Here is a 144,179-nt window from a genome sequence, read left to right on the forward strand (position 1 = left end):
TGTTCAAGACTGCTGAAATATGGTTCCAATGAATGATCCTCTTTTGCCAGCTTGATTTTGCATACAAGTGTCCTTTGTCATTGTCTGCTGGACAGTATGGGAATCTAACTTTAGTTTTAGAGCTTGCTACATTGCAGAAATGTTATTTATATTATTCAGCAGAGAGAACGTTCATTTTATGATTACATGTMAACAAWAYTAATGAATTAATTGTGAATAAATGCACTTTCTGCATTACCTCAGTGTGCATTTTGTTTAAAGATGTCATTCTTTTACAGAATTATTTATAATTATTTTAATTTCTTCATCTTGTATGTTTCAAGGTATGGGACACTTTGGGGGTAATGCAAACTAAATTAAACCTTAACACATCATACTATTCAAAGCAGTGAAGCAAAGAGATGCAACAGATTGAGTGTCGGTCTTCATTTTAGGTAATGAGGGTGCTTTGATTCCCAGCAGTTAAGTAGATTTTTCTGCAAGAATCTGATCAATAGCACCCTCTTGTGCATTACTCTCTGAGCTGAACTTTTTTTGCGTACTCCATAATATTGCATTGCTGTTGACCAGCCGAAGCTAACTATAGTTTCCTATTGACCCTACTGGATTGGCTGTTGATACTTAGCGCAACCTAACCTGCCTGCTAGCACCAACATGACAGCATTTTGGTATTTGTTTCATTAGTCGATTGTTGATATAGTCCCAAAATGTCAGCAATCAAGTTTTCAAGATACTGTATACAGTGCAATCGAAAAGTTCAGACCCCTTCCCTTTTACACATTTTGTTACCTTACAGCCTTATTCTAAAATGGATTAAATACATTTTTTWAAATCACATTTACARAAGTATTCCAAATTTTTACTCAGTACTTTGTTGAAGCACCTTTGGCAGCGATTACAGCCTTGGGTAGTCTCCTTGGGTATGACGCTACAAGCTTGGTACACCTATATTTGCYGAGTTTCTACCATTCTTATCTGAAGATTCTCTCAAGCTCTTTCAGGTTGGATGGGGAAGGTTGCTGTATAGCTATCTTCAAGTCTCTCAAGAGATGTTCGATCTGGTTCAAGTCCTGTCTCTGGCTGGGCCACTCAAGGACATTCAGAGACTTGTCCTGGCTGTGTGAAATTTTTTGCAAATGTATTAAAAAAAAACAGAAATACCTTTATTTAAATAACTATTCAGACTCTTTGCTATGAGACTTGAAATTGAGCTCAGGTGCATCCTGTTTTTATTGATCCTTGAGATGTTTCTTCAACTTAATTGGAGTCCACCTGTGGTAAATTCAATTGATTGGACATGATTTGGAAAGGCACACACCTGTCTATATAAGATCCCACAGTTGACAGTGCATAATATCAGAGCAAAAACCAAGCCATGAGGTCAAAGGAATTGTCGTAGAGCTCCGAGACAGGATTGTGTCGAAGCAGAGATCTAAGGAAGGGTACCAAAACATTTATGCAGCATTGAAGGTCCCCAAGAACACAGTGGCCTCCATCATTCTTACATGGAAGAAGTTTGGAATCACCAAGACTCATCCTTGAGCTGGCTGCCCGGCCAAACTGAGCAATCGGGCGAGAGCGGCCTTAGTCAGGGAGGTGACCAAGAACCCGATGATCACTCTGACAGAGCTCCAAAGTTCCTCTGTGGAGATGGGAAAACCTTCCAGAAGGACAACCATCTCTCCAGCCCTCCACCAATCAGGCCTTTATGGTAGAGTGGCCAGACAGAAGCCACTCCTCAGTAAAAGGCAACAAGATTCTCTGGTCTGATGAAACCATGATTYAACTTTTGGCCTGAATTCCAAGCGTCATGTCTGGAGGAAACCTGGGACCATCCCTACGGTGAAGCATGATGGTGACAGCATCATGATGTGGGGATGTTTTTAAGTGGAAGGGACTGGGAGACTAATCCGGATCGAAGGAAAAATGAACGGTGCAAAGTACAGAGAGATCCTTGATGAAAACTTGCTCCAGAGTGCTCAGGACCTCAGACTGGGGTAAAGGTTCACCTTCCAACAGGACAACAACCCTAAGCACACAACCAAGACAATGCAGGGAATGTCCTTGAGTGGRCCAGCCAGAGCCTGGACTTGAACCGGATCAAACATCTCTGGTGAGACCTGAAAATAGATGTGGAGCGATGCTCCCCATCCAACCTYACAGAGCTTGAGAGGATCTGCAGAGAAGAATGGGATAAACTCCCCAAATACAGATGTGCCAAGCTTGCAGCGTCATACCCAATAGACTCAAGGCTGTAATTGCTTCCAAAGGTGCTTCAACAAAGTACTGAGTAAAGGGTCTGAATACTTATGTAAATGTCATTTCAGTTTTTTTCTTTTAATACATTTGCTAAAACTGTTTAAACAATTTTTATGGGGTATTGTGTGTAGATTGATGAGGCAAAAAATGATTTAATACAATTTAGAATAAGTCTAACATAACAAAATGTGGAAAAAGTCAAGGAGTCTGAATGCATTCCGAAGACACTGATAAGTTACGCCGATTTCAATGTTCAAAACTTGTTGCCCAATCTGCAGTATGTCTGCTGCATAGAGATGAGAGAGAGCCATGAGAAAATACGTTTTGATCAGTCATGGAAATAGAAGTGCTGAAAACATGTTGGCTCACTATTTAAAAGAAGAATGAGCACAAGCTAAGAAACACAGGAGTTTTGGCGCAGGTGCAGCCGTCTAGCGCTACAAAATATGTTTCCCCCCGATCACTAGCTGTAAACTGAGTAAATTTTTACTGAGGTTTTCAGAATCGTACTTAATAGGATACCTAATACCTCTACAGACCTAGTAAACCATGTGGAGCCTCCCACATTAGCTCTGACAAATTGAAAACCCTAGTCATTGGTGACTACATTACCCGCAATATTAGACTTAAAACGAATCATCCAGCGATCATACACTGTTTACCAGGGGGCAGGGCTACCGACTTTAAGGCTAATCTGAAGATGGTGCTGGCTAAAGCTAAAACTGGCAAGTGTAGAGAGTATAGGGATATTGTTATCCACATCGGCTCCAACGATGTTAGGATGAAACAGTCAGAGGTCACCAAACGCAACATAGCTTCAGCGTGTAAATCAGCTAGAAAGATGTGTCGGCATCGAGTAATTGTCTCTGGCCCCCTCCCAGTTAGGGGGAGTGATGAGCTCCACAGCAGTCGCACAACTCAATCGCTGGTTGAAAACTGTTTTCTGGCCCTCCCAAAAGATAGAATTTGTAGATACTTGGCCCTCTTTCTGGGACTCACCCACAAACAGGACCAAGCCTGGCCTGTTGAGGAGTGACGGACTCCATCCTAGCTGGAGGGATGCTCTCATCTTATCTGCGAACATAGACAGGGCTCTAACTCCCCTAGCTCCACAATGAGATAGGATGCAGGCCAGGCAGCCTGCCAGCTTAGTGYAGTCTGCCCCTAGCACAGTCAGTGTAGTTAGCTCAGCTATCCCCATTGAGACCGTGTCTGTGCCTCGACCTAGGTTGGGCAAAACTAAACATCGTGGTGTTCGCCTTAGCAATCTCACTAGAAGAAAGACCTCCTCCATTCCTGCCATTATTGAAAGAGATCGTGATACCTCACATCTCAAAATAGGGTTACTTAATGTTAGATCCCTCACTTCAAAGGCAGTTWTAGTCAATGAACTAATCACTGATCATAATCTTGATGTGATTGGCCTGACTGAAACATGGCTTAAGCCTGATGAATTTACTGTGTTAAATMAGGCCTCACCTCRTGGTTACACTAGTGACCATATCCCCCACGCATCCCGCAAAGCTGGAGGTGTTGCTAACATTTATGATAGCAAATTTCAATTTACAAAAAAATATATATATATGTTTTCGTCTTTTGAGCTTCTAGTCATAAAATCTATGCAGCCTACTCAATCACTTTTTATAGCTACTGTTTACTAGCCTCCTGGGCCATATACAGCGTTCCTCACTGTATTCCTGAATTCCTATTGGACCTTGTAGTCATGGRAGATAATGTTACCATTTTTGGTGACTTTAATATTCACATGGAAAAGTCCACAGACCCACTCCAAAAAGCTTTTGGAGCCATCATCGACTCAGTGGGTTTTGTCCAACATGCCTCCGGACCTACTCACTGCCACAGTCATACTCTGGACCTAGTATTGTCCCGTGGAATAAATGTTGTGGATCTTAATGTTTTTCCTCATAATCCTGGACTATCYGACCCCCATTTTATTGTGTTTGCAATCGCAACAAATAATCTGCTCAGACCCCAACCAAGGAGCATCAAAAGTCGGACAATTCTCGGACAACCCAAAGATTCCCAGATGCCCTTCCAGACTCCCTCCGACTACCCAAGGACGTCAGAGTACAAAGATCAGTTAACCACCGAACTGAGGAACTCAATTTAACCTTACGCAATACCCTAGATGCAGTCGCACCCCTAAAAACAAAAAACATTTGTCATAAGAAACTAGCTCCCTGGTATACAGAAAATACCCGAGCTCTGAAGCAAGCTTCCAGAATTTTTTTACGGAAATGGCGCTACACCAAACTGGAAGTCTTCCGACTAGCTTGGAAAGACAGGACCGTGCAGTATCGAAGAGCCCTCACTGCTGCTCAATCATCCTATTTTTCCAACTTAATTGAGGAAAATAAGAACAATCCAACATTTATTTTTGATACTGTCTCAAAGCTAACTAAAAAGCAGAATTCCCCAAGAGAGGATGGCTTTAACTTCAGCAGTGATACATTCATGAACTTCTTTGAGGAAAAGATCATGATCATTAGAAAGCAAATTACAGACTACTCTTTAAATCTGCGTATTCCTCCAAAGCTCAGTTGTCCTGAGTCTGCACAACTCTGCCAGGACCTAGGATCAAAGGAGACACAAGTTTTTTAGTACTAAATCTCTTGACACATTGATGAAAATAATCATGGCCTCTAAATCTTCAAGCTGCATACTGGACCCTATTCCAACTAAACTGCTGAAAGAGCTGCTTCCTGTGCTTGGTCCTCCTATGTTGAACATAATAAACGGATCTCTGTCCACCGGATGTGTACCACACTCACTAAAAGTGGCAGTAATAAAGCCTCTCTTGAAAAAGCCAAACCTTGACCCAGAAAATATAAAAACTATCAGCCTATATCGAATCTCCCATTCCTCTCCAAAAACTTTGAAAAAGTTGTTGTGCAGCCACTCACTGCCTTCCTGAAGACAAACAATGTATATGAAATGCTTCAGTCTGGTTTTAGACCCCATCATAGCACTGAGACTGCACTTGTGAAGGTGGTAAATTACCTTTTAATGGCGTCAGACCGAGGCTCTGCATCTGTCCTCGTGCTCCTAGACCTTAGTACTGCTTTTGATAKCATCGATCACCACATTCTTTTGGAGAGATTGGAAACCACACTTGGTCTACACGGACAAGTTCTAGCCTGGTTTAGATCTTATCTGTCGGAAAGATATCAGTTTGTCTCTGTGGATGGTTTGTCCTTTGACAAATCAACTGTACATTTCGGTGTTCCTCAAGGCTCCGTTTTAGGACCACTATTGTTTTCACAATATATTTTACCTCTTGGTGATGTCATTCGGAAACATAATATTAGCTTTCACTGCTATGCGGATGTGCGTACATTGCTATGCGTACATTTCGATGAAACATGGTGAAGCCCCAAAATTGCCCTCCCTGGAAGCCTTTGTTTAAGACATAAGGAAGTGGAAATGCTGCAAATGTTCTACTTTTAAACWCAAGACAAAACAGGGATGCTTGTTCTAGGTCCCAAGAAACAAAGAGATCTTCTGTTGAATCTGACAATTAATCTTCGCTGTACAGTCGTCTCAAATAAAACTGTGAAGGACCTTGACGTTACTCTGGACCCTGATCCCTCTTTTGAGGAACATATCAAGACTGTTTCAAGGACAGCTTTTTTCCATCTACGTAACATTGCAAAAATCAGAAACTTTCTGTCCAAAAATGATGCAAAAAAATGTATCCATGTTTTGTTACTTCTAGGTTAGACTACTGCAATGCTCTACTTTCCGGCTACCCGGYTAAAGCAGAAAATAAACTTCAGTTAGTGCTAAATACGGCTGCTAGAATCTTGACWAGAACCAAAAAATGTGATCATATTACTCCAGTGCTAGCCTCTCCAAAATGGCTTCCTTATGAGGCAAGGACTGATTTCAAGGTTTTACTGCTAACCTACAAAGCATTACATGGGCTTGCTCCCACCTATCTTTCCGAATTGGTCTTGCCGTATATACCTACATGTACGCTACGGTCACAAGACGCAGGCCTCCTTACTGTCCCTAGAATTTCTAAGCAAACAGCTGGAGGCAGGGCTTTCTCCTTTAGAGCTCCCTTTTTATGGAATGGTCTGCCTACCCATGTTAGAGACGCAGACTCGGWCTCAACATTTAAGTCTTTATTGAAGTCGCATCTCTTCAGTAGGTCCTATGATTGAGTGTAGTCTGGCCCAGGAGTGTGAAGGTGAATGGAAAGGCACTGGAGCAACAAACTGCCCTTGCTGTCTCTGCCTGGCCGGTTCCCCTCTCTCCACTGGGATTCTTTGCCTCTAACCCTATTACAGGGGCTGACTCACTGGCTTATTGGTGCACTTCCATGCCGTCTCTAGGAGGGGTGCGTCACTTGAGTGGGTTGAGTCACTGAGTGATCTTTCTGTCCAGGTTGGCGCCTCCCCTTGGGTTGTGCCGTGGCGGAGATCTTTGTGGGCTATACTCTGCCTTGTCTCAGGATGGTAAATTGGTGGTTGAAGATATCCCTGTAGTGGTGTGGGGGCTGCGCTTTGGAAAAATGGGTGGGGTTATATCCTGCCTGTTTGGCCCTGTCTGGGGGTATCGTCGGACAGGGCCACAGTGTCTCCCGARTTCTCTTGTCTCAGCCTCCAGTATTTATGCTGCATTATTTTTTGTCGGGGGGCTAGGGTCAGTCTGTTATATCTGGAGTATTTATCCTGTCTTATCCGGTGTCCTGTGTGAATTTAAGTATGCTCTCTCTAATTCTCTCTCTCTTTCTTTCTCTCTTTCTCTCGGAGGACCAGAGCCCTAGGACCATGCCTCAGGACTACCTGGCCTGATGACTCCTTGCTGTCCCCAGGCCACCTGGCCGTGCTGCTGCTCCAGTTTCAACTGTTCTGCCTGCGGCTATGGAACCCTGACCTGTTCACCGGACGTGCTACCTGTCCCAGACCTGCTGTTTTCAACTCTCTAGAGACAGCAAGAACGGTAGAGATACTCTGAATGATCGTCTATGAAAAGCCATCTGAGATTTAATCCTGAGCCACCCCTCATAGCCTGGTTCCTCTCTAGGTTTCTTCCTAGGTTCTGGCCTTTCTAGGGAGTTTTTCCTAGCCACTGTGCTTCTACACCTGCATTGCTTGCTGTTTGGGGTTTTAGGCTGGGTTTCTGTACAGCACTTTGTGACATCAGCTGATGTAAGAAGGGCTTCATAAATACATTTGATTGATTGTTACAATCCTATATCCTCAAGGGGGCAGCATAAGCACTCCAGAATAGCTCAGTCAAATGTAACTCAAGTCCTTGCTTCAACACTCTACCATTAGATTATGGCTTACTTGTTCGATACAGAATTTTGATATCAACATAATTATTTTAAGAGAGCTATGAACCTGGAATTGACAACAGCTTTACATACCGGACAAGGACGTGCTAATGAAATACACCTTTGGAGACTACCACTAGATTTTTGGAGCTCAAATGTCCAACAATTACACTGAATCAACAGCGCACAGCTTTGATAAGTGTTTGATAGTGAGACAATATCAATTCAGTTTACTTTCATTCACCAACAACCGCACCCAAAGGGTGGAAAGAATATTCTGAATATTACTCAAATGTCTGCCGCCAAAACCCTTAACTTACCGGCATGTTTGAATGAGGCCCAGGTTCACTCAGAGGTCTAAATGAAAAGTCCATATGTAGAAAAGAGAGATATACTGTGTCCATGTCAATTTTACACACGGTGGCTGTGTCTCCCCTCACTTTTGAGAAACTTGGGCCATGAAAAATGGTTGCCGCTGCTTGTTTCATGTCCAGCCATCACAGGCTCTATTTATGCATATTAGACTGCAGTATAAAACACTAGTGCAGCCAGCCTAGCTAAGGCATGGTAGTAAATAACAGATGATGTTCACTCTGGCCAGGTCTACATGCCTCCGCTCTAAACAGTCTCCGTGTGAGTTATGACTGTTTACTGTAGCCCTCTGCTTTGTTTATCACATGCACAGACTGAAGACCAGAATACTACTGTGCGGCATGATTGTGTATGGATGTTATTTATATCTTTGGAGCATTGCCCTAATGTTGCGGATCTATTTTAATGTTTAAAAGCAAGGAAGGTGTATATATTGATCACTATTAACAAAACTCTATATTGTAGAGTGCACTCAACACATTACATTAGAGATGTAACCAGCAGTTATGAAAACTCAGCTTTGGTACAATCATATGTAACTTGTCTACTAATGGACTAGAACATCTCAGCATCCCTGCAAGTGTAATAACCATGACAAGTAAGTTGACAAACTGACATTGCTAATATAGCTATAGCGGCTTATGATGCATATTATTTCATGCATACTGTATATGTAATGTGTAGGCAAATTAGAGTTTGCCTGGAACTACTTTAACTTAGTTTGAGGTGTTAAAGTCACGTCCATCTGACTCACACAGTGAACATAATGTTGCAAGTCAGAAAAGTATTTTATTATTCATTATTTTACACAGAGGGATGTTTTGACAAAATTATAACCAATCAAAAGTAGTAAGACCAATGACCCGATTTTTTGCTTCAAAAAGCAATACTTCTACCCTGTCTCATGTGTCTGTACCTTTAAATATTTGGTCCCATTTTATGATTATAGATATTGAATATAAAATACTGGGATGAAGCGATGTGCGTTATGTCCATGTTTCAGTAGAACAACACAATGTTGCAATATAAGATTGAACATTTCTAAAGTTGGAGAGGATGACATTTTTTTATTTAATAGTGTCTTTGGGTGAGACTTGGATAAAAAGTCACGTTTGGCTATGGAAAATCCTATTTCAACCCACACTAGTAGGTCAGTGGAAATTAAACAATAGAAAAAGACCTGTACACTTTGTATTGTGTTGTACAGGATGTCAAAAGAACAAACACAGTGATAATTCATGATACGATTGAAAAAAAATGATCATACAGTACAACACAAAATCATTATCATTATTATAATTGTCTCTGTTAAAATGTATCATGGTTGATCTCTGTATGTCCCAATTTGGTCAGAAAAACTGAACCAGTAGAAAAGTCAAGGTAAACCACTTCTCAAGCGCAAGATTAATCCAGTATTATACAATACAATGACAGAGGCTTGTGTTAAACAGTTTCTATTAATAGCGCTGAATAACTTCATACATACAGCACATATTACACACACTCAAATGTTTTTTTTTACATCAATAGATGGGATGTGTGATTGGACGCAAGTCTTCATTCCCATGTGAGAGTGAACTGGGATAAATATGCCCCTGAATATTCATTTGCCTGAACATTTCAGTGTTGTAACTGATCAAAGTTCTCTTCTCCAAAAGGCACACACGAATACTCTTCTATAATATTCAAACTAACATAGTTCCCTTGATCAGTTTCCGTAACAGATGGATGAGATGGCACATTGACAGCATGAAAAAACACTTAAGAAAATGTACATATYATTCAACCTTGTTTTATGAACCTGAAAAGTGGCTTGTACCTGACCATTATTGTCTTTGAAACATTATAGATTAAAAACACTGTATTAGTATGAAAACTCAATGATTAGATAAATAGTTTGTTTTAAATGACTGCAATGCAAGTCTAAAGCTCACATACTGTGCAACAATAACCAGCTACTGTAGATCCTTGACCTCCACACGTGTGAATATAGTTTCCTGTGTAAACAGTAAAAACACAGGATGAAGGCAAAATATCATACAGAGACTTTCGAACTAAAGAGACAAAATGCGACCAAGATATCATTTTTCCTTTACCATAATCTCCTTCAACAGCTGTCTCTCTAGCAATTATCCCGGGGACAAGGTTACCTTTAAGTGTTTAGAAACATTCTATTATTTTTTTACAATAAAAGTGACTCCAAAWTGACACAATACATTATTTACCATTCATTTATATTGGGCACACAATAATCTGAAACAACCTCAACAAACAGAAAATGCATCCAACAAATGTGTAGAGTCACAAGCTTGATGTAGTCATTGCTTGCTATGAATATGGGACCGAATAGTTAACTTTTTGCTACTTCAATACACATAAGTGAATTTGTCCCAATACTTATTTGTCCCCTGAAATGGGAGGACTATGTGCAAAAAGTGCTGTAATTTCTTAACAGTTCACCCGATATGGATGAAAATACCCTCAAATTAAAGCTGACAAGTCTACACCAGAAACCTCACAGTCACTGTATCATTTAAAATCCTGGAGTACAGAGCCAAAACAACAAAACATGCATCACTGTCCCAATACCTTTGGAGCTCACTGTATCTGTTGTTTTTGAGCTAAGGTTTCTGTGCACTAAATGTTGTGCAGACACACACACACACACACACACACACACACACACACACACACACACACACACACACACACACACACACACACACACACACACACACACACACACACACACACACACACACACACACACACACACACACACACGACCAAGGTGCCCCTACTACACTATGTCAAAGTCTAAGGTCACGTCTCCCTCACGATAGACTACAAAGAAAATCCTCTATCCACATCCACCTTCCATTACCTTTTATGGTGATTGGCTGACTGCATTCTCACATTTCTCCTGAATGTGATCTTCCTTACACTCTTAGAAAAAATGTGCTATCTAGTACCTGAAAGGGTTATTCGGTTGTTCCCATAGGATAACCCTTTCAATAACCCTTTTTGGTTCCACATAGGGTTCTACATGGAACCCAAAGTGGTTATGCCTGGAACCAAAAATTATTATCTTATGGGGACAGCCGAAGAACCCWTTTGGAGCGTAGTGTCTTTGAGACTGGGTAGAGAATGCATGTAAGGGGTTATTCGTGCAACATAGGCACACAGCTATTTACTATACCCCTTGCTATTCACAGGTAAAATACTTCCTCTGATTACAACATCCCTTTTTCATGGCAATACTCCTTTCTTCTCCAAACTATAAAAAGCTGTCCTCTTCATTCATTAGTCACTTGTCCAAAGGGTATCATTCAACCAGTCAGAACATTGAGGGCGTTACAGATGGAAATGTATTGTACAGACACAATTCTCCAGCTCTCATGATATTGTCTGTGCTGTACAATACATTTCTAACTGCAACATTCTGAATGATAGGTCTAGGGTGCTGATAAAAACATAGATAGTTCCCCCTGCTGCCTTCAAGGCTCGGGAGAGTGAAATGACCTAGCAGCAATGCTATCACCAGTGGGGTGGAAGATGATTGTTTTGCAGTGAGTGAGCCAGATCCCTCCTGGTTAAGTCCACCTTCATGGTGGCGGAGTCCAATCCAGTATCTGGGATATAGTGACACAGTGGAGGCCAGCATTGCCTTTTCCTGTGCATCGTTATAATATCTTTAATGGTCTATCATATACCTGGTACAGGAGAACAGGAGGTTGATGGCAACTTAATTGGGGAGGARAGGATGGTGGTAATGGCTGGAGCAGAATAGGTGGAATGGTATCAAATACATCAAACAAATGGTTTCCATAACATTACCACAAGCCCATGCTCCCCAATTGATGCCATTCCATTTACTCCATTCCAGCCATTAGTATAAACCGTCCGCCTCTCAGAAGCCTACCCTGTAGAGTAGACAGGTCATGGTGAAATGCCAACCCTTTATGCCCCAACATGATTTTCGGACATATTTGACGGTCCAACTGGATGATGCTGAATCTCAGTGTTGCTGAGCCATACTGAGACAGGCCAAACCTACATGCTCCAATAAGACTGAATTATGTCTCTGACGGTCTTTGATGAACAACCTCCTGTAGCTGAGCCATAGGTGACACAGACAGGTCAGCCCTACATGCACTGATAGGCCTCAATGTTTTCTTTGATGATCTCGGTGAATGAGCCACGGTGTTACACAGCCAGGCCGATCCTACGTGCTCCGGTAGGTCTTTATAATGTCTTTGATAGTCCTCCTGCAGATCGGGCAGCAGGCGTTGGCCATCTTCTTCAGTTTGAGGCCACAGGCGTAGCAGAGACACATGTGACCACAGGCGTACAGCACCGTGTCCACCACGTTCTCATAACAGATGGTGCACTCGTCACTCCAAGAGCCCGAGCACACTTGGAAAGTGGGGTATTCTGGGTGGCTGGAGAATGGCGAGCTGGGAGTCGTACCTGGGAGACAATGGAATAGGTTTTAGTGTTAGGCGGATAATTGTCATACCGTATAGCTTGGAAACGGTACTTCTTCTAGTAGGCGTTTTTCAATTTCGTACTAATTATACTGCATCTTCTCTGAAAAGATATCTTCTATGTTTACACTTTGCAGGATATTGAGTCAATATAACTCGTGTTCTTCCTTTTGAGAGGGACTTAACTATAKTAAAAGGTATCAGGTTGCTGTGTGACCTTTTGTGCAATATACATATCACATTTCCAGCCTATTGCGGTCAAAAGAAATTCTCAACAAATACGTTAAATGCAGCTAATGTTGCCCTTCTTGGTCACATTCCTGCCATAAACAAAGGTGGAAAACGATAGACAGCAAGAGATAGAGAGGAGGGAGAAGAGAAAAATAAAACACCAGGATAACATCTAACCTGGTGAGTGACAAGGTAGTAATGGAAAGAGGGTTCACCTGTGGAGCTGCTGAAGGCTGGTGGGAAGCTGGCATTGAGGCTGGTGTTGAGGTTGATGTTCAGGTTGGAGTTGGGGTTGGGCTCGGAGCTGTCGCTGCAGCGCAGTGTTGGGGTGTTAGGGGTGCAGGATGGGGAGCTGGGAATTGACTGCCCCTGAGGGTCTGCATTCAAAGACGAGCCTGAGGGCACAGAGAAGCACTGTGTCACATACAAACTGCTCTGAACTCATGTACAGTGCATTCAGAAACTATTCAGACCCCTTCCTTTTTCCACATTTTGTTATGTTAGACTTTTAAAATGTTTTACTCAATAAAGCCTCAATCTATACACAATACCCCATAATGACAAAGTAAATATAGGTTTAGACTTTTTTGCATATTTATAAAACATTAAAAAGATACGTTTTTTTTTTTTTTACATAAGTATTCAGACCCTTTCCTATGAGACTCAACATTTTGCTCAGGTATATCCTGTTTCCATTGATCAACCTTGAGATGTTTCTACAACTTGATTGGAGTCCATCGGTGGTAAATTCAATTGATTGGACATGATTTGGAAAGGCACACACCTGTCTAAATAAGGTCCCACAGTTGACAGTGCATGTCAGAGGATACATGGATAGCATACGATCTATGATTGTGTGCTATCCATTTATGTTTTTTATATGTTCTATTTACAGTTGAAGTCAGAAGTTTACATACACCTTAGCCAAATACATTTAAACTCAGTTTTTCACAATTCTTGACATTTGTGAAATGTCAAATTCCCTGTCTTAAGTTACTTAGGATCATCACTTTATTTTAAGAATGTGAAATGTCAGAATAATAGTAGAGAGAATGATTTATTTCAGCTTTTATTTCTTTCACATTCCCAGTGGGTCAGAAGTTTACATACACTCAATTATTATTTGGTAGCATTGCCTTTAAATTGATTAACTTGGGTCAAACGTTTCGGGTACCCTTCCACAAGCTTCCCACAATAAGTTGGGTGAATTTTGGGCCATTCCTCCTGACAGAGCTGGTGTAACTGAGTCAGGTTTGTAGGCCTCCTTGCTCGRACACYCTTTTTCAGTTCTGCCCACAKATTTTCTATAGGATTGAGGTCAGGGCTTTGTGATGGCCACTCCAATACCTTGACTTTGTTGTCCTTAAGCCATTTTGCCACAACTTTGGAAGTATGCTTGGGGTCATTGTCCATTTGGAAGACCCATTTGCGACCAAGCTTTAACTTCCTGACTGATGTCTTGAGATGTTGCTTCAATATATCCACGTAATTTTCCATCCTCKTGATGTCATCTATTTTGGGAAGTGCACCATCCCCTCCTGCCGCAAAGCACCCCCACAACATGATGCTGCCACCCCCGTGCTTCACGGTTGGGATGGTGTTCTTCAGCTTGCAAGCATCCCCCTTTTTCCTACAAAACATAAGGATGGTCATTATGGCCAAACAGTTCTATTTTTGTTTTATCAGAGCAGAGGACATTTCTCCAAAACGTACAAGCTTTGTCCCCATGTGCAGTTGCAAACTGTAGTCTGGCTTTATGGCGGTTTTGGAGCAGTGGCTTCTTTGTTTCCTTGCTGAGAGGCCTTTCAGGTTATGCCGATATAGGACTCGTTTTACTGTGGATATAGATATTTTTGTACCCGTTTCCTCCAGCATCTTCACAAGGTCCTTTGCTGTTGTTCTGATATTGATTTGCACTTTTCACACCAAAATACATTCATCTCCAGGAGACATAACTTCCTGCTTTCTGAGCGGTATGACGGCTGCGTGGTCCCATGGTGTTTATACTTGCGAACTATTGTTTGTACAGATGAACGTGATACCTTCAGGCATCCTGACTAGTCTCCCACTAGGGATCCTGACCAGGGATGGTGCCAGGTTTCCTCCAGACGTGACGCTTGGCATTCAGGAGTTTAATCTTGGTTTCATCAGACCAGAGAATCTTATTTCTCATGGTCTGAGAGTCCTAAAGGTGCCTTTTGACAAACTCCAAGCGGGCTGTCATGTGCCTTTTACTGAGGAGTGGTTTCCGTCTGGCCACTCTACCATAAAGGTCTGATTGGTGGAGTGCTGCAAAGACGGTTGTCCTTCTGGAAGGTTCTCCCGTCTCCATAGAGGAACTCTGGAGCTCTGTCAGAGCGACCATCTGGTTTTTAGTCACCTCCCTGACCAAGGCCCTTCTCCCCGATTGCTCAGTATGGCCGGGCAGCCAGCTCTAGGAAAGGTCTTGGTGGTTCCAACCTTCTTCCATTTAAGAATAATGGAGGCCACTGTGTTCTTGGGGACCTTCAAATCTGCAGACATTTTTTGGTACTCTTCCCCAGATCTGTGCCTCGACACAATCCTGTCTGAGCTCCACGGACAATCCCTTCGACCTCTTGGCTTGGTTTTTGCTCTGGAAGTGAAATAAACTCACTTCTGTTTTAGGCGAGGAGCTGGCTAGTGGAGTAGAACACTTGAAAAAGAAAAGGAGAGCTGCACACTCCAGGAGCTCATATGCAATAATTTAATAACCAACGTGTCGACAGACAAGCTGTCTTCATCAGGGTATAATGACAAACACTGCGGGTCACTAGTTTATATAGTGTCAAAGGAAACACATAGGTGTCTGTAATCATGGCTGGCTTTGGCTTGATATCATAGGTTAATTTACAGATATACAGTTGAAGTCGGAAGTTCACATACACTTAGGTTGGAGTCATTAAAACTTGTTTTTAACCACTCCACAAATTTCTTGTTTGGAGAAAAAAGGGGGATGCTTGCAAGCTGAAGAACACCATCCCAACTGTGAAGCACGGGGGTGGCAGCATCATGTTGTGGGGGTGCTTTGCTGCAGGAGGGACTTGTGCACTTCACAAAATATATGGCTCATGAAAATTCTGTGTATATATTGAAGCAACATCTCAAGACATCAGCCAGGAAGTTAAAGCTTGGTCGCAAATGAGTCTTCCAAATGAACAATGACCCCAAGCATACTTCCAAAGTTGACACAAAATGGRTTAAGGACAACAAAGTCAAGTTATCGGAGTGGCCATCACCTCAATCCTATAGAAGATGTGTGGGCAGAACTGAAAAAGCATGTGCGAGCAAGGATGCCTACAAACCTGACTCAGTTACACCAGCTCTGTCAGGAGGAATGGGCCAAAATGCACCCTACTTATTGTGGGAAGCTTGTGGAAGGCTACCCGAAATGTTTGACCCAAGATAAACAATTTAAAGGCAATGCTACCAAATACTAATTGAGTGTATGCAAACTTCTGACCCACTGGGAATGTGATGAAAGAAATAAAAGCTGAAATAAATCCTTCTCTCTACTATTATTCTGACATTTCACATTCTTAAAATAAAGTGGTGATCCTAACTGACCTAAAACAGGGAATGTTTACTAGGATTAAATTTCAGGAATTGTGAAAAACTGAGATTAAATGCATTTGGTTAAGGTGTATGGAAACTTCCGAGATCAACTGTATATCTCCATAAATCAGACTATGACCCCTGACTCTCATACCGAACTTTAACCCCTAACTTTAACCCCTAGCCTAGCTAACGTTAACCACCTAGCTAACGTTAGCCACTAGGAAATCGTGTACTGGACACAAATGTGTTATGAAGAAATCATGTGGTAGACACAAATTGGAATAAGTAATTTGTGTCTATTTCATGATAATCTCTGATAGTGTGTTGGCTATATTGTAGATGAATTATATCACATTGCATTGTATGGCCCCCTCTAAAGTTGTTTGTTTATATATACAGTACCTGTCAAAAATGTGGACACCTGCTCATTCCAGGGTTTTTTCTTTGTTTTCTATTTTCTACATTTTAGAATAACAGTGAAGACATCAAAACTATGAAATAACACATATGGAATCATGTAGTACCCAAAAAAGTGTTAAACAAATCAAAATATGTTTTATATTTGAGATTCTTCAAAGTAGCCACCCTTTGCCTTGATGACAGCTTGCACTCTTGGCATTCTCTCAACCAGCTTCCTGAGGTAGTCACCTGTAATGCATTTCAATTAACAGATGTGCCTTGTGAAAAGTTTCTTTAATTTATTTCCTTCTTTATGCGTTTGAGKCAATCAGTTGAGTTGTCAGTTTGAGACAATCAGTTGTGTCCCCGGATCCCAGTCTACAGTATGTATGGTTGCATTTGTGTGCGTCTCTAAGTGAATCAGGAGCCCTTGAGGTATTGTAGTCTCACCAAGAAGTGCCCCCCCCACCTCCATATTTACAATCCCACTGGCTATGGCAGTGTCTGTCCTGTGCCATATCCATCCATTCTGAACAGCAGCACCGGCAGCCCTATTTGGCATCAGCCCTCCTATTGGCATCAGAGGAGAATAGCTATGACATTTCCAAATCCACAGATCTAGTAGGCTATATCTGAAAGGCACAAAAAAATTTAGTTTACACACAGGGCTGTAAAGTGCAACCATTTTGGTTGCATATGCTCCTAAATACTATACTGTGCGACCCGACATTTTATTTTGGGAACACCGTGCATCTACAAAAATAATCAACCAGGTAATCATTTTTGTAATGATTCGGCTTCATTGTACCATTGTTTTTGAGTGACCTATAGAGATAAAAATAAAATAAAAGCGAGTACAGATTCATTACTGTCATGGTTGCACCATTAATACAGCGAAAACAGATGGTTTTTAGCACAAACTGTTGCAATGTTTTTTTCTTTCTTACATTCATAAACCATTTCACGGGCTGTTCCAAAACCACTCATAGGCATTTGTTTACACCTTGTTCAGTCATGTAACATTATTCGCTAACTAACAACCTGGTTACTCAAGTACCAGTATAACCAAATGTTTAGGGGAAAAGAAAGAAAGAAAAAGGGATAGCAAAGATAGTACAGTATGAACAGTGTGGGGATAGCTTCTTCAGGAAATCAATGATTATATCATAGCAATGAACTGAACTCTCTTAAGGAGAGAGTGTACAATTTTCTATGTAATGCATCTAAATAGGTAGTGCTTTTACACAATGTAGAAACTTAATATTCCACAAACGACTGTAATCTCAATGACAGGTTTTTGTATCAACATTTTAGCCTTTTATAATAAACAAAGGGCTTTACAGGGTGAAAATATGAGTTTATAGGGCACAAAATAAGCTAGAAATCCATATAGGCCCAATATAGACTATATCTCAATCAATTTTAAAAAATCTATAATTTTATGGTGGTTCTAACTTTTACGTTGAGAGCAACAGTACCACCAATAAGATGTTTTAATTTAGAAACCTGTTTAAACATAACAATGTCTGCCATAAAACTCCTCTGGTATCTCTTATGTGCCAAATGAAACAACACAATTTGCAAGCAGTAAGCATACACAACCCACACATTACCCCATTTGTTCCCTATTTTTATATCCCGTACCCTAAGTCTCCCTGAAATGGAAAAGATACCTGACCTCACTCCCTAAGGTGAAAAATAACTGCAACAGCTGTACTTCACTCAACGAGACCCGCCATTTCTTTTAAAGAAAGTTTGAAACACATTCTCGTAAACCCTATTGCTATGACAATAATGTACATAATCGAGTGCAAAACTGAGCGGCTCTGATACAATAGAGCCTTGACAATGGGGTGCCCCTATACGTTCCCATCTCTCTCTAGTTGGACCACCCTTACTGGCGGGGTCTCAGTTTCAATCTACATAGAATATTACATCAAAAGTATTGTGGAGCTCCTGCACCTAAATACAAACAGTACCGGCACCCAACATGAATACCGGCACCTATTTCAGTCCAAGTCAAGCACTTGTTTATTGTTATGTATCAACCAAGGTTACACTCAAAAATGTTTGGTTTCAAGTGGATCAATGTAAAGTTTGCAGATATACAGTATCTTCTTTAAAAAGTGTGAACCACATACATCACTAGCATTACTAGCAACAAGTACAGTGACATTGTGGTAGAGTACTATAATTACACAAGTTTGCTTGCAAGTGTCTTCATATGAGCATTATCTACTTAACGTGACCTGTGTGACAGACCGGCTGCACAGCTGTCTGGTAACATCCTGGTCACCTCTAATAGGAGATCATACAGACAGATACCCTTCATGTCTATTCATAAACCCTTTCATCCAGGACAGGGTTCAGATCCTGCCATCGTATGAATGAATTCCTGGCCCCTCTATCTGGAATGGACAACATCTGAGGGCCTAAGAGTATGCAATGCAGCTGGGGATGTCTGCATGTGGCCCCGGCTAAATCCACTGTGGTTCAGTGTTTCCCAACTCCAGTCCTTGAGTACCCCGGACAGTACAGTTTTGTTGTAGCCCTGGGAAAGCACACCTGATTTAACTTGTCAACTAATCATCAAGCCCTCAATGAGATGAGTCAAGTAAGTTTGTCTGGGGCAACAACAAAAATGTGCTGTTGGGGGTACGCYAAGACTGGAGTTGGGAAACACTGATGTAGTGTATGCACAGTGCCTTTCACCACAACCTTATCAGATCTCAGTTGGTAGAGCAAGGTTCTTACAACGCCAGGATAGTAGGTTCGATTCCCGGAACCACCCATATATATGTAAAACATTTATATGCACATGACTGAGTCAATTTGATAAGAGTGTGTGCTAAATGGAATTATATTATATATTATTTGAAGTTTGCTACTGTACAAACAAGAAGAAATTAAGATATTCACACCCCATGATCATGCAAATGTGATGGACTCCCAACTGCTTCATTTCACAGATCCAACAACACACGACCATGGACAAGAACCACTTTCAGAGTTGGCTGTACGTTTCCACGGCAACACGTAGCATGTGGAGGCAGTGTGTAGGTGGAGAGAAACGTCACATCTGCCCTCCCCACAGCTGGAGTGGGTAATGGGGAAGCGATGTCAGAGTCATAAGAGGGGAGAGAGAAAGAAAGAAGAGGTAGAGAAAGAGAGAGGAGGTAGAGAGTGGCGGCCAGCGTTAGGAGAGTAAGGCGTGGGTGAAAACCGTGACGTCTGAATGCGAGACGCAATTATATTTTCATTATGCATATGTAGGGAATCATAAGCAGCTAGCAGAGCCCCCCCTGATAGATGATGACACTGTCTGATGCWGCTGCTGGGCCCATGCAGGACAGAAATAACCCACTCAACCCAGGAGAGGAGAGTGGAAAAGATAGGAGACACAAATTACCTCGCAATATCAAAGCAGTTCCATCAGTTCCTTCACATTTTTTGTTTAATTTGTCTTTGAAGACCTTGCAATATTGTTGTCAAACACTATGCTAACATAGTTAAACAAATTGAAACACAATCATTCTCAACAACAAGTTGGTCAGAAAACAAAGCCTACCAGGGGAACAGGTTGTTCAGGACATTATGACAAATAACCTGGCCTCAACGGAGCTTGTTAACAAAACAATAGAGCACACACACACATATGTGCTTACAAGCTATTTTCTGCAATATAGAAATGTTCATATCAAAATAATAAATTGCCTAAAGATTAGAGGTCGACCGATTAATCGGAATTGCCGATTAATAAGGGCCGATTTCAAGAGTTCAAACAGGTGCAGTTAATACAGGTAATGAGTGGAGAACAGGAGGGCTTCTTAAAGAAAAACTAACAGGTCTGTGAGAGCCGGAATTCTTACTGGTTGGTAGGTGATCAAATACTTATGTCATGCAATAAAATGCAAATTAATTACTTAAAAATCATACAATGTGATTTTCTGGATTTTTGTTTTAGATTCCGTCTCTCATAGTTGAAGTGTACCCATGATAGAAATTACAGACCTCTACATGCTTTGTAAGTAGGAAAACCTGCAAAATCGGCAGTGTATCAAATACTTGTTCTCCCCACTGTATTTTTTAACCGGCATATTTAGTTAATATTGCCTGCTAACATGTTTTCTTATAACTAGGGAAATTGTCACTTCTCTTGCGTTCCGTGCAAGCAGTCAGGGTATATGCAGCAGTTTGGGCCGCCTGGCTCATTGCGAACTGTGTGAAGTCCATTTATTCCTAACAAAGGCCGTAATTCATTTGCCAGAATTGTGCATAATTATGACATAACATTGAAGGTTGTACAATGAAACAGCAATATTTAGACTTAGGGATGTCATCCGTTAGATAAAATACGGAACGGTTCCGTATTTCACTGAAAGAATAAACGTCTTATTTTCGAGATGGATTCGACCATATTAATGACCTAAGGCTCGTATTTCTGTGTGTTATTATGTTATAATTAAGTCTATGATTTGATAGAGCAGTCTGACTGAGCGATGGTAGGCACCAGCAGGCTCGTAAGCATTCATTCAAACAGCACTTTCGTGCGTTTTGCCAGCAGCTCTTCGCAATGCTTCAAGCATTGCGCTGTTTATGACTTCAAGCCTATCAACTCCCGAGATTAGGCTGGTGTAACCGATGAGAAATGGCTAGCTAGTTAGCGGGGTGCGCGCTAATAGCGTTTCAAACGTCACTCGCTCTGAGACTTGGAGTAGTTGTTCCCCTTGCTCTGCATGGGTAACGCCTGTCTCTTATACACATCTAGATGTGTATAAGAGACAGGTTTATGACTTCAAGCCTATCAGCCTAATGGCTGGTGTAACCGATGAGAAATGGCTAGCTAGTTAGCGGGGTGCGCGCTAATAGCYTTTCAAACGTCACTCGCTCTGAGACTTGGAGTAGTTGTTCCCCTTGCTCTGCATGGGTAACGCTGCTTCGAGGGTGGCTGTTGTCGATGTGTTCCTGGTTCGAGCCCAGGTAGGAGCGAGAAGAGGGACGGAAGCTATACTGTTACACTGGCTAAAAACTAAAGTGCCTATAAGAACATCCAATAGTCAAAGGTATATGAAATACAAGCTTTTTTACYTGGCACATATTGCACTTTTACTTTCTTCTCCAACACTTTGTTTTTGCATTATTTAAACCAAATTGAACATGTTTCATTATTTATTTGAGGCTAAATTGATTTGATTGATGTATTATATTAAGTTAAAATAAAAGTGTTCATTCAGTATTGTTGTAATTGTCATTAGTACAAATAAATAAATACATTAAAAAAAAGAAAAAACGGCCGATCGGTATCGGCTTTTTTTGGTCCTCCAATAATCGGTATCGGCGTTGAAAAATCATAAATCGGTCGACCTCTAGTAAAGATGCAAGGCTCTGTAAAAAATATATATCAAAAAATATATATAGTATCAAAGCCATGAACATCTAATACTAAACATGCTTGCAAACCAGAAAAATATGTAGGCCTACATCTTAGAGTTCTGATTTGTTTCAACTTGTAAAACACCTTCAAAGTAATTTCTCTGTGTAGAACATTGTAGTTTGCTTAAATTCCAGGCCCTAGAATCCACTTACAAACAGGAGAATCACTGCAAATATGATCCCAAATCTCCACATGCAGCTTGTCATTAATTCTCCATTTGCAACAGCACCCTTCCCTGTCAGCTATGATTTATAACATGTTATTCTAGTGTTTATTTATCATGGGTTGGTCCTATAATCACCCTGTTGCCTCTAATACATGGGACTGGCAACTCAATACCAAAAAGTGGGAGCTGTATTCAATCAAGACAGGTTTTTCCCCCCTAAGGCCTCCTCATCCAGCTAACGTTGTCATGGTGTGTAAAGACTGGGCATGATGTGTCTGCACCTGAGAGGACTTACAGCTAGGGAATGAGTGTGTACGGTCATTAGTGGTGTGTGTGTGTTTGTGTGTTCCTGCATGCACACAGACACATTCACAGTTCAAGCAGGCAGAAATACAGCCAGTATGAAGATTTCGCATCAGTCTGACGAGTTTTGCAAGGAAGGCATATATTAACCCCCGCTGTACCAAACCAAATGCTTGGCTAGAAGCAAGGGGAAATAATGTGCGAGTTGAGATAAGAGATTATTTGGTAGTGTACCTGTGACGGCCAATACAATAGGGCTTGGAACACTGCTTGTCCAATCAGCATCCATGATGGAAAATGATCACATATGCCTTTACAATCTTTTATGTCCAACAATGAAGATTCAAATACACATTTTTGTGCTCAGAAAACGGAATAAAACCACCCGTGGGTCAAATTCAACCCACAGGRCGCCAGTTGGGGAACCCTGATACACAGTTAAGTTAGTTCCTACAGCATGACCGGGAGAAGTACAGTAGGCGAGGGCAAATTTAAGATTAGAGACGTTATGATAAACATGTGGCAGAAGAGGTGGGACAGCAAGCCCAAGGGCCGGAATTTCAATGTCCTAGGCATTCAGTTGCGCCTAGGACATTGTACATTGAACTGGTCATCACATTTGGTAGGCAAGCATGTGAATGGTTTGTGTGCGGAGTATATGGTTGATGAAACAGTAAAGCATGTGTTGAAAGTACCAATATGTGGAAGAGAAGGAAATATTGTTGTGTAGGGTTATTGAGGTTGGACAGGAATGGGAGGGTGGAAGGGATTTGGGGGATGGGGGAGGATTTGTTAGACGTAAGTAGGGCTCTTTTATTTTCTTAGTAGAACAGGATTAGGTCGGAGGGTTTAGTTTTTCATAATGTTTGTTTCTTTATTGATTCATCTGTACGCTATGATTGACTACAGTAGGTGGCGGAAAGCACCTCTAACGTTTGTTTGAGGACCGCCATAATACCATAGAAGACAACGKCCGGGAAAACTTTTGCGTAGCGACATCATCGTAAGAGATTGGATTATTGTACCAGTGTTGAATGTCTAAACTGAAATAGCTAACAAGCTATTATGTTAATAAGGTATGAATTATTTAAAAGTTGTTGCTTTGTTTGTTGAAACTGTCACTGGGCAGTGACGCTGTTAGCTAGCTAACGTCAAACAGACCAAAGGGGACATTGTTTTTATTTTGCAGATCATTCTATGCAACGTTCTGTTTGAGTCTAACAACGTTAGACGTTGAACATACCTAAATAGCTAGTACCTAACATTTGAACATTGATAGCTAGCTAGCTCCCGGACCGAAGGGGATATCCTGTTAGCTGACATTACCAATAATAGTTTATCCTGTCAGCGAACACTTCTAGGCACTAAAAGTTATGACGCTAGATACCTACCCAGTTAATTAGCTAACGTAAACTCACCCCATTCCGTACAAATGTGCGTAACCGTGACATTCAAACGAGGCTACAAAGAAAACTAAATGGGACTGTAGCGACTGTGTTGACTTCAAAATCGGGGGTGTCAACTAGGTTTCTATTCAAGCGTTGATCGACATGGTAATGGCTCTATAGTATTGGAGAAAAGTTGAAAAAAACTGACCCTCCGTTACATCTTGACGTGTRATGTCGTAACGTACAGCACGCATAAAGCAACTATTTCTGTCTTACAATCTCTCTCCACCAGGTGTAGCACTTCTCTCATCGTTTAAAAACAAGAAATGGACAGTGACGGGGGTAAGGGGGGATACCTAGTCATTTTTTTCATCATCATTGCATGCGATCATCATTCTCAATGAAGAAGATCACTTTAGCACCGCCCTAAAAACCCGATTCTAATTCGACACAAACCTTCAAATAGGTATGTAATGACACATTATATAAACTCTTTATAGTGTTTTATATACATTTTAGAGGCGATAAGGTGATAAGTTGGACAGATCGAGACATCTGTCGACATCTGTCCTTCTCACTATCACGCATTAGTTTCGCTTCCCCACCCACCATTTTTAAAAAGACCCGACGGGGCTCATTGCCTGCTTGAATTATGCGGAAACGGGTAGTGTTAAGGTCATGTCATCGATTTTGTTGTAACGGGGAGAAATTGTGCTTTACAGTGGTATTGACATTACAGTTGATCTGGAAGTATTACGTTTTTGGGGCGCTAAAATAAGGGCAATTGTACGGACCAAGGCGATGTACGAGTTTACGTGAGTTTACATGAGCTATTTATGACTATGCCAGAAATAGTCATATCTGGCTATACATTGCTTTGACCTAGCTCGCCATATAATTTATCATCAAGAGACATTCAAGGTCTTACCCTAGATACGATTCCTAGCTAGTTATCTAACGCTAGCTGTATACAGCAGAGTTGCCAGGGCCTTGATGGGTAGAATAACTAACTAGCTAGCTAATAAACGTAGTATTTGAAACCATCCAGTCCTATGATTAATGTCTATAATTTACAAAGCATTATTTTGTTTCTGGCAGTCATACAATATGACATAAAAAAAATAAAATAATAATAATATATATATATATATATTATATAATATATATATATATATATATATATATACATATACACACACACACACACACACACACACACACACACACACACACACACACACACACACCAACACACCACACACACACACAACACACCACACACACCCATCATTTGAAAATAACAGAGTACGAACCTCCAATCAAAGTAAGTACAGAATAACCATCTTTTTTTGTACATTTACCATTTTCTCAATATTGTAATAACATGATGTTCTACTGGAAACTTGTATCTATGTACGTGGGTGTGTGTGTAATAATGTGTACATCTCCCACCAATGTGACACCCCCAGGTGTGATCCTCTCTTTGAGAAGGAGGTGACCCGCTACATCCCTTGCTACATGGAGGAGATTGGGTATTTGGCCAATCACAGGAGGAGAGGAAGAGGATAAGCATAGGCTACAACCTGCTGTCAGACTGTTACCAGGAGTGTGTGTGTGGATGTTTTTTTCTTCATCTCATCTCTCACTGATCATTTCTGTCATGCCCTGATCTCTCATTCCCCCACCCCTTTCTATCTCCCCCTTTTCRCCTCTCTCCCAGTGTGAAGGTTGTGTATAATGAGTTCCACAGCACTCATGGCCATCAATGAGCAGGACAAACTGCACTGGTGGAAGAACACCCACAGACCGGGCATATCCACTGACTGGCATCAGTTCCAGGTGCAACACAAAACACACACAGCGGGCTAATGGAAGTTAATGGGGCCTACTGGAGTGTACTGTAATATGGGATGATGTAAAATTGTGCCCCTTTGTTATAGTCTGAGTTTGTTCAATGTAGTGAACAGTGTTACAAGCTAATGTAGCTAATGTGACCATTATTCGAGACTGCTAGAGGGTAATATACTGGACCGGTTTGCCTTGTTGTGGGCACCAGAAAAMAAAATAAATAAAATTGAAAACTGTCAAGGCACAGAAAGGCCGTACAATAGAGGTGAGCATGTCTCCATCTGTCTTTGACATCATGCTACAGAACAACTCTATCTCAGTGATGCTAAAGGCCTTTGCCTGTACGTCAGATTCAGTGTTTTACCATTATCACGTCACACGTATCATCCTGGCCAAATCATGCAGTCTGCAAAGGCCTGAAGGACTTAAGTCTTTCAGTACTCACTATCTCAATATGATGAATCATCAATTCCTAATTACTGATTGGTTTGTAGATAGTGGTATGTCTCCTCTGTGTCTGTATGTGTGTGAATGAATGACACAGCGACAAGCTTGTTGGGGGTGACTGGGAGCACAGTGCTGTAGCGGTGGGACAGAGAAAACGGCAACAGAGAGCAGACCTGCCAACATGCACGCATTTTGCGWAACAACTACGCAATTCTCTGTCCATGTATGCAGGTACAAGATCTGAGTTAAAGTACYCAGAAATAAATAGGGTCTGATTTTTTAACATTTTTTAAATCAAAAATAAATCCACTGAGCAAATCTAACATCCCYATTCTCGAGCTGCAACACAGACATATACGGAGTTTGTGTCAACGTACATGGAGATTAATACATCATAATTCGACGTCGCTACCCCGTGTCTGCCCCTCCTGTTTGTTGAGATGCTGAGTTTGCCGACTGTCAGCTGTACGTAAAAACATGGACAAATCCCCTTTTCCACTTTGTGTTGTGGAAAGGTAAACACTAATTGTTTCAAGCTAACATAAATTGGACATTCGGTGGGCTCTATGGTACCTGCAGTTCACTCGCATTTGTTTGTGAAAGAAATTAAATGCAAATACGAAAAATAACTGGTCGCATTTGTGCGAGTATGATATACATTCATTTCTGCGTCCCATTAGTTGTATTTTCCAAGTAACATTACGAGAACCAAGCAACCTGATAGACTATTATGATCCACGTCACAAAAAMCATTACAAAAGTATAATACAAAATAAACATCTTGGCATTAAATGGAGTCGGGAGTTTAGAAGACTGCGCGATGAAGAATGAATGTATGTCCGGTATTAGGTATAGAGGCAATGCTTCTATAGACTCACAAACAGCGCGCGCATGAACGTGCGGGGGGAACCCCAATTTCGGAGCYAGTTGAATCTCCAATTTACCGCGCGCGTCTGGTACTCTAAAAAGTTGAACAAGTTTGGCAGGTCTGAGAGAGAGTTTCGTCCTGAGCCCGATAGTTTGATCAGCTCTGAGTTCAACTTGAGATAACCAGTACCATGAAAGTAGCTCACCTTTTAGCCAGGTAAAATCAAATCCTTCAGAACTAACCTGCTCTTGGACAGGCTAACTCAAGGCTAACTCCACTTACCCTGAATGAAATGACTGAGCCAAGAGTTGAAGACCAATTAAATCAGATACCCTTCCTCTCACAAAGATTGTGTCATCATCCCCTTTATTTGAGGAAGGCTGATTAAATATTTTAATCATCAAATGTTAATATTGCACATTTAGTAAGGACAGCATTTGCTTGCCAAACTGTACATTTTTCACGTGATTGTATTTTGAAATTTGCAAAAGCCAAACTTACAGCCGCAACCAACCATAGCAGTTCCCATTCAAGTGAAGACATTGCTAAAGTGTACCCCTTTGGGTCCCCAGGACTAGGATTAAGAAATGCCATTCTATCCAGACTAATTGGATTCCCCACCTCACCTCTCGCTGGCTACCGTATGTAGACATGATCCAACTCCGTGAACACATTGACTATAATTCAATATATGTGTGTTACGTGAACACGTTTGCTTTCTTTGCCATCCACAAGAATGTAGGTTAGATATGACAGCACTGCATAGCTAAGAAGTTTCAGTGTTGCTACAGTTTGCAAACAAAGTAATTGTGACACTATTTATGTTTTTCAGGTGATCATGGTGACAGTCTTATCATAGAGATGTGCAACTCTGGTCCTCAGAATGACATTTAATATTAGCTGGTGCTGGGGAAAAAGTGTAACACCAATCAGGCCCTTGAGGGCTGGAGTACCACGAAGAGGATGACCAGATCGAGATGTAATCAACAGACTTGACTTAAGATCCAGCATGATCTGATACAGGGCTCTTTTGGAGAGTTAGTCGTGTATGTTTTCTCCAACACTAATCTAGTGTATGCTGAGGGTCAATGTTGTCAAGGTAAAATGAGTAAGCGAGCAAGCTAGCCAACTTGTTCTATAGCTTTGAATATGGCTTAGAACAAATATATTGAGCGTTAATGTTGTTGGGATATAACGTTAGCTAGCAAAAAATGTGTAGCTAGSTATTGTTGCTAAGATACAAGAGTGTGGATATTTTGGAAGTTTTGCATCACAGCTCAGTACCTAGAACAGATAGATCCCCCAATGAGGACATGCTGCATTTCTCACTATGAATGAGACTAGGATCTGTAAATGAATTCTGTCTGTTTTAGTCCCCATGTAATTATTTAGCGTTCCTTCATTGTTTGCTGTAAATTATAGCGAAAATAGTTTTTTTTATTAAATCAACAACTTTCTCAAATATTCAAATAGAAGTGGTCATAATTAATCGTTCTCTGTGATTTGAGTGTCACTGTTGACAACTTTGTGGAATTTCTCAAAGGCCATTTCAAAAAGTGCCTATTGGTTAATGCAAATAAATGCAACCCCCCTTTTTTTGCAAGAAAACTAGCAGACCGATCTCGGTGCCATCTGGTGACAAAATGGGAAGGAAGTTCTCAGCGGCGGTCCAAAATGACGTTCCGGAAATATGGATATTGAACGGGAAAAACGGGGGAAAAATTCCCTTTTAAAATACATTGGCCAATCAAAACCTAAACTATCGTCTTTCCTATAATTGAATGACTTTGGTACATAGGAATCTATCTTCCACAGGTCATTCAAGGATCAGACACTGAAGTTGTTTCTTAAATGGGGAAAAAATACTTTATCTGAAAAGTCTCACCATTTTCAGTTAAACAACAAAGATTAATATGATGTATTTGCTAGAGTCGATTACATGAGATTGACTTTATGAAAACACATTAGCATTGTATTAACCCATAATGAAGCTTTAGTTTATACTGGAATTTCACTTGATGCACTTGTCATAATCCCTTAACTCTGACATGAGTTTAACAGAATTATCATAACAATTTTACAAAACCGTTCAGTGTCACAAACCCTCCAATAAACTCACCTAGGATCCTGAGTTGTGTAACGTCTCCATGCAGACCAAAGAACATCCATAAAGGTCTGGAGTTGTCCACACACACCTGCATCCCCGCGTTGATCCCATTGAGGCTAAGAAATACCTCCCCCTCCACGTTCACCCCGAAACCCAGGATATCACTGTTATGCAGGGGCGTCCCTACCCGACACACCGCCCAGAATTCCTTGCGGTCGACCAGAGACTCCGGGCTGTATGGCAGGTCATTGGGCCGAAGCCCGGCCGGGTCGCACGACGTCACGCCGTAGGAGAGTGACCCGAGACGAGTGCCACCCGCCTTGGTCACTTTCACAAACACACTCTCTCCACAACACAGTGGCCGGCTGGTGAACACCAAGGTCCTCTCGTCACCGCTGCGGTGCTCCACGCCCCGGGTCACCGTGTTCTCATCGAGGGCTTTGACGTTGGCACCTCGGAGTGGGTGGAAGTGGAGATCGCTGTCAAGAAGCGAGGGGAGCAGGGAGCACTGCTGGGAGTTGAGGGAGTTCTGGGGGATGGAACAGGAGGTGGAGCTAAAGGGGTGCAGGCGCTCCTCTTCCTCCTGGTGGCGAAGGTCACACAGTCTGATAGAAAGGCGAGGGTCGTCTGTGTCCCGCCATAAGGACGCCCGGTGGGCCGCGGTGAAGGAGTGAGGACGCAGGCAGTCGAGAGGCACCATCTCACTGTCTGTAGGGACAGAGAGACACAAAAGCAGAATGGTTAATCATCTGATTAACACTTTTCTTATAAAGTCCATGAATCAAATGGTCAAATGTGTGTAAAAAAACTTTCTATGTTAGTACAATGCACAAATTTGTACACTGAAGTGTCTTTTTTTTTTTTTTTTACATTGGAATATAAGTATTATGAGCTGTTTGCCTAAAGCTTTTCAGTTGTCTTTCTTATGCATTCAAGATCTACTTTACTCACTGTTATGAAACATAGTCACAAATGCACAAATAGCTAAATGTGCATGTTTATGTGTTTAGAAATAGAAGCTTTAAAGTGGGAAGGGACATTGCTGGGGGGTAATGTCCATATCAGAATTAAATAGACATAATAGCGTTACATAACATTGACTGAATGAGCAGTTCACTTGTCCCCACTACAAAGACCAAAAAGCTCAGCTGTGCCCTGGACGGGACAGTTCTACACAATATCAGAGTCCAAACATTCCAGCTGTTCCACACACTACACAGATACCATTAAATAGGCTTTCAGACTCCATATAGCTAACCATTCTCTTAAAAGCATTTATCAGCCTCAAACAGTTCTCATGGAATGTTAGTGCACCCAGAATTAAGTATGGGAACTAAAATGGTTTAATGTGCAAGTCTTTGGGTTAGTACAGTATCTTCTCATGCCACTACAAGTTAAGCAACATGCATAAACATGTTTCAAAAAGCTATACTCAGTGGCCAGTTTATTAGGTACACTCATCTTGTACAGAGTCAGACCCTCCTTTGACCCCAGAACAACCTGAATTATTTTTGGGCATGGACACATTGCTCAATTGGTATCAAGGGACCTATTGTATGCCAGGAAAACATTCCCCACACCATTAAACCATCAGCCTGTACCGTTGCCACCAGGCAGGATGTGTTTATGGCCTCATGCTGCTTACGCTAAATCCTGACTCTGCCATCAGCATGGCGCAACAGGAACCGGGATTCGACGGATTAGATCATGTTTTTCCACTCCTTAATTGTACAGTGTTGTTGATCATGTGCCCATTGGAGCCAATTCTTGTTTTTAGCTGATAGGAGTGGAACCCGGTGTGGTCGTCTGCTGCAATAGCTCATCCGTGAGAAGGACTAACGAGTTGTGCGTTCCAAAATATCATTCCGCACAGCACTGTTGTACTGCGCCGTTGTCCTTCGACCACATCAAAAAACTGTTTTCGCCTACTGGATGTTTTTTGTTTGTTGCACCATTCTCAGCAAACCCTAGACACTGTCGTGCATGAAAAGCCCAGGAGGCAGGGCGTTTCTGAGATACAGGAACCGGCACAACTGGCACTAACGATCATACCACGCTCAAAGTGGATTAGGTCATTCACTTTGCCCATTCTAACATTCAATTGAACAGTAACTGAATGCCTTGATGCCTGCTTTATATGGCAAGCCATGGTCACGTGACTCACTGTCTGTTGGAGCGAACGTGCTGGTGTACCTTATAAACTGGCCACTGAGTGGGTTTATGCACGTGCAGTGACGTGTATACACATGACCCGACTTTACATAAGTCACATTAACATTGACTTTCAGCACAGTATGTCCTCTGTAGCCATTTGAACTATCCCATATAAACATACTATATTATAGTGTGGTCTAAATACTATAGCATTCACTGTAGTGTTTTTGCAGACTTTACTGTAGTGCAGGGGGGCTGAAGTCCGCAAAAACAGTAGTGAATATTGTAGTATTTACTGTAGTGTTTTTGCAGACATGACAGTAGTATATTGTAGTAACACCTGCCGACTAGGGTTAGCCAAAATGGCACAACTACCAGACTACGCCTACTGTTTAATGAGGAGAACACCTCAATCACAACAGGTTCGTGACAGGCCACCGATTGAGTTGGGTCAACAGTTTGAGCAATGCAACAGACCAGACAACATATAAAGTCCCACAGTTGACAYTGCATGCCAGGGCAAAAACCAAGCCATTGAGGTCGAAGGAATCTTCCATAGAGCTCCGAGACAGGATTATGTCAAGTTACAGACCTGGGGAAGGGTACCAAAACATTTCTGCAGCATTGAAGGTCCAAGAACACAGTGGCCTCCATCTTTCTTAAAAATGGAAGAAGTTTGGAACCACCAAGCCTCTTTCTAGAGCTGGCCACACGGCCAAACTGGGCAATCGGGGGAGAAGGACCTTATTCAGGGAGTTGACCAAGAACCTGATGGTCACTCTGACAGAGCTCCAGAGTACCTCTGTGGAGATGGGAGAACCTTCCAGAAGGACAACCATCTATGCAGCACTCCATCAATCAGGCCTTTATGGTAAAGTGGACAGACGGAAGCCACTCCTCAGTAAAAGGTACATGACAGCCCACTTGGGGTTTGCCAAAAGGAACCTAAAGGACTCTCAGACCATTTTTGGCATGAATAACAAGTGTCATGTCTGGAGGAAACCTGGCACCATCCCTACGGTGAAGCATGGTGGTGGCAGCATCATGCTGTGGGAATGTTTTTCAGTGGCAGGGACTGGGAAACTAGTCGGGATCAAAGGAAAGATGAATGGAGCAAAGAGAAAAGAGATCCTTGATGAAAACCTACTCCAGAGCGCTCAGTACCTCAGACTGAGGCAAAGGTTCACCTTCCAACAGGACAACGACCCTAAGTACACAGCCAAAACAACGCAAGAGTGACTTCAGGACAAGTCTCTGAATGTCTGAGTGGCCCAGCCAGAGCCCAGACTTGAACCCGATCGAATATCTCTGGTGAGACCTGAAAATAGCTGTGCAGCAGCAACGCTCCCCATCCAACCTGACAGAGCTTGAGAGGATCTGCAGAGAAGAATGGGATAAACTCCCCAAATACAGGTGTGCCAAGCTTGTAGCGTAATACCTAAAAAGACTAAGCTTTATACAGAATTCCCTGCTACAGTAGGTGACGTGGATGTGGGGGAGGGTAATTATGGCAGGTGTACCCTCTATATAACTCTATGGCAAGGTATTTATACGGGCAGGTTCGAGGGTGCCTCCTTTCAATGCAAGTTCTTCACCCGGACAGAGTTGAATAGTTGAGCACGACAAACTACTCACAAACAATAACCAATATGAGTCATTGAAATGTGAGTACACGCCTTTTAGCTTATCAAAGAGGATAAGAAGAGCATTCTCTCGACATTGTTTTGTATATTGTTGATATCGAAATTCTAACGGCTTATTCAAACAGACATGGAGTCTCCTGAGCTGTTCTCTTTGGTACGTGTTGTGTTATTTGAACATGTTAATAAGTGTTGCACTTTTTGTGCTTTGCCTTTGTTACGCTAACTAGGCCTGCTTTATGACTATGTTTGTTACTTTTGTTAGCTTTATATTGTTTGTTTGCTTGCCATACTATGCTATGCTATGTAACGATTGATAAATTAGCCTGCTATAGCTTAGGCCTATCATGCCACATGATATTGCACCCCTTTCTGGCCATTCATTAACTGCTGCTATATTTATGCATAGCTTTGCCAAGTTATATGCTTATTACATATTGTCATTGATTTTCTTTTAACAGTCGATTAATTATATCTGTTCATTGCTGTTATTGCCTGTTATTCCCACCTTTCTTTCCTTTTAGATCAACCATACTCATTTCTGCCTCRGCCTGCTCTTTAACTGGAATTCCATAGTAGATGGGCATCACCATAACCCTCACCTCAATCAGTTACAATCTTGTAATTTAAGAATATTGTGACAAGCTAGGAACCAATGCTTTGGTCAGTYTTTCTCTGGACACGCTGATTTGGGGAGGGCATGTATGAAATGTATAAAAGCACCCCTCGGTCATGTTCAGGTGAGAGCTTTGTACCTGGAAGGTCCTTTGTGTGTGTATAGGCTGTACGGTGCCGCTGCTGTTGGCTAATTTCTGTAAGCAACCACTTCTGGTCACCGTGCTGTCTTGAAATAATGTTTGGGGCGTGGTCGATTGTTCTGAATGGGATGTGTTGTTCGACCATCAGTAGGCAGGTTTTCATTGATCCAGGGTGATTCCACAAAAGCAATGTCGTAACAACAACAACAAATTGCGAAATATGTAATGGAAACTCCAGATATAGGGGAAATTTTAAAAGCTCAAAAACATTTTTATCCATTCGACAGGGATGGATTTTGTCAAAATGTATTGCGACAAATGGCAGAATGATTTGTTTTTCAAATAAATGATTTCCGAATACTTCGGAAGTTTTGCGGGGCACGTGATGTAGGCTAATCACATAACTATAAGCGCTATTCTAAATGCCAACTGCCTGCAGTTGAACACTACATCTTGCAATTTCTTGTTGGTGTGACATTACATCCAGTTGTTTCCATCGACACAAGATGGTTCAATGGAAACTAACCCTAGCAGACAATTGTTGCATCTATATCAACTTTCTAAATGGCAACAAAAATCACTGGACAAGTTAATGGAAACATAGCTACTGAGTTTATTAAATGTGACAATATTCAAGATGTCATTATATAAAGCCACTGCAATAATGCCCTTTTGTTTTCAGTTGGTTTGTTTGGAGAGGTTTTGCTGGTATGACGTCCAGGTAATTTTTTGTGAAGTCATTTGTATTTCTAAAATATCTGTTCATGTATGTAAATACAGTGATTAACTTATTGTTTTTAACCATCAGTAGAACAGTATTGTTTATCACTGTTTTTGGTCATCTTGTGAACTTGGTCAGCTAAAGCTCTGTGAAAGAAAGCACTGTTGTATATCAGAAAGCCATCTATTGGAAGAAACAGATCTAAGTAATTTTGGTGTACTTTTGTTAATGTGTTATTTATGTGTGTTAAACAAGCCAATCTAATCCTCTAAGCTTAAATAAAATGTAGCGTGTTCTTTATATCTGACTCTGTACTGTTTCCCTTTAATGGACCTAGCTAGAATGTGTCTAATGTTAAGATATTACAACTCTAATACACGTTTTATATTTTTTCTAAGGTGTTGTCTGGTCGTTGCATTTCTCAGAACTGTTGACCCAACTCAATAGTTGGTCTGTCACAAACCTGTGAGGTGTTCCCCTCACTAAACAGTAACTGGGGTTGTCTGGTAGTTGAGACATTTTAGCTAACCCTAGTTGGCAGGTGTTACTACAATATACTAGTCATGTCCACAAAACACTACAGTGGATACTAAAGTAGACTACAGTAATATCTGCAATACACTAGTGAATACTATCGTATACTAGTAATTTCTGTAAAAACACTAAAGTAAACACTAGTATACTACAAAGTCTGCAAAAAACACTAGTGAATACTGTGGTATTTAGAACATAGTATATAATAGTATTGTTTCATGTGTGTTAGCTGTAAATGGGTAACATGTTTGAACTAAGACCACAAAGGAAATACTTAACTTTGTATTATTCTTGACACATATCTAAATGAATTGTATTCACGTGTGGTTGTATTCTTTTTAAACAGTCAATCAATTAAGGGATATTACAATGTGGAGTATAATATTCTACAGTATACTACAACATTCTATATTAAGGACTACACGATCGAGGGGGTAACTCAGAGTTAATCCCCAGCATGAGCTCCCCAAGGACAGCACTTTCAAATCAAATCAGCATAAATAAAGCTAGCAGTCAAATCGATCTTAAAATCCTAAAGTAAGCACTATGTGGTCGAGGGATAGTACAGTGTGTAGTATAATATTCTACACAGTATACTACAAAAGTGTATAGTTAGCACTACACGTTCGAGGGATACAATATACTGTATAGTATAGTATTCTCCAGTATACTACAACATTCTAAAGTAAGAATTACATGACTAGTGTGTAGTACAGTATTTTACTGTATTCCACAAACGTCTATAGGAAGCACTAGACGATCGAGGGATACTACAGTATAGAGTATATGATTCTATAGTATACTACTGTTAACTACAGAATTCTATAGTAGTAAACATATTTGTTTATGTGGGATGTGTTTGGGTGGTATAGAGATGGCCAATGCTGCAACTGAAGGGACAGACATTCTGAAGCACCAACAATCTCCCCTTTCCTTTGGCTGTGCTCAACACCAATACATAGGTCTCCCTTAGGGATGAAACGGTTACCGTTCCACGGGAAAATTCCCAACGGTAGTATTTCCATTTCAAATTGTAAGTATCATTAAAACCGTGTTTGAAAAACTCACGGTAAATACTGACCAGCATCAACCAAAGTCAGCAACAGTCTGACGAAGGCGCAGCATGCAACGTGGGTTGTGTTTAGTGTGACAACATGGCGGAAGGCAGTGGCAGCGCTCGGGGGATTTTTCAGCCTTCTAAGAGGACCTGAAGTGTGGTCTTATTTTGGGTTTTAGAAGAGTGCTGAGGGAAACTTAAAATCGAAGATGGTCACCCGGTCTGCAGAACATGCAACAAGGGGGCAACACTTCAAATCTCGAGTCATCTTCGTGACCACCACCCAGTACTTTATAGCGAATGCAAGGTAAGTTCACTTTTAGCTCAATGCATGATGTGGGGACTTCGGAATGGGGGAAAATGTCATGGTTTGTCTGTCTAACTTGCTAATAGCTTGTCAATAATGTAAACTGAAGCTTTCAGTGTTACCTACTCTTGTTAAAACACTACACATTGTTCTGCTGCTGTATGCTTCGTGTGTCTGCAGACTCTATTCATCCATTGCACACGATAACACGTTATGTAGTTTAGTCACCCAACCAACATATTCTGTTCATTTAAAATCAGTCAGTCGTCGACTTGGTTGTAAAAGTGTTCCAACAGGAGAAACACTATAGAGTCCTATACAGACTCCTACATTTATGTCAATTGTTGGGCTCATTGCAATTACTATCACTGCCTTCTTAAGACTCATTCGTATTTATGTAAATTGTGCATGGGGTCATTGCATATACTAAATGCAACACAGAAGATAGACTGTGCGTGTGTGTGTGAATAATACTTATAATATAATACCAATAATAATAAATGTGCAATTCCCTTGTTTACAGAGTGGGCGTGCAGCAGGCAAACCCAGTGATGCTACGGGTCCCTCTTTATCTACAGTTGTGACACTGACACTCGAGCAAGCATTTAAAAAAGGCAGGCTGCTTATGCACCCACATCAAAAAAATGCTCAAGAKCTCACTGCAGCCCTTTCATATTACATTGCAAATGACATGATGCCATTTCAAATTGTTGAGAGGCCTGGCTTTCTGAGGCTGCCGTGCCTCACTACAAAGTGCCATCATGAACATTKTTTTCCAAGACAAATCCCAAACCTGTACATCCAGGTTAAAGCTGATGTTGGAAAAAGTTTGGCTCAAGGTGGTTTGCTGCAACTACTGACCTCTGGACCAGTGAAAGCATGGGTGGTCAACCCTACATCAGCTTCACTATCCATTACCTCACCCCAGTCTGGCAACTGGAATCAAACTGCCTGGAAACAGTTCTTCCCAGAAGATCACTCGGCTCACAACAGAGTTTTTTGATAATATGCTGGAAGAGTGGGGGATCAACAAGAAAGACCTGGTCTACATAACCACAGACAACGCAACAAACATGATCAAGACTTTTGAAGAGTTCCCAGATCTGTGACTTGGGTGCATCGGCCATATTTTAAAACTGGCCATCTCAAAGGCCCTGAAAATTCAGAGAGTTGACACAGCAGTCAAGGCCTGCCGTCATCTGGTCCAAGGCTTCTCATGGAGCTGGAAGAGAAGGAGAGAACTGAGAGAAAAGCAAGCTGCCCTCAGCATGCCACAGAAGGCTCTGATTCATGATGTGGTGACCCGATGGGATGCTTGAGCGTTTCCTCAGCCAACAGCAGCCAGTCTGTGCGACACTGGCTGGAGAAAGAGGAACATGGCATCTGATGCCGACATAAAWGTCATGGAGCAACTGTGCCAGCTCCTTGAACCTCTGAAGCAAGTGCATCTGTAAACTTGCTCAGACACACAAGTGACACTGTCAGCCATCAAGCCTGTCCTGGACCACATCACCCGTGATGTTCTGGTAGAAAAGGATACAGAGCCATCCCTGACCAAGGAGATGAAAAGGGTAATGAGAGAAGACCTTAACAAACAGATCCACAGAGAAGGCAAAGAGAGTCATGCACATGGCTTGTTTCATTGACCCCCGCTTCAAAAATTTGCTTTTTAGATGAGCCTGCGGCTGCAAAAGTTGACACTGACAGCTGRGTCCAGGAAGCCTTGAAGCTGGCAGCTGCACAAGTCAGGGAAGAACCACAAAGCACRAGAGGCACCTCCACCACCAACACCCCCACAGCGGCATCAGAGTGGAAAGGCCTGGCTTGGTTGCTGAGAAAGATCACCTCTCTGCTGCCTTGTTGAGGTAAAAAGGGTCAGATTCCGACCACCCCAAAAGACAGAGTGGAATACCTGTGCCACCCATTCCAGCAGAAGAGGATCCACTGTGTGYTGGAGGGGCCATGCATCAGAGCTGCCTCACCTTGCCAGGGTTGCCAGGAAGCTTTTGTGCATCCCAGCAACCAGCGTGCCATCAGAGAGAGTGTTCAGTGCCAGTGGGCACATTGTCTCCCCTCGCAGATCACTACTTAAACTGGACAACGTAAATATGCTGAAATGTTTACATTTCAATCTCAAGTGAACAAAGACGCAAACATATTGTTGTTAGGCCAGCAGCACCTTATTTCTTTATGAAGGAGAGAACGGACATACAATCAGTGCTGTTCATTTGATTTGTTTACATATTTTGTGTTGTTATTTTAATGTCAACACCTGCACATTGGATTTGTTTACATATGGTTGTATTGTTCTTACATGCACATTGCTTARTTGTGTTGCTTTTATATGCACATTTGATTTGCTTACTTAAGGTTGTATTCATTAAAACCTACACTAGGGAAACTTTTACCTCTCATGGCCACATGGTGCCATCTTTAATGTTAATCTTATTATTTTAATATTTATGCACACAAAAAYTAATTAGTGCTGCTAACTGTATTTGTTGTTTGCCGGTTTTCAATATAAAACTTGGTGAAATGATTTCAGTGTGTATCGGTACTTTCTGAACATTTCCAGCACATTTTAACAATACCGCGATAATACTGATAATAGTGACATAACATTTTCATACCGTTTCATCTCTAGTCTCCCTTGAGCTAAATTTGCAAACTTGAGTGAGACAGCCTCAGACAGCGAAAACAAACCTTGGGTTGATACAAAAATATCTGCATCATAGCATGCTTGTGGACAGGCAGAACAAAATTAACCTTCCCCTCTAAACCTGGGCTAGAATTAGCCATATTGGATATGTGAGAAGAGCGGAAAGGGGTACTGGCCAGGGGTTGACTGACATTAGAGGCAGAGCCCATTCATTGTACAAAAGAGAGTGCAAAAGAGAGCGTGCGAAGGAAACACTGAATGTGTTTGTGAACTGTACGTATGTATGACTCGAGGGCCTAGGCTCCGTCCAGAGTGAGAATATTTATTTTATTAAACCCTTATTTTATCAGGTCGGTTGACTGAGAACACATTCTCAATTACAGTAACAACCTGGGGAATAGTTACAGGAGATGGGATGAATGAGCCAATTGGAAGCTGGGGATGATTAGGTGGCCATGATTGTATGAGGGTCAGATTGGGAATTTAGCCAGGACACTGAGGTTAACACCCCTACTCTTACGATATAAGTGCCATGGGATTTTTTTGCGACCACAGATTCAGTTTAAAGTCCCGTTCCGAAAGACTGCACCCTACACAGGGCTATGTCTCCAATCARATATTTTTTTAGACCAGAGGAAAGAGTGTCTCCTATTGGRCCTCCAACACCACTTCCAGCAGAACTCTTTCTAGAGCTCCGACTTTCRGACCTGAAATCATCACTGACGTCATGACTTCACCTCGTATTTTTCTGAGTTCCCAGTTGTTTTGAACACAGTGAAGTTTTGTCTGGAATGTGACAAGTTTATTTTTGGATGCAATGTTCAGACAGTAGAAACAGCATACACAATCATGCAAACTGGAAAATGTAAGCTACATTAGTCCTAGCACTAACTGAGGAAATATTGACTTAACACAAGCGGTCATATTTAGATAACTCTCACCTGACAGAAACCACAATATAAATMATCCAATAGCAATTAGTATTTATAATTCATCACATCACAGGTGAGCTCAACATTGATTAAAATAATTGAATAAAACACTTTCTAGAAAAATCTAAAGTAATCCGATGGGTAATTTGTGCGTGCCTCCATGTTTGTTTTTCGTGTCAACCAAAGATAATAAGAGGAGACAAGATGAGTTTGGTCTGTTTGCAGAATGCATGTTGAAGGGGGTGTGTCGTCTACGATCATTCACTTCCCTTCATTCACTTCCAGAAGTTTACCCGAAAGATGAGTTAACCATTCCTTCACCTCATTATAACATCTTTAGTCTGACAGACGTTTACGTGACACCCAGAATGCATTGTTTAATGTCAACAAACATAGCTGGCAAATAGCTTAGCATTAGCTCATTTWAAAAATAGGAAGAACCCTCAAAAAAGTATTTTACACACATCATAGGTGTCCATTACAATCTATGCAATAATCAGAATGCATTATTTGTCACCAGTACTTGAAAACATGTGAATAAAACTGTAAATACATTACGCTCCATACATACAAAATTCATGCTACAGCAGAAACGACAACACAATATACAGAATAAGGCACTTACTTTGATAGGAATGCACACATGTCCAAAGTTATTATTTGTAAAGAAAACAACAACGGAGTTAATGCGAGCGCCTGCCAGAAAATGTGCCAAGTCGTGCAAGACTGCGCAAATGTCTGCATACTTGATGTGCAGAAGAAAATGGGGAAGGGCGTTTCTGAGATACTGGTTCCGGGGCACCTGAAATCGACGGTCATACCATACTCAGTCGCTTAGGTTACTCATTTGGCCCATTCAATCAAACAGTAACTGAATGCCTCAATGCCGGTCTGCCTGCTTTATATAGCAAGCTATGGGCACGTGACTGTCTCTATAGCAGCAATCCATTTTTGTGAACGGGCTGGTGAGTGTATGTTTCAATGAACTCTGACTTTGAGATGTCAAATGTAAGAGGAGCTGCATAAGCATCATTCTTGGGGCATCAAGTTAGATTCTCTGGCCCAAAGCCAGATGTTTCAGATTCTTGGACCTCCTTCCATATTGGAAAGAAGACCACTATACTGACCCACACCTTCCGCTAATCATTTAATTACCAAGGAGGACAAAAAAATAWGGTTATTTGATGACTCCCAACATTACTCATATTGTGTGAGCAAAATGTGACTTATTCATGTCACTGCACTTCTACAGCTGACTAGAAATGTAATTTTTTTTAAAATTGTGAATCGAGAATATTTTGCTTTGGTTCTAGTGTATGTTCTAAAGACTGTAGTATTACTATACGATAGTATTCACTGTAGTGTTTTTGCTGACTTTACTGTACTATTCACTGTAGTGATTTTGCGGACATAAAAAGTATACTACATTATTCACAGTGTTTATGAAGACGACTGTAGTATTTACTGTATGGTTTTTGTGGACATGACCTTAGTATATTGAAGTAACACCTGCCGACTAGGGTTCGCCAAAATGTCCACTACCAGACTACGCCAGTTACTGTTTAATGAGGGGAACAACTCAACCAGAACACAAGACACAGGATCGTGACAGGTCACCTATTGCGTTGAGTCAACAGTTGAGTAATGCAAAAGAACAGACAACACAAAAATTCAAAATGCTTATTACAATTAACATCTAAATGTTATATAAGTTCTAAGCCCATTAAAGGGAAACAATACAGAGTAAGATATAAAGAACTAGCAACATTTATTAAAGCGTGTTTGACACATAAATAACACATTAACAAGAGTACACCAAAATTACTTGGACCTGTTACTTCCACTAGCTAGCTTTCTGAAATACAGAGATTCTGCTAACCAAGTTTTCAAGATGACCAAAAACAGTGACAAAGAATACTGTACTTCTGATTGTAGAAAAGAACAGTTAACCACCGCATTTACATAAACAATAGATATTTTTGAAATACATGATAGTCATACTTCCTAGACCACAAACAAGCAAAGCCTCTCCAAACAAACCAACTGAAGGACTTTATTGGAGTGGCTTTACATAATGAGCATCTTGAATATTGTCACATGAACAAACGCACTGAAGGTCAAACGCAACACATGGCATTCAGAACAAATGGACCACACCCCAAACCTTTCTTCAAGACAGCATGGTCACAAAATGGTAACTCAGGGAAATAAACCAGCAGCATATACAAACGACCTTCCAGGTACAACACTCAACTGAACGAGGTGTMCTTTTATACATTTCAAGCATGTCCTTCCCTAATAAGGGTGCCCAGGGAAACACTGACCAGCCSGTCACAATATTCTTCAGTTACAAGCCTGAATGGATTTCTCTCAGGTTTTCTGCCAAATCAGTTCTGTTGTACTCACAGACACTATTTTAACAGTTTTGGAAACTTTAGTGTTTTCTATCCAAARCTACCAGTTACAGTGGGGAGAACAAGTATTTGATACACTGCCGATTTTGCAGGTTTTCKTACTTACAAAGCATGTAGAGGTCTGTAATTTTTATCATAGGTACACTTCAACTGTGAGAGACGGAATCTAAAACAAAAATCCAGAAAATCATATTGTATGATTTTTAAGTAATTAAATTAAGTAATTAAACGATTCACCCGATATGTATGAAAATACCCTCAAATTAAAGTCAGACAGTCTGCACTTCACCCTCATTGTCATTGTATCCTTTCAAACTCAAAGTGCTAGAGTACAGAACTGAAATAACAAAAACATGGTCACAGACCAATGAATTATGGTGCTCACTGTATCTATCTATCTATTATGTGTGGGAATACTTTGGAACAGACTTCCAAACGTTAAAATCACTTAGAGCCGATTTACTGTTGTTTTTACAGTCCTTTATATCCAACGATAAAATGAAAATATACAAATAATATTTTTTGCTCAGAAAACTTGGGGGGGGGAGTCAAATAAAATCACCAGCGGGACGCCAGTTAGGGATCCCTGCTGTATAGTATGATGTTGATGAAAGGCCAAACCATATTCTAGATTCTACTTGTCCTCGTAGTCCAGTTGGAGGTCCTCGTAGTCCAGTTGGAGGTCCAGTGTGAAATGTTTGGATGTGAGGAGTAGTATCCCAGCAGCATAGGCCAAAAACTGTGTCAAAATGATTGATCTTGTTACAACAGCAGAGTATCCTGGGCAACAACGTCATGGGGACTAGAGCATTTCTAAGGGAGTGCACTTATACTGTACTCTAGTCTATGGTTTATCAAGCTTTGATATTTGAATAATGATGGACTATATTATTCACAGTAATCCACACTCCATTTTTATCAAAAAAAACTCTGAACAAAGGACACATTTACCACAAAAGGCAACATCTTCCCAAACACACATCTTAACCTCGAGAGGTCTAAGACATTTATTTTATTTTACAAAATTGGGAAACCTGGAGCAGGATCCATTCTTGCGGAGTCCAAATGTAACTGTCTCTGTGTGTGTGTGTCAAACCTCTCTCTCGGTCAAACCTTTCTCTGCCTGGGATTGCTGATCACACTAATACATCATGTGCAAATTTCCTGCTGTTTTCGGTGATTGGGCGTTTAAGATGTGATTAGAGACTGAGTGTGTAGAGGGGCTGTACAACGATTCATGATTTTAATATGGCAAAATTTGAAGCTCAGCGAATTAGTTAAATGTTAATGTGGAGACACTTAGCATCCCCCCGCCTTTCCCTTCATTCTCCGTTTTCCTTAGGGAAGACCTTTAACAGATGAGTCTGCATATTCCTACCACTGAACTCCAGGCATTATTGTTATCGGATGATCAATTTGTAAGCAGCAAACTCCTAATCAGAGGTCTTAGTACAGCCTTTGCTTACTTGGATATAGACCCTGCCTTCAGGCCTATCAAATTCCTCCACCAATCACAACTAACGAAGGAGCTTAGTTCTGTGGAACATACAGTATCTCGCCCCATGGAGAGTGACGAGAACCTAATGTTCTGTCTACCTAATGTATCCYGATATAGTATGAAACATCCAAGTTGGTATCGGTGAATATACATAAGCAGTAAGCAGTTCCACTCAAAACACACAGTTAGGCATTCACTTTGTTTAGTAAAATTCAGAAAGGTTACACCACGTGTACATTTAGCCATTTATTKGAAAWGATTAACAATGTAAATTCTTTGCGTTAGGCCCTGCTCCTTCAGGGTAGCTCACCGACTGATCGAAACGTCATAAAGATAAAATAACTACAGGCAGTGAACACGGTATGCTATACCAATCCCCTGCAGGAATAAAACATATATAGTAAATCAGCAAGCATAGCGAGTAACTGCTAGTTACAGCAACAGCGGCCAATGCAGGAAGAGACCACCAGCATATGCGCACACGTGCCCTCCAGAATTGAGGAGCGTGTACAGAACTGGTCCAACTTAAAGACTGCAATGTAGAGTGTTGAACACAATTGTGCAAAGTACTACAAAGTAGTGTACAATAGGGTAAAGACAACCCTACAGTGATGAAAAGGTAGTAAACAAAGATTCAAAGGTTTCAGTTCATTCAACACCATAAACAGGCATGACATCGACGAGTGATTTAAAAAAGTAAAAGGTATCCTTTCAACACGTTATGTTTAATCAAATGTTACAATGAGTTGCTTTTCTTTCATCCTGTAGATATTGACTTGTTTATTTTTACTAAAGAGCACTGTTCTTTTCCCATGTGAGTTTAATTAAATTCCAACCTCATTCCCAATGTTCTTCGTATGTGACTACTGGTGTTCTATTTCTCATACCATATTGACCTGTACCCTAATGCCGTGTTAATATTGAGCGGCATCGTGCAGTGAAACATCGAAAGCCATTCAAATTCAATGGAAGGGAAAATGAAGAGAAGCAGAGTGGGTGGGGACTGTTGAGCAAAGCGAGCATGGGTGAGGAGCTGAACAGAACAGGACTAAAGTTGGGGAAAGCTGAACTTTATGCAAATACTCTGCAATATCGTGACGCAAGTGACCAATTGAAGCTCACCACAGCTTCCAGCCCTACTGGATTGGCTGTTTGATACTTAGCACTACCTGCTTGCTAGCACCCACATGAGAGCAAAGCTAGCATGGCTAGGGAGGGCCGCTTGTATAGTCAAAACCCACCTTCATACCTCTATTTCTGCTCTAAAAGCACAGTCGTTGTGTGCGGTATACAATTGCTTGTAGGAGCGTACTGATAGAAATAGAACTCAACCGTGAAGAAATACTGTATATGCTGAACAATTCAAAAATGCCCATGCTGATGTGCTGTTACTTAAGCAATAAGGCACAAGAGGCAGTGCATATATCATGAATGTAGCCACAGGTAAATGGGTTTTTCACCCGACGCGATAGGGAGAGCCAATTAACTATTTACCGTGACTGTATTCATGATACAGCACTGCATAGCCTGCTTTGTTGCTTTTATAAAACTGTTACCAACAATAACAATGAATTACATATTTTCATTCAAACGCTATTTTGATAATTCATACAATTTAATTATTCCACCAGAACATATAGTCTGGACAAAAATCTGGTTGTTGTGCTTTTAGTCATGTTGCTACAGACACGACCTAGTCGTAAATTATTTCAGCATAGTTGCTATGCAAAAGGACTGGTCTTCTGTTCTTAACAAAATAGCTGTTATGCAGGCTTATAACATTCTTGTCATTTGCTAGCTAGCCAACTTCAGCAAACTCAGTCACGTCAAACATTGAAACCTGCAGCATTTTCGTTTGAGCTTTTTTGTCTACTGGGATGTGTCATGATAATGATGTGATGGGTGATTTGACTGGCTCAGAAAAAGTTGTCTTGTCTGGGCACCATTTGTATGGTACAACATTGTTTCCGAGGTCAGACAGGCTGTACCAAACAAAATGCCAGGCAAAAGAAATAATGTGCGACTGAGATAAATACAAGAGATGATTCAACAACATGAACATGATATTCTTATGGAAGTGCAGTGATAATTTTCAGATGAAACTGTTAGCAGCCATAGGTGTGTCTGTGACGGCCAATACAGCATGGCTTGGAACACTGCTCGTCCAAGCAGCATCCAGGGTTCAAACACCCAGTTTTATAATGTACTGTATTAGAGGAAACCTTTTCTTAATCTTTCTATAGGGCTTTGGATTAGCCTTAGCTAAGTGTATTCTAACGTCACTGGATTATAACAGTATAATAACCAAGCCTTTCTGTATTGATATTTGTGAGTAGGAAGAGAGCCTAGTGATGTAACATATCGTACTTAAATTGCAGGGGCAGCATTGTTGGTCTAGAAGACCCCCGAGGCTCAGTTTGATTCCGGCAGATTTATTTAGCTTCCTTGGTTATGCAACACCATCTCAGCTTTCAAGCAGTCGCACCAGCCTCTGGATCACCTTTGACTCCTCGCATGGGTGGCTATAGCTACTGAGCTACACTCCCCTGATACTGTAGCAGCCTGAGATGAAACAGAGCAAGAGATCCTCAGAGATCTGAGTAATAACACCCCAGGAATGCAGACAACATGAACACCACCATTGGTATCAAAACAAGATAACAGATCTTGTTAAGTTATGAAAAGTCTGAAATCATTTGGTTAATTCAACATAAATGTATTTTCAGGATATTTTATATCACTACTGTGCTGGATATTTGACCAGAAATGTTTTTCTCTATGTGACATGTTAAAGCAAGTCCCTAGAGGAAATGGTGACTGAATATGTGGAAATAAACTGAATTGAACTGGCAGTATTTAAACTCCACATTCCACCCCTTCTCTACTATACGCATTTATTTACACATACTATCTTAATAGAATATATAGCATTTTGCCACTACCCACTATGTATTATCCACACTACTACTCAAGTCTTGCCTCACAACAAATATGAGGGGAAATAAATGTATAGCACAGAGCAGTCTTAGGGCTGGTACTGAGGAACTGCTTCAGTTTACACTAATGTAACTGACATAAAATCAATCCATCAAACGTGAAAGGCTAGGCACCAGATTATTCAAAGAGGACATGCAGCTACATTTACAGTTGAAGTCGGAAGCTTTACATACAACTTAGCCAAATACATTTAAACTCAGCTTTTCACAATTACTGACATTTAAATGAGAGTACAATTCCCTGTCGTATGTCAGTTAGGATCACCACTATTTTAAGAATGTGAAATGTCAGAATAATAGGAGAGAGAATTATTTACTTCAGCTACTGAAGCTTCCCACAATAATTTTGGTGAATATTGGCCCATTCCTCCTGACAGAGCTGGTTTAACCGAGTCAGGTTTGTAGACCACCTTGCTCGCACACGCTTTTTCAGTTCAGCCCACACATTTTCTATGGGATTGAGGTCAGGGGCCTTGTGATGACCACTCCAATAACTTGACTTTGTTGTCCTAAGCCAGTTTGCCACAACTTTGGAAGTATGCTTGGGGTCATTGTCCATTTGGAAGACCCATTTGCGACCAAGCTTTAACTTCCTGACTGATGTATTGAGATGTTGCTTCAATATATTCACATCATTTTCCATCGTCATGATGACATCTATTTTGCACCAGTCCCTCCTGCACAAAGCACCCCCACAAACATGATGCTGCCACCCCGTGCTTCACGGTTGGGATGGTGTTCTTTGGCTTTGCAAGCCTCCCCCTTTTCCACCACACATAACGAGAGTCATTATGGCCAAACGTTCTATTTTTGCTTCATCAGACCAGAGGACATTTCTCCAAAAAGTACGATCTTTGTCCCATGTGCAGTTGCAAAACAGTATTCGGCTATTTGTGGCAGTTTTGGAGCAGTGGCTTCTTCCTTCTGAGTGGCCTTTCAGTTACGTCGATATACGACTCGTGTTACAGTGGATATATATACTTTTGACCCGTTTCCTCCAGCATCTTCACAACTCCTTTGCTGTTGTTTGGGATTGATTTTTGCACTTTTCGCCCTAATGTACATTCATCTCTAGGAGACAGAACGCGTCTCCTTTCTGAGCGGTATGGCAGCAGCGTGGTCCCATGGTGTTTATACTTGCGTACTATTTGTTTGTACAGATGAACGTGGTACCTTCAGGCATTTTGAATTTCTCCCAAGGATGAACCAGACGTGTGGAGGTCTACAATTTGTTTTGAGTCTTGCTGATTTCTTTTGATTTTCCCATGATTGTCAAGCAAAGAGGCACTGAGTTGAAGGTAGGCTTGAAATACATCCCACAGGTACATCTCCAATTGACTCAAATGACATCAATTAGCCTATCAGAAGCTTCTAAAGCCATGACATACATTTTCTGGTATTTTCCAAGCTGTTTTAAGGCACAGTCAACTTAGTGTATGTAAACTTCTGACCACTGGAATTGTGATAGATTATTTCACTGTCTGTAAACAATTGTTGGAAAATACTTGTGTCATGCCACAAAGTAGATGTCCTAACGACTTGCCAAAACATATAGTTTGTAAACAAGAAATCTGTGGAGTGGTTGAGTTTTAATGACTTCAACCTAAGTGTATGTAAACTTCCGACTTCAACTGTATGCACTGAGACTGCGCACATGTTGATAAAATGCGGGACATGATTGTTAGGTTGCGGAATGGGGATAAAATGTGGGACGTAGTCACCCTATGTTATCTGTTACATCTTTGTGAATGCCCTCCTATCAAAGCCAAAAATAGCAGAGTACATAAAATGACTAAGAATGCTCAAAACTATGTGCTGTAATTTTTTCATTCTTCAAAATTGAGTGGTGCCATTATTTTCTAACTAAGTATACCATTTCACATGCTTGGAAATTAATAAATTGACTTGACTTTAGTGTTAGCCATGTAATAAATGACAGCATGCCACCCAAACAGAAATAACTGTTATGGCCTCCTTTGTTTATTCTCAAATTAATAGCAACATGTCCTGTTCCCTATATTTCTCATTCCGGTTGAGATAGGAGACGAGCCTGCTGTGGACAGTCCACAAGGAACGGACTCCATGTCTGCTGAATAACGTCACATTCAGAAACAGAAGACATGCCTCAACCATTGCTGGTAAGTACTCAAACAATGCCATAAATGTTCTGGTTTACATTTTAGCACTTGTTTTGTACTGGGATGTAATGCAATCCCTGGCCTATCCAGACAGTTTTATTCTAACGAAAGGACAAGGTATTGCCCATCGAGATACTTTGGTCAACATGTTATGTCATATTGGGATGGAAATACAATCATTGCCTGTCCAAAAGTTAACTTAATTGCCCCTCCTGGTTGACTTGGGAAAAGTGGGGGTTTCTTTGGGGAATGGTGCTCCCTTTCAAGTGTGCTCCGAGGCACCCTTTTTTAGTGTGAGGCCTGACTTATTCCACTAACTACACTAATCTGATCAACTGAACCCAGCCTGAATGCAATGTAGTAAACCAAGAAGTGTTCCATATGTTCTTTCTATATGTACGGCAACTCTTTGTGTTTAGATTGAATTCACTGGTTTATCATCTTCTCTTTCCAGGCACTCCAAGATTCAACACTGTCTCCCAAAACAATCAAAACACTGGATTGCATGGCCAATATATATCAGCCCACCACTCAAAGATTCAGGAATAACCTGATAGAGCGTGTCCTGCAGAGACTCATGGACAAATACAGGGAGCCCAAATCCTGTGGAAGAAGCCGTCGTCTGGCTGACAAAATTGCTCCAACCCAAAACCCAGCAAGGAAGACATCATTGACGCACACACATCAAGATTCAAGGACACTTGGAGGGTATTCTGACACCCCAACATCCATGGACATGGCCCTCCTTGCACTACAGCCTAATACAACACACTAACGCAGTGGTGAGTCAAGATTATATTGAGTCAAAATGCAAGCAGAGATCTACTGTACCGCTCAGATTTTTTACGTAAGCCTATGTAACATTAACCAGTTAAAAACAGTTATGTAGCAATGAGTTGTGTGCAGTAAGCTATAGGCCCAATACATTATCACTGCATTTTGCCATGTATGAAATGCCCTGCCAAAGTTGTTATTTTCAGACCATTTTGAAATTCTATTTAAAAAATGTATGGAGTAACAACATTAATTGGTGCATGAGGCAGAAATAATGCAGTGTGACACTGGTAATAGATTATTGTTTGTATTACTTGCGAGCATAGCTGAGTGAGCATAAACATTTATTAATAATTTTTTACTGGACTGATGACCAGCATCTGATGGTCAGTCTGAGGGGAAGGGAGGGAGCAGTGGTGAGGCTGCCTCTCACCCGACTAACCGTCCCTCTGCTCTCCCTCCCTCCGCTGAGAAAAGGGGACCGTCTTCGAGCTGATGGCAAAGTCACACTGCATTATTTCTGCCTCATGCACCAATTAATGTTGTTACTCCTATGACCAGAGAAATTGAAATATACCTTGACATAAAAAAGACAAGCCGCTAATAATAATGCAACTTATCGGAACACATTGCTATACTCATTCAATGCAGCTGCAGCGCTGGTTGTAGTGTGAGTGGAAGTAGGGAGACAATGTAATTGTCTGCATCATTTCCAATCCCCCCATATATTTTTTGGTAAATATATCCATACACGTATGCCTACATATACACATACATACTTTTTTAAGAATACCTTATTATTCCCCGCAAACCCTACCACCTTCCCCAATTGGAGTAAACTAATAAACACTTAGACTTCTACCTTCAGTTTATACAATCTATTTTACAATAGTTATATATTTTTGTTTTTTTTGTCTTCCTCTTTTTGTGATGTCCATCCAGTTTGATTTCTATTTGTAACTGCTATTTCACAACATTTGTTGGATATTGACTATGGCTTTTCAAATCACCCAGTATTGCCATCTGCAGCGTTAGTTCTAGGCAAATGTTGCAATTCTTCAGCCATTCCTGGACCTGTGACCAAAAACGAGCTACATATGGACAGTACCAAAGTAAATGACTCTGCCTCCTCACAGCAAAATCTGCAGAGCTGGGAAGATTGTATCCCCCATWTATACAACATTCTATTGGTTGCAAGAATTCTGTATAGTCATTTAAATTGAAAAATTTGAAGTTTTGAATCCGGCGTTGTTTTGCATATCAATTCATAAACTACATCAAAAATCTCTTCCCAACTATTTAGCAATTTATATATGGCACAGCTGTCAGTTTTTTGGTCCTTAAATGAAATTGGTATACGTTTTTACTTATCACACTTTTCTTTAATACAGGGCCGACATACAAGTTCCTTACTTTTTTCCCCTCTTCCATTTTTGTGGTAATGCTGCAATTAATTGGTTGTAATTTTGTGTTGAGCAGACAGTTCCATATGTCTGTGTTAGCTGCATGTGTGACATAACTCCACCAGGCCTATTTATGATATCATTCACTAACCTTTTAAATATATATTTTTTTAATGTCTTCGAAAAATATATATATTTTTAAATCAATTAGTATATTTGAGTTTAACCACAATATTTGTTGTATTATTTGTTCTGTCTTCTCAGGTGGATTAAACTGAAATTGCAACCAACTTTCTAAGGCTTGTTTAAAAAATAACGATATTTTGGAGATTATTTCCTTTTCAAACAACCGAAAGTGAGCAGGTGTAATCTGAATAAAGGGAAAAAGGCCATACTTGACCATAGGATGAGACATTTCTACCAATTTACTGGAAAACCAGTTAGGATTTGAGTATAACTTTTGAATGACTGATACCTTTAGTGAGAGGTCTAATGCTTTAATAATTTCTGCCCTCCGAATTCATATTCGTTATATAAATAGGCCCTTTTAATTTTGTCCAGCATGCTGTTCCAAATAAAATTTAATATTTTTTGTTCATATAATTTAAAAAGCAAGTCACTAGGTGTAGGCAAAACCATAAGCAAATAGGTAAACTGTGATATGACTAAAGAGTTAACCAGGGTGATTTTTCCACAAATAGACAGGTATTTTCCTTTTCATGTTAACAAGATCTTATCTATTTTTGCTAACTTTCTATAAACATTTATTGGAGTGAGATCATTTTTCTTTTGGGATTTGTATACTGAGCGAGTATGTCCATCCACATCTCCGTCAGACTATTTAATTGGTAAACTACACAGTAATGTAAAATTTGCATTTGTTAGAGATCCAATACATAATATAGTACATTTATCATAATTTGGTTTTCGCCCAGAGAAGATAGCAAAAGTATCTAGATCCTCTATAAGGCCGTGGAGAGATTCTAATTGTGGTTTTAAAAGAAAACATGAATCAGCGTACAATGACACCTTAGTTTTTAAGCCATGGATTTCTAATCCCTTAGTATTATTGTTTGATCTCATTTTAACAGCTAACATTGATGGTAATAATAAATAGATATGCCGATAGAGGACAACCTTGTTTTACTCCTCTAGATAGTTTAAAACTTTGAGATGTAGCCATTATTTACTATTTTACACCTAGGGTTACTATACATAATTTTAACCCATTTTACAKGAGATTCCCCAAAATTGAAATATTCTAGGCATTTATATATAAGTCGTACTTTATCAAAAGCCTTTTCAAAATCAGCTATGAAAACCAGGCCTGGTGTTCCCAATATTTCATAGTATTCCATTGTTTCCAGTACTTGTCTTATATTATCTCCAATGCATCGTCCATGTAAAAAAACCTGTCTGATTAGGATGAATAATATCTGACAATACTTTTTTAATTCTATGCACCAAGCATTTTGCAATGATTTTTGCATCACAACACTGAAGTGTAAGAGGTCTTATTWTTTTTTTTAATGGACTGGATCTTTATATATACACACACACACCACTTGGGTCCTGTTTCAGTAATAATGATATCAGACCTTGTCTGATAATCAACCATTTATATAGGAGTGGTTAAAACATGCTAATAATGGTCCTCTGAGTACATAAAAAAAGTAGTTTTTGCATACTTCCACTGGTATGCCATCCAGCCCTGGAGTTTTCCCAGCCTTAAAGGCTTTAATTGCATCAAGAAGTTCCTCCTCTGTAATTTGGCCTTCACATGAGTCTTTCTGTACAGATGTTAATTTTACGTTATAATTAGGAAAAAAATCCATACAATTAGTTTCAGTTAGTGGAGATGGGAGACTGAAACGAAAACATATTCTTAGAGTACTTTACTTCCTCTTTCAAAATATCATTTGGTGAATCATGCGTGACTCCATTTGTAACAAGTTTCAATATATTTATTTTGGTAGCATTTCTATATTGAAGATTGAAAAAGAATTTGGTGCATTTTTCCTCATATTCCATCCAGTTCACTTTATTTTTATAATATATTACACTGGATCTTTATTGAATAAGTTCCTCCATTTCTTTTTCCTCTAACTTATTCTGTGCCTCTATGGTACAGTTTTTATTGCTATCTATCTAACTGTACTGTTAGTCCTTCAATTTCCTTTGTTAATATGGACTCTTGATCTAAATTGCTTTTGTTTCATAGATGAGTCCTGAATTGCATGGCCTGTAAAAGGCACATTTAAAAGTGTCCCATACAATAAGTGGATCTGCTGTACCTATGTTATGTCTGAAAAAGTCAGTTATAAATAGTTTAGAACTAGGACAGAAGAATTTAATCATCTAGTAGGCTTTGATTAAATTTCCAATATCCTCGCCCACGTGGAAATTCTGTAAGAGTAATATATATGCCAAATATGTGATGATCCGACCGCATTCTGTCCCCTATCAACACTTTTGGTGCCAGGGAGAATGGCATAAGAAAGTAGTCAAGACGACTAGCTTGATTAAGCCTCCGCAATGTATATCTCACTAGGTCAGGGTGGCTTAAAGTGTTGACAGTGCTGAATAACAACCTAAACATGAACCTACTAATAAAAACAGCAGCTCTTTGCTGTATTCATTGAGTCTCTCTATAGTCATGGTTTTACACGTTTTGAAACCTCACAGTATAAACTTTGCTTTGCATTCGAGGATTCTTTTTACAGTCTATGGCTCGAGGAAACTGTGCAGACACGGTGATCCGAGCCATCTGATTAGCCAGTTGTTTGATTTGCTCTCTGGGCCTACCGGTTAGGCAGAGTTCTACTTTCAGACACATGACATGGGAACAATTTGCCTTCACAGAGCTAGGGCTGCTAAATCAAGTGCATCACTTTTTCAGGACCCTCCTTTCAAAGATTATTCGTAAAAGTCCAAATAACTTCACAGATCTTCATTGTAAAGGGTTTAAACACTGTTTCCCGTGCTTGTTCAATGAACCATAAACAATTAAATGAACATGCACCTGTGGAACAGTCATTAAGACACTAACAGCTTACAGACGGTAGGAAATTAAAAGGTCAGAGTTATGAAAACTTATGACCCTAAAGAGGTCTTTCTACGGACTCTGAAAAACACCAAAATTAAGATACCCAGGGTCCCTGCTCATCTGCGTGAACGTGCCTCAGGCATGCTGCAAGGAGGCATGAGGACTGCAGATGTGTCCAGGGCAATAAATTACATTGTCCGTACTGTGAGACGCCTAAGATAGCGCTACAGGGAGACAGGACTGACAGCTGATCAACCTAGCAGTGGCAGACCACATGTAACACCTGCACAGGATTGGTACATCCGAACATCACACCTGCGGGACAGGTACAGTATTGCAACAACTGCCTGAGTTACAGCAGGAATGCACAATCCCTCCATCAGTGCTCAGACTGTCCGCAATAGGCTGGACTGAGGGCTCGTAGGCCTGTTGTAAGACAGGTCCTCACCAGACAGCACCGGCAACAACGTCACCTATGGGCACAAAACCCACCGTCTCTGGACCAGACAGGACAGGCAAAATGTGCTCTTCACTGAAAAGTCAAGGTTTTGTCTCACCAGGGGTGATGGTCGGATTCGTGTTTATTGTCGAAGGAATGAGTGTTACACCACGGCCTGTACTCTGGAGCGGGATCGATTTGGAGGTGGAGGGTCCGTCATGGTCTGGGGCGGTGTGTCACAGCATCATCGGACTGAGAGTGTTTTCATTGCAGGCAATCTCAACACTGTGCGTTACAGGGAAGACAACCTCCTCCCTCATGTGGTACCCTTCCTGCAGGCTTATCCTGACATGACCCTCCAGCATGATAATGGCACCAGCCATACTGTTCGTTCTGTGCGTAATTTCCTGCAAGACAGGCATGTCAGTGTTCTACATTCTTAACAATTTTAACATATTCCAAGCAAAATTGTACTTCACCGGCTCCAACGCTCGTCGGATGCAGCAGGGCTTGCAAACTATTACAGACTACAAACGGAAGCACAGCCGAGAGCTGCCCGAGAGCTGCCCATGGCCAGCGAAGAGCCCGGATCTCAATCCCATTAAGCACGTCTGGCACCTGTTGGATCGTCGGGTGAGGGCTAGGGCCATTCCCCCCCAGAAATGTCTGGGAACTTACAGGTGCCTTGGTGGAAGAGTGGGGTAACATCTCACAGCAAGAACTGGCAAATCTGGTGCAGTCCTTGAGGAGATGCACTGCAGTACTTAATGCGGCTGGTGGCCACACCAGATACTGACTGTTACTTTTGATTTTGACCCCCCTTTGTCCAGGGACACATTATTCAATTTCTGTTAGTCACATATCTGTGGAACTTGTTCAGTTTGTGTCTCAGTTGTTGAATCTTGTTATGTTCATACAAATATTTACACATGTTAAGTTGTAAATAATAAACGCAGTTGACAGTGAGAGGACGTTTCTTTGTCTCCCTAATTTATAAAATGTGGATATCTTCATAGCCTTTTCATGTCTATTCCTGCATATTCAAGTCATCACTTATTKTTTTTTTCTGAAAATGAATGCAGTTGACAGTGAGATTACTTTTCTTTTTTTGCTGAGTTTATATAAAATATGAATTACCATGTATAGCTTTGTAAGACTATAAATGACCAACCACCCAGCTTGAGTAGATAGGTATATTTCCCTGCTTTTTAGATGAGCTGGCTAGTAGATACCCATAGACTTCCAGAAATTGTGCTAAGCTAACGATATGCTTCCTTAAACGTCGTTCAAACTGCACGTCGATACATAAAAATTTGTGACTCTGGGAAAGTCAGAAATAACCCAAAATATCCCTTTAAGTGCTATGGAGAGCTGCTATTCTGGAAACCTACAGTAGGCAGAATCTACATTCGACATAAAAAAATAAATATATATAGAAAAACATCAATTCAAATTTCGGATAGATTTTTAAATGGAATGTTTGTAGATTACTGTAAAGAATCCTGATTGCATATGATTATGTTCCAATGCAGTGATTTCCACAATGCAAACGCAACCTACTCTTTCTTAGCCCAGTGAAAACATTCCATTTTGTTTCACGTCGGGGAAAATGGCTTCAGTCGTGCCATTTTCCTGACATCACCTCTACTCAACGTCTGTCGAGGAACAAGAGATTTGTGCCATGTGTCATCACAGCAAGGCCACTGAACTCCAGAGTCACACTCTAGTGCTGGATACGAAACAGCCCAAAATAAGATAGCACACTTCTTGTTGTCAGCTTAATGCCACCAGAAAATAGGTTAAATGGTACTAATCTACACTATATGGGAGCTTATTTTATTTTATTAAGGGTGACGATTCTTGAAAACGACCCGAACCAGCAACCTTCCCGCTAGCCATGGTTGGCTGAGATAATGAGTGGGTTGGACATGCTGAGAGATGAGTGAGGATTGGTCTGCCATATAGCAAGCTTCTGTCTATTTGAGCTGGTCAGTATGTGTAGGTAATCCTGTTTAGCGCTGCTTTTTTTGTGTGTGTATTAAAACTGCATAAGTGTTGCTCTCCACTTTGTGGAAGACTGAGTTTTGAGTATGATAGCTAAGGAGATGGAGAAAACACCCGTCTCCGGATTACATCTTCAAACTAAGGGATCCGACGTGTCCAACCACGAACGATGTATACGGGCTACAAGCTACATTTTCTGTTATTACACGTTTTTAATTTTGACAGAAAGAGCCATTTGATTGGCTAGCTATAGCCTAATGTTAACTGACTAACATTGAACTTGGTTGGTTAGCCAAGTTACCTGCAGATTCATGCAGGGTAGTAACTTCATGAGTTGCGATTATGGTTCATTGTTCACCTAGAGCTAACGTTACATGTATGACCATATTATTCACATCTCAGAGCCATTTACTTAGCTAGCTATAGCCTAATGTTAGCTAGCTAACATTGAACCTGGTTGGTTAGCTATCTGCAGATTCATGCAGGGTATTAAAGTCACGACTTGTGATTATGCAAGTAACCTTTTCAGTGCTTTCTTAAATTTAGTCTGGCCATCTACCCCGATTGCAGAGCACTCTCAGAGGGTGCCAGAGAGCGCAGAATAACTGATGAATTTACGAATGCTCAACACCCGTTGAATATGGCCGGTGTCAGTAAATTTCTGCAAAAAAAGCATAATTAAATTGTTGCCAGCAGCACAGTTACAGTCACCAACGCTCTGGATAACCAGCTCTGCTAGGGCAATTAAAATGGTCAGAGTGAGGTGTTCTCTCATTATGTGTATGGAAGTAGCTAGCAAGCTAGCCAATATTAGCCAGTTACAACAGCAGTCAAGCACCCGAGCTGAGGTCAGAACGTTCGAATCAACCCTACTAAAATCGGCCAAAGCGTCCAGTGTGCACTCAACGCGAAARGCTCTGAATTTACAAATGGACAAACTGACAAAACAGTTGCAGTCACCAACGCTCTGGATAACATAACGGCCTAACCACCTCTGCAAGGGCCAGTAATGTTCAGTGAGCTGTTCTCTCACTTAGATGTCTGGAAGTAGCTAGCAAGTTAGCTAGGGTGCTTGACTGTTAGTACATTGGATAGAAAACACTCTGAAGTTTCTAAAACTGTTTGAATTATGTATGTGAGAATAACAGAACTCATATAGCAGGCAAAAACCTGAGAAAAAATCCAACCAGGAAGTGGGAAATCTGAGGTTGGTTGTTTTTCAACTCATTCCCTATTGCAGATATAGGTGGATATGGGTCATGTTGCACTTCCTAAGGCTTCCACTAGATGTTAGTCTTTAGAACCTTGTCTGATGCTTCTACTGTGAAGTGGGGCCGAATGAGAGGGGAATGAGCCAGAGGTCTGGCAGAATGCTTTGAGCTCGTGACACTCGTTCACATGAGAGCGAGCTCTGTTCCATAGCTTTTCTACAGACAAAGGAATTCTCCGGTTGGAACATTATTGAAGATTTGTTAAAAACATCCTAAAGATTGATTCTATACTTCGTTTGACATGTTTCTACGGACTGTAATATAACTTTTTGTCTGAACTTTTGCCTGGACCTGCCCGTGAACAACAAGGAGGAATTTGGACATAGATGGACTTTATGGAACATATCTAACATTTATTGTGGAACTGGGATTCCTGGGAGTGCAATCTGACGAAGATCATCAAAGGTAAGTGAATATTTATAATGATATTTCTGACTTATGTTGACTCCAACATGGCGGATATCTTCTTGGGTTGTGTTGGTCTCTGAGCGCCGTACTCAGATTATTGCATGGTTTGCTTTTTCAGTAAAGTTTTTTTGAAATCTGACACAGCGGTTGCATTAAGGAGAAGTATATCTTTAAATCTGTGAATAACACTTGTATCTTATATTAATGTTTATTATGAGTATTTCTGTGATTTGCTGTGGCTCTGTGCAAATTCACGGGATGTTTTGGAGGCAAAGCCAAATGTAAACTGAGGTTTTTGGATGTATTGTGTAACATGTTGTCCCGGGAGCATCATCTGATGAAGAATATCAAAGGTTAGTGATTAATTTTATCAATATTTCTGCTTTTTGTGACTCTCTTTGGTTGGAAAATCGCTGTATGCTTTCTGTGACTAGTTGCTGACCTAACATAATGATACGTTCTGCTTTCGCCGAAAAGCTTTTTTGAAATCGGACATTGTGGTTGGATTAACGAGAATTTTATCTTTAAAATGGTGTCTAATACTTGTATGTTTGAGAAAAGTTTATTATGAGATTTCTGTTGATTGAATTTGGCGCCCTGCAATTTCATTGGCTGTTGGCGATGCGGAACCCCAGTCCTAGACAGGTTAACAATACGACAAACATTGCCTCATTCTGTTCAGGACAACCCAGGGTATAACGCATGTCATCCTTGTAACTGTGGATCAAACATAGCGCTCGTTAACGTTGATACCGTAAATGAAAATTGAAAAGTGAACATTTGGACCCCCAGGTATGTGATTTGCTTGAATGACATCAAAGCAGTATTTATTATAAGCCTCAATGTCTCATCTTTCAGAAAAAAAATTATAATAATAATCGACTCGATTTACAGCATTTCCCTCACTCAGAAAACAACAAATGTGCAAAAGTAGCCCAATTAGTGGGAGGGATGGGGGCATCTTTTGTGCTCAAGTTTATAACGGCTGTCAGTCAAAACCCATACAGCATTTTGCAGTGGAGAACCAGAGCTCTGACGTCATGTATAGCATGTTACTGTACAGCCACTGCGTTCCAATTTAGGTGCTTATCATTGAAAATAAATCTGCCATTTCTAAACCGTATACGYGATGTCAAGGGCCGTGAGTGGAAAGGGCTACTCAGATAACCAGCTCTCAAACTGAGTAAAACTTCAGATACTGGTAATAACATTAACTACAAGTCTCTTTTTTTTTTAATGGTACTTTTAACCCCTTTTCCTCCCCAATTTCGTGATATCCAATTGTCCCATCGCTGCAACTCCTATAAGGACTCAGGAGAGGCAAAGGTCGAGAGCCATGCGTCCTCCGAAACACAACCCTGCCAAGCCGCACCGCTTCTTGACACACTGCTCGCTTAACGCGGAAGCCAGCCACACCAATGTGTCGGAGGAAACGCCGTACATCTGGCCACCATAATGAGTCGCTAGAGCACCATGGTACAAGGACATCCCAGCCGGTCAAACCCTCCCCTAACCCGGACGATGCGGAGCCAAATTGTGCACTGCCTCATGGGTCTCCCGGTTGCAGCCGGCTGTGACACAGCCCGCGATTGAACACGGATGTAGTGATGCCTCTAGCACTGCGATGCAATGCCTTAGACCGCAGCACCACTCGGGAGGCCAAATACAAATCTCTACTTACAAAATATGTCTTCAACTTGAAATATTTATTTTTAGTTTCTACTTTGCAAAATCTGTTGGCTGGGAAACATTTTCTTGAAATTAGTTTAAATTGTTTGTGGTAAACTCATCAAACAGAATGGTTAACATTTCGGAATAGATGCCTTGTTTCCCCAGGTAGGGTTGCAAAGGGTCGGAAACCTTCTGGGAAGTTTTCACACATTTTTCCATGGGAAGTTAAGCCCTGGATTTGGGGAGTTTTGCTTAAATTCATCAAAAAGTTCAGCTTATGTATTCTTTCATCACATGTGCATTGCACTCTTCCAACACATGTACAGCGGATTCTCAAGAGCTTGCACATTAATGAGATGCTATTGAGCCCACACTACTACACTGTCTGAGCCAATGCTTTCTAGTAAGTTTTGATTACAATACTGGGTGGGGTGAATATATTTTATAAGACATAGATGCTTTTTTTGTTAACCTCACTAGCGTAGGGGGCAGCATTCGGAATTTTGGATGAAAAGTGTGCCCAAAGTAAACTGCCTGCTACTCAGGTCCAGAAGCTAGGATATGCATATAATTGGTAGATTTGGATAGATTGTTTTCTAACGTTTCCAAAACTGTTAAAATATTGACTGAGTATAACATAACTGATATGGCAGGCGAAAACCTGAGGAAAATCCATCCAGTGGATTATTATTATTATTTTGAAATGCCTGTTTTTCCATTGAAAGCCTATCCACCATACAAAGACTTATGACCTAGTTCACGATCCCCATGGCTTCCACTACATGTGGCCAGTCTTTAGGCATTGTTTCAGGCTTTTACTCTGAAAAATGAGGGAGAAACACCACTTTCAATTGAAAGGACAGTGGAAATTTCCAGACATGAGTCCTGCGCGTGACCGGGYCTTTCTTGTTTTTCCTTTTCTATTGTCGAAGCTATTGTCTGGTTGAAATATGATCGATTATTTTTGACAAAAACAACCTGAGGATTGATTATAAACATGGTTTGACATGTTTCTACAAATTTTTATGTTACTTTAGATCTTTTGTCTATGTTGTGACCGCGCTTTGTTCCAATGGATTACTGAACAAAACGCACCAACAAAACGGAGGTTTTTGAATATAAAGAGGGACTTTATCGAACAAAATGAACATTTATTGTGTAACATGGAGTCTTGGGAGTGCTACCATATGAAGATCAAAGGTAAGTGATACATTTTATAACTATTTCTGACTTTTATTACTCCTCTTCTTGGCTGCTAACTGTTTGTAATGATTTGTCTGCTGGGCGCTGTTCTCATATAATCGCATGGTTTGCTTTCGCCGTAAAGCCTTTTTGAAATCTGACACAGCAGTTGGATTAACAAGAAGTTATCTTTAAACTGGTGTATAACATTTGTATATTTTATGCATGTTTATTATGAGAATTTTTGTTTTGTTGAGTTTCACGCTCTGCAATTTCACCGGATGTTGTTTGAGACAGTGGATTACTGAACAAAACGCTCTAACAAAAACTGAGGTTTTTGGATATAAAGAGGGACTTGATCGAACAAAACTAACATTTATTGGGTAACTGGGAGACTTGTGAGTGTAATCATATTAAGATCAACGGTAAGTGATTAATTTTATCGCTATTTCTGACTTTTGTTACTCGTCTACTTGGCTGGTTACTGTTTGTAATGATTTGTCTGCTGGGCGCTGTTCTCAGATAATCGCATGGTTTGCTTTTGCCGTAAAGTCTTTTTGAAATCTGACACTGTATGTTTCATGAATATAACACTTGTATGTTTCATGAATTTTTATAATGAGTATTTCTGTTTTTGAATTTGGCGCGCTGCAATTTCACTGGATGTTGGCCAGGTGGGACGGTAGCGTCCCACACCCCCTAGAGAGGTTAACTAGTAAATAATAGCCTACAGCAAATCATTTCAAACTTGTTAACAATTTCTGCTAGTTCGTTTTTGCTACCATGTGGTTTTTAGCTTGCTTGCACCTGCTAACTGAGTACTGTTAATTCACCTGTTTCCATACATGTTTCATTTTAAAACATTTATCTTACAAAGGAGTTGTTTAAAACTTCTTAGGGATAGGGGGCAGTATTCGGAAGTTTGTGCCCAAAGTAAACTGCCTGTTACTCAGGCCCAGAAGCTAGGATATGCATGGTAGTATTGGATAGAAAACACTGTTTCTAAAACTGTTAAAATAATGTCTGAGTATAACAGAACTGATTTGGCAGGCGAAACCCCAAGGACAATCCAGCTTGGATATTTTCTTTTGGGAAGCCAAATTATTAGGAACAGGATTCCAGTTCCTATGGCTGCCACTAGATGTCAGTCTTCAGAAATTACTCAATGTTTTTTAWTTTTTTTTATGAAGAAGTAGTCGTATTCTTTCTAAGTGTCTCTCAGGTGGACTCTAGTCTTTTGGTGCACGTGAATGAGAGTGCGCTCCGTGTTGTTTTTCTCCGGTATTGGAAACAGTTTATTCCGTCTTAAAATGTATCGATTCTTTACATTTTAGGGTACCTGGGGTTGGATTAGAAACGTCCAAACATTTCAAACAACCAGGTAACTTATTAGATCCTCTGTAGGCATGTTGGGCGAGTTGGAACCGGTGTATTACTGAATCAAACGCGCCAAATAAAACAGACATTCTTGGGATATAAAGAAGGACTTTATCGAACAAAAACGACCATTCATTGTGTAACTGAGACCTTTGGGATTGCAAAAAGATGAAGATCTTCAAAAGGTAAGCGATTTATTTCATCGCTATTTCTGACTTTCGTGATGCATCCGTTTGGTTGGAAAATGTTTTTCATGCTTTTGTATGAGGGGCGCTGTCCTCAGATAATCGCATGGTATGCTTTCGCCGTTAAAACCTTTTTGAAATCTGACAAAGTGTCTGGATTAACAAGAAGTTAATCTTTAAACCGATGTATAACACTTGTATGTTTCATGAATGTTTATTATGACTATTTCTGTATTTTGAATTTGGCGCTCTGCAATTTCACCGGATGTTTTCGAGGTGGGTCGCTAGCAGAACGCCTGCACCAGAAAGGTTAATCTAACTGTTTAACTATTTATCTGTACATGGAATTGTATTTGGGTTTTCCCCCCAAATTTTTACAGGAAAATTCCACAGGCACTATCTGATGTGTGGAGACATTTCACTGCAGCTAATGTAGAAGGAAAAGCTGTGTATATTTGCAAATACTGTGCCAAATCATATGTGAAGAAGCAACAAAGATGCAGAATCATCTGGCCAAGTGCATAAAGTTCCCTCGGAGCTCACAAGCAACCTCTGACAAAAGTCTCCCTACTTCTATTCGAGGTGAAAATTATGAATCAGACACCTTATCGATAGCAACAGCTGATGTTCCTCCTGGAATCAGAAGTTTTTTTTGATTCAATGGAGGAACGTAGTCAGAGAAATGCTGATGAATGCTCGAGCTGTGTATGCAACTGGTTCACCTCTGATATTCACAGGCAATGTGTATTGGAAGAGATTTCTGAATGTTCTTCGCCCAGCATACACCCTTACAACCAGACATGCGTTATCTACTCATTTGCTGGAGCAGAGTCCCATGGAGTTCAAGTGAAGGTCAAGCAAATCATAGAGAAAGCAGACTGTATTGCAATCATCTCTGATGGGTGGTCGAATGTTCGTGGGCAAGGAATAACTAACTACATCATCTCGACCCCTCAACCACTATTCTACAAGAGCACAGACACAAGGGACAACAGACACCAGTCTCTACATTGCAGATGAGCTGAAGGAAGTCATCAATGACCTTGGACCACAGAAGGTAATGGCACTGGTGACAGACAATGTTGCGAACATGAAGGCTGCTTGGTCTAAAGTGGAGGAGTCCTACCCTCACATCACCCCATTGGCTGTGCTGCTCATGCATTGAATCTGCTCCTCAAGGACATCATGGCATTGAAAACACTCTACAAGAGAGCCAAGGAAATGGTTAGGTATGTGAAGGGTCATCAAGTTATTGCAGCAAAGTGAGAAGAATAAGAGCACCACATTGAAGCTGGTGTTGTCATCATGTTTGACAGTCATATCACAGTCTGCCGATATGGACAGCCCCATCAAGAGGATCCTCTTGGATGATGTATTTTGGGAGAGAGCGGTAAGTAGACTGAAACATATAGCAGTAGCCATTGCACGGATTGAGGGAGACAATGACATCCTGTCTGATGTTCAGACTCTGCTTGCAGATGTAAGAGAAGAAATTCGTAGTGCCCTACCCACTTCACTGTTGCTCCAAGCAGAGGAAACTGCAGTTCTGAAATACATCAAAAAACGTGAAGACTTCTGCCTGAAGCCCATACACGCCGCAGCGTACATGTTGGACAACAAGTATCATCCAGGCCAAGGTGGCGAGGCACGGTAGTCATGACACCATAGGCCTTGTTGATCTCTGCACCAGACAGGATGGTAAGAGCATCCTGTCTGGTGCAGAGATCAACAAGGCCTATGGTGTCATTACTACCGTGCCTCGCCACCTTGGCCTGGATGAGGGCAAGGTTCTTGGCAGTCTGGCGAAGTACACTTCCAAGCAAGGGCTTTGGCATTGAGATGCAATATTGCAGTATTGCCAACATAACTTATCAGCCACCTGGTGGAAGGGACTTTGTGGATCTGAGGCTCTTTCCCGTTGCCTCCATCATCCTCCAAATCCCACCAACATCAGCCGCCTCGGAGAGCAACTGGTCCTTGTTTGGGAATACATACATCAAAGTACGCAACAGGCTGACCAATACAAGGGTTAAAAAATGTGAGTCATTTTGAGCCTGACAACAAGCCATCCTCAATAAGGTTGGAAAGTGAAGATGAGGCCTTACAGTCACAACAAGCAACAAGATGAGGCCTTAGAGGTGGACATTGAGGAGGTCCAGGGAGAAGACATGGAAGCCTGAGAGGAAGACAACCAAAGCTTTAGTTTCTAGACTATCATTTTACAGATGTATGTTGAAAACATTTTTTGGAGATGCGATGGATCTTTGGGGATCATTCAATATTCCCTTTCTTTTGTTGTTCAGTGAAATCATCCCATGTGAAGAGTCAACTCATTTAATTAAATTTCAACTCGTTACTAAATAGTTTTTTGTATTTCTAATTGGAAGGATTTAATCATTAGCAATTATGTCTACTTATGATAAGGTAAAAGGTTAATGTTTCTGTCTCCATATTATATGGTAAATATATCCAATGCAAAAAACATCTACATTTAAATGCTATATTAATTTGCATATATTTCCGTTAATTCCCATATATTCCCACAGAAAGTTTACACCTCTGAATATTCCCCAAAATGTGCAACCCTATTCCCAGGGGGTTCTCAAAATCCACTATGGTGGCATTTATTTTATGCTAACTGTGCAATCCTTTTTTCCCCCAATGGACTATTTTGATTGTGTGTGGGAAAAGTAGAGCAGCATTACAAAAAGTGACATCACCAAACAACCAACCACACTTAGACCAGGCACATAGCATTTTAAACATTCAACCACCACTTGCCATCACTAGTCAATTTGGGAAATTCATCAAAATGAATTTGAATTGTAAACTAATCTCAAATCAGACAGAACAATGTATGGCTAGAAGCATCATAAGCCGCCATTACACTGTCCTTTCTCCTTGTGAAACTCACCCAGTAGCTGGACCCCTCGTGTCAGGCCGTAGACGTCTATGAGAGCCCAGAGTGGCTCGGAGGCATGGACCCCGCAGAAGAACAATATGGGGCTAGAGTCAATGATACGGTAGAAGACCCGGCCCTTCTTGTCCACCCAGAAGGAGATGATGTTGCCCTCGTTGGACAGCTCCTCGGGCAGGGCCTTGGCCCAGAATCCATTCTGTGAGACAAGGTCTGGGCAGGCGTACTTAGGAAGGTTGTCTGGGTTGATGCGGGATGGGTCCTTGGAGGTGAAGCCCAGACGCAGGGCTCCGCTCCAGCAGCACTGCTTCTTAGTGATCTGGAGGAGAACAGGTAAAGGGGTTTGTACCATTTAAAGCATGATAAAGGGAGTTAAGCTGGTGAATAACCTAAAGACCATTCCATTAGTCGTGTTTGTCTAAGATTTATCACTCCACATTCTGGTTGGCCATATGTTAAAACTTTGACAAACAAAATGGTAAACAACAACAAAAATAGACATGTCTGTTTATCATCTGCTGACTGGCTATTCTTGTCTCACCTCATTTAAAACCTACATTTACACTGCTTTCACCGTGCAATATAACAGTACGGCTCACATGGCAATGCTTCCCATGCTCTTTCACTTTCGAGACATAGATGGACTTATAGGTGAAGTGGAAACGTTTGCTATGCTGCTTTGGCCCACACAGAATCAGGGGAATAATGAAGGCAAAATACATAGTGAGAGAGAAACAAAAACATTTATGGACTAAAAGTTAGACTAAAAGAAAGAGATGAAAGAGTTTCTGCTGATAAACATGGTCCACCTCCCAGTCTGTCCATACCTTGAGGCGGACCTGCTCGAACAGGGCAATGGGCCGGTTGCTGAAGGTGATGGCGTTGCAGAAGCTGGCCTGTCTCTTGACGGTCCTCTGAGCCATGTCCATGACAATCTGGGAGCCCTTGGCACTAGGGTGGAAGAGCAGGGGAAAGGAGGACCTGCTGCCCCCACACTGCTGGATAGGGAGACATCTCTTGGTGGGCTTATGGTGGCAGCGGTGAGACGTGTTGGGGAAGGGGCCACCCAGAGAATCTGAAAGCAGGAAGCATAGGGGGAGTTAAGTAATGTTCTTTGTAGATATAACTAAGAGAGCAGAAAAGTATTACTGAACAAAATATAGGAACCTAAATATTTCCAGCTGTTGTCTATGGCATCCACTGTATAAATATGCACAACGTCAATATAGCAATGCATCAGCAGTACACAATCAAAACTTCCTTTCTTCAATGTTGTGATGATGACTGGGTGTATGTTCCTTTAGTAAGCATTTAACTCAAGCTCCATTTTCAGAGATCCTATCAAGGAGTGCAAACAAAATGAAATATAGTTATGTTAGTCATCTCGATTTTCTCATTAGATTAAAAAAAATAAGGATAAGAGCTGCTTGGTAGACAGAGAAAATTGTGCAGCTGTGAGAAACTCATACAAAATTAGGTCATTTCTGTAATAGGTCAAAATATTAATAAAAAATAAAAATAAACTGGAATCTCAGTTATGAACAATACACACCAACGCCTATATTTTTTGCTATTCCACATCTTGCCAATTTGGCACTGGTTTGGTCATGAGTCTTGAATATATCTACATGAGAAAATAACCGATTTTGAGAGCAGCAGTTAGCGCTGATGATAACTCTGGCAAGAACAGTCAACATTTGGAAAACAGGCAGATGTTCCCTTTCAGTCAGTCAGTCAACTTCGGTACAACACACTATGGGGAGTAGCACTCTCCCGACTTCGGTTTAAGGATCTACAATCACGCCTGACAATCCACGCCTTGCTGGAGCCCCGCCTTCCATAGGTGATAAATGTGAGGCACTGTTCTCCTACTAGTCCTCGGGCACATGTTCTCTTGACAATCGTGTAGCATTCTTTAGGGGGCTTGGTGTTTCCGATAGCGACTTCCTCTCCCGGGTGTTGCAAGACGCGAGTTGCAAGACGCGGAGATGGATTGGGTCTTATGTCTCCAGGCTCCTGTGCGCTCTGTTGCCGGTTATAGGACGCTATTCAAAGAGGGGGTGACAGGGTTCTGTGGGTATCTTCCCGCCGCCTGTGTCTGCCTCGGTTAAGCACCGCTTGCGTCTTCTCAGAAGGGTCCTGGTCCCATCTCAGTGATCCGGTCCCATGTAGACTTGAGACCAGGCTAGCTAACATGCCCTGTATAGCGTGCTAGCCAGGTAAGCTAACTCGAGGAGGCGAGCTAGCTACTGCTGGCTATTCCAGCTTCCTGAAGGTGAATTGCTTGGGTAGTTATTTTGTTTAGTATACGTATCTAGTGTTAAGTCGCTTGGTTATTCTAAACAGACCGTGCTGCGGTCAAAAGAGGCTAGCTAGCCTAGCTTAGATTAGAAGCCTCATCATGCATAACTTCCGGCTAATGAAGCTTAATATCTCCCCTCCAGCGTTATGGCAATCCCATTCATATTACAAATTCCTGAAGTTGGAGGAATGTGGGGCTTGCAGGAAACCTCCGATGAGGAAGCAGTCTCCGAGCACTTGGATTGGGTAACGCCAGGAGCGAGGGGCCTTAGCACGGGTATGAGTGACCGGTGCACCCCTTCACAAAAACATTTGTGACGCCAGTGCCCCCACGTTTGGTTACAGCCAAATGGGTGCTACGTCAGCCATTGCCAGAGCCACCTGTGTCCATTGGCTCCAGAGCAGCGCAGCGGTCTAAGGCACTGCATCTCAGTGCAAGAGGTGTCACTACAGTCCCTGGTTCAAATGCAGGCTGAATCACATCCAGCCGTGATTGGGAGTCCCATAGGGCGGCGCACAATTGGCCCAGCGTCGTCTGGGTTTGGCCGGGGTAGGCAGTCATTGTAAATAAGAAAATTGTTTGTAAGTGACTTGGCTAGTTAACAAAAAGGGTTTGGGCTTCATCCAGGCCTGACAGTCTCACAACTTAGTTTGGAAGCTTGTCCATGTTTAATGCCTCTGTTACCCCACATTCCATTGTGTTCACAGGGCTCAAGGGGTATATCAATCTCCCCATGATGGGAGTAATAACTTGGAAGTAGAGGTCACCCGATTAATCGGAATGGCCGATTTCAAGTCTTCATAACAATCGGAATGATTTTTTTTTACACCTTTATTTAACTTGGCAAGTCAGTTAAGAACACATTCTTATTTTCAATGACGGCCGAAGAACGGTGGATTAACTGCCTTGTTCAGGGGCAGAACGACAGATTTTTACCTTGTCAGCTCGGGGATTCAATCTCGCAACCTGACGGTTAACTAGTCCAACGCTCTAACCACCTGCCTCTCATTGCACTCCACGAGGAGCTTAACTGTTACGAGAATGCAGTAAGAAGCAAAGGTAAGTTGCTAGCTAGCATTAAACTTATCTTATAAAAAACAATCAATCAATCATAATCACTAGTTAACTACACATGGTTGATGATATTACTAGTTTATCTAGCGTGTCCTGCGTTGCATATAATCGATGCTGTGCGCATTCGCGAAAAAGGTACCTAACCATAAACATCAATGCCTTTCTTAAAATCAATACACAAGTATATATTTTTAAACCTGCATTTTTAGTTAATATTGCCTGCTAACATGAATTTCTTTGTGTCACTTCTCTTGCAACAGAGTCAGGGTATATGCAGCCGTTTGGGCCGCCTGGCTCGTTGCAAACTGTGTGAAGACTATTTCTTCCTAACAAAGACAGCCAACTTCGCCAAACGGGGGATGATTTAACAAAAGCGCATTTGCGAAAAAAGCACAATCGTTGCACGACTGTACCTAACCATCAATGCCTTTCTTAAAATCAATACACAGAAGTATATATTTTTAAACCTGCATATTTAGCTAAAAGAAATCCAGGTTAGCAGGCAATATTAACCAGGTGAAATTTTGTCACTTCTCTTGCGTTCATTGCACGCAGAGTCAGGGTATATGCAACAATTTGGGCCACCTGGCTCGTTGCGAACTCATTTGCTAGAATTTTACGTGATTTTGACATAACATTGAAGGTTGTGCAATGTAACAGGAATATTTAGACTCATGGATGCCACCCGTTAGATAAAATACGGAACGGTTCCGTATTTCACTGAAAGAATAAACATTTTGTTTTCGAGATGATAGTTTCCGGATTCGACCATATTAATGACCTAAGGCTCGTATTTCTGTGTTATTATGTTATAATTAAGTCTATGATTTGATAGAGCAGTCTGACTGAGCGATGGTAGGCACCAGCAGGCTCGTAAGCATTCATTCAAACAGCACTTTTGTGCGTATGCCAGCAGCTTTTCGCAATGCTTCAAGCATTGCGCTGTTTATGACTTCAAGCCTATCAACTCCCGAGATTAGGCTGGTGTAACCGATGTGAAATGGCTAGCTAGTTAGCAGGGTGCGCGCTAATAGCGTTTCAAACATCACTCGCTCTGAGACTTGGAGTAGTTGTTCCCCTTGCTCTGCATGGGTAACGCTGCTTCGAGGGTGGCTGTTGTCGATGTGTTCCTCGTTCGAGCCCATGTAGGAGCGAGAAGAGGGACGGAAGCTATACTGTTACACTGGCAATACTAAAGTGCCTATAAGAACATCCAATAGTCAAAAGGTATATGAAATACAAAAATGGTAGAGAGAGAAATATTCCTATAATAACTACAACCTAAAACTTCTTACCAGGGAATATTGAAGACTCATGTTAAAAGGAACCACCAGCTTTCATATGTTCTCATGTTCAGAGCAAGGAACTTAAACGTTAGCTTTCTTACATGGCACATTTTGCACTTTTACTTTCTTCTCCCACACTTTGTTTTTGCATTATTTAAACCAAATTGAACATGTTTCATTATTTATTTGAGGCTAAATTGATTTTATTTATGTATTTTATTAAGTTAAAATAAGTGTTCATTCAGTATTGTTGTAATTGTCATTATTACAAATAAATAAATGTAAAAAAAATATATATATTTTTCTTTCTCTTTTTCTTTAAAAATAAAAAATAAGTCGATTAATCGGCATCGGCTTTTTTTGGTCCTCCAATAAATCGGTATCGGCGTTGAAAAATCATAATCGGTCGACCTCCAGTTGGAAGATTCGCTCTCTGTCCCCAAGAGGGCACTCCTTCCCATAGGTGGGTCATTACTGGCATTCATTGCTGATTCCTGCCTGTAACTCACTAGTCCCTATGAGGTGCTTAGTGATACAGGTTATGGGTTTCTATAGGCGATTGGTTTCATTCCTAGGAATAAGATTAAATTGCGATTCACCGGTCTGTTACCACAGAAGGGGGTCAGTTTTTCAGAGCTGTCCATCCCTTTTCCAGTTGGGTTAAAAGGTGCTGTGGCACTGGTACCTATGACTGATGGGTATGAAAACTGCTATAATTAAGGTTTTCCACTGGGTCTATTTTTAATGCGCTGGGTGGCAGCTGGTTATTGGGACGCATCTTACTGCCTAAACCGGGTGAGGCTCGTTGTGACACAAGAACTCCCAAGAGGCACTGCCAATCAGAATTCATCACTGATTGCCGGAGCCCCCGAACCCAGATTAGACCAGGCTTCAGGCAAACCTTGGTGCATAAACACAGTTGTGTCAACCCAATGTTCCAGTGTTTATGGGTGTCAGAAGCATTGTGTCTTCCACATGTGGGATCAATGAACTGTCCCTTCTCCACATTCAGATACATGGTGCTAGAGTGATGTAAAGGGAAAAATAACCAAATCTCTCCCAGTCCACAATGAGGCATCCCTTCAGATGGCACTTGATTGCTCTACCGTCTGAAATTTGTTGCGCGTTCCCCATGCTTCTGCGGCGTAATCACACCGACTGTTCAAGCAGTGTTACACACATACATGCTGGTGTCCCATACTCAGTCTCAAGGCTTCATAGGAAACTGAAAACTTTTCCGACTCCATCTCAGAACATTCCGTTTCTGGGCCTCGAGTTAGAAATGCGCGATTCACTATCCCCATAAGGGGTGTCCAGGTTCTGCCTCTGATTAACCCAATTTCATCAGTGTCACGCAGTGTGTTTTCACCAGTGCCTACGCCTGCCACGCATCTCACAGCCTAATCAGTCATTTCGGGTGTCCCCGTCGAGCCTACAGAGCCTGGCCAAGGGTTGGGACCCCCAATTATTGTCAGGAGGCTCCCATGGTGTCAGTTGTACCCCGCAGGATGATCATGAAAGATGCATCCCCCAGCTAATCCAGCTCGCGGCAGGCACTCTCTTAGCAGCGTCTCTCCAGCTGGAGCAGGAGAAATTCACTAAGCAGAGCACCTTGTGTGTAATACCCAGACCACCACAATCTTGCAGGGTCAGGTCTGGGTGGTCTGCCATGGGCCATTTCATTTAGTATTCGTTGGGGGGGGGGGGCTTTAGGGTTAGGGGGGGGGGGGGGGGGGGTGTGTAGCAAAGTTGACTGACTGGAAGGTAACGTTATGACTATAACTACTGTTTGGCCCCTACCTGTTCCTGTGATCGGTGAAGAGCAGTATTAAATTGAAGGAATTAATCCGAGCCTCATGCTTATCACCTGCGGAAGGTGGGGCTTCCAGCAAGGCGCAAATTTAATTGGCCTTGTAAGGCGTGATTGTAAATCCTTTACCAACGATGTTGCACCTCGTTTCCCTCTTTCAGTGAACAGTAAGTTAGTCATGACGTTACATTTTCATCATACAATAGTTGCAAGTGGGAGAAAATGAATGAGTCATTAATGAATGTGAAATGCATGATTCCAAAGGCCCTTGAGAAGGTAGGTAACAAGAATAGGTAGCCAGGATATTAACTTTGGTGATGAACCGTAAGACTGCTAAAATACTCGTCAGAGATGGTGAAAGCGACACAGTAGTGATGGTGAGGATGACTAGCAGTTAGCTTTATGTGTAACCCAACATCTCTGGATGTGCCTAATGTTTAATTGATTGCATGAAGGCTGCATGAATGACTGTCTTTATGAACATGTTGCAGGCAGTCATCAGGAAAAACAAAGTCAATGACTAAGAGCAAGAAAATAGGATTGCCAATCAATGTGCTATTCAAAGCTTTGGGCATGTTAGAGGAAGCAGCAAATATAAATCCCAAAAACATATTGTATACATTTCCCTGAACAAGCAGAAACACGAATGTGTATAACAGGGGTTGAAAAACTACTACAAAGCTACTGTGGGGCGTATCTAACTTGTAGTAAATTAAAGAATGCATCATGGGTAATAAACGGCTCGTACACATACATCCTTCAATGCCGCTGTAATTGACTTCAAATCTACTTCTCACATCTGCCATTTTGTAAAATACTAAGCGTTAAAATCAACAGTTAGGCTACTCCCCTTGGTTAACCTAATCCCCCCCCCCATCTCTCGTCAAATCATTACAACAATGCCAAGGACACTGAGTTATCATGGAGATATTTCTGGTGAGATCATCCCAAATAATGCATTTTTCAGACAAATTTGTGGGAATGAGGCATATGTACCTCATGTACTTTTTTGACTTTCATTTAGCTGATTGTCAAATTAACAAATCAGTCACAAATAGCAGTCCTTTACCAACCTACAGACAGTATTAACTAGTAATTGTGAGGGAGCAGTTCAACACTAACCTGAAAAGCAAAATGTCTAAGGATCAACAAATAGAGAATGTTTGCATGCCTAATAAAAGATACGTGTGTGTGAAGATGTGAGTGTGTGTCTGTGCACATGTAAATGTGTGTGTGTGTGTGTCCATAGCCTAATCTAGACACATGCCCTGAGGAACAGAAAGTTATTCTTGCTCCTCAGCTCATAACTTCTAGGGGTCAAGAGCTTTTCAGACTACCCAGGAAACAAATCAATTAGGCAGCACAGGCAGCCGGTGCCACATTAAATTGGGGAGGACGGGCTCAAAGTAATGGCTGGAACMGAATAAACTGAATGGTATCTTACACATCAAACATGGTTTCCATTCACACCCTTTCAAACAGTATTATGAGCCTTCCTTCCCTCAGCAGCCTCCTGTGTTAATATTGGCAACAGAGCATCATGAGGCATTTAAGACCACAGGCTATTTGCAGCCGCTTCAATTTCAAGGCAGAAATATTGTGCGGTGGGTAAACACTCCCGTATCCAGATCCATGAATGTAAATATAGCATAATTTGAAGAGGACATCTTATCAGGAAATTAACCAAATGTGATTTTACAGAGTTTGTTTATTTGTGAAACTCTTTTAGGTTGTGGCTGCCAATAGAAATCTAATGAATTGTTTGGGCTGAACTGTCATAGGATTCTTATTTGTTAAAGTATACACTAGTGCCTTGAGGTATTCAAATTAGTCTTGGGCGGTATGCAGCTTGGCATACCTTCATACCAAACTTGTGCCATACCAGGATATTTCGGTAATACTTGCACTGAACAAAAGGGGTGCCGTTTTCAAACTGTAATCCGAAGGTTAGCAATGCTAACAAGTACATGTAAAATCCCATAGAGAATGCTAACGAGTGCATTGCAAACATTTTGTACAGTTTCTGACCTAAACTATACAAGTAACTCAAAAATGCTACTCACAGTTTGCTGTACGCACAAAACAAATATTAGCCAGTAAGGCTCTTGATCCAGAAGGAGATTCTCTGCTGTTACCAAGCGAATGCTTGATTTGGGAAGAAGCTAACCACTTAGCTAGATAGTTACTCGATTAGCAAACCAAATGCACAGCTGCAGAGCATTTTAGACAGTTATCTAGTTGTGAATTACATACTGTAATTAGATCACCCTGGCGCACGCTGCACTACAGTGAGTGACTCTCGTTGTGTGCTTGTAAACAAACTACCATACGCTTCATAATAATGTGAACGTATTGTACAAATTGACTGCAGGTATTTACTTAAAGTAGCAACAAATATTCAAATGTATAAAAACAAATTCAAAGAAATAGTTCACGGTATTGAAAAACCCTTCCGTGGCTTTTTCCACATACCTCGGTATACAGTATACTGCCCAAGCCTAATTCAAATGTCTATCCCTGGGCTACTTTAACAATGTTGAATGGTTCTCTATATACAACAATGGTCTTAAATTAAGTCAGAACAAATCAATTAAACATATTGTATTCAATTTCAAATTAAGGGCTTTACATTCAGCTGGTGCTAAGGTGGCTCAAGTATCAATGTAAAAACTGGCTCACTGGCATTTCCCAGCCCTTATGCCAGGTTCGGCAATTTACCTGTCTATCATCAGCTCGCTTGTGCTGAGGTGGGAGGGGTAGCAATATCTGAGGTGTGTCCTTAAAAACAAGTGCGAGCAGTTTTAAGACCCACAAAAAGTAGGTCTTAATGGTAATTCAGCTGATAATGATAACGCAGTTGATAATAGCATAGATTTTGAGAGCGGAAGTGCCACGCACAATGCCCATGGAAGAAGAGATGTGCCTTTTTTGCCAGTGAATCTCATATTTAGAAGCATAAAAACAAACAATTGGCATCTACCCCATTTCATTTATAAAACAAGAATAGCCTCCCCTTAATGAAGACTGGTTAAACAGCATCACATAAGTGCATATTTTTTATCCTGAACATTAGCCAAAAGTAGCCTGAATAAAGYGGTTAGATTTGCTCCATCAAGAACTGACTGAATTCAATCGTGAGTTGGTTGTGGGGGGTGGTTTGATGTGGGTGTCTGTGTGTTCGCAGGTGGGAAGAGTTAGCCAAATTATTTCACCAATTAGCTTCAGCCAGCTGGTGTGCAACCATGGCTAAATTGGTTTGACTTTGGAAAGCCTATCTCAGGGGATAGTTAGGGACTGWCAATAAATTAAACAATATAAATTAGACAATATTTTCATGTTGCACACCTTTTGGATCTCATGTTGCACACCTTTTGGACCTTTTGGATAGTTTCAATATTTGTACACTGAACAAAAACAAAAACGCAACAAGTGTTGGTCCCATTTTTCATGAGTTGAAATAAAAGATTGCAGACATTTTCCATATGCACAAAAAGCTTATTTTTCTCAAATGTTGTACACATTTGTTTACATATCTGGTAGTGAGCATTTCTCCTTTGCCAAGATAATCCATTCACCTGACAGGTGTGGCAAATCAAGAAGCTAATTAAACAACATGATCATTACACAGGTGCACCTTGAGCTGGAGACAATAAAAGGTCACTCTAAAATGTACAGTTTTGTCACAACACAATGCCACAGATGTCTCAAGTTGAGGGAGTGTGAAATTGGCATGCTGGCTGCAGGAATGTCCACCAGAGCTGTTCCAGAGACCTTAAAGTGAATTTCTCTACTAAAAGCCAACTCCAATGTCATTTTAGAGAATTCGGCAGTACGTCCAACTGGCCTCACAACCACGCCAGCCCAGGACCTCCACATCAGGCATCTTCACCTGCGGGATCTTCTGAGAACATCCACCTGGACAGCTGGATGAAACCGAGGAGTATTTCTAACTGTAATAATGCCCTTTTGTGGGGAAACAAAATATTCTGATTGGCTGGTCCTGGCTGCCCAGTGGGTGTGCCTATGCCCTTCAAGGCCTACCCATGACTGCACCCCTGCCCAGTCATGTGAAATCCATAGATTAGGGCCTAAATGAATTTATTTCAATTGATTTACTGTAACTCAGTAAAATTGTTGTGAGATATATAAATACACACACGATTTATAGTTGGTTTGAAGTCACTGTGTAAATTTACCGATGGTCCCTAACTAGCCCCATAGGGATATTCCAAGTCAACCCAAATGTACCAAAGGCAATATGATCAGGTCACGTGCAGCTGCACTCCGAATGTATTATTCATTGTGTGCCAGCTGTACGCAAAAAAAAATCAAAAAAATAACGCCCTTCATTTACGTTGAGATGCGGTCACAAACAAGTCTAAAAACGACCAAATTATCCTATTTACACTTTGCAGTAAATTTGTCGGTAGAATAAATGTTTCTGACTCATATCTATGCCACATTGGAAAACAGCCTAATGGATAGTTGGTTAAGGGGCAGTTGCTGTATAATTACAACTTGTCAACCAAAGATAATGTAGCGATAAGAAAATGTACATTTGTCATTCAGTACACTTATCCAGAGCGATTTACATTTAGTGCATTCATTTTAAGATAGTTAGGGACAACCACATATCAGTCATAGTAAGTACATTTTCTTCTCTTAGTATGTAGCTATCTGTCAGAGCTAGTAGGCCTAAGGGGGAAACAAAGTCAAGTGTTATTCACGAAAGTATAAATACCATCAGCCAAATTGCAAATACGAATTTCATTCTTGATCTAGACTACATTCACGTTTCTGCGCTAACAAAATATTGCACCGCTATAAGTGTGTGATAACGTTTGCATACATTTTACATACAATTTACACATGAAGTCATAGCTTGAGTATTCATAACACTTCCACTCATTTTCTTGCAGACTTTCTTTCCAAATGTGTGCATTACTGACCCTTAACTCTCAATATATAATCATCCTCGATTTGCCATTTCTGCTACAAGGTTTTCGTTGTAGCCTCTGACATCAGCAACGATTTGATTATTACTAAATATATGCAATCTATAGTAGAATATACCTCCCCCTCAAATATAAAATATCCTTACCGTACAAGGTATTTCTTGTTATCTGACCTCCCATGTTTAAATACAAGGCAAGTTCCTCTTCTCTGGGTTTGTTAGACCAAAAATTCAGAGACATGCGCTCCTTGGCTGTCAACATAACATAATCGGATAATTCACGATTTCGTTCTCTCCCGTTCACAGAAGTCCTAACACTTAACCCTCCGTGAGAGTAGTGGCTGTCCAAGCCGATTCACATCGGACCGACACAGATCGGATACAATAGCAGCACCACACCGCAGCGTAGAATCACATAAGGTGAAGCTTCAATAATTACCATTATCGCTATCACCAACGAAGGAGAATTCCAACTCCTTTTGAGGTCCGCGAAAAAATGACCGTATAAACAAACCTAGCCCGCCCCAAAACAAGTTGTTATGCATTGAGAGGAAGGAAACAGGCTATAGGAAATATGGATGACCTACACAGCTTTGAAAAATGCATGGAAACTCCTCCAAGTTACTTTTATCTCCCGCGCAAGTAGCCCAAACGGCCGCAAGATGGCCCTATTATTATTTTGTCATCTTACGTCTGAGTAATGTGCACAGCCAGCAATACACTCCTGTCCCCCAGTGACCGGCGTCGTAAATCATACCCACTGCGCAAAAACTGGTTGAGTTGTTTCTACGTCATTTCAACCAAAATAATCAAATCAAATTTTATTTTATTAGTCACATGCGCCAAATATAACAGGTGTAGTAGACCTTACAGTGAAATGCTTAATTACGAGCCCCTCACCAACTTTGCAGTTTCAAAAAATACGGATAAGAATAAGAGATACAAGTAACAAGTAATTAAAGAGCAGCAGTAAACAAATATATATATATACAGGTGGATGCCGGTACAGGTAATCAAGTTGATGACGTTAAATCACCGTGGAAAACTGATTGGATTTGTAAAAAGTAATCAACACAATGGAATTTCGTATTATTTTCACCTAAATCCGATGACATGGTGATTTGTTTTTTTATTTCACCTTGAATTCACGTTATTTGACAACTCAACCAAATTTAAATCTAAACATTGAACTGATGTATGTGCCCAGTGTGTCCTCCCTTCAGGCTGCTAAGGCGTCAGTTTCCTCCTTAACTCAATTTAATGGCTGCTCTGTGGAAACAACTGCCAAAATATTAATATGTGTTAATAAAATACAATTTTCCACCACCATTTTCGGATTTTCAGACAACTTCCGGATGGTGCGTGACTGTTGCTTACCCCTGGCTGAACAACATCAGGAAGTAGCATTAGACACCCTAGCATGGTGGTGGAAAATTGTGTTTTATTTAGACAGTACACATATTTTGACAGTTTTCTTTCCACCAACGAGCCATTCAATCGAGTTAAGGAGGAAACTGATGCATTTGCAGCCTGAATGGAGGATGTTTCATGTAAGAACCAGTCCAAGGGGTACAAGAGTTTATTCCCGGCTGTGCACATTAAAGTCGGACGTAAGACGAAGTAAAAGGAATAATACCGCCATCTTGCGAATGGTTGGGCTACTGCACAAGTTGAATGGATAAAACCAGCCACAATGCATGTCAATTGTATGCCTCGTGTAGCTTACATTTTTAGGTTGATATTAATGAAGACATTAATTAACAAATCAATGTGTCTATGAACAGTGTAAATATAAACCTGCATCAGGTGTTAATAGGGCTGACCCCATTTAGTCGACTGGTTGATTGATAGGCTGTTGGTCGACCAAGATTGTTTTAGTGGAGCAGTGGCAAATATATAAAACAAATGTATGGCACACGAGACACCTGTCTGATTCACGCCTGTCTCAGTGGACTAATTCATTGTGAAGGCCGCGGGGGTGGCACACCAGTATCACATTTACTGTTCATTCCCATAATTTATAATCTACAATGTTTGTTTTTTTACGGTCATTTCTGTTAATGCATTCAATATATGTATTATTATTACAGTCTTACCGTTGTCATTGTAGGAATGGACACGTTGTTTGCAGAGCGCACAACCTACGCTACACTTGTGAGCTTTTTTTTTGTCCATTTCATTCCATTTACAAGTTGTCAATTTATTAATTGTCTTTTGTTTGGAGCGCTCCTGTCAATCTTGAGTAAGGACAAGCATCTGATTACGCATAAAAGTAGTCCTAGGCTACCTGGCCTAATTACAAATGTAGGCCTGTAAATGTGCCCATTTGGGGAGCTGATACTATTTCTGATTGTCTTAAATCACCATCACTCCTCAAAGTAATCATTCTTCGCCTCAAACAGTAAGTACAAAATCTGTTTTTACATCCATTGAGAATGACAATAGTTCCTCAATATTGCCTATTTGAAAACTATTTCCAGCTCTTTCAATAACCACTCAGCATGAAAGGGGAACAAATGTCATGCTCTGAGCCGGTGAAAGGCTTAATTTATGACGTTAACTGACTACTTCTTATCTCTTGGGCATATAGTCTACAGCTAGACGTCTGTCTGTCCGTCCGGAGCTCACTGATGTGGGAAACTCGGAGGGCCCAGAATATTTTATACAATGTTGCAAGATTGCTAGCATAATCGAGCTGGACCAAGTTAATAGTGCGTAGCCAATGTGATTTATAGGATATTTATTATCAGTATATGTTCTACCAGCAGGCTGCAATCTTTTTATTTGTTGGTTTATGTAGGCTATCTTTTCATATTGGCAATGGCAATATAAGTTACTTTTAGATTTGTATAAATTTCATTTAGATATAATTTTGATTAACCACATGGTATTGATTTTGAGATATGAAGACTTTATTATAAATGAAACTGTTCCATGAAAATCAAAACTGGCACGCAGATCAGTAGAAATGGTATGATAACTTGGCACTTTAAATGGAAAAGGTTGCCTATCGCTGGTGTAGCCTATTACCGGCAACTGTAGGAGCATAATGGCAGAATCTGCGAAGACCAGCAACAGCGGGCAGTTGGAGGATCGGGAACAGTTTTTTTTCTTCTGGTTAGGCTATACTGATCTCTGGCTCCATCTATAATTAGTGTGTCTTAATTTTTAATCGCAGTGCTGAAAGCATCAAACAAGCTCAGTAGCCTTCATATAGTTTATTTTATTCAATCATAGGGTGTGTCTATATATGGAAAAAGGCCTCCGCACAAGCTCTGATATTGGTTGCACTTTCACTGTGTCAGGTATATACCTTGCTAAGCTATATGTAGCCTAGTAGAAATGATCCAGACTGAACAAATGTTACTAAAAATGGTGCACAACTTTGGGATTTGTTATGCTCATGTGAGCCCATTTTTAACACTGATGCATTTTGACAGGTTTGACTGTATAGCAACTACGATGCCCATAGACAGCTAGCTGCGGGCTGGAGCTGAATAAAATTATTGAAGATACCAAGAAAAGCAGAGCTGTGTTGTGAACACCAGTAATCAAGTCAGGTAGGCTGCACACACATGCTTTTGTAGACTTGTATCATTAAATGTAGGAGTGATGAGCCCTGGTTACCATTTTTCCCAAAGAAAATGGGAGTGATTTGTTGGTTATTTGACAAAGCAAATCAGCCACTTGTTACAGTGTAGGTCTGCTCTGCAGTGTCTGGGTCCAACCATGCCAAGTTGACATCATCACAGCCCCGGCTCTCAATGGGCACTTCTCTGAATTTTCTTTGTCACCTCAGCCATTACATAATGCATGTAACAAGCCAGCCTTCAGATACTGTACGTAGCTTGGCTAGCAGCAGCGGTAGTATTAATACACTGGTTGAAGACATACTGGTTAATTAGACATGTGTTTGACTGACAGGTGAGTTTGTCAGAAACAGCATATCTTTAGCCACCTCTGCCTGCCCAGTTGTTGTCAACTGTTGTTGTCAATAGTCATCCAAAGCACAATGACAGAATGGAAATCAGAGAAAAATGTATCCATTCTTTACTTGACAATATGTTCGCTTGACCTCTGATGATGGATTGTGCGGTTTATTTATAAGAAAGTTCACAAAACACTCTTGACTCAGGAAATGAAATAAAAAGAGAATAACAGTGCACTTGGAGGATGTTTTCATGTGGGATGGAGACCCCTGTGGCGATGACATTTATTGTTAACATCACTTGACTTTGAAAATATGATTGGGCATTTTCTGATCATAGGATGAGCATTGTAAACATGTAGGACAACATGGCCTGGAGTGGAATAAATATCTCTGCACTGCATGCCGTTTAGGCACGCTTTTGAAATGAGCTGAATCAGTCAACAAAAAGTATGGATTTCAAAAACAACCTTGAAGATAATTAAATAGATACCCTTAAAACTAGCATGGAAAATTACCTATAACATTACCAGTGGTGTAGTGGTGCCTGAAGAAGTGGGTATACTCTTTTGCCATACATTTCCAATTCTATGACGAACAGCAGTGTGTAGGAAGGAGATTCCTATGTGTGCAAGAGGACATGAGACAAAGGAATGTGTAGTATCGGTGGAAAAAGATTTGTGTGTTAATTCATGGTGCGGGAGATCAGAATTGTCCAGTGAGAAAAAGGCAGGTTGAGGTTGGCCAGGATGTAAGTAGTACAGAAGGTGTTGTATGCTGAGGCAGTGAAGAGCGCAGCAGAGGAAGATGGGTCCAGGGCAAGGGATCCTAAGAYAATCCCTGTGAGTAGGTCGAGGCCAATAGAGAGTGATAGGAGCAATGTGCGTTATTTGCATTCATAGCCATAGAAATCAACTGTACCACAGAAATGGAACGTAAATCACAGAAAATAGATGTTATGGTGGCAGCTGCAAAGAAATACTTGGCTGTATGAAATTTTACTGCAGAAGAGTTACAATGTGTGTTGAGCGATAGTGTCTGTCCTCCCAGGCTGCTGGGCTGACGTAGGATCAGATGGGGCCAAAGTAGTTGAACAGTGGTGAGCTTTTAATGGGTGTAGGGTTAGTTGTTAGGGCATTTTTTCATCTCTTTTCCCCTTTTTCCCTCCCATTTTTGTTACAAAGTGTAATGAATTCACACTCCAGAACCGTAGGCTGACACACAGTCCACACAGTAGGTGGTGGCATGCACCTCTAACGTATGTTTGCGGACTGCCATAATACTATAGCAGAAGAAGAAGAATCCTTTTCATCGACCAGAAGAGGGTTTGGCCTATCATTAGCATCACTATATTTTTTCTGTTCCTTAATTGTTTGAAAACTGGACTTCATATCATGAGGCTTGTTTTACCTTGATTCAAAGTAGCCTATAGCCAAAATCCCACCGTAGAAACGTGGAGGCAATTATTTTATAAAGACTTTTTCATATGAGCTCTCCTGTTCTATTTGTTTTCAAATAAACGTTAATTTTCTAGCAGTCAAATGCATTATCCTAGTCATATTAGCAACCCATGATAGTTGTTGCTTCTTTAGCACTCCCCTATTTCTAAATTTCTAACGGATATTTCCATCTCTGTCCATGTGCAGTGTGCATTTGATGTGTTTTCCTGCAAATTAGATTTGAAATTACTGGCCACTTTAATAAATGGAACACTAGTCACTAATAATGTTTACATATCTTGCTTTACTCATCTTATACAGTGGTTCTTCCTGCGCAAAATTTTATGGCACGTTATTTAATTGTCAGCCATTGTTGCCATTAATGCTAGTTAGTGCTAGTTTGACCACCAGAGGGCACTTTGAGAAGCATTTGACTGTATTCAATATTGGCTATACTAGAGAATTTAAAACCTTTTTTGTGAGAACATAGTATATGGGATTGATTTTAAATTTAGCTTAATTAATTTGATTAATATTATGGTGTTTCTATTCCAAGAAAAACGAAAAAGGAAACCCTTAGCATTTCCATTAGGAAAATATGGCGCTGTACAATGTGACCGTTTCCACACCCTAATTGTAGACTGACCAATAACCAAACGGAGATTTGGTGGGAAAAAAATCGGATTTATCAAGACCAGTCCCCATGCTTGTCTCAGAGCAGCGCGAAACGGTGATGAAATAGTTGACCACACCGGGTAGGCTATTGCTTCAAATCCTATTATAACAATTGGATGACGGCCGGCCAGAACATAATAAGTATATAATATTAGCACAATTAATTGGCCCACACTACAAATTTAACATGTTTAAAACCTGTTATGGCTGCAGCCCGACGCCGGTACACCTATGACAACATCCAGCTCAAGTGCAGGGCGCGAAATTCAAAATCTATTTTTTTTAAATATTTAACTTTCACACATTAACAACTTCTTGCAACTATAGGGGGTGCTGTTCCGCATTAGCATATTTTGGTCTCCAAATTAAACGGCCTATTGCTCAATTCTTGATCGTACAATATACATATCCTTACTAATATTGGATAGAAAACACTGTCTAGTTTCTAAAACCGTTTGAATTATGTCTGTGGGTGACCCAGAACTCCCTCTACAGCAAAAATCCTGACATGACTTGCGAAGGTCTGAGAATTATCCTCTGATCTGGGTTCAGTTTTAAAGCCTGTGTATATCCTATGGCTGGAATTGAACTGCACCCGCCTTCCCCTGGATGTCAGTAACCAATGAGAAGTGGAATGGTCTGTCTGCGTAGCTGTCCGAGGTTATAAAGCCGGATGGAACGAGAGTACCTTTCTTTGTCTGTTGTCATGGCGCTCTGCAAAGTAGGATGAATTTTGGAACGCTCAGTTATCGACCAGAGATGTATCCGTCTGTAATTTAATTAAATATAGGTGTTAGAAACATCATAACGATGTTATTTGAAACGATTTATATCAGTTTATGCGAGTATAGTGCTATTTTTCTGAATTTCCTTTGTATCTAGTTTGAGGATTTGGACATGTGTGTGCGACATAGCTAATGGTAGCAGCTAGTTCCAAAGGGAAGAGGACGTTTTACAACAAGCAACTATTCTTTTGAAGAAAAGACACATTGCCCAAGATACTGATGGAAGCTCGTCCAAAAGTAGGAACTATTTATGATGTTATTATGTATTTATGTGGAAAAATGTCATGTGTTTTGCGCGCCACTTTTGCAGCACTGGTCTGGCTGCAACGCACACTATATGTTAGTAACGTTAATTTTAAAAATCTAACATAAGCGATTGCATTAGAACTAATTTATCTTTCGATTGTTGTCCAACTTATATTTTTTTAGTCAAGTTTATGAATAGTATTTTTATAAGAATAGGCGCTAATCAAATGGCGCCGGCCAGAAACATGCATGTTTGTAGTGATTACATAGTATAACCACGATTTGTGCTGCTAAATATGCACATTTTCGAACAAAGCTATATGCATTGTGTAATATGATGTTACAGGTCTGTCATCTGATGAAGTATATCAAGGTTAGTCAATTATATATCTTTTGTGGGGTTGTTACGATCGCTAACATTTACAGCTGGTAAATGCGGTTGTGATTCTGGCTATTGTGGTACGCTCATATAATGCTATATTGTGTTTTGCTGAAAACACTTAGAAAATCTGAAATATTCTCTGGATTCACAAGATCTGTGTCTTTCGATTGCTGTAGGCTGTCTATTTTTCTGGATGTTTTAGGATGATTCTTTTGGAATTGACGTCGGTCTCAGTAATTATTCCGGCTGCTTCCAACGCTATTTCAGATTGCAGCTGCAATGTAGAACTGTGGATTTCTACCTGAAATATGCACTTTTTTCTAACAAAAACCTATCCTATACATGAATATGTTATCAGACTGTCATCTGAGAGGTTTTTTTTCTGGTTAGTGGCTATCAATATCTTAGTTTAGCCGAATTGGTGATAGCACCTGAAGTAGTAAGAAACTGATGGAGTTAGAAAAGTGTGTATTTTGCTAACGTGTTTAGCTAATAGATTTAACATATTTTGTCTTCCTGTAAACATTTTAAAAATCTGAAATGGTGGCTTTATCACAAGATCTGTATCTTTCATCTGGTGTCTTGGACTTGTGATTTAATGATATTTTAGATGCTACTATCTACTGTGAAGCTATGCTAGCTATGCTAATCAGTGTGTGGGGGGTGGGGGTGATCCCGGACCCGGGTAGAGGCTCGTTAGGTTAACAAGTCCAATACAGCATTGAAAGATAATCTCTGTCAATCCAGCAACATGTCCGATTTTTTAAATGTTTTACAGAGAAAACCACATATTTTATGTTGCTCACCACCAAATAAAAAGACAGACATTTTTCACAGCACAAGTAGGATGCAAGTAGCATGCACAGCCAACCTAACTAACCTAGAACCAACTAATAACCTAGAAAAAACTACTCAGATGACAGTCCTATAACATGTTACACAATAATCTATGTTTTGTTCAAAAAATGTGCATATTTTAGCTATATCAGTTTTACTTACTGCTACCATCATAGCTACAGTCAGAAATCGCACGGGAGTAGCCAGAGAAAATACAGACACCAACGTCAACTACTAATTCACACATATAAACTTTTCAGACAATATATGTGGTGGATAGCTAATGAAGACAAAGATTTCGTGATAGAGCCAATATTTCCGATTTTTGAAGTGTTTTACAGCGAAAACACAATATATCGTTATATTAGCTTACTACAATAGCTAGCACACAGCAGCGTTGATTCTAGTCAAACGGTAGCATAGCACAGTTCGACAGATATATGAAAAAGCATCCCAAATTGGGTCCTTATCTTTGTTGATCTTCCATCAGAATGTTCTCCAAGGGGTCCTTTGTTCAGAACCGTCTTTATTTCGATCCAGAACGAACGATTTCCCTCTTGAATTAGCAAGCACACTGGCCGTGCGTTGCTAACCTCTCGTTCTTGAACCAATTCTTGCGWCGCATCACGTCTAAAGTCCAGAATAAATTTCAATAATATAATTAAACTATATTGAAAAAACATACTTTAGGATGATATTGTGACATGTATCAAATAAAATCGAAGCCAGAGATCATATTCACCTTTAACGAGTGTTTTCCAGGAGCCGAGTCCAGGTCCTACTTCGCGCCCAGAAAAAAATATAAAGTGCGCAAGTCTCACTCCAGGAGGTTGTGTTCAATCCCAGGACGAGATAATCAAGTCATTTCTGCTCTCACTTCCGCATGACACCCAGGGGAAGGCGTATGACGTGTTTCTACAGTCCTAAGTGACATGCCCTTTTATAGACAAGGTCTTGAAGAGAGACATCGATTTTGGAAATCTCACTTCCGGATAGGAAATGGGCTGTAAAAAGAGTTCTGTTCCACTTAGAGAAATAATTCAAACGGTTTTAGAAACTAGAGACTGTTTTCTATCCAATAGTAATAATAATATGCATATTGTAAGAGCAAAAATTGATTAAGAGGCCGTTTGAAAATGGGCACATATTTTCCAGTTTTTCAATACGCCCCCTGCAGCCATAAATTAACACACATGATTAGTACATAATAAATTCAGTGACAAGATCATTTTGATCTGATTACACTCATAAAATCACTGTCTCTATTAAATTATTATTTTAGTTTATTTCTCTGTGCGTTGATTGGTGGGGAAAACCAGGTCTAGTATGTAGCCCACTGTAGGCTACACTACTTTTTTAACGTCAACATTTGTTCAGAACAATTTGCTTGATAGCAAGATAAAATGTTGCTCTCAAAAAATATCAAGAATAAAGGTGGATAATGAAAATCTAAGTGTCAGAAGAATGTTCAAAGATATGCGTTCATCTCTCCATCTTTTCCCAATGCCAAGCCAGTGTGTCTTATTTACAATGAAAATATCGCTGTTTGCAAATAATTCAATCTTGACAAATTCTGAATCTAAGCATAGAACTTCAGTGGCCTTCCCGCCCCATATAGAGGCCCTACACAGAAACATTGAATCGTTAACTGCAAGCTGCACACTTTTTTTTTTGCGGACATATTCTGTAACTTAAACAGATTAAATCTGCAGTTACAAGGAAGAGGGAAACAGTCGTGGACATGGTGGAGAAATTTGAGGCCTTTACTAGGAGCTTGAGCTGTTCAATTTGGACTTGTCATCTGGGAGGCTACTGCACTTCAGCACACTGAAGAAACGACAGGCAGAGGGACCAGGCCACAGCATTGTCACAGAGGTGATGGAAGATTTCATCAAGCAGCTGAGGGACAATTTATCCACCAGATTTGAAGACTAGAACATGCCCAATGATATCATTGCGTTTGTACGTGATCCTCTCACAGTCCACCCTGGTGGAGAATTCTCCTCCCTTGCTAAGACAACGATACCCTCGCTGGATGAGGTTTTTTAAATGGAAATATGACCTCTTGCACTGAGATGCAGTGTCTTAAGACCACTGCGCCCCTCGGGAGCCATGATCAATATATATTGTCCTGCTAATAGCCCATCCTAGAAACGTTGTTTGCAGAATTCACAGCCTGCTACGCTTGTGAAAACCAAAATGCCTCCAGCTGTCCATCACTACTGTAAATAAAATCACAGAATATCTAAGGGGCTTTATAATGCAGGGTTAATAATAATAAGAATTATGATACTTTTCCCCCTTCCACTTGTTAAAAGTTCCAATTGATAGTTAAAAAATATATATATATTGTATTATTTGTTCTGTCTTTTCTGGTGGATTAAACTGAAATTGCAACCAYCATTCTATGGTTTATTTAAATTTATAGAGATCCTGGTCATGGTGCTACAGTATGTTGTTACAGCAAAATCAAAGTGAGGACAATTGGCAATCTGCTGTATACTTATGGCCTATTGTAACCTGAGTCACACCTTTCAGTACTCCTCAGCCCACCCCAAACTCCACCTTAACACAGTTACCATTCAAAAACAAGCTGTTTATCTGAACAAAAATTCCAGAAATACTCATAAAACGTTGATCAAAGATACAAGTGTTATACATGGAATTTTAGATCCACTTCTCCTTAATGCAACCGCTGTGTCAGATTTAAAAAAAATCTTTACTGACAAAGCAAATCATGCAATAATCTGAGTACGGCGCTCAGAGCCCAAACCAGCCAAAACGATATCCGCCATATTGTGCAGTCAACAGAAGTCAGAAATAACATGATAAATATTTACTTACCTTTGATGATCTTCATCAGAATGCACTCCCAGGAATCCCAGTTCCACAATAAATATTTGTTTTGTTCGATAATGTCCATTTATGTCCAAATAGCTACTTTTATTAGCGCATTTTGTAAACAAATCCAAAGTCATGAAGCGCGTTCACTAGGAGCAGACAATGTCAAAAAGTTCCGTTACAGTCCGTAGAAATATGTCAAACGATATATAGAATCAATCTTTAGGATGTTTTTAACATAAATCTTCAATAATGTTCCAACCGGAGAATTCCCTTGTCTTTAGAAAAGCAATGCAATGRGAGCTACCTCTCACGTGAACGAGCGTCACGAGCCTGTGGCACTCTGCCAGACCACTGACTCAGAGCCCTTATGAGCCCCTCCTTTACAGTAGAAGCCTCAAACAAGTTTTTTTAAGACTGTTGACATCTGGTGGAAGCCTTATGAAGTGCAACATGACCAACATCCCACTGTATCTTCAATAGGGAATGAGTTGAAAAACGACCAACCTCAGATTTCCCACTTCCTGGTTGGATTTTTTTCTCAGGTTTTTGCCTGCCATATGAGTTATGTTATACTCAGACATCATTCAAACAGTTTTAGAATCTTCAGAGTGTTTTACATCCAAATGTACTAATACTATGCATATATTAGCAACTGAGACTGAGTAGSWGGCCGTTTACTCTGGGCACCTTATTCATCCAAGCTACTCAATACAGCCATAATAAATTTAAATTAGCAGATTAGGGCTTTCAGGAGGAATGGAAAATCTACTGGAGACTTTAAAAAAATACTGGTAGACTTGGGGATTTTGGTCACGGACAGTGCTATTCGCAAACACTATCATCAGATGCCTGTGTTACGCCTAACGTGAAAGCCTGGGAAAATGAACAGGTACAGTAGGCTAKAATACTGTAAAGTAGGCCTAATAATGCTTAAATAAATCGACTGCTGGTGTTTACTGTATGCTGCACATTTTTACATTGTATTCCATTCCCAGCAAGACTATTCAAGCTATTGAATCAATAATGGATGAAGATGAGCGCTCGGCAAAGGCCATCTGTAATCTGCTGGCATCACAGCACAACATCTACATCGCTCTAATCGCAGTCAGAAGACAGTTGAAGAAACTTGCGTGGACTTATGGAAAGGCTTGGTAAGACATTTTATATACAGTTGAAGTCGGAAGTTTACATACACCTTAGCTAAATGCATTTAAACTCAGTTTTTCACAATTCCTGACATTTTAATCCTAGTAAAAATTCCTTGTTTTAGGTCAGTTAGGATCACCACTTTATTTTAAGAATGTGAAAAGTCAGAATAATAGTAGAGTGATTTATTTCAGCTTTAATTTCTTTCATCACATTCCCAGTAAGTAAGAAGTTTACTTACACTCAATTAGTATTTGGTAGCATTGCCTTTAGATTGTTTAACTTGGGTCAAACGTTTCGGGTAGCCTTCCACAAGCTTCCCACAATAAGTTGGGTGAATTTTGGCCCATTCCTCCTGACAGAGCTTGTGTAACTGAGGCASGTTMATAGGCCTCCTTGCTCGCACATGCTTTTTCAGTTCTGCCCACAAATCTTCTCTAGGATTGAGGTCAGGGCTTTGTGATGGCCACTCCAATACCTTGACTTTGTTGTCATTAATCCATTTTGCAACAACTTTGGAAGTGTGCTTGGGGTCATTGTCCATTTGGATGACCAATTTGCGACCAAGCTTTAACTTCCTGACTGATGTCTTGAGATGTTGCTTCAATATATCCATAATTTTCCTACCTCATGATGCAATCTATTATGTGAAGTGCACCAGACCCTCCTGCAGCAAAGCACCCCCACAACATGATGTTGCCACCCCCATGCTTCACGGTTGGGATGGTGTTCTTCGGCTTGCAAYCCTCTCCTTTTTTCCTCCAAGTGAGGGTGGTCATTATGGCCAAACAGTTATATTTTTGTTTCATCAGACCAGAGGACATTTCTCCAATAAGTATGATCTTTGTCCCCATGTGCAGTTGCAAACCGTAGTCTGGCTTTTTGGAGCAGTGGCTTCTTCCTTGCTGAGCGGCCATTCAGGTTCTGTTGATATAGGACTCGTTTTACTGTGGATACAGATACTTTCGTACTGGTTTCCCCCAGCATCTTCACAAGGTCCTTTGCTGTTGTTCTGGGATTGATTTGCACTTTTCGAACCAAGGTACGTTCATCTCTAGGAGATAGAATGCGTCTCCTTTCTGAGCGGTATGACGGCTGCGTGATCCCATGGTGTTTATACTTGCGTACTATTGTTTGTACAGATGAACGTGGTACCTTCAGGCTTTTGGAAAGAACCAGACATGTGGAGGTCAACAACAACAAAAAATCTGAGGTCTTGGCTGATTTCTTTTGATTTTCCCATGATGTTAAGCAAAGAGGCACTGTGTTTGAAGGTATGCCTTTAAATACATCCACATGTACACCTCCAATTGACTCAACTGATGTCAATTAGCCTATCAGAAGCTTCTAATGCCATGACATCATTTTCYGGAAATTTTCCAAGCTGTTTAAAGGCACAGTCAACTTAATGTATGTAAACTTCTGACCCACTGGAATTGTGATACAGTGAAATAATCTGTCTGTAAACAATTGTTGGAAAAATGACTTGTGTCATGCACAAAGTAGACGTCCTAACCGACTTGCCAAAACTATAGTTTGTTAACGAGAAATATGTAGAGTGGTTGAAAAACGAGTTTTAATGACTCCAACCTAAATGTATGTAAACTTCCGACTTCAACTGTGTATATGTATATTTTTCAGAACATTAATGATGTGTATTCTCTTGTTTTGTACTGTTCTGTAGTTTCGACCCAGTGATTCGTCTGACAAACAAAGAACTTCGCGACCAGGCATGGATCAAAGCTGGCGAGACATTCAATGACACCATCTTCAAAGACTAATCAACGGTGACCCTTGAGCAATTTGCTCAAAATTGCCACAGAAAAAAGGAAGAAGATCAAGCAAGCCGAGTCCCAAGCATCCCCTTATTAATGAAAGCATAAAGGTGTTGATGAAGAACTGTTAGGGCCAAATTGGGGGATTTTCACACCTACAGAAGCCGGGCTATGAAGAGTCTATTGTCCTGCTAATACAAAACATTGTTTGCATGATGGACTACACCTGCTACAGTACACTTGTGCAAAACAAGTTTTCAAACACTTGTTTGAAAACAGCCTCCAGCTGTCCATCAAAATGCCTCCAGCTGTCCAGCATCTTGTTTACATTCTTTATTGTATCCACAATGTCAAATACTTTGTATTACTTTTAGAGCTTGGGATTTACAAATGTGCGCTGTGAGAATATCTAATAATAATAATTGCCTTGTAAATAAGGATGCATTATGAAAGGAAAATGACATGCGGAAGAGACAGTGGTAATATTTTTCCTTTTAGAGACTATAATACTATACATGGCGTCCATGTCATTTTCGTTTCTCTTAGAATAAAAATCTTAGTATAACAACCGTTTTAGTAAGTAATATGRTACAGTCCAGTTACAGCTTGTTCTGATCAAGTAGAGTGTGTGTGCAGGACAGAGGAATCGCAATTCTTACGCTATTGTTCAGGAGTAACAGAAAATTGCGTGTCAATTAATAAACCCATGTGCCAATGAAAATATCTCTTCCCAACTATTTTGCAATCTATATGGCTCTTCGCTAATAATTACATTTAGAAGATTGGAGTATTCAAAATTAATATCTAAGGGGCATTTTTTGTTAGGGCAAATCTGGAAAATAACATGTGTAAGAGACGGTGGTAATATTTTTCCTTTTATACTTAATTGTGTGGCAATGGTGCGTCGCCCTATGGGACTCCCAATCACGGCCGGATGTGATACAGCCTGGATTCGAACCTGGGACTGTAGTGATGCCTCTTGCACTGAGATGTGCAAGAGGAATCACTGTAGGCTACTGTAGGCTACACAATGAGAACATATGGAAAAATAAATAATGAAATGTTAATTATATAGAGCAGCCAGTGTTGGCCCGAGCCCAGTCATCATCAAGAGAAATGCTGGACCCTATGTCAGAGAGGGTTTTTTGTGACCACATGTCTATTGTTTTGCTAATAGCCCTTGTGAAAACATGTTTTCAAATGGCCTCCAGGGCCGACAGAGAAGTTCCTTACTTTCCCTCGCCTTCCACTTGCCTCTTACATTTATTCCCATAGTAATTCGTTATGGTTTGCATTGTAAATGAGGGCGTAAACTGGGTCAAGATGTCAGCAGAGTAAGTAAACCGTTATGTAGTAAAATAAAGTAAATGTATATACTGTATTCTTTACTATTCTACTGTATCTTAGTCCATGCCGCTCTGACATTGCTCGTCCATATGTTTATATATTCTTAAATCCATTCCTTTACTTAGATTTGTGTGTATTGGGTATATGTTGTGAAGTTGTTAGATATTACTGCTGTAACGGAGACGCTGTGAGTCGAGAAGCAGGTGACACGTTTAATTAAACAACAAACGAGACAACATAACAGTGGCGTTTACGCATGAACACAGGAACAGTACTGACTGAGGAGGGAACCCAAGGGAGTGACAGATATATAGGGGAGGTAATGGAGTCCAGGGGAGTATCATGATGATCTGCAGCTGTGCGTAATGATGGATGCCAGGTGTGCGTAATGGTGGATCCCAGGACCGGTGGTTAGTATAACGGTGACGTCGAACGGGAGTAGACATGACAACTGCACTGTCGGAAACACAAGCAATTCGCTACACCCGCAARAACATCTGCRWAACACATGTATGTGATCATTAAAATTTGATTTGGAACATTTGCGTGTAAGCCTATCGTTGTGTGTACATTGCTGTGCCTAAAATGTGAAGAAATAAAAATGTATCAACATTTGAAGCTAAACCTTCTGTTTTGTCACACCCTGATCTGTTTCACCTGTCTTTGTGCTTGTCGTCACCCATCTTCCTCATTYTACCTGTGTTCTGTCTGTTGCCAGTTCGTCTGGTCAGTGTGTTTTTCTGTCTCCCTGCTTTCTCAAGTTCTGTTTCCTAGTTTTCCTGSTTCTGACCATTCTGCCTGTCCTGAGCCTGTCTGTTGTTCTGGACCTTATTGACTCTGCCCTGGATTACGGACCTCTGCCTGCCTTTGACCTGTCTTTTGCCTGCCCCCTGTTTGGGTCAATAAACATATGTGACTCTAGCTGTCTGGGTCTTATCCTGAGTTGTGATTGTTCTTCCCATCAAGGAAAAACCTGAGTGCCAATATTCATCAGCCACGTTCCAGTAAAATGGGGTRCAAATATGCCCCTAGATGTTAGGGTTCATGTCTTCTTTTTTCTCAGGGTTAGGACTGTAAATACAGCACTGACTGACACTTCCCTCTCCAGTAAATTATTTGTTGGCAGCAGCTGCAAAGTAGGGTGTGCTGGCATGGGGCCTCCCTTGGACTTCTTGACAGTGTTGTCTGAGAAAGCCGTGCGCCTGTTTTGCAGGGACCAGGATGAACAAACACACCATTCAGCCAAGGGTTTGGACCCTGGCTCTGTGGCGATGTGTGAAAAAATACAAAGCAACACAAGAGGATCATATGATCCTCAACAGGGAGACAGTCAGTTATCACCCCAGCCCCCCAGCCAAATTATGAAGTGAAATAGAGGGCATAAAATATGTGTTGACAGTCACGAATAAACAGCCAAATGCTCACATGGTTAAAAGAAAACCGTTTGATCTTTGTGGTATCATGCTAAGGCACATTCAAGTTGAAATAGGGCTGTGTCAGTGCTTTCCAAAGATTAGATTTTGCTCAACATTGTAGCTTAATTGTGATATGTGACTACTAACTAACTGCCCTTTTCACTAGTCAAGTGTTGATCTTTGTTTCGTTGTGTCAATTCCACTTAACATCCGAACTTGCTTACATTAAATTCTCACTCACTGAGCGCTCATCCATCTAGTTTTTTCACCTTAGTTCACAGTTGTAATGCTTTGAATATTTTGGCACTATGGACTGTCTCTATAACCCAAGACTAATCACTTTAGGCTTCATCTAGTCTGGCCTCTGATGGCTTGCAGTGAGCCAGGTAATGTAGGAAAAATGAATCATCAATGGAATGMAGATGTGGGTAACTGAGGGACTGTGGCGTGACTCATGCACTAGGGGAGGCCCATCTCTTTCCATCCTATCAAATATCAAAGAGAGGAGGCAGGCAAGATTGACTGTAAATACTTCCTAAATATATCCTAGGTGTCTTGTATAGTTTGAAAGACAAACTAGAAATGCAGGGCTGGAAAAGGAACTAGGGTTAGGTTACATTCAAGAACATTGAACAGTTTAAGTTTGCATCCAGTGTGATTGGTGGGAAGGTGCTGTATTGCTTTAATGTGCCTAATCACTAACATCACTGCCTATAACCTCTCCTGTAGCCACTGTAAACAGCCATGAGACTTATTACAGTTTATTTTTACAGTTCACATATGACAAAGGTCAGTAAATGTGGCTTACAAACGCTCCCTTCTGGGCCAGGATTGAGGCATTCCTTGTAAGGTAACTGGAACCCAGGGCCAGACAGTTGATCTATGTTGCAAAGTCAAAATATTTAGACAGAAGACAAGCAACAGAGTATTTGATAGGGGCACTGTAACAGAGTGACGCTGAGACTCAGATTTTTCACTTTAAAATGTATGTTAAACAAGCCATACAACTCTAAGAACAAAGACTACTTTGAACAATTTCCACCGAACATTTTACAAAAACACATTTACTTGAAGAACGGTGCKGATGCAGATTTTGGTAACAGAATGACGGCACAAACAGCACAAACCTTCATTCTGTTACCAAACTGGCACGGACAACCTTTTCCTAATACATTTTACCATTTTGTCATTTAGCAATTACTTGTTACCAGGTCATTGTTGTCAGTATTGTACCGTAAGGACACGGCTTTTCATTTTTGCCAATGTTTTTCAATGCTATTACTAATAAGAATTGTAAGAGCATGTTGGGACGTCATATCAAAATATCCCATCCCTGGAGCTGGAATGGGACACTTATTAGACACACAACCCATGGTGACTTCATTTCTCACTAAGGCCTTTGCTGTTCTGTCATGTCTCTGTTGTTCACGTCCAGAAGACGTCCAGCACGGCTCTCATTATAAGCTATGAGGCGCTGTACAGTACACACCACACAAGCAGCATATGGTTTAGSTTTCGCTGTGGCTCTGTTTTTCAGAGCAAGTAATATGACTTTCAGCAGAGGTTCTTAAGTGAGGAATTTGGTGCTCATTTGTTATGGCAGCTATGTTCAGCTACATGAAATGTTTTCAGAAATTGGTTGTCAGCACCTGAAGGGCTATGCACTTGGAATGATTTAGGTACACTTTAACTTATTATTAGGCCGACATCATATGTCATCTCGTCACAAGCTTATGTTGCTTAGATGGATGAATCACCCCKAAAAAATATTCAGAAAGTCTTGATATGGTTTTAAAATGCATGGTGTTTTGGAACTAATTTGTTTTAGAATCTGCCCAAATCCTGTCTTCAAGGGCAACATTGTCTCCTATAGTTTTCCTTCTTGCTTGACCAGCATGACTGGAACGAGAACTAGAGTCTAGATTTCGCATCTTTGAGATAGCATAGTGTCAAAGTGATAACTAGGAAGCACATAGTTAACTCTATGCCCTGTACAATGCTGTGCTGACCCTGTGACAACTGTATCTTATTTGTATTCAGTTCATTGTCAGAGCAATTTTGGAATGGCTGCATATTCTTCCCCAAAAGTTATTTGCCTGCATTTAAACAGCTGTCTGTGTACCATATGTCTCGAACCCAACAGATAGTCCCCTGAAACACAGTCCTTGAACTTTTGTCCATGATTTAAATAGGTGTCACAAGGTGTAATCTTTTCACATCATCATATTCATTTGAATGCGGAAAGTTCTGTGATAATTTTTGACATTCTTAGGTTTTGAACCAGTTCTGAATGACAAAAATTAAGACAAAATATGGACTGACTCCTGGTCGAAATTATGATAAAAAAAATCTTAAGAACAAAATACACCAAATACATTATGTTCAGCACTCCTTTGATCTCTTCTCTTTTGAGAATGTGTCCAAGTGTGAGGCTGTCAGAAAGTGAACTCCTGAGAGATACCATGCTTCAGTGCAATTTAGCTAGAGTGCCATCCACTCTGCAGATGTTTCCATTCACTCAACGTAGGACATGATGCAAGAAAACAAGCCAGATGGTAACAGCACAACCTCCGCTTCCCCCATACAGTAAATAGCTAGATCCACTCAGCTAAAGAAGAAGTAAATGAGATAGAATAGGAAATAAAGCCCACCATGGACAGTCTCCTGCCAACAAAAAGCACATTCTTAAACATACTTAAACTGCATACTACAGTATGTACTAATCGTTGCATACTGTTTAGAATGTACCATGTAGTAAAAAGTATGCAGTATGCCACGGCTGCAACGCACATAGTGGCTCCTAACTGACTGGGGAGGTGGGGCGGGGATGAGTGCAGGTGGATTTTTCCAAATTCAACAGACATGCATCGCATTAACCAGCCTGATAATAGCCATTTTGAGGCCAGCTGAAATGAAAACCATTTTATTTCAAATTATTATTTCCAATCAGATTTATTTCTCTAAACTGAGTAGAATATGAATGGAGTTATAGGCCCACTCAGGCTGGTTATAGGCAGACTATAACATTCAACCTATAGTTTACGGTAGCCTATATAGSCCATTTATCCTGTTTAAAAAGGACTCCAGACAGAAACAGATCATTTGGTTCCATTTCAAAATATTTATTAGTGAAACTAAAGTGCTGTAACATATATACATTAAATCAATTAGCCTAGTACACACACCAAAACTTTTAAAATCAAAAGGCTATTGCACAGAAAAACGTGGGCAGTTGGGTGCATCCAAATTCAGAACCGTTGGACAGCAACATAATAACTAAAGCACTGATCATTGGGAACAATATCAGAATGACTGCTAAGGCTTGGAAATAATTCAATAGGTAGTCTAGCCTACAAAACAATCCATATGTTAAAAATGTAAAATGTACATACTATAAAACATTATATTTTGGCATTCTGAGAATGCATCATGGGCGATTGCGTTGTTTCCCGCTATTTTTTATTTCAAAACATGTCCAAACAAATGTCTCCAAACTCATCTCCACAGCTAAAGTATAAGGGTAAGGAATTAGGTGGAGCATAAGGCTATCGTTTCAAGTTCATAATGAAATATGACGTTTACAATCAATAAATACTTAACATGGTTCTATCTAGCCTGGTTTATTGCAGAATTAAAGTACTATAGGTAATTTCATAATGTAAATGTAATAGCTATAGGGGTTGTATGCACACATGACTAAAAGTCACAACCAAAACTGTTTATTTCTAATAGGCTGCTTTAGACCGGTAGCCCAATTCTGATCCTTTCTTCAGTAATTGGCTTTTTGGTCAATCAGATCAGCTCTGAAAAATATCTGACGGGAAAAAATCTGATGTAATTGGTCAAAAGACCAATTAGTGGAAAAAATATCATAATTGAGCTGCCTGTATATAAGCAGCCTTAGTACCTCAGGCAAGTCAATGGAGGCTTGAGGTAATCAATTTACTAATGAGTCCTACTCCTACTGTAACTGCTTGATTGAAGTGGACACATTAGTTATTACATAGTAATTAACACAATGTAATAAAGACTAATTACTGTCACTGACTGCCTGGGAGCCATTGAGGAACAGGAAGAGAGTTCCAGAACATGTCCATTGAGGCTACACACAGCTTGGTTTATGTGTCACCAGGAAGTGTCAACAGTGCTGGCAGTGTCAACAGCTGCTCTTGAGGTAATATAGTAATGGTTATGTAATATCAACATGTGCCAAGACCAAAGTCACTACAATGTGATATTTTGGCACTCTCCATTTAGAAGCACACGACCACAGTACACAAAGTATACTGAGGAGTAGATCTTTAAAGTCAGGGGAGTGGGGGTATGTGTGTCTTTGTTTGACATATCCCACATATTAAGAAAAAAAAAAAGGAATACCATATTTTTTATTTTAGTCCATTTTCAATTGTTGTGTGAAAAGTAGCCTACTTTCCACACAAACAGTGATTAAGTGGTACAGTAGCCTACGTTGTTTTACAGGTCATTCATTTAAATCCTAACAAAATATAATCTTTGTGTGTGTGATGTTATGATAACAATAAAAAAACAAGACTTAGTGTCTACTTTTACTGCCAGCGTGGATGTATGCTAGTGCTCGGGTGACATCTAGAGAGAACACAATTACGACATTGCAATCTTTCCACTCCATCATAAATCAGAGAGAGAGAGAAAGACGGAGAGACTTATGAATGACATGCAGGCCTATTTATTACAACTGTAGTCTGTATTGAACTTAATTACATCCAGTGTGTGTAGGTGTGTGTGTGTGTGTGTGTGTAAAATATTGCTCTCAGATTTTAGATGTATATTAATATGGGTTTTGTTGCAAAATGCTGTATACTATGCACCTCTGTGGTTGTAACATTTATTGAGAATGTTGATACCTTCTGGAAACAAGGCTCGTATTATAAGGAGGATATGATCCACCCAAATCATTTGGGTTCCTGGATCCTTTCACAGCATTATAAGGCTATGTTGAGACAATGACTTATCAATGACCCAAGCACAGCTCATTTAATCCCTACCATTGTGTCGCTGAGTTGTCATAATGCTTCAGCAAATGTACATTATCCCAGSGSCATTGGAAGACACAATGTAAGTAACCTAATTTATGTCCCTCTTACTGCCRTGAATGCCTCTGCTGATCCCACAGCTATTGTATGCAGTAATCATGTGCCTATGAACCAGAGTGATACTGTTAGCACTGAGACGTAGTGCCCTGATAGGAAGTCCACTGTGTGCAGCTCACCTTGCACTAACATAAATAACATAAGCATGTATATCTCTTGTGGTATCCCGGGAGGTCTACCCCGGAGGTTGGTGATAGAGGTGAGGTACGTGCCGCGACGTTGGCTCCCTCTTCTGGGAGTACACYGGCTGGGCACCCTGACGCTGATGGCTCCAAGTGGAAGTATTTAGGGGAGAGTGCCAACCAGCTGTGCAGGCCACATAAAGCGAGCACCATGGCACACGGTGAMAGGGAACAGAGAGACAGACACGGAGCAGAACCTGAGAAGAAGGACCTAGCCAAACCTACTGTACGTTATTTTGTTGTRATGTTTATTTTGTTGCCTAGTAAAGTTGTGTTTTCTGACTAGAACCWCCCTGTCTRGGTGTTAATCTTTGCARGCTCAACCCAACACCCCACAGTTTACCACATATGGTGGAGAATGCGGGCATCTCAGTAGCTTTGGGTGCTGTSGGGTTGAGCGTGCAGAGATTATCATGGAGGAACTAGTGGATCAGTTTATCATCAGCCAGGCTGATCAGCCAGAAGCAACAGGCTCTCCAGGAGCAAGCACTTGTGGAGCAGCGCCAACAAAACCTTAGACTGGTAGCGCAGGTAGCCCAGTTGGAGGCTGGGATGGCTCAGGAGTCTAGCCCAAATCAGTTCCTGGTTAAGTTAATAGAGGAAGTTGACGTGGAGACCTATTTGTGCACCTTCGAGAGGAAGGCGCAGAGTGAAGGATGGGATGGCCCAAGCCCAASTGGTCCAGCCTTTTGGCACCCTATCTTCCTGGGAAGGCCCAGAAGGCCTACTTCGACTTGAACGCCAACCAGGCAGTGAATTATGTGGGACTTAAACGTGAGATCCTGAGCCTTTATGGATTCAGCCTCACACGTCATGTACAACTGGTCCACGGCTGGGCTTTTGACTCCACCATCTTCCCCCTGCGCTCAGATGAGCGACCTGGTGCGCCTGACCAACGGCTGGCTACTGACCGACGTACCGTCCCTCCCAATAATCTTTAAGTTTGTCCTGGATCGATACCTCCGGGCCCTCCCATACAAGATGAAGAAGGCGGTGAGCATGCAGAACCCCCAGAGCCTGGAGAAATTGCTGACCATGGTGGAAACCCACCAGAACACCCAAGACCTGCTGAAAAGGGCCCGGGTGGAGAGAGTAGACATTGGGTGGGGGGTAAGAAAAGTACTGAGAGGCGAGGGGCTGAAAGGTGGCCTGGACAGAACCAGCTGAGGCGAMGAAGTGYGAGGGCGACCCGAACCGACACAACATCCGCTGCTGGACCTAGATCAGAGGCGCTGCTATGAGTGCGGCGAGCGGGGACACCTTGCATGGAGCTACCCCGGCCGGGAGGAGTCCATGCTCTCCGCATCCCCCTGCTCCGGGGTAACCCGGATGAAGAGTTATGTCACCCCCTGTTGGGTGCACACCGAGACAGCCCCCCGCCACGAATCGATGGCGTTGACACCAGCGCTCTGCTGGGTTCCGGCAGCATGGTGACCCTGGCCCAACCACAGTGGCTCACACGAGAGGGGAAAGATGAAACMGGGATGAGYAYGTGACAGTGTCCTGTGTACACAGGGACACAAAGAGGTACCCAACCATTCCGGTGCGGATAACCACCCCAAGGGGGGAGTGCCAGATGCGTGTGGGGGCTGTTCCTAACCTGCCTCTGCCCATTCTCCTCGGTAGATATTGCCCTCTTTCCAGGCACTGTGGASGAGGGACCTGAGGAGGTGTATGCACGAGGTAAGAAGGAGAGGAAAAAGGACAGTTGCCTGCGCAACCCACGCCACGCCATGTGAGGAGTCCACTGGGCCCGAGTCAGACCAGGAGGAGGGAGACAACCCCGCGCCGGGATGCGAGCCACCGTCCGAGGAGGACCTCAGGCTCCCCTTTATAGAGGTGGAGGCACCAGACGGACCGTCCAACATAGGAATCCTCATGGGCCAGTTCGGGAAGGCTCAGTTAGAAGACCCCAACCTCCAGAACTCAAGGGGCCAGGTAATCGCGGTGGATAGCGTGCTATTACCTGGGGTAAGTGAGTGGRGCTACCCCCACTTCGCCATCAAGCATAATTTATTGTACCAGGTAGTAAAGCACAATGGGGAGATGAAAGACTTGTTACTCATACCCACCCAGTATGTTAGGACTGACTTGCAGCTCGCCCACACCCACCTGCTTGGYGCACACCTGGGGATGGAGAAAACCAGGGAGCGGATCGGGAATCGGTTCCACTGGCTTGGAGTGGAGGTGGAGGACTATTGACGTACCTGCCTGGAGTTCCAGATCACAGCTCCTGAGGGCACATAATAGAAACCCTTTGGTTATGAATCAAACAGGTGAGGGCCAGTTTGTACCATCCACAAACAGATGGGCTAGTCAAACACTTCAATAAGACGATAAAGCAGATGCTGAAGAAGGTAATCGAGAGAGATGGGAGGAACTGGAACCAGCTGCTGCCCCACTTGATTTTCTCGGTGTGCGAGGTACCCCAATCGTCCACTGGGTTCCCATTTGAACTGCTGTATGACTGTTGGCCCCGCGGACTGCTGGACCTAGCCAAGGAGGTCTGGGAGGAGCAACCGACCCCCCTTCACAGCGTGGTGGCACACGTGGAGGAGATGAGGGAGAGAGGATGATGGCTGTTTGGCCAGTGGTGAAGGAGCACTTGGCCCAGGTGCAACGTGCCCAGSAGCGCGCATACAACCGGGTGGCCCAACCACGAGAGTTCCACCTAGGTAAGAAGGTCTTGGTGCTGATCCCCACAATGGAGAGCAAATTCCTGGCTATCTGACARGGGCCCTACCACWTCGTCGAGTGGGTAGGCGACGTAAATTATAAGGTCCGCCAACCGGGGCGGTGAAAACTCCTCCAGCTTTACCATGTGAACTTGCTGAAGAAGTGGCACGCACAAGTGGAGCTGTGTGCAACGTAGATCCCGCCACAGCAGAATCCGCCCTCTGTTGAAGTTGCCATGGAGGAAGACCTCAGCCCGACCCAACGACAAGAGCTCTGAGAGTTGGTCCAGCAACTTTTCAGCGACTAATGGACCGGGTCCTGCGCCCGCACTGTGAGTACGCTGCTGCTTATTTGGATGACATAATTGTGCACAGTGACAGTTGGGAGTCCCATCTCTGTAGGTTACAGGTAGTGGTGGTTGCGCTAAGGTATGTGGGGCTGCCCYCGAACCCCCGCAAGTGCAAGCTGGGGTACACCGAGGTGGAGTACCTGGGCTATTAAAATCGGGCGGGGAAATGTGAAGTCTCAAGAAGAAAAATACGCTGCCATTAGGGAATGGTCGGTCCCCCGAACCAAGAGGCAAGTGAAGTCGTTCCTGGGGTTAGCAGGCTACTACAGTCGATTTGTACCTAACTTTACCGCAATAGCTTCTCCCCTCACAGACCTAACAAAGGCACGCCTACCCRAGACGGTGTGTGATGGATGACGCAGAAGCGGCATTCCAGGTCCGGAAGGACGGCTGTTCGCACCCGGTACTCAAATTCTCAAAAAGACTCATCTAACACAGGGGTAGGGGCTGTCTTGTCCCAAGAGCAGGAAGGCGAGGAGCAACCCATCATGTATGTCAGCAGGAAGCTCTTCCTGAGGGAGAAGAAGCACTCGATTGTRAGGAAGAAGTGCCTCGCCGTGAAGTGGGCACTGGACACCCTCAAGTATTACCTCCTCGGGAGGAAGTTCACCCTGATCACTGACCATGCCCCCTTTGTGTGGATGACAAGAGGTAAGGACACGAATAACCGCATCACCCGCTGGTTCCTGTCCTTAAAGCGATTCTCTTTCTCTGTCATCCACAGGTCAGGTCGCACGGCAATGCAGATGCCCTCTCCAGGYGGGATGCAAACCTAGCCCTGAGCCCTGTGTGTGTGGTATCRCGTGAGGTCTACCCCGGGGGTAGGTGWTAGAGGGGAGGTACGTGTCACAACGTTGGCTCCCTCTGCTGGGGCCCATTCATCGCGACGTTGGCTCATTCAACAGACACGACATGCCTAACTTTAACARTGACACTACACATCCAAGTATATATGAGCAAATTAAGAAAGACAAGCATTGTGATTTTGAATTCTGTAACGTGAGTATGGAAAAGGAGTGTGTTTTGTTGTTGTTGATCAACAATGACAAGCCACCGGGGTCTGACAACTTTGATGGAAAATTACTGAGGATAATAGCAGATGATATTGCCACTCCTATTTGCCATATCTTCAATTTAAACCTACTAGAAAGTGTGTGCCCTCAGGCCTGGAGAGAAGKAAAAGTAATGTTGTTAGCTAAGAATAGTAAAGCACCCTTTACTGTCTCAAATAGCCAACCAATCAGCCTGTTACCAACCCTTAGTAAACTTTAGGAAAATATTGTGTTTGACCAGATACAATGCTATTTTACAGTAAACAAATTGACAACAGATTTTCAGCACGCTTATAGGGAAGGACATTCAACAAGCACAGCACTTACACAAATGACTGATGATTGGCTGATAGGAATTTATTATAAAATATTGTGGGGGCTGTTTTGTTAGACATCAGTGCAGCTTTCGACATTATCGATCGTAGTSTGCTGCTGGAAAAATGTATGTGTTATGGCTTTACACCGCCTGCTGTGTTYTGYATAAAMAGTTACCTGTCTAACAGAACACAGAGGGTGTTCTTTAATGGAAGCCTCTCCATCATAATCCAGGTAGAATCAGGAATTCRCCAGGGCAGCTGTCTAGGCCCCTTACTTTTWAAAATCTATACTATCAACAAGCCACTCGTTTTGAGTAAGGCCAGTGTGTCTAAGTATGCGGATGACTCAACACTAAACACGTCAGAGACTGAAATGACTGCAACACTTAAAAAAGACCTGTAAGTCCTAAATATTTCAAAAACTAAAAGCATATTCTTTGCGACAAATCATTCACCAAACCCTACACCACAACTATATCTTGTAATGAATAATGTAGAAATTGATCAAGTTGAGGTGACTAAAATGCTTGGAGTAACCCTGGATTGTAAACTATCATGGTCAAAACATATTGATACAACAATAGCTAAGATGGGGAGAAATCGCTCCATAATAAAGCACTGCTCTGCCTTCTTAACAGCACTATCAACAAACATCTTCACACCGTCCTTTGTTTGGGGATTGATTTGCACTTTTCGGACCAAAGTACATTCATCTCTAGGAGAGAGAACGTGTCTCCTTCCTGAGCGGTATGACGGCTGCGTGGTCCCATGGTGTTTYTACTTGCGTACTATAGTTGGTACAGATGAACYTGGTACCTTCAGGCGGTTGGAAATTGCTCCCAAGGATGAACAAGATTTGTGGAGGTCAACAATTATTTTTCTGAGGTCTTGTCTGATTTCTTTTGACTGTCCCATGATGTCAAGCAAAGAGGCACTGAGTTTGAAGGTAGGCCTTTAAATACATCCACAGGTACACCTCCAATTGACTCAAAGGATGTCAATTAGCCTATCAGAAGCTTCTCAAGCCATGACATCATATTCTGGAATTTTCCAAGCTGTTTAAAGGCACAGTCAACTGAGTGTATGTAAACTTCTGACCCACTGGAATTGTGATAGAGTGAATTATAAGTGAAATTATCTGTCTGTAAACAATTGTTGGAAAAATGACTTGTGTCATGCACAAAGTAGATGTCCTAGCCAACTTGCCAGAACTATAGTTTGTTAAGAAATTTGTGGAGTTGTTGAAAAACGAGTTTTAATGACTCCAACCTAAGTGTATGTAAACTTCCGACTCCAACTGTACATCTAGATCCATTTATGACTGTTGTGATTTTCTTAGGGCACCAAATGGGAGAAGATGTTATGATCAGATATTCATCATAAATTCAATTGTTCTGCGCCATTACATTTGTTTTGTCTTTCATATCAGACACATATGGTTTAGATGCTCCCTAAGGCTAGGTAGTTACTGACTAAAAGAAAGGCATTAGGCTTAATGAGGGCTATATAGAAAGGGCTATATAAACTTAATAGTAACTAGCATTTTTTTAATTTGTTTTGCGGTTTATGATCATATATATTTTGCGGTTTATGAGGCTAATATTGAGTTTGAGTTTATTTWTWTTTTTACAGGGACAGTGCACATTAATCAACGTTTCAGTAAAAGTGCCGGTTTTAGCCAGCCGGCTAATTTTCAACCGCAGTCCCTGGGCAGGTTATTAAYAACAATTACAATATAGACAATAGCAACATAGAACAAGACATAGCAACATAGGACAAGCAAGACGTAGCATACAGACAGAGCAACATAGAACAAAAAGCAGCAAGACAAAATTCATAAAAGCAACAAAGTGTTTCCACACCTCACAAGTTACAGACAACAGACATGGAAAGCGGCAACACACAGCTATTAAACATATACTTGATTGTATCCAAACAAGCATTTTGCTACACACACAATAACATCTGCTGAATATGTGAATTGGACCAATGACATTTGATTTGTTTTGATTATCTGGGGAACAGAAATAAAGCTTGAAAATATTTGGTATGTAAAAATACAACATTTAATTCACAGGTGGTTACGGTAATGTATAAGGTCAAACAATATCTCTGTGTCTTCCGTAGTTTGTAAGTATACATCTTGGTGAATCAGTGCTGCGTTTTCTCAGTGTATAAGAAGATAGTGTATAAAAAGGGACAATTTACTCAACTATTGATTTTCCTGACAGTAACGGATGTTCTGTCATTGGCTCTGACCCACAATCAAATAAAGCAGACTAGGAGGTGAAGGCCATATTAATTCTGAGCTTCATGTTCCCTTCATCCCTCTTCAGTTGTGTTTGTGACATTATGAGTGCACTCATGCTACTGTGGGTGGACTCTAGGAAAGTAAGCTGTTGCATCAGAGCAAAGTGTGTGTATGTGACTGCATGCACCTGTGCGTGTATGCATGCTCATGTGTTTATACTTCGTTTTTTTTCTGTCAATCTCCTATGGGAAGAGTAAATTCTCTAAACTGACCAATCTTAGAATCACATGTTTATTCACATCTGGTCTGTGTCCAAAGCAGAAAGTATTACAAAACATTACCCATCATTGCTTGAACCTATAAAACATTTGTCTACGTTGATGCCTTCGTAAACCAGGAAATCCTGAGAGTCAGAGATGAGGGCAGAGAGAGAGAGGAGGTTAGAGAGACAGAGAGTGTTAGTGTTAGAGAGACAGAGAGAGTGTTAGAGATAGACAGAGAGAGAGGAAGCTAGAGAGACAGAAAGATAGGGGGAGACAACGCCTTCAGTCAGACGCAACAACTCCCTTTCGCTCTACACAACATCATAACACAATATATAATAACACAGCACCCCACAATACCCTCAGACATCATGCTCTTTGTGAATACATATGCAGTATATTCGAACACTGAGGTGTGAAGCGACTGTGTGTGAGTGTATTGAGGAGGCTTTCAATGCTACAGTACAGTATTTTTCTCTTGACTGCGTCCATATTCATGACAGACTGTCTTCAACACATCTGTCTCTACTCACACTGACATCATCCTCACAGTAGAGCTAGGGCCCCTTCAGGCAGCCCTTCTGCAGGGGATTTTGAATAAATCAATCAACAACAGGCAATTGTTTGAAAAGCCTGACAGAAGCCAGGAAGCTGTCCTAAAGCGCTCATGCTCATACGAGGAAGGTTAAGAGAGAAAATGGAAAACACATAGCTGATTTCTCATTTGCGTTTTGAGTGAGAGCAAATTACACTCATTTTCATCCTTATACCTTCCGTTATTATCATGAAATGTAGGCTACTAATATCAGAGAGAGGTACTCACCAAGGAGACAGAGGCGGTTGAAGAGTCCGTTGATGTGTCGTGCTTTGTTGTCAAGGAAACACGGCAGAATGGGGCCTGGTGGCCTTGGATAGAGTGTTTACTATGCACCTCGGACCATATACCATCTGTTGCATTCAATACTCAGAGTGAGGAAAACTGAAAAATATTTTTTTTTTGCTTTTGCCTGCAGATTGAAATGTCAATGGTGCATGGAGCGTATAGAGTATATTTGTAGCTGCAGGAAAACATTTAGAGTTTCTATAATAAAGTATTTAGTTTTGAATGTGTGGATATTGGTTTCTATTGGTCGGCCTCTTGAGTCTTTGATGAGCTCTGTGTGTGACCTCGGCACTAGGAGCTGTCCTTAAGCACCACAACCACCAACCACAACAGAACCCAATAGTGACCCATAGCTTATTCTTGTTGGATCATAGCTAAAAACTGAGCCCTGGTTAGAAATGTTAGTTATGTTTAATATTTCGATGCATATATATATATATATAATGGTTTGTGTAACTTTTTGCATTTTTGCTTAAGTCTCAAAGCTGTCACAAACTTCTAAATCTTTCCCAGTGGCTGGATTTGTGTCGATCAATTGGATTTTAATTCTAATCAATTCAGGACATGAATAGCATTTCAAGCCAAGAGTTGTCAATTATCTTAAATTAAGGTTTTTTTTCTTCTTCAGTTTTTCATAAAAGAGAATTGCATGCCGTTCTTGAAATTAATCATACCTTTTCAAAGAAACTAAACAATGGATGCTAATGCTCCTCCTGCACCTGGCAATATTTTCATTGTGTCCCCTATCAACACAGAGTCATCTAATGGCAATTAAGTTTGTCTTTTAAAAAATCATACAAATTAAAGCGAACCCTCATTCCACCCTATTGAAGTATGGATCTCATCCATCTGTTCTCTTTTTTGTTTCACCATCCATCACGTCTGTCAGCTTTGCAGGGTAAGACCATGGAGAGGACTTACTCTGACATGATGAAGTAATATCCAACCATGTCTTAGCTATTGTGCTGTCACATTCAAATTCCAGGAATTTACAAAGGGCAGGTCTGCTTCTGCCAAATGTTTACGACATAATGCACTACAGAAACATAGGCATCAATTAGGTAATTTACTATTACAGCAATAAAACAAACAATTTGCTATTGAGTTATTAATCTATAACATGTCTTACCAATATCATACCCAATGTCGTACCAATAACTTCATGTGAATCCCTGAGTTATTCACAACACATTTACATGCAAGATATTAGTGTTATAAACAGCTCAAATTATCCATGCTTGTTATTTTGCTCATTGCTGCTTGTGATAGTGCGGAAATAAAACGCCGATCTCTCGACAAGGCACAGCTTGTTGCCAATGATATATCTCCACCTAGTGTTTCATAAACACATCACAGCCTTGTATTCTATAACCCCCCCACACTTGTTGGAGTTGCAGTTCATGTATTCTACCATGCATCTGGGAAGCATGCTAATATTCAGTAAGTGAACACTTCATGCAACATCCATTTGCCCATCAGGGCTGCTGATACACACAAATATATATATATATATATATGCAAAATGTATATATATATATATATATATACATTTTGCAACCATAGGTAGTCATGTTGGAACATTGAATAAACCATTGCACAAAATGAGTTACAGGTGTCTGTTTAGGCATATATATGGCAGTTCCTGAATTTCTACCCTCAAGTATTCAGAGCAAGAAAAATGACTCTGACAACATCCCGTAGTATTTTATTCCAACAGTTCATCAATAAAGAATTCACGGTAATACCACCAGGGGACACTGTAAAGCCACACTGTTGCAGGCATTAGGTATTGTTGGTTTATGTAATTTTAACATCTGTCATTTTCACAACAATCTTTGTATCTCATATACATCTTGTTCTTTTTCAGAAAACAAAAAGAATCCAAACTAAGTGAATGATAAACAGGTCTGGTAGATATGTTGGTATCTTGTTATTTTCAGAAATCAAAAGGTTATCTTGTCTAGAATATGCAAATATGTCATGCACTGGCAAGTCCCTGGGTGTGGAACACAATAATAGTTGGGAGGGTTAATGCAAATGAAGCCAAATCAAAGCAAGCATTCCCTTGGCTGGTTCCATTGCACAAGACAGGAATTTGTGACTGATATGGTACCTGTTATTAATGTGTGGTATAGCTACTACACTACTATTGTAAATAATCAGAGATCACCTGTGCTAGTATTACATGGGGAATTCATGTTCCTCTGCTTCCTGTTTTTGCCAGGGTGTTCCAGACAAACAGTTGCTGTAGCTTGTCGGCAAAATGAGAAGTTTCATTTCCCATTGGGTGGATTGACAGATTTGTTGGAGGGAAAGATGGATAATATCCGTTGTGGCCGAAGGCTGCTGGGAAGTAGTCTGACACAGACACTGATTAAGCCTCTTGAGATCTAAAGGGATTGTGGGTCTTAGGGTAGAGGAAAAAGAACAAAGAATTGAACAGGCAGCAAGAATGGGGCTAGGCTACACATTGGATTGCATGAGATGCCTGTGTGCTGTGGGTGTACGGTACTGTTATCGAGGTTCCAAACCACTGATCTAGAGTCAGTTTTGCTTTCCTAACTTCTCTGTAGAATGGTAATTTCTTCTAAATATGGAGTGTCCATGAGTTACAGTATAGCTTTGTGTTTAATGTGTGAAATGGAGGTCTAACTTGTACCTCTTGAACTTGGGTTTGTGTTTGTCACAGGCCCTGATGCTAATGTGAACACGTCTGACATATAAAATCACCCCTGCCATCCATCACCTATTCCATGCCAATTTGGAGCGCAAAGGTGAGGCCTCGTGTTCAATATTAATAGTTTGACAGCAAATTAAGTGAAAAGAGCAGAGATCAATGTTTTTTTCACACACAAATATGCTAAATGTGCAGTTTTATAGGTTAAATGTCACCAGCTAATCAAGGCCCCCGCCATACATTCCCTCATATTGGAAACAGCAATGAAAATAGCATCAACGTTTTCCTAATATCAGTTGTTCTTCATTCAATATTGTTGGTATGTAAATGTAAAAGTAGGGTCCAGAGAGTGTGACAGATGTGAGCAGAGGGCAGCTTTGCTGTTGATCAATTTGTTTCACATTAAGTGCAATTACTGGAAATTAGCATGGAGTATATGTCCATCATTGCCACTAAAAGCATTTTCAATCAAGAGATATTCATGTAGACATTATGTTTCTACAATATCCATGTCTCTCTCTGTCTGTATTATGTCAACAAGGTTCAAGCTTTAATAATTAAGAAAATCACTCAAACTAATTTCAGCATTTAACCCAAGCAGAAACCACATTAGAACAATAGAGACACACACAGCAGAGTCTGTAATCTGAATGGACATAAGGACAGATTGACTTCCTACTGCAATACTGCCTAATGTGAAAGCAGGGGCACTAATACTGCCTAATGTGAAACTAAGGGGCTTCCAAATTAGAACGTCTGATTGAATTGTTAATGAATTAAACGTTTATTTTTATGCATGCATAGAATAACATGTCTAGGGGCTGCATGTGTCCTGATTCAATAGTATGCAAATACTGTAGAAAACTCATTGTTCGGCTATTAATAACATAATACTTATTGCCTGACTTCCCTAGTTACTCTGTCAAGGTTACATTATGCGTTAATGTATATTGAGGTAGCATACTGTATAAATCTACGAAACTGTTGCTGTAAGATCTATGACGTAAGCATACTGTCCTTTTTAGAAGATATTATACAATTCTGAGAAAAACAATTTCCTGGTGCAATCAAATGGGTAAAAACTGTAAGGCCATGGAGACTTGGTATAAGGTGCTATTTTTCTGAAAAAATAGCACCTTATAGGAAAAGTAAACCCCATGGTTAATTTGTAATTTTTTTTCGTTTAGTAAGTAGTGGTGGCCATTATCCCCTTTCTTTTTCTGTCAGATTATTACATGATTTCTAATAATTGATGTTTTGATGTCACTACATTTCTCAGACCATGCATTGACCATAATACCATCATCAATGACTTAAAGTTCTACAAAATCCGGAAATACTGAGTACAGCTCAATAATGCCCTGGCCTGGTTGAATGCACGCCCTTATAAAACCATCAGAGGGCAATCAATGTGCTTTCATCTCAAATTTGGATATTGCATTCACACTGCTGAAAGTCCCTCCTAGTAGGTCCCCTTTCCTAGAAAGCCAAATCATTAACATCACATTTGCAGAAAGAAATCTAAATGTCAGTCTGCCGTGGACAGAGTAGTATTGGGACCTTGCACTATTTCATTCTGCATTGAAATTAAACCACGAATCTAAACASAATCATTGTATGTTTTGGGTTATGACATTTGAAGTGTATTTAAATGGAATTTGGATCATTCTTGAAATGAGGTGAGATTTGCATCTCTCAGCGTTGCAACCATTAAACAACACTTTAAAATAACAGTTACACATSACACATGTTTTTGTTTATATTGAACTGTTTACTATTGATAAAATATAATGCAAGTCCATCATACAGCAAAACYTTACTTTAATGCATTGTATAAAGTACTAAGGGCAAGCAAATTGGCTTGTCCCAGTAGTGCTGAGTAGAGTTGTAGTGACATGCTTTGGGGATTTAGAGATATATATCTATTATTTCAACCTAGTCTCAGAGCATTTCGTATTATATTGTATGTAACCAAGACACTCCATTTAGTATAATATGTTACGTATCGTTTCATATGGTATGGTATCTATTCATTTGTGGATGTCCATCACACATTTAGTATGATATGTTGCGAATTACAATTCGTATTATATGTTACAATTTATTTTGCCTTCAGTAACCATCTGTCTTATGTAACCGTACCAAACAGAACATATCATACTAATTTGAATGTCCAGGATTTACATTTACTATGTTACGTCTAGTCTATGAGACCAAGCTGACTTTTGAATGCTACATTTTTTWACGAAAGTATTACATACAGTGCCTTCAGAAAGTATTGATACCCCTTGACTTATTCCACATTTTGTTGTGTTACAAAATGAACGAATTGAAAATGGATTAAATATATTTTTTCCCCATCCCATCTACACACAATACCCRATAATGACAGTGAAAACATGTTTTTAGACATTTTTACAAATGTATTGATAATGACAGAAATATCTAATTTACGTATGTATTCACACCCCTGAGTCAATACTTTGTAGATGCACCTTTGGCAGCTATTACAGATTTGAGTTGTCTTGGGTATGTCTGTATCAGCTTTGCACATCTGGATTTGGGGATTTTCTCCCATTCTCAAGATCTGTTAAGTTAGATGGGGAGTGGTGGTGAACAACAATCTTCAAGTCTTTCAATGGCATTCAAGTCTGGGGTTTGACTGGGCCAATCAAGGATTTTCACACTCTTGTTCTGAAGCCATTCCATTGTTGCTTTGYCTGTATGCTTGGGGTCATTGTCCTGGTGGAACGTAAATCTTCTCCCCAGTCTAAGGTCGTTTGCACTCTGAAGGTTCTCAAGGATTTGCCTATATTTTGCTTCCTCTATCATTACCAGTCTCCCAGTCCCCGATGCTGAAAAGCATCCAAATAGCATGATACTACCACCATGCTTCACGATAGAGAAGACATAGTGCTTTGCATTCAGGCAAATAGTGAATTTTTTGGTCTCATCAGACCACAGAATATTTTGCCTTATGCTCTCTGATTCTTTCATGTGCCTTTTTGCAAACTCCAGGCGTGCTGTCATGTGCCTTTTTCTCAGGAGTGGCATCCATCTGGCCACTGTCCCATAAAGCCCAGATTGGTAAAGTGCTGTGGAGGCTGTTCTCCCTCTGGCAAGTTCTCCCATCTCAGCCAAGGAACTCTGTGTTTCTGTTAGAGTAGACATTTGGATTCTTGGTCACCTCCCTGACGAAGGCCCTTCTTGCCCGGTTGTTCAGTTTGATCGGACGGCGTACTCTAGGCAAAGTCTGGGGAGTTTCATATTTTTTCAATTTCCAAAATGATGGAGAACACACACTCTTGAAATTGTTTTATACCCTTCCCCAGATATATCCCTCATCACAATTCTATCTCGGAGATCCGTGGACAGTTCCTTGGACTTCATGGTATAGTTTCTGCACTGACTGCACAGTCAACMGTGGGACCTTTTTATAGACATGTGTGTTTCTTTCTAAATCATGTCTGAACAATTTCATTGACCACAGGTAGACTCCAATCAAGTTGTAGTGYCATCTCAATGATGATCAAAGAAAATTAGATGCACCTGAGCTCAATTTGAAGCGTCATAGCAAATGGGTGTGAATACTTATGTAAATTAGATATTTCTGTTTTCATTGTCAGTACGTTTGCAAACATTTCTCAAAACACATAAAAAAAATGTATTATACATTTGGATTTCAGGCTGTAACACAACAAAATGTGGAATAAGTCAAGGGGTATGAATATTTTCTGAAGGCAAAATACCTTACAAATATAATATGTTTCCTTTAGTTTTATGTAATTGGTGTTAATTAACACCTTGAAATTCACTCATTACAAAGATATACACAGACCTTGGACATTCTCTCCAGTGGCAACCTGTAATCGGGGAGGGGTCTAATAAATGCAATTATTAGCTAATCACACCCTTTGGTGTGATTTGGTGTCTAAATTAAAACTGTCAATGTGTTACTCAATTACATTGTGTGCAAAATTATGAACCATATCACTTAAGTAAATTATTTTTAAAGGGTTAATAACCTTATATTTGAGTATCTGTGGTCTCCATTAACGCTCACATCAGTAGAAATCCACTTTTTCGAGCTGAAAGACGGTGGCAAAAGTTGCACAGCGATTTAAGTCAGTAAGTCATCGTTTTAGTCAAAGTATGATATCTATCTATCAATATTGAACAAAAAATACGAACGCAACTTGTAAAATGTTTATCCCATGTTTCATGAGCTGAAATAAAATATCTCAGAAATGTTCTATACGCACAAAAACCTTATTTCTCTCAAATGTTGTGCACAAATTTGTTTACATTCCTGTCAGTGAGCATTTCTCCTTTGTCAAGAAAATCCATCCACCTGACAGGTGTGGCATATCAAGAAGCTGATTAAACAGCATTATCATTACACAGGTGCACCTTGTTCTGGGGACAATAAAAGGCGACTTTAAAATGTGCAGTTTTGTCACACAACGCCATGCCACAGATTGCTCAAGTTTTGAGGGAGCGTGCAATTGGCATGCTGACTGGTAGAATGTCCACCAGAACTGTTGCCAGAGAATTTAATGTTCATTTCGCTACCGTAAGCCGCCTCCAACGTCATTTTAGAGAATTTTGCTAATGAATTTATTTCAATTAACTGATTTCCTTATATGAACTGTAACTCAGTAAAATCGTTGAAATTGTTGCATATTGCATTTATATTTTTGTTCAGTATATCTGTCTGTCTATCTGAATTAGTTTGTCTATTTATAGTGTTTATCTGTTTCACTTCTGTATCTATTTGTCTGTCTGTTTGTAGCTTTATACTTTTGTATGTTAATTTGTGCAATGCCCCGCGGCTACGGTGAGTATAGGATTGCCGGTTGCAACATCAAAGACCGGGGTTTTCATGAGTTGCTCTCCCAATGTCTCCATCCACATATTTACCTCCAGTGGATTACTTTCATCAGCTTGGAAGTCAGAAGAAACTGTGCATGGCTCAGTCTGTAAGCACATTTCACCCGGGAGTCCTTTTCGAATTACTTGCGGTGGAGAATTACTCAATGAAGACACCATTCCGACCATCTACCCGGACTGCAAGACCGRAAGTAAAGAGAGCTTCTCAGCTAACTAGTTAGCCGATCAAATGTCAATTCTGAACTTGCTTCTTCTAGTTAGCTTCATCGTTACATGAAATGCTTATACAAGTAGCTAACCAAATAGTTTGGTGGCCGACTAGCTAGTTGACAGAGATGAGTAGCTAGTTGTGATAAATGTATCAAAACATCCAAATGAAGTGAGTTCAGTTCAAGTTAGCTAGCTACTATTTGGTTGAGGGCAAAACTTATCCAGAACTTTCTAGGTTACAATGGGGGCTTGTGATTTATCTGCGCAAGCATCCCCACAAAAGAGGAGCAAGGGTGAGTTTCTGATGCTCAAGAAAAAACTACAGTGGTGCTCGTTAAAACACATCAACCAGAATAATTTGCTCGTTGGCTTGGCTATTCCCTTTGCCTCTCCCCACCTACTCAGATACCTCATGTTACAGTTGCTACGCACTTGGGCACAGACGCTCATTCAATGTACAGTGCATTCAGAAAGTATTGAGACCCCTTCACTTTTTCCACATTTTGTTACATTACAGCCTTATTCTAAAATTGATTACATTTTTCCCCTCATCAATCGACACACAATACAAAATAATGAAAAGCATAAACAGGCTTTTAGATTTTTTTTGAAAATGAAATGAAAAAAACTGATATCACATTTACATAAGTACAGTGCCTTGCAAAAGTATTCACCCCCCATGGCGTTTTTCCTATTTTGTTTCATTACAACCTGTAATTTTAAATGAATTCTTATTTGGATTTCATGTGATGGACATACACAAAATAGTCACATTTTTTTAAGTGAAAAAAAAAAACATGCTATGAAGCCCCTAAATAAGATCTGTCTCAACCAAATATCTTCAGAAGTCACATAGAGAGGGCCGCCAAAACTCACCAAAACCCACCAAAACTCACCAAAACTCACGGACCAGTTAAGGATGGCTTTAATCAGAGAGGGAACAAATAGACCAAAGATAACCCTGAAGGCGCTGCAAAGCTCCACAGCGGAGGTTGGAGTATCTGTCCATAGGACCACTTTAAGCCATACACTCCACAGTGCTGTGTTACGGAAGAGTGGCCAGAAAAAAAGCCATTGCTTAAAGAAAGAAATAAGCAAATATGTTTGGTGTTTGCCAAAAGGCATGTGGGAGACTCCCCAAACATATGGAAGAAGGTTTTCTGGTCAAATGAGACAAAAATTTAGCTTTTCGGCAATCAAGGAAAACACTATGTCTGGTGCAAACCCACCACCTCTCATCACCCCGAGAACACCATCCCCACAGTGAAGCATGGTGGTGGCAACATCATGCTGTGGGTATGTTTCTCATCGGCAAGGACTGGGAAACTGGTCAGAATTGAAGGAATGATGGATGGCACTAAATACAGGGAAATTATTGAGGGAAACCTGTTTCAGTCCTCCAGAGATTTGAGACTGGGATTGGGGTTCACCTTCCAGCTGGACAATGACACTAAGCATACTGCTAAAGCAACACTCATTTAAATGTCTTGGTCTATTCAAAGCCCAGACTACAATCCAATTGAGACTCTGTTGTTTGACTTAAAGATTGCTGTACACAAGTGGAACCCATCCAACTTGAAGGAGCTGAAGTAGTTTTGCCTTGAAGAATAGGCAAAAATCCCAGTGGCTAGATGTGCCAAGCTTCTAGAGACATACCCCGAGAGACTTGCTGCTGTAATTGCTGCAAAAGGTGGGTCTACAAAGTATTGACTTTGGGGGGGGTGAATAGTTATGCACGCTCAATTTAGTTTTTTTGTCTTTTTTCTTGTTTGTTTCGCAAATAAAAATATTTTGCATCTTCTAAGTAGTAGGCATGTTGTGTAAATCAAATGATACAACCCCCCCCAAAATCCATTTTAATTCCAGGCTGTAAGGCAACAAAATAGGAAAAATGCCAAGGGGAGTGAATACTTTCACAAGCCACTGTATTCAGACCCTTTACTCAGTACTTTTTTGAAGCACCTTTGGCAGCAATTCCAGCCTCGTGTCTTATTGGGTATTATGCTACAAGCTTGGCACACCTGTATTTGGGGAGTTTCTCCCATTCTTCTCTGCAGATCCTCTCAAGCCCTGTCTGGTTGGATGGGGAGTGTCGCTGCACAGCTATTTTCAGGTCTCTCCAGAGATGTTCGATTGGGTTCAAGTCCTGGCTCTGGCTGAGCCACTCAAGGARATTCAGAAACTTGTCAAAGAAGCCACTCTTGCATTGTCTTGGCTGTGTGCTTAGGGTCATTGTCCTGTTGGAAGGTGAACCTTTGCACCAGTCTGAGGTCCTGAGCGCTCTGGAGCTGGTTTTCTTCAAGGATCTCTCTGTACTTTCCCTCTATCCTGACTAGTCTGTCAGTCCCTGCCTCTGAAAAACATCCCCACAGCATGATGCTGCCATCATCATGCTTCAAAGTAGGGATTGTTTCAGGATTTCCTCCAGACGTGACGCTTGGCATTCAGGCCAAATAGTTAAATCCTGGCCAAACAGCCCGCTTGGCAAACTCCGAGTGGACTGTCATGTGCCTTTTACTGAGGTGGGGCTTCCGTCTGGCCACTCTACCATAAAGGCTTGATTGGTGGATTGCTGCAGAGATGGTTGTCCTTCTGGAAGGTTCTCCCATCTCCACAGAGGAACTCCGTCAGAGTGACTCGGATTCTTGGTCACTTCCCTGACCAAGGCCCTTCTCTCCCGATTGCTCAGTTTGGCCGGGGGGCCAGCACTAGGAAGAGTCTTGGTGGTTCCAAACTTCCATTTAAGAATGATGGAGGCCACTGTGTTTTTGTGGCCCTTCAATGCTGCAGAAATGTTTTGATACCCTTCCCCAGATCTGTGCTTCGACACAATCCTGTCTCTGAGCTCTACGGAAAATTCATTCGAACTCATAGCTTGGTTTTTGTTCTGACATGCACTGTCAACTGTGGTGGGACCTTATATAGACATATGTGCCTTTCCAAATAATGTCCAATCAATTGAATTTACCACAGGTGGACTCCAATCAAGTTGCAGAAACATTTCAAGGATGATCAATGGAAACAGGATGGGGTCTGAATACTTATGTAAATAAGGTATTTCTGTTTTAAATTTTTTATAAATTGCAAAAATGTCTAAACCTGTTTTCTCTTTGTCGTGATGGGGTATTGTGAGTAGATTGAGGGAACATTTAATTTAATCAATTAAATGATCAAGAAAGAGGCTGTAACGTAACAAAATGTGGAAAAAGTCAAGGAGTCTGAATACTTTCCGAATGCACTGTATATTCCACATTGGTTCAACGTAATTTCATTGAAAGGAAGTGGAAACATTGTTGATTCAACTAGTGTGTGTCCAGTCGGTTACGACATACTTGACATTCAGATCACCTCAAATACAGGAATACTGTTTAAATTCACAGCTCAATTGAAAAACATTGTCTAGGCAACAATCTCAACACAAATATCTATCTGAGGTAGGGTTCAGTGGAGCTGCGGCTGAGTTAGGAGGGTGTGAGAGGGACAGGCTGCACTCGGGTATAGAAGGTATTTTATGGCAGACAGTTTGACTGGAATGAGATCATTAACTGTACCACTTATGTAGCCTGCAGTTCACCAGATTATCAAACCTGTAATTTTGCCTGTTTATCATCCCAAAGAGTTGCATGTGGATCGCAAGCCGTGGATGGAGTTTCACTGAGACAATAAAACATCTGTTGTCTTTCTGCATAATTTACAGCCAGCCTGTTCCAGCCAAAACGCCAGTGTGTTTTGCAATAGAGCAACACTGGTGTGCATATCTGAAACATCAGCTCCTTTCATTCCAGTAAAAAGCAAAGAGTTGACTATTTCAGCGATGACTCCAGTTCCACCATGATGATGACACAGACACCATCTGCAATGGTGAACTGTAAAATGACACTGTAGTGAGCTTGTAATGACAATTTATGAGGAAATGTGTTGTACTGACCAATTTGATTAGTAAACTGTATTGCTGTACCAACATACTACATGTCGACTAATGTAGACTAGAGGTCGACCGATTATGATTTTTCAACGCCGATACCGATTATTGGAGGACAAAAAAAGCCGATACCGATTAATCGGCCGATTTATAATAATCATTTAAAAAAAAAAAGTTTATATATATATATATATATATATCATACACACACACATTTTTGTAATAATGACAATTGCAACAATACTGAATGAACAATGAACACTTTAATTTCACTTAATATAATACATAAATACACACACACACACACACACAGCTCTGAAGTGACCATGATACTGAAGAGTCTGCTTAGGAGACAAATACTCTAGACTGTTTGAATAAAAATAGAGTTTAAGTTACCTGTGATGAATGTTGAAAACAAAAACTGTCATTTCTATATGCAGGAAATCCTATTTTAATAATGGGCATGGTAAGAATTGACGACCAAAGTGCGAGTCATAATTCCCATGACACCTTCTAGTCAAAATCTGAAAAGCGGTTCCTTCATTTATTCATAGGATATTTTTTAGATTCACTTAAAATAAGGTCTGTGTTTCGTGTAGGCTTACACCACCTTGCCAATTTTATAACTGTGTAGATATCCATAGGACAAGGTAACTCTGATCAATATTGGCTAAATATAAGCAAAGATCATTTTTTTTTGAGAGTGGATTTATGAAAATATGTTGACAAACGTTACCTTATCCTAGTGAGATTTACACGGGTATCAAAACGTCGAGGCGGTTTTAAGCCTGCGCGAAACACAGACCTTATTTGAAGTAGATCAAGACATTCTCTATGGAAGACATGAACAGTAAAATAACGAAGGAACCCCTTTCAAATTCAGCCGCAAGTTATTACAGGAATTATAACGCGTCGACTATTTCTCTCTAAACATATACCTTTGACTAATCCGGAAACTATCACCTGAAAACAAAACGTTTATTCTGTTCCGTATTTTATCTAACGGGTGGCATCCATGAGTCTAAATATTCCTGTTACATTGCACAACCTTCAATGTTGTCATAATTACGTAAAATCTGGCAAATTAGTTCGCAAAGAGCCAGGCGGCCCAAACTGTTGCATATACCCTGACTTCTGCGTGCAATGAACGCAAGAGAAATGACACAATTTCACCTGGTTAATATTGCCTGCTAACCTGGATTTCTTTTAGCTAAATATGCAGGTTTAAAAATATATACTTGTGTATTGATTTTAAGAAAGGCATTGATGTTTATGGTTAAGTACATATTGGAGCAATGACAGTCATTGATTGATTGTTTTTTATAAGATAAGTTTAATGCTAGCTAGCAATTTACCTTAGCTTACTGCATTCGCGGCACAGGCAGGCTCCTCGTGGAGTGCAATGTAATCAGTGTTAGAGCATTGGACTAGTTAACTGTAAGGTTGCAAGGTTGGATCCCCCGAGTTGACAAGGTTAAAAATCTGTCGTTCTGCCTCGTTCCTAGGCCGTCATTGAAAATAAGTGCCTAGTTAAATAAAGATTAAATAAAGGTGTAAGAAAAAAAAAAAAACGGCAAATCGGCGCCCAAGAATACAGATTTCCGATTGTTATGAAAACTTGAAATCGGCCCCGATTAATCGGCCATTCCGATTAATTGGTCGACCTCTAATGTAGACCATGAAAAACTTTTATAACTATTAAAGAATACCTAACACACCTGTTCACAGGGCGAGGAAGTACATTGTATACGAAGACAGATTTTCCACTCTTGTCCCCTTTGCACCAGAACATGCGACAACACAAAGCGGTTCAAAGGCACCTTGATCTCCATTGTCGAGATATGCCCTCACTGCGACCATACTAAGACGTGGAAGAGTCAGCCGTACATGTCCGACAATCCTGCAGGCAACCTCCAACTGACTCCAGCTTTTGCTTACACCAGACAAACAAAGTACAAACAAAGTAAAGCAAAATATGTTGTAGTGTAAAATCTACAACGGCTTGGAAGTGGTAGGCCACACAAGCTCACAGGACGGGACTGCCGAATGCAGAAGCTCGTAGCGTGTACAAATCGTCTGTCCTCGAATGCAACACTCAATACCTAGTTCCAAACTGTGTCTGGAAGCAACGTCAGCACAAGATCTGTTCGTCGGGAGCTTCATGAAATGGGTTTCCATGGCCAAGCAGTCGGACACAAGCCTAAAATCACCATGCGCAATGCTAAGCGTCGGCTGGAGTAGTGTAAAGTTCGCTGCCATTGGACTCTGTTAAGGAGTAAAAACTCGTTCTCTGGAGTGATAAATCACGCTTTATCATCTGGCAGTCCGACGGACGAATCTGGGTTTGGCGGATACAAGGACAAAACTGCCTGCCCCAATGCATAATGCCAACTGTAAAGTTTGGTGGCGGAATAATGGTCTGGGGCTGTTTTTCATGGTTCAGGCTAGGCCTCTTTGTTCCAGTGAATGGAAATCTTAACGCTACAACATACAATGACATTGTAGACAATTCTGTGATTCTAACTTAGTGGCAACAGTTTTGGCAAGGCCCTTTCCTGTTTCAGCATGACAATGCCCCCATGCACAAAGCGAGGTCCATTCAGAAATGGTTTGTTGAGATTGGTCTGGAAGAACTTGACTGGCCTGTGTCATATAAAAATGTTCCCGCGTGAAATAGTTCCCAATCGTTCTGATTGTGTTGTGATTGTGGACGTCATGTTGTAAYATGTCTCACAGCGTGAAAACGTTCCCAGTTCAATAATTGCACATGCGTCTCTTTATGTGGATGGCTGAGCTTGCGCGGATGTTTCTATCACATCCTTTAGTAATGGTTTCTTTGCAGCAATTCAACCATGAAGGCCTAATTCACGCAGTCTCCTCTGAACAGTTGATGTTGAGATGTGTCAATTACTTGAACTTTGTTAAGCATTTATTTGGTCTGCAATCTGAGGTGCAGTTAACTCTAATGAACTTATCCTCTGCAGCAGAGGTAAATCTGGGTCTTCTTCTCCTGTGGCGGTCCTCATGAGAGCCAGTATCATCATAGCACTTGATGGTTTTTGCGACTGCACTTGAAGAAATGTTCAAAGTTCTTGAAATTTTCCAGATTGAATGACCTTCATGTCTTAAAGTAAATGTTGTTTCTCTTTGCTTATTTAAGCTGTTCTTGCCATAATATGGACTTTTACCAAATAGGGTTATCTTCTGTATACCACCACTACCTTGTCACAACAACTGATTGGCTCAAACGCATTAAGAAGGAAAGAAATTCCACAAAACAACTTTGAACAAGGCACACCTGTTACTTGAAATGCATACCTTCCTCATGAAGCTGGTTGAGAGAATGGCAAGTGTGCAAAGCTGTCATCAAAGCAAATGGTGGCTACTTCGAAGAATCTCAAATATAAAAAGTAGCCACACTTTGCCTTGATGACAGCTTTGCACACTCTTGGCAACACTTTTCTGGTTTCTACATGATTCCATATGTGTTATTTCATAGTTTTGATGTCTTCACTATTATTCTACAATGTAGAAAATAGTCCAAAATTAAGAAAAACCCTTGAATGAGTAGGTGTTTCCAAACTTTTGACTGGTACTATATATACAGTACCAGTCAAAAGTTTAGACACACCCAGGGTTGGGTAGGTTTCTTTCAAAATGTAATCCGTTACTGTTACCTGTCCTAACATAACTTTTGAATTACCCAAACTCAGTAACATAACCTGATAACATTCAGTTACTTTTAGATTACTTCCCCTTTAGAGGCATTAGAAGAAGACAAAAATGTATGTTACTAATTGAACGACATCTATTGCAGGATAAATCAATGTTAAAGTTTACATAGCTGGCATTATTTGGATGTTCAATTTTACTTTATGGGTTGGTTATGTAGGCTTCTGTTACGGCTCTCGTTGGTAGAAGGAAGAGTGGACCAAGGCGCAGCGTCGTAGGCGTACATCGTCTTTTTATTGATGACACCAAAACGAAATAACGAAGACAAAAAAACGAAAGCGCACAGTTCTGTAAGGCTAAGAAACTAAACAGAAAACAAGATCCCACAAACTCAGGTGGAAAACAGGCTGCCTAAGTATGATTCCTAATCAGAGACAACGACAGACAGCTGCCTCTGATTGGGAACGACACTTGGCCAAAAACAAAGAAATAGAAAACATAGAATTTCCCACCCGAGTCACACCCTGATCTAACTAAACATAGAGAATAATAAGGATCTCTAAGGTCAAGGCGTGACAGCTTCTTCTAACCCATCGTTTTCTGCTATATACAATAATATTATTAAATTATGTCTTTATTATTACTTTGGTGCAAAAAGCACAAATCAATCCCAGAACAACAGCAAAAGGACCTACTGAAGATGATGGAGGAAACAAGAACAAAAGTATCTATATCCACAGTAAAACGAGTCGTATATCGACATAACCTGAAAGGCCGCTCAGCAACGAAGAAGCCACTGCTCCAAAACCGCCATACAAAAGCCAGACTACGGTTTGCAACTGCACATGGGGACAAAGATTGTACTTTTTGGAGAAATGTCCTCTGGTCCGATGAAACAAAATTAGAACTGTTTAGCCATAATGACCATCGTTATGTTAGGAGGAAACAGGGGAGGCTTGCAAGCCGAAGAACAATATCCCAACCGTGAAGCAKGGGGGTGGCAGTGGGGGTGCTTTGCTGCAAGAGGGCCTGGTGCACTTCACAAAATAGATGGCATCATGAGGGAGGACAATTCTGTGGATATATTGAAGCAACATCTCAAGACATCAGACAGGAAGTAAAAGCTTGGTCTCAAATGGGTCTTCCAAATGGACAATGACCCCAAGCATACTTCCAAAGTTGTGGCAAAATGGCTTAAGAACAACAAAGTCGAGGTATTGGAGTGGCCATCACAAAGCCCTGACCTCAATCCTTTAGAAAATTTGTGGGCAGAACTGAAAAGCGTGTGCGAGCAAGGATGCCTACAAACTTGACTTAGTTACACCAGCTCTATCTGGAGGAATGGGCCAAAATTCACCCAACTTATTGTGGGAAGCTTGTGGAAGGCTACCCGAAATGTTTGACCCAAGTTAAACAATTTAAGGACAATGCTACCAAATACTATTTGAGTATATGTAAACTTCTGACCCACTGGGAATGTGGTGAAAGACATAAAAGCTGAAATAAATCATTCTCTCTACTATTATTCTGACATTTCACATTCTTAAAATAAAGTAGTGATCCTAACTGACCTAAGACAGGGAATTTTTACTAGGATTAAATGTCAGGAATTGTGAAAAACTGAGTTTAAATGTATTTTGCTACGGTGTATGGAAACTTCCGACTTCAAATCTATATATTTTGGGATGAAATAATTATACAAACATAGAGATATATATTATACAACTTTTGACGTTAATGTGATGTCATTGTTAAGTGAGAAACGCACTCTGGAAAAAGGGTGGAACAGATCTTCTGGATGTGAACATGAAACTCAGTGGGTGATGGTAAAAAATAGGTGACAGACACATTAGGGCGAAAATGGGAAGGTCCTTATCAAGTTTTGCTCATAACGAGGTCAGCAGTAAAAGTTCAGGGAAAATCAAGAAGGATACATGTCATTCATTGCAAGGATGTCCATTTTGATGACAAAGCAGAGCCTGGAGAATAAAGAACTGATTGATTAGCAATTGTGGGCCAATCTCGGGTGAAGAAGAATAGTAAGATGAGAAGAACCTGATAAGCTTCTGTGTTTTATACCACAGTCATGTTAGGAATATCTAGGTGAAATGTCAATTTTTTTACAGAAAATTGTTACATGCTTTACTTCAGGAAATCTGTGAAATACCAATGTCTCTTGAAACCAGGACACGTTACTTTCACTTTTTGTTTCCTTCATTACAGGTTATGAGAATCTATCGTCTGCGGCTGCAGCAATATCCCTTGACTGTACCTGAAACGATACAAGCTCACCGGTGAAGTGCAATCAGTGGAACGGAAGAAGAATTCCTTACTACCGGCAGACTGTCAGAACGTCATTTCTAATAGTTATCTATGTGGGACTGATACCGCTGTCGATGAACTGATTAACTTTTAAAGGACTTTGTGAATGATTACCTTGACAATAGGACGATTGAATATTATTGTCTTGCAGAAAAGTGAAAGATGTTAGAAATTACTTTCCTTGTGAGTTTCCTCCTATTACAGGATGTGGGTGGTGTTTCCATTTCTAACACAGAGATGCAGCAGCAGGATGAGGGACACTCGGTTGTCAATACGTTTCTGGCTCTCTCTCTACACTATGCCACTGTAGTCAATCAAAGTAGGTGTTGGGTTTGTACGCGTGCTCCATTCACATCAAGGGCAGGTATTCCATTAAGGGTTATTCCTTTAAAACCAGAGTGAAATGTTGGGTATATTGAGAAATGTTCATTGGTATATAAGACGATTATTGGTACTAATTTGGTTGAGAATGTTGAGTATCAACATGCGAGAGTACCTAGTTCTGCAGACCTTCCTGCATTTGAGATTACCAATGACACTAATCAGCGACCACCTTACCTAGTTATTTAACATGCCCCTGTTGGGTGGTTATGTTTTAAAAGGTCACTCTCTCGGAATTTGTCTCAACTGCACCAGGACGCGTTTGTCAAAGTAGGACAGAGTACTGTAAGTGTGATCAGACAACAGATCCACCTATCTGCCTGTGACAGTACTAAGGTTGCGGAATGTCTAATGTCTGTTGAATTGATTCTCAGTAATGGCACTATGACTACTTTTTATGCCAATACCTTCGGTAATATCATCAATAATGGTATGATAGCTCCTAATGGGACTTACTTTATCTGTGGATCCTATGTCTATTCCTGGTTACCAAAGTTGTGGTAAGGGTCTTGTTATTTTTCACAGCGTCACAAACGTGTGATTACAGAAATGGAGAGATTTGCAATTGCATTTCCTCTTATGGTATTTCTAAAATAGCACGGGAAGTTATTAATACGGCTAACTCTTTGGAAGTCCTAGCTAATAGTACAGTTGAGAGTCTTGAGTTAATTACAGCTGAGATGGTTGCCATTAGGACTGTGGTGATGCAAAATCGTTTGACCCTTGATTATCTTCTGTCCGCATAAGGGAGTGCATGTGCTGTTATTGGTGCTGAATGTTGTACTTACATTCCTGATAATTCTGAGGAAATAACTGACCTAATCCAAAAGATCAGGACTGAGGGCGCTAAATATCATGATTACAATCCAGATGATTTAGGCTTAGTCATGTGGTTGTCTTCCACATTTGGTACATGCATACGTTTTTTGGTGAGCATGATACTTCCAATTGTGGGAGTTATGGTTATTTTTCTCATCCTCATCCAGGTTATCAAGTGTGCTAATATCCGATGGTTACGTGATAGGGGATATCATAAGATTCTTCAACCGTGTCTTTTGGAGATGGGTGTCAGTGGTGTTCACAAGAACGAACACCACTGGGCTCCCGAGTGGCGCGGTGTTGTAAGGAACTGCATCTCAGTGTAAGTGGCATCACTGCAGTCCCTGGTTTGAATTCAGACTGCATCACATCCAGCCGTGATTGGGATTCCCATAGGGCGGCGCACAATTGGCCCAGCGTCGTCCGGGTTTGGCTGGGGTAGGCCGTCATTTTTAAGGGTCTTCATCATCACACCAAGCCTCATGATTGTGGTCAATGTGCCCGTGGTAACTGTCCTCAGTGCTATAATAAAAAATAAAAAAATGTTTTACCTTCTTACCAGCTGTAATTAGTCATAGTGCCATACAGGTTTTTTCTCATTGAGATAATATCTCTTTTCCAAGAGAGACCTGGTCCAATAGCAGCAGGGGGAACAACGTTTCAGACAAAACTCTAACACAACATTAAACAAAACTATAAACACACATACAGTACAACAATTACATATAACATTAAAAACACAAACATCTTGACTAAAAACAACTGGCCTAAAAACAATTACACTCTTCTATGATATATACATCGATCAAGTGTTTAAACTCCACCAACATAACTAGATCATCACATTTTAAAATGTTCAGGAGAGAATTCCAGGACCACGGTGCTGGAATGGTACCATGCTCTCCCAGATATGGTATCACAACTGTTAAGACCTCTTTTCTATAACTTTGTGTGAAATCTATTTCTTATTGCAATGGCAAGTAGAATTTGCCCTTTGTGTTTTATAGAAGTGCAAGGTGTTTAATGTGAATGATGTTATGCTTACAGCTAAATGTTTTTAATTCTGTCTATTTTTTCATGTTTTCTAAAAATACATTTGAACTATATTTATTTTTTAAATGGTCTGGGGGGAGTGTAATAATATTTGGAAGATAACTACACAACGCAGAGTTTTAGAGGATGAGAGCTTGAGAGGACTAAAAACTAGAGTACTAATGGTCAATAGTGAATTGTAAATAGGAGTTGGGTTTCAGTTCAACTTCTGTTTAGGATCTGTGGAATGTCAGTCATGAACTCAGCGACGTGGGCCATGTGGTCATTGGTCTGTACATTGAGTCTGGATTGGGATACTTGTTTTTGGGCATTGGCCAAGTTATCCTGCAAGGACTTCTGAATGGTCAACCCCAGGCTAGGGTAGGGGGTTATAAGTGGCATCCTGTCCTTTGTTTAGTGGTTGAAAAGCTGAGGACGGGGAGACTGAACATCTGACTCCCAGCATAACATATTGATTTGTCCTCTCTGAATAAACCTATTTTTCTCCCCCTGATTTGCTTTGGAGTTTGTGTTATTGAAGAATAACATAAATTGCTAACAACCTTTGACAGAGGATTACAAAACAATTAATGCTGTGAGAGTCCTCTACATTGATCTAATCACCTGACAGGGAGATTTTACATGATCCTTTTTCAAACACTCAGTTGTCTAATTTACAATAACCTAACAATAATCTTCATTCAGCTAGCTTTACTGCCACCAATTCAATTTCCCCAGTGGGAATGTATCCATTTAGTTGAAATAGATATGAAAGTTTTGTGACTTTCAGAGTATAGTTGCCGAAAAGTATGTCTCTCTGTTCAACAACTGTGTCATGCACATTGTCAACTGTTTGTAAAAATGTGACAATATTTGTGAAGAGCAAGTTGCTCAGTTTGAGATGATCCAAAAAGTGTTCAAATAAGATTACAGTTTTGGTCTCACTGCACTGCAAATTGAAATCTAATGGCAAAATTCTCTGTTTGTGAACAGCAACAAGGCTTGATGAAGGCTGTATTGAGGGAAGTGATGTACCCACTACTACTGATAGCTGTCAATGCTCTGGATCTATCATCTGATAATGCAGAGTTTCCTAAACTTGGTCCTCGGGACCTCAAGGGGTGCACATTTAGTTTTTTGCTCTAACACTGCACAGCTGATTTATATGATCAAAGCTTGATGATTAGTTTATTATTTTAATCAGCTGTGTAGTGCTAGGGCAAAAAACAAAATGTGCACCACTTGGGGTCCCGAGGACCGAATCTGGGAAACATGTCATAATGTTTGATGTTTAGAGAGATGATTAACTCCTGATTATCTGTGTTTATTGACTCTGGTGGCAGATAACCTATCATTCAACTGGAGAGATGTGCAGGAGAGCCCTGGCACGAATCAAGCTCAGGTCTATTCACTTACAGCCATTTTGCATTCCATCCACTATGCTGCTATACAGGGAGCTAGCTCTAGGTACCCAAGCAGTGGTGTAAAGTACTTAAGTAAAAATACTMTAAAGTACTACTTAAGTAGTTTTTTGGGGTATCTGTACTTTACTATTTATATTTTTGACAACTTTTACTTTTACTTCACTACATTACAAAAGAAAATAATGTACTTTTTACTCCATACATTTTTCCAGACACCCAAAAGTACTCGTTACATGGTGTGCTTAGCAGGACAGGAAAATGGTCCAATTCACGCACTTATCAAGAGAACACATGGTCATCTCTACTGCCTCCGATCTGGCAGACTCACTCAAACAAAAATCGTTTGTAAATTATGTCTGAGTGTTGGAGTGTACCCCTGGCTATCTGTACATTTTAAAAACAAGAAAATGGTGCCATCTGCTTTGCTTAATATAAGGAATTTGAAATGATTTATACTTACTTTTGCTACATAAGTATATTTGACCAATTCCATTTACTTTTGATACTTAATTATACTTAAGTAAGTATATTTAGAAGAATACTTTTAGACTTTTACTCAAGTAGTATTTTACTGGGTGACTTTCATTTTTACGTGAGTAACTTTCTATTAAGGTATCTGTACTTTTACTCAAGTATGACAATTGGGTACGTTTTCCACCACTGTACACAAGTGAATTAATGTTTTCATTGTCTTATATCCCATGCATTAGCTTGTACAATCTCAGGAATAAAAACAAATGGAAAATGGAAAACAAAAATATAAACGCAACATGTAAAGCATTGGTCCCATGTTTCATGAGCTGAAATAAAAGATCCCAGAAATGTTCCATACCCACAAAAGCTTATTTTTCTAAAAAAGTTTTCACAAATTAGTTTACATCCCTGTTAGTGAGCATAGTGAGCCCATAGGGCGGCACACAATTGGCCCAGCGTCATCCGGGTCAGGGGAGGGTTTAGCCGGGGTAGGCCGTCATTGTAAAATAAGAATATGTTCTTAACTTACTTGCCTAGTTTAATAATGGTTAAATAAAAACATTTTAAATTCTTATTTGCCAAGATAATCCATCCACCTGACAGGAAAAAGCATGACCATTACACAACTCAATAGCCCAGATGTATCAAGCATTGAGGGAGTGTGCAATAGGCATGCTGACTGCAGGAATGTCCACTAGAGGAGCTGTTGCCAGAGAATGTAATGTTAATTTCTCTACCATAAGCTGCCTCCAATGTCGTTTTAGAGAATTTTACAGTACGTCCAACCGGCCTCACAACCGCAGACCATGTGTAACCACGCCAGCCCAGGACCTTCACATCCGTCTGAGACAAGCTACTTGGACTGCTGATGAAACTGGATTTGCACAACCAAATAATTTTTGCTCAAACTGTCAGAAACCGTCTCAGGGAAGCTCGTCGTCCTCACCAGGGTCTTTAACTGACTACATTTCGGCATTGTAACCAACCTTCGATGGCCACTGCCAAACTGGAGAAGTGTGCTCTTCATGGGCATCTCTATTTCCTGAATGTTTTGATCACTTCTACCATGGGCAAACATACATGGAAGGCTTCATACGAATCAAAAGGGGTGCAGTCAAAAAAAAAAAAAATCATATGGAACAACTCTTGACTCATGTATAGGGATGAGGGCCTCTTCCTCCAGTCAGATAACTCAGAAATCAAATCAATCAAAGAAAATGTTGTGTGTGACATGCTTCGTAAACAACAGGTGTGGACTAACAGTAAAATGCTTACTTACATGCCCTTTCCAACAATGCGAGAGAAAAATATGATAACACCATAAATAAATAAAATAACAACATAAATAAATATAAAATGAGTAACAATAACTTTGCTATATACACGGGGGACCAGTACCGAGTCGATGTGCAGGGGTACGAGGTAATTAAGATACAGTGGCTTGCGAAAGTATTCACCCCCTTGGCATTTTTCCTATTTTGTTGCCTTACAACCTGGAATTAAAATGGATTTTGGGGGGTTTGTATCATTTGATTTACACAACATGCCTACCACTTTGAAGATGCAAAATATTTTTCACCCCCCCCCCCAAAGTCAAAACTTTGTAGAGACACATTTTGCAGCAATTACACCTGAAAGTCTATTGAGATATGTCTCTATAGGCTTGGCACATCTACCCACGGGGATTTTTGCCCATTCTTCAAGGCAAAACTGCTCCAGCTCCTTCACGTTGGATGGGTTTCGCTGGTGTACAGCAATCTTTAAATCATACCACAGATTCTCAATTGGATTGAGGTCTGGGCTTTGACTAGGCCATTCCAAGACATTTAAATGTTTCCCCTTAAACCATTCGAGTGTTGCTTTAGCAGTATGCTTAGGGTCATTGTCCTGCTGGAAGGTGAACCTCCATTCCAGTCTCAAATCTCTGGAAGACTGAAACAGGTTTCCCCTCAAGAATTTCCCTGTATTTAGCACCATCCATCATTCCTTCAATTCTGACCAGTTTCCCAGGCCCTGCCGATGAAAAACATCCCCAGAGCATGATGCTGCCACCACCATACTTCACTGTGGGGCTGATGAGAGGTGTTGGGTTTGCGCCAGAAATAGCGTTTTCCTCGATGGCCAAAAAGCTCAATTTTAGTCTCATCTGACCAGAGTACCTTCTTCCATATGTTTGGGAAATCGCCCACATGCCTTTTGGCAAACACCAAACGTGTTTGCTTATTTTTTTCTTAAAGCAATGTTTTTTTTGGCTACTCTTCCGTAAAGCCCAGCTCTGTGGAGTGTACGGCTTAATGTGGTCCTATGGACAGATACTCCAATCTCTACTTTGGAGCTTTGCAGCTCCTTCAGGGTTAACTTTGGTCTCATTGTTGCCTCTCTGATTAATGCCCTCCTTGCCTGGTCTGTGAGTTTTGGTGGGTGGCCTTCTCTTGGCAGGTTTGTTGTGGTGCCATATTGTTTCCCTTTTTTTAATAATGGATTTAATGGTGCTCCGTGGGATGTTCAAAGTTTCTTATATATTTTTTTATAACGCAACCCTGTTCTGTACTTCTCCACAACTTTGTCCCTGACTTGTTTGGAGAGCTCCTTGGTCTTCATGGTGTCGCTTGCTTGGTGGTTCCCCATTGCTTAGTGGTGTTTCAGACTCTGGGGCCTTTCAGAACAGGTGTATATATACTGAGATAATGTGACAGATCATGTGACACTTAAATAAAGTCCACCTGTGTGCAATCTAACTAATTATGTGACTTCTGAAGGTAATTGGTTGCACCAGATCTTATTTAGGGGCTTCATAGCAAATACATAGCCACGCAGCACTTTTCAGTTATTTTTTTGGTTGAATTTTTTGAAACAAGGAATTTTTTCCATTTCATTTCACCAATTTAAACTCTTTTGTGTATGTCCATTACATTAAATCAAAATCAAAATCTATTTTAATTACAGGCAACAAAATGGGGAATACGCCAAGGGGGATGAATAGTTTTTGCAAGGCATTGTACATGCATAGCGTCATCATCCAGCCACGTTTCAGTAAAACATATAATATTGCAGATTTTCAAGTCTCTGATTGGACACTCTCGAACGAAGCTCTTCGATCTTATTCTCGAGTTACTGGACATTTACCAATAGAACAGAGGGGAGCATTGTTCAATTTCCTCTTCACCTCAATTTCACCAGGACTCCCGCGTCTACGCGGAGTTGAAGTCGTATTTGAAGTCGAAATTGAGGTCAGGAACTGTCAATCTGATGTCCAGAAGTGCTTGGCTGTCATATTTGTTAAAAAATTAAAGATAAGCACGATAAACGTTCGGAAGTCCAGGATCCAGTTGGAGGGAGGTGTTCAGTCCCAGCGTCCTGAGTTAGTGATGAGCTTGGAGGGCACTATGGTGTTCAGCTCATCGTGGGCAAGTGATGGACAGATATTAGGCCGATACCACAGTCATTAAATCCAGGTACTGTTATGTTCTGCAGGCAGCCTGGTAGAGATTATGTGTGCCGTACTGATAACATAGGAGGGGGGACTCACCTTTGGCCTGTTGCACTCCTATCTTGTGGATGGTGATAGTGATGCTATTATGGAACATCGGATAGCTTTCCATTCTCATTTTCCTACCGACTAATGATTAAATGCCCCAACACTATTTATTTCAGAATGTGCCACTGCTAGATCTACTGTTCACGCAGTGGATAATTTGCTTTCCACACAGAAGGACGTAGTTTACATGACATTACTGTAAAAAAAACTCTTTGGGACCTGTCTCATTAACAATTTTTCAATCCTTTGACGACAGGGTGAGGTTTCAAGCCTGATTAAATTCCCAATGCAACCACTTCATAACCGGTGATCTTTATTGAAGGGTTGAGCACCAATGATGTGAAATATTTGATCATGTGTAGCCGAAGATTATAATTCATTTGTTTACATGTGTCGTCCCAAATTGTCAATCACGAGGTTTGAAATGAATAGTGAAGCTAGCCGCAGCCCAGAATCTTAAACACACAAAGTGTTTCTAATGCTGTGATAGATGGTGAATAAAGGCCCTTATGTGTTCTGGTACACATCATCTGAATAGAACTCGTCAAAAGGAACATAATCTCCTCTCCCCATGACGGCCAATATATGGCGATGTCTTGGCTTGTTTATGTTGTGTTTTTGGGGGACTGCTTTGAAAGGGAAATGATAGTGATATTTTCCTGTCAGTCGTGATGACTTCCCATTAAGCCATCTCCAAAGTATATAATAGACAGCCACTGTGCATGTAGATTAACATCCAAGCCGGACAAAAACATACCCATTACTTATATACTGGTTCTTGTAATGATTTAGTAATGACACCTGGCCAGATCTATGTCAATATTTTTGTTTAAACGTGTATGGGTCAGAGATATTGAAATCAATGTATATACTGTCAAAATATTAAGACACACAATGTTGACACTTCCGATTTCAATGAAAACAAAAAACAACCTAAACTCAACCATAGATTTAACTAACCACCTGTTTCAGAAAGCTTTGGAAGAAGTTAGAGTTGAACTAAAAACACAGTTTTTTAAGTCAAGGGATGTCAATCATGACACAGCCTTTTGTAATTTCCTATATCAAATGTGTAAACTTTTTTATTTTGATCATTTCCTCAACACATAAGATCCAGACCACTGATAACTTTCACTACTTGCTTTCTCTTTAACATTGTATGCTTACAAACCAGCATTTGATCTTGCACAATGTTGAGACAATAAATGAAGCCTGTGATCTCACCATTACTCTTCATTACTGTGATTCGGACATCAGTGAAAAACCACTAAGAACCTCACCTCTTTGGATTCATGAAAAAAATCAGTTTCCCCTTGTTTGCGTAACCATATTGTACTGTAGATGTCATTGAGATGACAGTGTAGTGACTTTGGGTTAAAGCAAATAAGTAATTGGGAAAAGGAATTATAGAAATGGATGTGGTACAAATGACACATTTTAGTGTCAAGTCTTCTCTCTTTTTCTAAATCACCAGTACTGGCAGCAACAGAGGGTATATGGAATTGTTCAGAAATTTTTTAGCTCTTCAGCTTTAGACGCAAGCACGCACACAAACACTCACACTCACACTATAAAGAGTCATTGAGTAGTCTGACAGAGCTGGCCTTGTGTGGGGGCTCAGTGGCAAATTGATTAAACTTTAAGGCAGAGATAAACTATTATTTCACGAATGTGACTCTTTGTGCTTCTGTTTCATCATTGCTACTGAATTGAAATACTTTGTGCCGTGACAGGATAGAAGGAATATAGGAAAGGAATGATAATGAAATATGGACACGAGAACTTGCCAAGTGATATTTGTCATTAGATCGAGAAGTAGTGTATTGGGTGTAACCAATTTCCCTGTTCTTTGTCTGTGGGGTTAATACTCATCCCAGAGTTGTACTTCGATGACTTTTGCCCTGCCTCTTACAAGAGCCTCTAATGCAGCGGAAAACCAGGGCTTGCATTGTCTGGTAAGTCTCTCTCTGTGGCATATAGCTACAGTAAATACCCCATATGTAAAAGTCCCATAGACGGTGTGGATGCCATGCTGGTCAGACACAGCAGTATAGTGGGTCACTGATTCCTGTTGTTTTTTAAAGGTATTTTGGATCATTGTATTCACACCACATTTGGTAAATAAAGTCTGCTGCTTACTTGCATTCAAAGATGTGTTGTGTCTCTGACTGATTAAATTATATGACAGGCTATTTTAGCAAATCGATTACCTAACGTTTGACTGATTATGTGATTGAATTAAACCATGCAACAACTAACTTGTTAATAACCTGGGGCACCACGGAAGAGTGTTTATAGAGCTGCTGTCTTACGAATAAACTCTTGAAGATCTGAAGATCTTTTATATCAATAGCAGTCAATTATTAATCGTCACCTTATTCAGTCTCATCTGACTGTCGTAAAATTCTGGGTTATCTTCATGAACCCTGGCTAACAAGTTGAATCAGCAATACAACATTTGGCTTATTTATTTATTAAATACCTAAATAATCACACAAAATTACAAATACATATACTAATCATGTCGTAAAATAAAAAGTCCCTAACTGACGAAACCGATATGGGCGGTTATTAGAATGCATAAGATTCAAAGATGGAAGACTGATTTGCCCAACAGAGATTGCCATTGTCCATTGCACAATCTTTCTGGTTGTAGTGTTGTAGAGCAGATACGTTGAAGTACCCTGTCGTTCTCAGGAGATTGTCTGTCTTTTCCTAGGCCACGTACAGTACGATTACAGCTGCAGCTGATAACTTGACTTCTAGGATGTATCACTTCTTTTTTAGTGAATAAGAGTCCAAAGATCATACCATTTTGCCATAATCAGCTCGTGCTGAATTCTGGCTGGTCTAGTCAAAATTCATCCTTCCAGCTTCGTGATCGTCACCTCCACGTTGAAATTAGCACTTTAAAACGTATGGACACCAGTCCTCACGGTGTCGGGAACTAAGGTTGACTTCCGTCAACAGGCTTTTGTATTGGGGGAGAGAAGGGCGTGTTTCATAGTTCTCAACCAATGTCTGTTCACTTGGGCGTGGCCACTGAGCATAGTTTACTTATGAAAACAATTTTCTCATTTAGAAGCTAAAATTACATTTACTATTTCCCCAAATTGTTTAATATTTAAACATTTAAATAACACAACAATTCCATGTGAATCTGATAACTAGAATGTGTAGACCTTCCAAGATACAATTTATGTAGCCATATCATCAGATATAATGTCCCAGACACCAACTGATCTGACATCATATTCTTTAAGTACCAATGGACACTTTCAACTGGTTGGATTACAGAAATATTGTACCTTTCCCCAATCGTTTGATGTTACCATACTCTCTCTATATTAACAAAGGGCTTTCCAAGAGTCCATTATGTAGGGTGGAGAGAAAGGGGGAAAAGATATTTCTGGAGGTCATAAACCTCATACATCAGGGCAACATCAATGCAGGTATTGATATCAATAATGCATAGAGACTATATTTGAGATCTACCTGAACAATTGTGAAATTGCAACCTAGCATGCTGATATATTCATAGCTTTATTTACACATAGGTTACAGAGATATACTTTTCACCATTACTGTTTAGTTATATGCAATTTTCTCCTCAGGGCTTGAATATCCTTTCTATCATGTCATCTTAAGGCTCTTTAGCATTATGAACCTTGAGCCAAGTCAACTGCATTGTTGGTTAAGGGCTTGTAAGTAAGCATTTCACAGTAAAGTCTACATCTGTTGTATTCGACGCATGTGACAAATACAATTTGATTTGATTTGAAGTTGGACGGATCAAATGTCACTTACTCATCTTAATTCTACTGAGTTCTGAACAACATACGATCAAACCTCCATTAAGCAGATGACATGGGCTTACCAGGGTTTATCATACTCTGAGAGTATTACTTACATTTCCACAAAACGAAGACACAAATTCAAGCAGCATACGGAATTTCCACATTTACTATAAATAAAAGGTTTGGTGGATCATCAATCAGTCAATCCATCAAGATGTGATTACTTTGCTTTACTTTAGGCATACTGTAGATACTGTATGTTGTTGCTATTAGATAGAAAGTTAGATGCATCAGGCATGAAAGAGAGGTGCTGTCACGTTCCTGACCTATTTTATGTTATTTTTGTATATGTTTAGTTGGTCAGGGCGTGAGTTGGGGTGGGCATTGTATGTTTTGTGTTTTCTATGTTTAGGGCACTTGAAATTAGCCTTATATGGTTCTCAATCAGAGACAGGTGTTTGACGTTTTCCTCTGATTGAGAACCATATATAGGTTGGCTGTTCACACTGTTTGTTTGTGGGTGATTGTCTCCTGTGTCTTCCGTGTCTGTGCACCACACGGGACTGTTTTGGTTGTTCGGTTCGTTTATTGTAGTCTGTTCCTGTTCGTGAGTTCTGCGTGTTTTATGTAAGTTCCATGATCAGGTCTGTCTACGTTGTTTGTTTGTTATTTTGTATAAGTCAAGTATAGTTCGTGTCAGTCTTCGTCTTTTCAATAAATTCATTATGTCAACATACCTCGCTGCGTATTGGTCCACCGATCCTTCTCTCCTCTCCTCGTCCGAGGAAGAGGAAGACGACAGCCGTTACAGGTGCTTGTCCCGCTGTCAATCAGGTTTAAACTTAATATCCAGGCCACAAACAAACTGACTGCTAGCATTCAGGCTAGTTCAGGCTTCTTCACTGCTTGCAAGATGTAATCATATGTATACCCCAGGCATGGCTAGACCAGGTTTACTTTCAAAAACACCTAAGTGATTCAATTAACATTAACTAAGCAGAGTAGGTTGAGAAACAGCGTGGGTTGAGAAACAGAGTAGTTAGAAAATTGGAACAGCAGAAAATGCATGATTTATTGTCTCATCATTTTACGGTGAATAAATATTTCCTTTTATTCATGTGTACTTATCCTGTTGTAGTATAAGGTGATGATGGGTTTGTAGGCTTTGTATGATGATTACCACCCTGAATGCACTGTGGGTTTCTGACATCAATAAATCCAGAATTAATTAGTTAGAAAACGTTTAATAGAAAAGTAAACAGTTTGCCCCTTTGTAACCTTGAGTGTAATTATTCATATAAGAATAAAACTGCAGTGCATGACAATTCTGCATGCACAGTTAGTTTAATTTAGTGTTGCAAAGGGAGGTCCTCCTGAGCATGCCCCTGTTTGATGAAGGTGCTATCACCCTCAATGAGAGGAATAATTATCATAACAGCACATTCATAAGCTTTCTATTAGATTAAGGCCCATTTTTATAGACTCCCAGCAAGTGGGGGAATGGTAGCTTAATGTAATTGGTTACAGGGTGACATGCAGGGAGGCGTCAAGAAAATCAACAACATTTATAAAGCGTTGTTTTGCTTGCTTTATTTTTCCATGCAGCAAGAAGCTTTGTTTCAACATTTTAATCTCTCTGTGATCCTGCAGTGTTTCATATAAATGGTTTGTGCCTTCCGTTTATTTTTCCCATCCATAATACATGGGAGTATCTAAATCCTGCTGGTGCGTGCAGGGGAGAGAGAGCCTGGTTTGCTAGTGCTGTGAGGCATGGAGGCACAGAACAAAGTGGTGGAAATATATAAGCGAGAAAATAAAAAAGTGAGGAAGCCACTCAGGGCCGACTGTTATTTTGATGGTTGACTTTTTTTCTTCTTTTTTCTCACTCATCTGCAATCATATATACGCAACAGCGTATGAATATTCTACTGAGTTACCCAGAGCTAGACAGTATCAGTGCAAGATGAAAGTCTTCTGTTTCAAAGAGATAAAAAAGAATGCATCTCATCTTCAATATGTATTTATTTATTTATTTGTTCACCTTTATTTAACCAGGTAGGCCAGTTAAGAACTGGCCTACCTGGTTAAAGTTCTCATTCACAACTGAGACCTGGCCGAGATTAGGGAAGGCAATGCGACACAAACAACAACACAGACTTACACAAGGAATAAACAAACGTAGAGTCAATAACGCAATAGAAAAAGTCTATATACAGTGTGTGCAAATGGCGTAAGGATGCAAGGCAATTAATAGGCCATAGTAGCGAAGTAATTACAATTTAGCAAATCAACACTGGAGTGATAGATGTGCAGATGATGATGTGCAAGTACAAATACTGGTGTGCAAAAGAGCAAAAAAAAGTAAATAAAAACAATATGGGGATGAGGTAGGTAGTTGGATGGACTATTTACAGATGGGCTGTGTACAGCTGCAGCGATCGGTAAGCTGCTCAGATAGCTGATGCTTAAAGTTAGTGAGGGAGATATAAGTCTCCAACTTCAGTGATTTTTGCAATTCGTTCCAGTCATTGGCAGCAGAGAACTGTAAGGAAAGGTGGACAAAGGAGGTGTTGGCTTTGGGGATGACCAGTGAGATATACCTGCTAGAGCGCATGCTACGGGTGGGTGTTGTTATGGTGACCAGTGAGCTGAGATAAGGCGGAGCTTTACATAGCAAAGACTTATAGATGACCTGGAGCCAGTGGGACTGGTGACGAAAATGTAGCGAGGGCCAGCCGACCAGAGCATACAGGTCAGAGTGGTGGGTGGTATATGGGGCTTTGGTGACAAAATGGATTGCACTGTGATAGACTGCATCCAGTTTGCTGAGTAGAGTGTAGAAGGCTATTTGGTAAATGACATCGCCGAAGTCGAGGATCGGTAGGATAGTCAGTTTTACGAGGGTATGTTTGGCAGCGTGAGTGAAGGAGGCTTTGATGTGAAATAGGAAGCCGATTCTAGATTTAATTTTGGATTGGAGATGTTTAATATGAGTCTGGAACGAGAGTTTACAGTCTAACCAGATACCTAGGTATTTGTATTTGTCCACATATTGTAAGTCAGAACCGTCCAGAGTAGTGTTGCTAGTCGGGCAGGCGGGTGCGGGCAGCGATCGGTTGAAGAGCATGCATTTAGTTTTACTAGCGTTTAAGAGCAGTTGGGGGACACGGAAGGAGTGTTGTATGGCATTGAAGCTCTTTTGGAGGTTTGTTAACACAGTGTCCAAAGAAGGGCCAGATGTATACAGAATGGTGTCGTCTGTGTAGAGGTCGATTAAGAAATCACCAGCAGCAAGAACGACATCGTTGATATATTCAGAGAAAAGAGTCGGCCCGAAAATTTAACCCGTTGGTACCCCCATAGAGTCTGCCAGAGGTCCAGACAACAGGCCCTCTGATTTGACACACTGAACTCTATCTGAGAAGTAGTTGGTGAACCTGGCGGGGCAGTCATTTGAGAAACCAAGGCTGTTGAGTCTGCAGATAAGAATACGGTGATTGACAGAGTCAACAGCCTTGGCCAGGTCGATGAAGACGGCTGCACAGTACTGTCTTTTATCGATGGCGGTTATGATATCGTTTAGGACCTTGAGCTTGGCTGAGGTGCACCCGTGACCAGCTAGGAAACCAGATTAAATAGTGGAGAAGGTATGTGGGATTCGAAATGGTCAGTGATCTGTTTGTTAACTTGGCTTTAGAAGACTTTAGAAAGGCAGGGCAGGATGGATATAGGTCTGTAACAGTTTGGGTCTAGAGTGCCACCCCCTTTGAAGAGGGGGATGACCACAGCAGCTTTCCAATCTTTAGGAATCTTGGACGATACGAAAGACAGGTTGAACAGACTGGTAATAGGGGTTTCAACAATGGCGGCGGATTATTTTAGAAAGAGAGGGTCCAGATTGTCTAGCCCAGCTGATTTGTACGCGTCCAGACTTTTCAGCTCTTTCAGAACATCTTCTATCAGGATTTGGGTGAAGGAAAGCTGGGGGGCCGTAGAGAAATGCTTATTGAAATTCTCGATTATCGTGGATTTGTCAGTGGTGACAGTGTTTCGTAGCCTCAGTGCAGTGGGCAGCTGGGAGGAGGTGCTCTTATTCTCCATGGACTTTACAGTGTCCCAAAACTTTTTGGAGTTAGAGCAACAGGATGCAAATTTCTGTTTGAAAAAGCTAGGCTTTGCTTTCCTAAGTGACTGCGTGTATTGGTTCCTGACTTCCCTGAAAAGTTGCATATTGCAGGGACTATTCGATGCTAGTACAGTCTTCCACAGGATGTTTTTGTGCTGGTCGAGGGCAGTCAGATCTGGAGTGAACCAAGAGCTATATCTGTTCTTAATTCTACATTTTTTGAAAGGGACATGCATATTTAAGATGGTGAGGAAATTACTTTTAAAGAACGACCAGGCATCCTCTACTGATGGGATGAGGTCAATATCCTTCCAGGATACCCGGGCCAGGTCAATTAGAAAGGCATGCTTGCTGAAGTGTTTTTGGGAGCATTTGACAGTGATGAGGGTTGGTCGTTTGACCGCGGACCCATAGCAGATGCAGGCAACGAGGCAGTGATCGCTGAGATTCTGATTGAAAACAGCAGAGGTGTATTTGGAGGGCAAGTTGGTCAGGATAATATCTATGAGAGTGCCCATGTTTACGGATTTAGGGTTGTACCTGGTGGGTTCCTTGATAATTTGTTTGAGATTGAGGGCATCTAGTTTAGATTGTAGGACGGCCGGGGTGTTAAGCATATCCCAGTTTAGGTCACCTAACAGTACGAACTCTGAAGATAGATGGGGGGCAATCAATTCACATATGGTGTCCAGGGCACAGCTGGGAGCTGAGGGTGGTCTATAACAGGCGGCAACAGTGAGAGACTTATTTCTGTTGAGATTCATTTTTAAAATGAGAAGTTCGAACTGTTTGGACATAGACCTGGAAAGTATGACAGAACTTTTCAAGCTATCTCTGCAGTACATTGCAACTCCTCCCCCTTTGGCAGTTCTATCTTGACGGACAATGTTGTAGTTGGGGATGGAAAGCTCAGAATCTTTTGTGGCCTTCCTAAGCTAGGATTCAGATACGGCAAGGACGTCAGGGTTGGTGGAGTGTGCTAAAGCAGTGAGTAAAACAAACTTAGGGATGAGGCTTCTGATGTTAACATGCATGAAACCAAGGATTTTACGGTTACAGAAGTCAACAAATGAGAGCGCCTGGGGACAGACAGGGCCTGGGTTAACCTTTACATCACCCGAGGAACGGAGGAGGAGTAGGATGAGGGTACGGCTAATGGCTATCAAAACTGGTCGTCTAGTGCTTTGGCTACAGTCAATAAAAGGAGCAGATTTCTGGGCGTGGAAGGATAGATTCAGGGCATAATGTACAGACAGGGGTATGGTAGGGTGCGGGTACAGTGGAGGTAAACCTAGGCATTGAGTGACGATAAGAAAGGTTGCATCTCTCGACGCACTAGTTATGCTGGGTGAGGTCACCACATGTGTGGGAGGTGGCACTTAAGAGGTATCTGAGGCATGTAGAGTGGGATTAGGGGCTCCGCAGTAAACTACAACAATGATAACTATCCTAAACAACAGTATACAAGACATATTGACATTAGAGAGAGAGACATAAAGCGAGGCATAAAGCAATCACAGGTGTTGATTGGGAGAGCTAGCTAAGACAACAACGGGTAAGACAACAACAACAGGTAAAATGGCGATGAATGGGCAGAGAGAGTCGGATAACGACTGGGGCCGACAGATAAACAAAATAAACAAAATGGAGTACTGTGATTAATGAACAGTCCAGCAGGCATCAGCTATGTAGCCAAGTGATCATAGGGTCCAGTGAACAGCAATAGGGAAGCCGCTAGGTAGTTGTTACTTCGCTAGCAAGCGGGAGACACAGCGTTCAAAAAAGTTAGCAGGCCGGGGCTAGTAGAAGCGTCTTCACCGACGTCCCGGCATAGGTCGGTTGTGGGCACAACAGATGGAATTACGTCGGCAGACCAGTCGTGATGGATCGGTCGGGCTCCGTGTCGACAAAGGGTCCAGGCCAGATGGCAAAAGAGGTATTGTAGCTGGGGTAATTGTGTTTGCTAGCCGGAAGATGCGCCTGGCTCGAGGCTAACTGGTGGTAGCTTCGGGACAAGGGCGTTAGCCACTATTGCCCCTCGGTAGCAGCTAGCTGCGATGATCCGATGCAAAGGTCCAGAGCATACGGCAAAAATCCGGTGATGTAATGGATTCTAGTCGTGTTAGTGAAGAGTCCGCGAGGCATCAGCTGTGTAGCCGAGTGATCATAGGCTCCACTGAGCAGGCCGGGAGATGGGCCTGGCTCAAGGTTAACTTCGGGGCTGGGCCACTCGGTAGCAGCTAGCTATTTGCGATGATCAGGAATAATGGTTCATGCCTTACAGTAGGAATCCAGTGTTGTAGTGGAGAAAAACAGTCCGGTATGCTCAGGGTTGATTTTTCGCTGTGCAGATTGGCAAGTATTATCCAGGCTAAAAGCGGTGTCTGTGCTAAAGGTAAAGGCCGCTAGCAGTGGCTAACAATGACTAAATAGCTAGTAGCTAATTAGCTGGTTAGCCTCTGATGGCTAGGTTTTGATGGTGGTTCTGGCTATAAAAATAGCTAAAAATATCAAATCCGTATCACATTGGGTGAGGCGGGTTGCCGGAAGGTATATTTAATTTAAAAATGGAAAAAGAGATTGAAATATATACAAAAAAAGACGAAAAAAAACTAAATGTCTTATAGGAAACACATAGGGGATTCTTTGCAATTGTTTTCAAGTTTTATCATTTCTAGCAGAATTATGCTGTTGATTGTAGGTTGTCTCTGAATATAGTCCACTGTGTCGTTAGAAAACATGTCCATTTAAAGAATGAGTCAACCATGACATTTTGAGTTGAAGTTACCCTGATTCTTCCAGAGTTCAGGTAGTAATAAAGCTATTCTTCCCCTTTGCTTTTGAAATTAACTAAAGTACTCTGACTAAAGAAAGCAGGAAAACACAAGGCAATAACACTGTCTGCAGCAGTCCTACGTATAGTACATTTTTGCTTTAATATGTCTCTTTCTGATCCCAGCTGTGTCCAAAGGCACTGCCTTGAATGCTGCCAAAGTTACATGAAAAGACAGTTAAAGATTATGAAAGACCAGAGCATTTCTCACACATCTACATGAAGCTAGTGAGAACATTCAGGGGCAATGTTTTATGATACTAGTTCTTGAAAATTAGCAAATATATTGTATGTTTAGCTATGTTACAAAAAAAACATCATTCATCCTTCACAGCGTCACCAATGTGATCTAGACAACCAAGTTACAACCAAGTGAAAAGCTTTAAAAATAGCAGAAGTAGAAAAAAAATGAAATAGAAAGTTGTAGAATGATTCCTCTTCCTCTTTGTGGAAAGCTTTCAGGACAGTCCTCAGCATCTACTCTGGGAACAGCTAGTAGTCGCTGTAAAATGTGTCACACCTCCTTCACTCTGTTCAGGGCACAGTCAGGAGTCTGTGCAAGTGTGTCACACTGCTGTGGCATTGTGGTAAACCACCCTGCAGGGAGGAAGAGGAGCCGAGTGAAGCCGGGTGCAGAGAAGAGCAGCCTTTAATTTAGTCTCCCAGGAAAGGCCTCCATCTTACAAGTGAAGAATAACAGCATTAACCAGAAACCATGTCTCTACCCGTCGCTTGAAAACCATCCACTCAAATCACATTTGTCTATCCTATGATGGGACTGACTGTTGGTGGGTGAAAATAAGTCTTCTTTGCTGTTGATATTGTTAGCTATCTGCATTGTGCCTCTGGTTTGTTTCTCTCCCTATCTGACACAGGAGTATCTTCACTGCGTGAGAGTAACAGTCAGTGGTTTAGGGATTCAGAGAGTATAAATCATGTCATTCCGGATAAGACTCAGCCTCGCATTCTACAGGAGGCAGTCTATGTTTTGGTAACTATAAATTCTAAGACCCTTCAGACCATGTTCATCCCCACTTCTT

General features: G+C 40.9%; 2 protein-coding genes and 1 long non-coding RNA gene across 4 annotated transcripts in view; 2 read left to right on the forward strand and 1 right to left on the reverse strand.

The window, feature by feature from the left end:
* LOC111978462 (SH3 and PX domain-containing protein 2A) overlaps positions 1 to 247 on the forward strand; it is a 108,931-nt gene extending 108,684 nt beyond the window's left edge. For both annotated transcript variants that reach the window (XM_024008542.2, XM_024008540.2), the window contains one exon: positions 1 to 247. This exon is cut by the window's left edge and continues 5,140 nt beyond it. The gene's annotated coding sequence lies outside the window, so the exon portion shown is untranslated.
* A 9,127-nt stretch (positions 248 to 9,374) lies between these two features.
* On the reverse strand, positions 9,375 to 77,760 carry LOC111977486 (E3 ubiquitin-protein ligase NEURL1-like). The gene is made up of 6 exons (XM_024006921.2): positions 77,249 to 77,760; positions 66,503 to 66,750; positions 65,673 to 65,994; positions 29,203 to 29,898; positions 12,870 to 13,049; positions 9,375 to 12,406 (listed from the first exon to the last, which is right to left on the reverse strand). Exons 1-6 carry the CDS (start codon positions 77,361 to 77,363, stop codon positions 12,162 to 12,164), a joined length of 1,806 nt encoding a protein of 601 aa, XP_023862689.1. The 5' UTR covers positions 77,364 to 77,760; the 3' UTR covers positions 9,375 to 12,161.
* A 708-nt stretch (positions 77,761 to 78,468) lies between these two features.
* LOC111978645 (uncharacterized) lies at positions 78,469 to 93,094 on the forward strand. Its single transcript, XR_002879197.2, has 4 exons — positions 78,469 to 79,502; positions 80,542 to 80,661; positions 89,233 to 89,388; positions 91,068 to 93,094. It is a non-coding gene; the product is annotated as an uncharacterized lncRNA (long non-coding RNA).
* The last annotated feature ends 51,085 nt before the right edge of the window (positions 93,095 to 144,179 follow it).

The sequence above is a fragment of the Salvelinus sp. IW2-2015 genome, linkage group LG18 (genome assembly GCF_002910315.2).
Source record: "Salvelinus sp. IW2-2015 linkage group LG18, ASM291031v2, whole genome shotgun sequence".
In the NCBI taxonomy this organism is placed as follows: domain Eukaryota; kingdom Metazoa; phylum Chordata; class Actinopteri; order Salmoniformes; family Salmonidae; genus Salvelinus; species Salvelinus sp. IW2-2015.

Excerpts from the sequence above, each read along its gene's own strand:
- LOC111977486 (XM_024006921.2), bottom strand. The coding sequence starts at position 77,363 with ATGTTGACAGCCAAGGAGCGCATGTCTCTGAATTTTTGGTCTAACAAA. Across the intron at positions 13,050-29,202 it reads TACACAACTCAGGATCCTAG|GCTCGTCTTTGAATGCAGAC; the intron begins GTGAGTTTATTG and ends CTGTGCCCTCAG. Across the intron at positions 12,407-12,869 it reads AGCCTTCAGCAGCTCCACAG|GTACGACTCCCAGCTCGCCA; the intron begins GTGAACCCTCTT and ends ATTGTCTCCCAG.